This window comes from Cryptomeria japonica, chromosome 3 (assembly GCF_030272615.1).
Source record: "Cryptomeria japonica chromosome 3, Sugi_1.0, whole genome shotgun sequence".
Classification (NCBI taxonomy): Eukaryota; Viridiplantae; Streptophyta; class Pinopsida; order Cupressales; family Cupressaceae; genus Cryptomeria; species Cryptomeria japonica.
The window spans coordinates 968443823-968588001 of NC_081407.1; the positions used below are offsets into that span (position 1 = coordinate 968443823).

At 36.9% G+C, this 144179-nt stretch overlaps 2 protein-coding genes across 2 annotated transcripts; one reads left to right on the plus strand and one right to left on the minus strand.

The window, feature by feature from the left end:
- Positions 1-13586: 13586 nt before the first annotated feature.
- Positions 13587-14204, minus strand: LOC131035575 (uncharacterized). The gene has a single exon (XM_057967306.2). The coding sequence runs from the start codon at positions 14202-14204 to the stop codon at positions 13587-13589; it is 618 nt and encodes a 205-aa protein (XP_057823289.2).
- Positions 14205-19238: 5034 nt separating this feature from the next.
- LOC131035563 (mitotic checkpoint protein BUB3.1) lies at positions 19239-74377 on the plus strand. The gene is made up of 9 exons (XM_057967279.2): positions 19239-19591; positions 19729-19859; positions 46944-47026; positions 57307-57573; positions 71339-71414; positions 71916-71996; positions 72088-72166; positions 73406-73506; positions 73755-74377. The coding sequence occupies exons 1-9, from the start codon at positions 19451-19453 to the stop codon at positions 73837-73839; spliced, it is 1044 nt and encodes a 347-aa protein (XP_057823262.1). The 5' UTR covers positions 19239-19450; the 3' UTR covers positions 73840-74377.
- Positions 74378-144179: the final 69802 nt, after the last annotated feature.

Genomic DNA, 144179 nt, shown 5'->3' on the forward strand with positions numbered 1-144179 from the left:
ATGGATCTATATTGTGTTTGATCCAGTACAGATGACTCATCAACCTTTCTCAACTTGCAACCGATTACCATGGGGGTACTTACCAGTTTGTTATCTTCCATCTGAAACTTCTTCAACATATCGTTGACATACTTGATTTGAGAGATAAATATCCCTTTATCTTGCTGTGAAATCTGCAAAACAAGAAAGTATGACATCTCTCCAAGCATTGACATCTCAAATTCTGATTGCATCTGATCAACAAAGTCTTTGCATAGAGTGTCATTGTTACCTCCAAAAATTATGTCATCCACATAGACAACCACAATGATAATGTGCTTTCCATCTACTTTAATGTACATATTACTATCTGCACTTCCCTTTCTGAAACCCTTCTCCTTTAGATACTTATCTAACCTTGAGTACCTTGGAGCCTGCTTCAAACCATACAAAGCTTTCTTCAACCGACACACAAAAGTTTCATCATCATGCAACATAAAGCCTTCTGATTGTTATATGTAAACTCCTCTTCTAAGTTACCATTTAAGAAAGTGGATTTAACATCCATTTGATATGCCATGTATCCTTTGTAGGTAGAGAATACTAGAAACATTCTAATGGCTTCAACTCTTGCAACCAGTGCATATGTTTCTTCAAAATCTATTCCTTCTACTTGGGAATACCCTTTGCACACTAGCCTTCCTTTATGCCTAACAATCTTACCTTCTTTATTCATCTTGTTCTGGTAGACCCATTTAGTGCCAATGACATTCTTATCTACTAGTCTAGGAACTAACTCCCAAGTTTTGTTCTTCTCAATTTATTGCAGCTCTTATTCCATTGCATCCATCCATTTTTTACTTTTGTTGGCCTCATTAAATGTTTTGGGTTCCATTTCAGTCATGAGGTAGAAATTGACTTGTTCATCATTCTGGGCAAATCTTCTTCTGGTTTGCACACCATCATTCTTATTAACTAAAATATGCTCTTCCGAGTGGTTTTTTTGCACATACTGGTTAGGGGACTTGTTAGGTGCTTCTTCCGGTTCACTTTCAGACTGCATATCATCTTCATCACATGAATCATCATGACGGTTTACTTTTGCTTGTCTTTCTTTATGCATATCTTCATCAACTCTGATATGTATACTCTCAGTGACTCTTCTTAGTCTTTTGTTGTAGCATTTGTATGCTTTGTTGTGAGTTGAGTAACCCAAAAATATACCTTCGTCACTCTTGGAATCAAAACCACCTAAGCCATCCTCATCTCTCTTGATGAAGCATTTACTTCCAAACACCTTGAAATATTTGACTGATGGCTTCCGGTCATAGCATAGTTCATAAGGTGTCATTTTGTTGTTTGTTCTTAGTTGAACCCAGTTCAAAGTATATACAATAGTATGAACTATGTCCTTCCAATACATACCCAATATGTTTGCTTCATTTAACATATTTCTTGCCATCTCCTTGACGACCTAATTTTTCCTTTCTACAACACCATTTTGTTGTGGTTTCCTTGGAGCTGAATACTATCTTCTAATTCCATGTCTCTCATAGTAATCTTCAAACTCATTTGATGTGAACTCTCCACCCCAGTCAGATCTTATAAATTTCAGCTCGCATCCAATTTCTCTCTCAACCATCTTCCGAAAAATCTTGAATCTTTCAAATGCTATAGATTTTTCCTGTAGGAAAGTGACCCATGTCATTCTTGTGAAATCATCAATGAGGAGCATGAAGTATCTTTCACCGGATAGAGCTATTGTTCTGGTTGGTCCAAATAGATTAGTATTCACAAGTTCAAGTGGCCTCGAAGTATTGTATTCTTTAGTCTTGAAGGACACCTTAGCCTGCTTTCCTCTTACACATTCATCACAAAATGTGCTTGTCGGTTTGATGATAGGTGGTATATGTCTCACAGAGCCCTTTTTGCTTACTCTAACCTGATTATCAAAATTTATATGACCTAATTTCTTGTGCCATAGCCAACTCTCATCCACTTGTCCCATCATGCATTGGGACTCAAAGCATTCCTTCAGATTGTACACATTTCCATATGTCCTTTTTCCTTCTGCTACAATCTGACCGGTCCTCTCTTTTCTTATCTAGCAATCGGTAGAGTCAAAAGTAAATTTGAATCCTTTATCACACATTTGACTCACACTTAGTAGGTTATTCTTTAAACCTTACACATAATATACATCAGGTGCCTTCAATTTTCTATCTATGTTCAGAATACCTTTTCCCTTTATCTTGATGGAAGAGTTGTCTCCAAATCTTACTGAACCTCCATTCAAATCTTCAAGCTTAATAATTTATTTTTCTCTGGTCATGTGATTGGAACATCCACTATCTACAACCCACGAGTTTCTTCTTTCTACATGTAGGGTAGTCTATACAATCAAACTTGATTATGCATTATTCTTGTCCTTCTCAACCCAAACTGGGTTGGCTTCTTTCTTCTTGTTTTTTGCAATTTCATGCTCTGATTTAGTTATCAGTTTATGATCTGATACTAACTTTTCTTGCTTGGTTGTCCTGAGTTTGCAATGTGCCCAACCTTCTGACAATTATATCACTTCACATTTACATTAAATGATGAATTTGAAAACCTATTGTAGGATACCGGTAGACTTTTCCTACATTCAAAACTCCTATGACCTAAATCATTACACTGATAACACACAACATTCATCTCTTGGAGTGCAACAAAAGAATTTCTACTTTCAAAACTAACAAGGGGCTTATTCATCAGTCTACAATTAGCAATTATGTGTCCAAACTTATTAAACCGGTAGCAATAACCATGGAATTTGGGTACATACCAGTCTTGTTGCTTTGGACCGACAAACCTCTGTCTCACAAGATGTATTCCTCTCGTGTTGTTGAATCTAGTGAATCCTTCATTATCTACCTTGGGCTTGCCTTTATTATTTGCATACCAGTTTAATGTGCAACCCTTCCAATTCTGAGCATACCGGTTCATAGGCCGATTTCTTGTAGCTTCAACATAGGTCCTCTTTCTAGTATCTTTGTTGACTGTAAAGATTTGTTTCTCTTTACTTTCACTTGAGGAAGTGAATTGTCTCTCCTCACCGGATGTGTCTTTTTTATTTGAACTCTATCCTTCTTCAAATCCTATACCACCAGTATCTTTTGAATGCTTTTATTTACTCATCATCTTGTCTAAGGCTTCAGTGTTGCCCTCATACTTGCTCCTCATCTTCAATTCATCCTTTCTCTTTTATAGCTCCTTTATGAGCCTTACAATCTCTTCTTCTAGATTTTGTTGCTCCCTTTCCATCTTTATCAAATTGGAGGATGTAACTTCACATATCCTCTTAGCTTCTTCCAACTGGAGTTGTAGATCAGAAATCATTTTCTTGGACTCATCCAGAGATTGCTTCAAACAATCTTGTTTTTCTGCAACAACATACTTAATCTTCTTGAGTTCTCTTCTTGTTTTATTCAACTCCTCAAGTGCACTTATGAGTTCACCTTCCAAGTCCACTTCAGCTTCAATGTCTTCATCTTCATTATCTTCATTAATCGGTTCACCTAGTGCCATAAAGAGATGTGTTTCTCTTTCACCCTCTCAACAACCTTCTTCTGATACACTTTCTTAATCTATAGCATCATCTTCAAAGGCATATAGACTATTTTGCTCCCGATAACTTCTTTTGTCTTGCCAGCAAGTTTTCTTCTTTCTATCCTTATCACAAAATCCACCTGAGCTCTTTTACTCATTTCCACCGTTTTCACGATAGGGACATTTAGAAGCAAAGTATCCAATTTTACCACAATTGAAACATTTGAAAGGCATTTTTCCTTTACTCACTGGATCCTAGTTTGAGCTTCCTTACAAAGTTTGCCACCTCTGTATCTAATTCTCTACTAGATTCTTTATGAATGATTTCTTCCTTACCCTTTTTGGTGGAGTTGAAATCTGCCTCTTTCTTGGAAGTTCCTTCACCGGTTGTCCTCATTTCATAAGCAGTTAGGGAACTGAATAACTCATCCATTGAATTTTTTTTCAGATCCTTGGCTTCCTCTATAGCAGAGAAATTTTTATCATACTTAGATGTGAGTGATCTAAGTACCTTTTTGACAATAACTTCATCACATATATCCTCTCCAATTCCTCTGATGGTGTTCATAGTTTCATTTACTCTATGGAGATAATCTGCAATCTTTTCTTCATCTTTCATCTTCAATCCTTCAAGCTGACCTCTTAGTGTTTGCAACTTGGCCTCCTTGACCTTGGCATCTCCCTCAGATAATCTCTACAGTTTATCCCAAGTCTCTTTGGCGGATAAGCAGTGCATCACTTTAACAAACTCATTGTCAGACAACCCACTAAGAATAACATGTTTAGCCTTTGCATTGTTTTCATACTCCTTCTTAGCATCCAGGTCTATAGGAGGAACACTAGGGACTGTATACCCATTCTTAACTGACATCCAAACATCAAAACCTAGGGAGGACATATAGGTTTCCATTCTTCTGCTCCAAAAGGCATAGTTAGTTCCATCAAATATGGGGGATTTGGAGGAGGAGGAGGACTCATTTCTTGCCATTATGTTCTTAGACTAAAATCTACCCAAGATAGATAAATCTTTGACCAATAGGGAACCTAATGCTCTCATACCAATTGTAGAACACAATATATCACTAAGAGGGGGGTGAATCAGTGATTATAAACAATTTTCAATTATGTGTGTGCAATCGGTAAAGTAATGAAAACACTAGTAATCAAACACACACAAACAATGCATCACACAACACTAGATATACAAGGAAAACCCAATGTGGGAAAAACCTTAGTGAGAAATTTTGCTGGAGTCTACTACTCCAATCCACCCTCACAATAGAATAATAGTTTAATAAGATTTTAGGGCACCAACCCAAGGAGCATCAACCCCTAGAAATTTATGGGCACCAACCCCTACACTATTTTAAGCACCAACTCGAGGAGCACCAACCCCTGCACTGAGCACCCACTTAGTGAAATACAACGAGATAAATGTTATACAATAATCTGCACCTTATTACAAATGGATTTTGTAACACCTTCAATCAATACTCTCTACCGGTTTATCTCTCCTCTATCTTTCAGCTTCTTTTACTACCAGTTATTTGTTCGCTCACTTTGACCTCTTACTGGTCAGCCTTTGCCTTTTTAGATTTCCTTTGATCCTCACTTTGCATTCATTCACTCTATGATGCCTTCCTATCAGTTCAACCACTACAGGTTCACTTGATTATCAACTCTGTGATAGTTCATCAATTGCTCTGTCTCTTACCAGTTGAACCCCTCTTACTGGTTAAACCTCTCCAACACTTAGTCACTTCTATACTTCTCTCTTGCACTCAGACTGGTCACTCTTAAGCTCTCAAAAATTACCTTCACTTCACCGACATCAACAAGATCACTCACTGAGATCTTCGATCTATATATTTATATTTAGGCTTTCCCACCAAAATTGAAAATCAAACCTTGCGTCTTAGGGGTTTCTTCACCAACCCAATCCGTATCAAATCTGACTGAATCTCTTCTTCGTGATTGATAACCTACAACAAAGCAATACCACACTGCCAACTCTTTTCTTCCAATACACGTTTACTATTTTTAGCAGACACCGACCCTAATTTTTATTAGTCACCATAAATGATCTTCACAATTCCTTTCTCCAGATCAACTGGTCGATCAACCATCCTGCTTTGATCATGACATCAAAGAATCAAATCTTTGTCCTTTGAACAACTTTGAGTTGCATTCCTCTACAACTCTTGCATAATTTTCATAGTCAACAATTAATACGGACTTAGTCGGCAACCACCTTACCGATGCAATCCTCACCACTGCATGTTAGCCACCTGGATCCTACGCGTCATCTTCGTCAGCATCCAACTCAGTTGACCATGTCATTTCAAAATCAGTTATTGACCAAAAACACCCTACCGGTATACACCTTATACTACCGGTCTTCTTTCCCTATCGGTTATGCATTAACCTATTACTCTTCAAGCCATTCTCTTCTCTGTTCTATCAACTGGATCATTATTATCCCGAAGCTCATCTCAACTAGTTTGCCATGAAGGATAACTCATCACTTCTTACCCTTCTTTTTATGTCCCAGTGGCCCATCATGCCTTCTCTTCATTTTGTGAAAGCATCTTCATCTGGTGGGATTCTTGCTTGCTTACCTGTTGCATGGTTACCGATTGATACAGTACCTACTTTCAACTTGTCCCTTGCTTGCTTGTTAGTGGACATGTTTGCCGGTTGATACGATACCTTCCTGCATACTGGACCAATATTTAATCTTCTTCACAGAGTTCATATCAATCAATTATAACTGAGCTCTCTAGTTCACCAAACTTGATGTGGTTTTAATCATAGATGCATGCCAATGTTAAGAGCATATATTATGAACCATAACATCAGGATCCTCTCCAATCGTCCGTACCGGTTGCTTAATCACCTCTTTGTTCCTGTTTACCGGTTGACAATACTCTTGCCTACATACTAGTAGCATCCATTAGAACACCATGCCAACAACAACTCCAATACTAGTTGACATCAATGACAATACAATGCCAACACTTGTATTATCAATTTGATGAGATTAGGGGATATCAAATTGATAGTGATCTCACAGTGTAAGATCCCAAGAACTTTGATACAATACAAGATTATGTCACTAAGGCAAAAGAGTTGAGGGCACAACTCAGGGATTGTGGGATTGATAAGAAGGATACTCAATTGATCTTCAATTTGATGGGAAAGCTTCCACAATAATATGCAACATTTGTTTCTAGTTTCCAAATCCATAGGATGACAATGGGTTCAAGCTACACAATGCCTACATTCAAATGATGTTTTCGCTAATATGTTGATGATGGAACAAACTAAGTTGATAAGCATGGGAATTCTTAAGACTTCTAAGTCTCGAGCATATGTGGCAACTCAAGGAAACAAAGGAAATCAAGGAGAGGACAACTCAAACAAGAAGAAAAGGCAATCAAAGCCTAAGGACAAAGCACCACCTTCTCCACAACAAGGAGATTCATCCTCTTCCAAGAAGGACAATTCACCAAATAAGGAGAGACCTACTTGTGCCTATTGTAAAAAAGTTGGTCACGAGGAGCGTCGTTGCCATTCTAAGAAGATTGATGAGCTCATACATATCCTCAAAAAGAACAACATCAATTTTCCTAATGCCTACAAGAAGGAGGATTCGTCACCTTCCACTTCCTCACAATCAAAGGGGAAAGGCCAATCATTTATGACAACAACAAGTGGGAATACTCACTCTTTTGGGAAAAGAAAAGGACAATCTCTTTGTGCTACTACAAGTCATGATTTAGGGAGATGGCTTCTAGATTCAAAGACTTCTCATCATATGGTATCTTCATAGTCTATGTTCTCTTCATTTGAGCCTTGCACCGTGCCACATATTTTGATGGGAAATCATACATACATGGATGTGATTAGGAAAGGATCTATTGCCATTGGGGATAACTCCTTCAATGATGTGTTGTGTGTACCCCATTTGACAAACAGTCTTCTTTCCATCTATCAAATCACATATGGGGCAACAAAGAAAACTATGTAGTTCACACCTGAGTCAGTTTTCATTAGAGACTTGGAGAGTAGAGTTATCATTGCGACTATGGTTGTGGATCATGCATCTCAATTATATTCCTTTTCAAATTTTGTTCCTCTTGATGAGGATAATTTTACATGTGATGATCACACTTCTTGTGATGATTCAGATTTTGAGGAGAACTTTGGGTACTTGAACAATTCTTGAAGCTTGCATTTCATCTCCTCCTATTGATATCACATCACCTATTGCACCTGATGATGCGACAATTTTGCCTTCTTGTGATTCAGTGCAACATGATATTCCTTGTCTTCCAGCTTCAATTAATTGGGATGACTACTTGACATGCATTGTAGGTTTATTTGTGGAATCATACATTGCATATTTGGGAGACATCATTTATGATATTCATCTTCTCTTTGATGAAGATGATCCTTATTTGATTGTTGCAAGGGAACACTTTGACCCTCTTGTTCATTCTCTACATGATCATTTTTTCGAGGTTGACATGATTGTGGATTCTTATGTACAACAGTTGGAGGAGGTTTCTTTATCTTTAGAGGAGTCATGTGAGTCTTTGTATCATGTTCTACATTCATCTCCACTAGATCTTGGAGTGCATTTTTTAGCAGTGTGGATTAATGCACCACCTTTGGAGGGGGTAACTTTCAACATTGACATGGGGACACTTGAGCAGTTTTCAGAGACTTCATACATCATGAGTTTTTTTCCTACATTGTCCCTTCATGATTGGGGAGACTTCATGGATACACCTTTGGTTTTGTTTCTTCCTAAGGGGAGGAACGTTGTTCGACGATCGTGAAGTAGTTTCTTGATTCATTTTTGAGCTTCTACCATTAGTGCATATTCTACATTGAGGGGGGCTTCATGGCTTCTCTTCTTCTCTCATATTGGGGGGGGGGGGAATTTTTCCTCACATGGGGTTTAGTCCTTCAAATGCTTCTTTGAGAGATCTTTGTATAGTTTTCATCTCTCTTTTGGGGGAGGGATTTTACCCATTGGGTTTTTCTCTTTCCCCGCGTTATGGGAGATTGCATTTGCATTTGTACATGGGTACCTAACATGGCCTTGTAGTCAAGACCCATCTTGTATTGCTTAGTTGCATTGTAGACTTAAGTGCATTCCCATAAGATGGCTTATCATACATTGTATGTAATGATGATCCAGTTGATCTCTTTTGCATCTTGATAGGAATACAATTTATTCTTGTCATATTTTATCTCTCTTGTCATTGTGATATCTATTCATCTCTTTGATCTTGGTTTCTTCAAGCATAATATCACACTCCACCTAACCTAACATTAAATCAGAGTAATAACTATAAATGCCATTTCCCTTCCTTGATTCCCAAATCAGCCAAGTCGTCATATTTGCAACTCGCTACACATACCATTGTTCCTTCTATAATTAAAAGTAGAACCATGTAGTAAAGATAAGATAAAAATGATGATGCCCCATCAAAAACATCATAATAACGCAAGAATGACAAGGAACGAGGCTCGAAAAAAGCCTAAAAATCAGAGAGCAATACTTCACGTACCAACTCAGCCATCCATTAGGTGACTATTGAGGGGACCCATCATCATTTGGACCAAACCACTACCTTTCCTCACGACACATTAATTCACACCCTTTATTAGACATAATGTCAGCCTCTAAGTTACCTTTCTGTACGGATATGTGATATTTTAAAATATTGAAAATATTTTGTTTTCGGCCCAACAATAATAATTATTTAATTGATTTTCCAGTAACAGGAGATGCCTTTAGCAATGGCCTTGTTACAATTTTTGAATCACCTTCCAAGTGCATATTCGAGACTGAAAGTTTTTATGCCAGTGATACCGCAAGCAAGGTCGCTTGCACTTGTGCTTAATTGTTTGTGCCATCTTTCAAATGCTTGGATCCCTTTGCCAAAATCACTCCATCTTCATTTCTTGCAATACAATCTACACCCCATATCTCGGGGTTACCTTGAGAGACACCATCAGAGTTGATATTGGCCCAACCCAACTTTGGTTTTTCCCAAACCACATCAATATTTGCACCATAGGTAGGATGAATCCTACTAGGCCCATTAATGGGCTCTATATCACCATTTGTTGCAAGAGAAGAACATACTCAAATTTTTAAGAGTTGCTGAGATATACATCCTAGATATCTTAGCTAGACTAACAAGAAGCAATCCCACAAGCTCTACTATCATGTAAGAGTTGGTATAGAATGCTCTATACCATCTGAAGTCTACACTTTACATATCTCAGTGAGACTAACAAGAAACAAGCTCACAAACTTTGCTAACATGTAAGAGCTAGTATAGAATGTTATATACCATGCAAGATTGGTTGAAGATTATAATCATGTAAGATTTAGTAAATTTAGGAAAGCATAAGAGAGATTAGCAATGAAAGAATAATGCTATTCTATCAAAGAGTCACATGATATATTACAAATGGGACCCTTTGGTTATATAGGCCAAGGTGAACATAGAATTGCATAAGATTATGACACGTGTCTTAATCTTATGACTTGAGGCAACTAACATGATAAACATTAAATGATCTAGGAAATAAGAAGTGTTGTGATAAGATAAGTTCACATGACACCTAAGACTTCTAGAAAGATTCCTAGGACCTATGTGTACCCTAAGTAAACTTAAGCAACATGTGTGGAAAGGACCTAGGTGATGAACTAGCCAAGTAAAACAACCCTTTCACACCAATAAATAGGATGTAAGTTATGCACACATATATTTTTTCTATGCAATATGATATAAATACAAACAATTCTATTTTAAACATTCAAGACACAAACAATTTACTCAAAAATACCATTTGAACTAATTAAGTTTCTACAACTTATCCATATCAATACATCATTACACCTTCAAATGATGTGAGTATTGATATTTGTTTGTAGGTAAAAAGTTATTTGTATTTTTGTCATAATCAAATGATCAATAACGATCAAATTAAAAATAAAAAAACTTTGATTTTAAGTCTCATCAATAAAGAGTAAGTTAAAATAACTATTGAATATGAGGTTGTGTTGTAGTGGTGAAATTCATATGCACCCATGTCGATTTGTATTTGGTTTTCAGGCCCTTTAATGTAATGTCCTAATATAACTATATGCTGACAAATTATACATTATTTTGCCATCTCTCACTTATTTCATTGGTTGTTATGAATCAACTTAGCACACACTTTCATGATTTATTGTCGTGTCTTGGTATTTTTAAGACATTCAGTGTGCATTATTTTAGATAAGATTATTTAATTCATATTAAAAAAGCCTACACATTGAAAGAAGTATCATGCTAAAAATACCTCATTTCAAGAACAAAAGGGAAACTAAATCTAATCAAATTATTGGGGCACCTACATGTCCAATTGTTGTCTTTCATATTGTTCCATGACATGAAGTTTATTTAATAAAGGGAGTTTACCTTAAGAAAATATGACCCTTGTGATTTCCTCAAGGTAGTTTTCTATTGTCAAACCTTATGCTTCAACGAATCACAAAAGTACATAATAACAAAATCAATTTTGTGATTTAGAACACTTCAAAAACACATGAGTTTGATCTCACATAATATATATTTGATTTGCATGGAGTTTTGAATTTGTTACAATTTCTAGACAACAAATCTAAAAGAAACATCAACATTATTTTTCATTACTCTTATATCAATCAAATTCCATATATTTAATTTTGCAAATATCTTTTTAATTACCACTTTCCATCTAAATTAGTTTATGCTAATTTATGTTCATCTATTTAATTTAATTTATTTTTATTTTTTTTATTAATTTATATATAAGATTGAACAATTTAAATAATTTTAAGATAATAATTACAATATTACAGTAATTTTAATAAATGAAAGTAAATTATTTTTTTAAAATGTAAAAATAATACATTTTTTTTTTATCGGTAATTTTTGTGTTATATTGATTTCAAAAAAAGAGCTACAATAATCCGAGGCCATGCAGATTTCAACATCGGCCCAAAAAACTAACAGTCCTAGCCTACTATGGAGAGCCTTCAAGCTAAAACGGAAATAAAACCGGTACTGTGCATTTCTGCACTAAATATTACAGTCATCCATAAAATATTGTTTTTAAAAAAAACCAGCAAATAGCATAAAGCAAAACAAATTTTTAGCACCGTAGCCACTCAGTCGGTATCTCTCTGGTTCGTCTGCTTCTCCTCCTCATCTGCAATGTCTGCCAGAGCTTTTCCTTTGGCTGCTTCGGTCTTTATCTTCGAGATGCAATCAAAATTCCCAAAATATGGGTCTCCTTCTAGACTTGCTAAAAACTAGACTGCCCGCCCTTCCTCAAACCGGTCTGGCAGTTCTCTCCCCACCTCCATGCGCGCCACCACCTTGAGGACTTCCAGTACCTCATCTGTTCTTATTAGTTTGACGCAGAGCTTCATGGCTTCCCAGCCTATGTGAGCTCGCTCTCTGCATTGCTCCTTTATTCGATTCTCCGACCCTCGAACAAAGGGTAATATCTTCTCCTCGACATCTCCTTCCCAAATACAGATTCTAGTCTAAGGGATCACCCACTCCAAAATGGAGTCAAGGTTGATCAAATAGTCCCCATCAATCAACTTTGTCATTGTGAGCTTAATTTTTTCCACCTCTGGTTCAAATTCGCATGCCCAGGCCATAATCAAGGAATAAACCTCCATATTTGTCTTGTACCTGAAGTGAATGTGCACCAACTCCTCCCCCAGCATTAGACACGCTGCACTCCACAATTTCTCTTCCTTGTATTTGAAGAGTCCTTGCATTCTTTTATTCGACACCATTCCCAGAAAAGGAACCAATTTCTTCTTGATTCTTAGAGTAAAATTTGTCTCCATTGAACCTGCTCAAAAATTGTTAACTCCAAACACTACATTGCAAAAGACATAAAAAATCTCTTTAATCCGATTCTTTGATGATACATTACTCATAAACCAAATTAGTAATTCCTCTGTCGTCGTTTGCGACGGGTCATAAATGCATAATCAATGATAGAAATGGAAAAAGATTTCACGACAGATTTGTTGTCCTCTGCCATTGTCTCGAACAGATACTCTACGCTCGATAACTGCCTCATTAATTGCAGTGCCTTTGAAAGGGCGTACTTGTCCTTATGGGTTGTCTTGTGTGCTTATTGATTTTTTCATGCTTCTAGGACTGCATTAATTCCACTTCCACACTCTGCCATCTCCCTTCCACCACTTGGCCATTTGGCTTGTCATGTCACATCCGATGTTGGAGAGGAGGTCTGCCACTGCATTAGCACCTCGCTTGACATGGGAGACTCGAAACTCCTCAAAGGAATTGAGTTTTTTCTCAAATGATCTCCACCCAATGGGATAATTTCCATGATGGGGTGTTACCCTTCACTATTGCATTGATAATCACTTGGGAGTCTCCTTCCAAGTGCAACTTTGGGATTTTCATGTTTATAGCCAATTCAGTGGCCATTAGTGCCACATGTGCCTCTGCTTTTTTATTTGTTCCATCCTGCAATCATCTTGCACCCTTGAAAAGGATGACCCCTTTATCGTTTCTTGTGACTACTCCCATTCCTGAGGTTCTCGGGTTTCCCCTAGATGCCCCATCAAAGTTTATTTTTATCCACTCCTTAGTTGGCGGCTCCCATTTAACCTCTTATTTTTCTAAAGGGGGATTAACCCTCATAGACCCATTAATGGGTTGGCAATTCACAAGTGGCCAATTGGCTTGAATAATTATGTCCTCACTAGTATAGGGGTGTTTTGCCAGGTTATGGTTTTTGGTTGCCACTGAGACTGATTCAACTATCTCTCTTTCAACTCTTAATAGCAAACTCTCCGTTGAATCTTCTTTCTCTTGGAATATCCTTCTGTTTCTTTCCTTCCAAATCTCCCATACTACAAGGAATGGCGCCACTAGCCATAAACTGGAAAAGACTGATTTACGACTCAGTATATTCTAGCTGGAGAAAAGGTCAAGGACTGTATTAGGTAGAGGAGCCATCCATCCAAGCTTCCCTAAAAGGAAGCTCCAAACCATTTGTGCTTCCTCACATTGTAGAAGCAAGTGATCCAAGGATTCCTCTGCCTTTTTGCACATTATGCATCTGAAAGGGCCCAAGAAGCCCAGTCTGCGCAATCTTTCCCCTGTCAGGATGCGCTTTTTCAAAGCCAGGCATGCGAAGACTCCTGCTTTTGGTAGAATTGGGGAGCTCCACATAAGTTTTGTTGGCCATTCCTTTCTTTCTTCCATTTTGTCAAGAATGTTGTAACCAATCTTCACCAAGTACTGCCCCGATTTTGAACCACACCATCTCATAGTGTCTTCCTTTGCAGACAACATAGGGGTGTACTCCTGCATGATCCCCTTTAACATCTCTTTTTGATTTGCTAGTAATGGTAGATTTTCTACATCTTTCCATTCACACATATCTACCCCCTGGACCCTGCTTTTCAAGAGAAAATCTCCTACCTTTTCTCCCCACTGGATTCTAGTAACCTGTTTAATATTCTCAATATCTTGTCTATCTAAAAGAGTAGGTCTCCCTTCCCATGAATCTATCCAGAAATTGGGCATTGTCCCATTACCTATTTCCCAAGCGATGTGTTCAGTGATGACACGTCTACATGAGGTAATAAAATTCCATATGGCTGAGCCTTTTGGTAAGGTGGTGATTGTGAATATTCGTTCCCTGCTCATCTGATCTAGATACTTGTGTTTTTAAATTTGTACCCATTTCTAGTTCGGCTGAGCGTAAATCTACCAAATCACTTTTGTCCCCATTGCTTCGTTTTAAAGTTTTCAGTTTCTCAGTCCTACTCCCCCTGCCAGTTTGTCTTGACAGACTTTATCCCACGTGACCAATGAAATTTTGTCATTTGTTTCTTTGCCATTCCACAAAAAATTTCTCATCCCCCTGTTTATACAATTTATCACTTTCTCCGAAATCTTTAGGGCTGTCATGGAGAATATGGGGAGGGTAGAGAGGACTTCTTTGAGTAGCATGATCCGCCCAGAAAGAGTAAGCCATTTACTCTTCCAACCTTCAAGGTGGTTTGCACAAGCATCAATAAGGTTGTTCCACAAGGTAGGGCCGTTCTTCCCTCCAAATAAGGGGGTACCCAGAAACTTTTCAGGAAGGGTACCCATTCTGACCCCTAAGATATTTGAAATTACTTGCTGTCTGTCCACCTCTGTATTAAAGAAAATAGCTTCCGATTTGGTCCAGTTAACCTGCTGACCACTTGCTCTGCAGAAAACATTTATTGTCTTTCTAATCACTCGGGCCTCTTGAAGTGAAGATTGTCCACATAGTAGGGTATCATCCCCAAATTGTTGATGAGTAACTGGCTCCATCCCTTCCGCAATTTTAATTCCTTTCCATATTCCTTGTTGTTGCTGTGATCGAATTAGTCTTCCTAGGACTTCTGCTAATATAATGAATAGGAAAGGCAATAAAGGATCTCCTTGTCTAATACCCTGTGTGGTTTGAAAGAAGCCTTGTGGGCTACCATTGACCAATATAGAAGTCCACACCCCCCCTATACAAGCCTGTATCCAGCTAATCCATTCTTTGGAGAAGCCAAACCTCTGCAAGACTTAGAGAAGAAATTCCCTATCCACCATGTCATAAGCTTTTCTAATATCTAATTTAATCATCATTCGATCCACTTTCGCTTGACAGACTGTGTGGATGGCCTCATGGGCAATTATCATTCCTTCCACAATCGACCTACCTGGGACAAAGCCGCTCTATTCTTCTGAGATAATAAGACTCAACAGAGGTTTTATTCTATTTGAGATCACTTTAGTTATCACTTTGTAAATGGTGTTGCACAAAGAAATTGGCCTGAATTCATTGAAATTAGCAGGGTGCTCCACCTTGGGTATAAGGGCAATAAGTGTGCAGTTAAGCTCCTTTACAACACTCGCCCTGCCTCATGATTCCTCCACTACTGCCCAAACCTCATTTCCTACAATCTCCCATAAATTTTGGTAGAAAAAAGCCAAGAAACCATCTGGCCCTGGCACTTTATCACCTTCCATACTGAAAACTGCACTTCGAACCTCCTCAACTTGAATGGGTTTCATCAGTGCCTGATTTTGCGCAGCTGTTATTAGCTCCGGGATAACACTCAGACCCTTTTGTTGGTGCTCCAAATTGCGTCCGTTATCCTTGGATAGTAATGCTAGAAAGAACTCAACCACCTCTTTATTAATATCCTCCACATTGTCTAATAAGACATTCTCACTGTTGTAGATGGTTGTGATTTTGTTTCTGGATCTTCTCGCCTTAACCGAGTTATGAATTTTTTTTGTATTTTTGTCCCCTTCCTGTAGCCAGCACTCTCTCGACTTTTGTCTCCAGTAAATCTCCTCTCGAGCTAGCACTTCACTATATTGTTCTTTGAGTTCTCGCTCCTGCCGGAACATCTCGGATGTCATCCCCTTTTGTATTATATATTCTTGCAAGATTACTAGCCTGTCCTCCAGATCTCTTTTGTTAGCAAAAATATTGCCAAACTTGATTCGGTTCCACTCCTTAATTTTTGACTTAATAAACTACAACTTCTTAACAAAAACAAAGGCCTTAGTACCACACATCTCTGGAGCCCCTAACCACCATTCATTGATTAAATCCCTCAGGCTTTTATCTCTCAACCATATTTTTTCAAATTTGAAAGGGCATTTGATGGGGGGGCCATCAAAGGCTATAGTGAGGTCAACTGGTAGGTGATCTGAAGCATCCATTGGATGAATATTTGAGGCGAAAAGGAGATTGGTTTCCTTCCAGGACCCACCCAAGAAAAAATGGTCCAGCTTCTCTACAACATGTTGTCCTAAGATCATTCGATTAGACCATGTGAACTGTCCTTCCTTAGATTTGATTTCCCTGAGTCCATTGTCCGCCACAAAATTTTGAAAATTTATTTGGTTCACAGAAAGTCCTCCCTTGCCCCCCAATTTATCACGCAGTTCCAATATAACATTGAAATCACCCCCAATAATCAAAACGCTCCCATCCAGATCTCGAATGAGGGAGGACGGGGATCGCCAAAAATTTCTTTGAAAATTGGATTTTGATGGTCCATAGACATTGATTAATGTGAAATCAACATTTAGGGGGTAGGAGTGAACCTTACATACCTGCCACATATTGGAGGCAAAAACTTCCTCCATCGTGTGATTGTTTGCATTCCAGAGGATACCCAGACCTCTCGAAGCTCCCTCCGAATTCACAAAGACCCCCATCCACTGCTTCCATAATCCCATGAGTGTCTTCACTTCCACTTTGTTCATCTTTGTCTCTTGTAAGAAAACTACATCTGGCCTTAATTGATCCAACCCTCGTTTGATCAATCGACGTTTGTCAGGGGCATTACAACCCCTGACATTCTAGGTTATGATTTTCATTGTCCTTTAGGAAGGGTGACACCCTTCCCTACTATCAATTTACTTTGGCCTTTGGCACTACCAGCCATTGCAATCTTGAATTGATTTGACTTTCTGCCTCTCAATCTCTTTTCCCCTATCCGTACCTTGGTACATACAGGTTCCGATTGCTCTATTGTTCTGGTTTCCATAATGTCTTCCTCATCCATCCATCCCCATTCATCTTCCTCATCGACTCCATCAGATTCTCTATTGTCTTTAGTTTCCTCCTTATCAGACCTCGAGTCATTATCCTTCTCTGAGTGTTGTAGAGTCTCCAAACTGACTCTTGTTCCTGCAAGAGGACAGGCCCTGGTGTTAACCTCATCCAGAATATCAACTGCTTTCTCGACTCTTGCAATGAAATCTTCTACCCAACCTGCGGCCTACCTATGTTTGTTGATAAGAGCAACTTCTGTTATAGTCTCTTCCACCTCTTGGGTGGTATTATTAAGAGCCTTCAAGACCTCCCCCTGCACGAAAGGGTTTTGCATAGCTCGGATCATATCCTCGTTGGGTCTCATCTCCTTTCTTGTACTATCCTTGTTCGTATAGTAGGTCACCTCATCTTCTATTGTTGTCTCCACAGTTTTCCCTTTAGGGCCTATTAAGCAAGTTTCCTCCGAATGTCCTTCATTTTTACAATGCTTGCAGATTTTGTTAGATTCCTCCACCTTGATTTTTTAGAGCCACTGTCCTGCATTTGTTATGATCTCCACTTGTTTTGGAAGTGAGTAATGGGGTTTCCATCCAATACATATTCGTGCATACATGCTAAAGTCTTTGGACTCAATAGCCTCATCCGCTCTGATGTACAAACCTAGTTTGTTACCTAAAGTTTTGAAGAACTCCTCATTCTAGTATTCTCTGGGTAGGTTATATAATCTGAACTAAATAGGTACCTCTTCAATCGGAGCCAACACTGGGTTGAAGTTAGGTTCCCAAACCCTAACATACAAACCCCTTCCTCCCATGAAAAAGGGTCCATTATTTAAAATTCCATGCTTATCCTTATTGTCTTATGTGATTACCAAGAAAAACCCATTTGGAAGGGTTTTGAGTTCGATTTTGCATTTCCAATTTTTAGTACACCAACCTTTCATCTTTCCCACCGAAGGCCAATCCCCAAAACATTTTACAAATAATCCCCTCTCCCGGAAAAAGGTCACAAAGTCGTTCTAGCTTTTGTTATTTATCATCAACGACACTTTCTCCGTTCTCATACCCTCTTTTCGTTCCGGGGACTTCCTCTACTTCTGGGCATTTCTTCTCGGTCACCATTCTTTCTCTTGGCAATGTTGCCATATTGTTTTCGGGCCATACTCCTTATTGCGATGCCCTTGGGTTCTGAGACTCTCTTTTCTCAAATATTTGGAGTCTCGCGCTGACACTGCCTCCCCCCATTGCTTGTGAGAATGAAAAAACCTATCCTGATCCTCCCAAGCCTTGCTTGAATTTTGCCAAGGTTGTTTTCCAGGTCGTGGTTGTGTAAAGTTCTGTCGTGTTCCTCGATCTGCAAATCTTCGGTCCTAAAAGCCATCTTCCTGTGGTCGAAAACCCTGAAACTCCCTCGATCGAAGCCCTAGTCTCCTCCTCCCCCGCTCCATTCGTAAAAGGGTTTATGGTAACTAGTGAGAATCGAACCGGAGTTGATGCGTAGCACTGGGATCATTAGCCTAACACTACGCCTCATGACTCGCCTTCACACCAACTCGGCTACTCATGCGCCCTTAAAAGGGTTTATGGTAACCAGTGAGAATCGAACCGGAGTTGATGCGTAACACCAGGATCATTAGCCTAACACTACGTCTCATGACTCGTCTTCACACCAACTCGGCTACTCATGCGCCCTTAAAAGGGTTTATGGTAACCAGTGAGAATCGAACCGGAGTTGATGCGTAGCACCAGAATCATTAGCCTAACACTACGCCTTACGACTCACCTTCACACCAACTCGGCTACTCATGCGCCCTTTCAAAAAAAAATACACTTTTATTGTTTTAGTATAAAATTTGCAAATAATTGGTCTCTTCAATTCTCAATTCTTTATAGACTATAAAAAGAATTAATTTTCCAAGTACCTAAATTTTAATACAAGTCCATTGAGGTTAAATTTTGTGTCCTTTTAACCATTAAAACTACTTAATATTTATTTAAAAAAACAGTAACTTTAAATCACGTATTTCCCTTTGATATGGGTGCGTGGAGCAATTCAAATCGGTTGCTGCCCCGCCATTTGTTCTGATCTATCTTTGAATTCCCTCATCAATCAGTGCAATTGTTGTTTAAATTCCAACACTCTGCTGTCGAAGGATCGAATCCCGCCCAGAAGAAAAGAAGAAAAGGATTGGTAAGAAGAACACAGGACCACTCATAACCTAACTAACACAATGATGGGAGCAACGGCTGCAGCCCCTGCAGGAGTGGTAGCCGGTTCTGGACGTGAGCTGTCAAATCCTCCCACCGACGGCATCTCGAATCTGCGCTTTTCCAACCACAGCGATCACTTGCTCGTTTCCTCCTGGGACAGGGTAACCCTATGCTTCTGGAATGTTCTAGAATCTTCTGATTGAAAACTTTAGAAAACTTGATCCCCGAGATTGAGAGCGGTTTTACTTTTTAGGCTCTGCAAAGCTGTTTGCGTTCTGACTTTTCTTTGTTGAAACAGAGAGTACGATTATACGACGCCAGTGCAAATTTGTTGAAGGGACAATTTCAACACGGCGGCGCTGTTCTGGATTGCTGCTTCCATGATGATGCTTCTGGATTCAGCGGAAGCGCCGACCACACTGTTAGAAGGTATGGTGTGTTTTCTTTCCCTTTTTTTCATTGCTCCCATATTGTTTTAGTTTCAGTTCATGCTTTGGACGTTGAATCTTCTCTAGCTCCAGCATTTGGGGTCGTCATGATCAGGTCTTAAGAAAACCGAATTTAGGGTTTTAGGTCTCCAATTAGCTGAATTTATGAATAAGGTATTCAAATTGCTGAATTTACCATATTAAGTTTTCAAATAACCGAATCCAGGATATTAGGTGTTCAATTAGCCGAATTCAGGATCTTAGGTCTTCAAATAGCTAAATTTAGTGGAGCTCTTCATGTTATTCATGAGGTTCCCCTTAATTATTGGTGCCTTAATCACACAATGTAAGGCAAAGTGTCACTTGTGGAAATGAGTGATGTCATGCATGCAGGACAGCAAACAGAGTTTGTGTGACAAAACAAGGTCTGATGTCATCGGTTGATGTATTAACTGGACCTCAGTATTTAAGGTCCTGGTATGACCAACACAAATGTTGTACTAAGAAAGGGCTTACTTAGTTTTCATTATATACTGCACGATCATTTACACAGGCACTAGATAGTGCCATTCCTGGTGCACCATGGATTGTATCTTTGTTCCTGTATGTTGTGGGGCAGAGTCCCTTGTATTATCTGTTCCATTATTTATAAATCTGTCTTTTAGAATGTCAGACACGTAGTTAGACTTGCTATGCTTCTCGAATCGTTATGGAGAATTCTGTAATTGTTCCTGTATGTTGTGGGGCGGAGTCCCTTGTATTATTTGTTCTATTATTTATAAATCTGTCTTTTAGAATGTCAGACACGTAGTTGGACTTGCTATGCTCCTCGAATCATTATGGAGAATTCTGTTCTAATTTCTTATAGAGGTTCGAGGAGTTATTCAAGGCGTTTGATTCTAGAATATTCTTATCTGAATCTTCTTCCAGTCTGGATTCAATCACAATATAATGTGTTATTGATTAGATAATCCAGTAAGAGAGATTTGCTTTCGTGAAAACAAAGCCTGTAAATCCTTTTTAAAGGTTGCAAGTTCTGTTGTTCAAATTTAGAATATGTGCTGGTTATAAAGAAAATCAAATGAATAATTTGTTATATTCTTGAAACCGTATAATAGTATGTCTATGATGTTGATACATTTTTAATTTCTTTCTGGGATTATTGTATTTGGAGTTTAAATTTGTAGTGTTTAGGCATTTTGCTGTAATTTTTATAAAATACATATGGACTTTGAGAATGAAAGCGATGAAATTTTGTTAATTTGCGTGACAACTCTCATGTGAAGTTTAATTCAGTATTATGCATTAAGTTTTTATAATATATATGATGAATGCGTCATCAACATTATCATACGGATATTTGAAATTTCCTATATTTAAAAAATTTCTGTTATTTTTTAATAGCTATCCCTTTGACATTCTCATCCCATGACTTGGTGTAACAGAGGTTGAGGGGTGGTGCTACATGGGCTAAGCTCAATTGTTACATCATGATATAACTTGATCATTAAACACAAGGCAATGAGTCCCTTGTGAAAGAGCAATTGTTTCATCTTTTATAATGGTTATTTTCCTTTTGTGGAATTTTACTTTGATATGTTTATATTTATTTATAATATATATAGACAGACAAATAGGCAGCTAGACAAACACACATATAGATTCATATATAGAATTGTGTTATACTTTAAATTTAAAACCAAAAATCTAATACATTGTTCACTTAAAAATGGGTGGAAAGGCATCACACATTAAAAGTCAAGGTTGGAACCAAGAAGCAATGACAACAACAAAAAAAGGTGGTCACATTGCTTAGCCACTAGGGATATATGAGTAGGAGGAGGGGAATACTTATTATGGGGTGGGCCACAACCATTTGGGAAATCGTGGAAGATAAAAAAAGGGCTCCCAATGCATAATGGTATTGCCTTCCTTTTCTTTTTCATTAGGATTTTCATGAATAGGAGAAACAACAAGGTCTAGGTTGGGAACTTACTCGTGTTAGACCAACTAGAATCTCCATGATTGTGTTGGGGGGTAGAAGACTAACAAAAGAAGGTGACATGCAAGAAATAGTACAAGGGGCATTGGCCCAATGCTCTATGAGTCTGCAAGTGGGAAACTTCCAAGCCACTGTATTATCTTACACTCGTATTTGTAACATAACACTAGAGCATATAATTGCTTCAGTGTAAACAAAAAAAGTAGCGTCCACAAGAGATCTTGAAAATAATGCAGAATTTCTATTTTTCATATTGTAAAGAGAATATCCACTTTAGAAGCATGCCAAATTTGGGTAAATCTCATAGGCATTTTGTGCTAGTTGCCAAAAAAAATCATATGGTTGGAGAAAGGATTTGGTTGAAAAGGTAGACCAAAATTCAGAAATCTAGCTCCAAGTAGCTTGGGGCCATAGGCAAAACCAAAAAAGATGCGCGAGAGTTTCCAAATTTTTGCAAAAAGGATAGAGGGTATTACAAATACCTAAATGGATAAGAGGAGATTTGACGGGGAAACCTTGGTACAAGAGACACCAAGAAAAATGAATTAGTTTGGGCTCCATATTTGTGGACCAATTGTTTCAAACTTGTAGTGTCATTAAATTGTAGTGGTTGGAGATTCCACTTGGCTTTGAGTTTTGGAACCATGGAAGGTGAGGAGAAAGCCAAGAATATCCCTTAAAGGGCTTGCAATTTTGGAAAGGAATTGTATGGGTACCATTTCCAATCCTTCCCCCAAGGTTTGGTGCAACAAATTCTAACCTTGTGAATAGTAGTAGAATTATTTGACATGATTCAAATTCTTGATTACCATACTTTTATTTGGCTTTAAATTTTGGCCAAGAGAGCCAATTCTAAGTGGTTCTAGACAACAAGTTTTGATATAGTGCAAATACTATGCTTTTAAAATTTAACCCAGGGAAGTTTGGCAAGGGGTTGTGTTGTGAGGTATTCACACATCGCCCCATTGCAAATGGGGGACCCCCTTTTTTTTTTGCTTCCTAGGTAGCGTTAGGGTCCTTAGCTATTAGCCTTTGCATTAGAGGGGTATAGGTGCTCAAAAGGCTAGGAGTCAGGTGGATAGTCTTGCATAAGTGTGAAGTGAGTAGTTTGCAAAGTCTAGAGTTCAATCATGAGTGAAGAAGAATTACTAATTAGAGAGTCACTTCAGGTGCTCCTCTTGAGGAGCGAACTTCACTTCATGAACACTCCTTATGTAACGAACTGCTTGCACTTCTCCCACAGAGCAAAAATCTCACTCTAAGATCTCGTGTTGTTCATGTTATCATGTATTGAAGTTGAGAGAGTAAGTGAAAGTGAGTAAATTGATTCAAAATCCACTTCATAAACTCACCTACATGAGCAAACTTCAGGAAATGAGTTACATGGGCAAACTTCAGGAAATGAGTTACATGGGCGAACTTCATGACTTGGAGATATGAAGCGAACTTCTTGAGTTGAGCAAATGGAGTGAACTTCGTGAGTGGAGCAAGTGGAGCGAACTTCAAGAATGAGCACACATGAGCGAATTTCACTTTAAGCCTTTATGAGCAAAATTGAAGAGGTAGAGGAGCGAACTTCATGAGTTGGAGACGTGGAGCGAACTTCATGACTTGGAGACTTGGAGCGAACTTCATGACTTGAGATTTGGAGCGAACTTCATGACTTGAAAGATTGGAGCGAACTTCATGACTTGGAGATTTGGAGCGAACTTCATGACTTGGAAGATTGGAGCGAACTTCATGACTTGGAGATTTGGAGCGAACTTCATGACTTGGAGATTTGGAGAGAACTTCATGAGTTGAGAGAGACAAGGGAACTTAATAAGCAAGGTGATTGAAACAAACTTCATGTGCATACCATTTAGAGCGATCTTCATCTTCAAAGCTATATGAGCGAATCTCAACTTCATGTTCAAACCTACATGAGCAAATCTCAACTTCATGAATTAACATACATAAGCGAATTGAACTTCATAAACTCACCTACATGAGCGAACTTCATGATTGGAGGGAGATGAGCGAATTTTCCTTAAGAGCTTTGTTTGAGTGTATGTATAAGTGTAAGGATTAAATCAATGAAACAACAAAAGATTGAAGGGAATTTCATTTGAAATTCATTTCATCTCCAAGACCTCAAGAACTTCATGTCGAACTTCACAAAATGGAGGAGATGAGTGAGCTTCAAGAATTGAGCTACATCAGCGAACTTCAAAAATGAAGACACATGAGCGAATTTTACAAATCGAGCTTCAAGAGCCAATTTCAAGTGAGTGAACTCTACTTCATGTGTTCCTAGTTGAAGGCAAAGGTGCAATATTGGTAACATGACTACTACCTTAAACTGATTTGAAGTTTGGAAAGAGTCATTTTGGGTTAAAGCTCTTATAATGAAGGAGAGTAAGTTCAAAGACAAGGACAACTTCATAAAAATCAAGAGTGGAGTAAACTTCAAGACCCCCCTTTTATGAGCAAAAAATGTCTTCAAGTGTCCCTTCATGAGGGCGAATTCTCTTTATATGCTCTTATTAAACCTATATATCAAGTGTATTTGATACTTGCTTGTTTGTTTTGCAGGAGATGAAGAAAGAAATAAGGAGATCACACAAGAAGCATTCACTTACACAGACTTATCTACAACATCAACGACATGAAGGGAGTCACAAGAGAAGGAATTCCGAAGGAGAGAGACAATGGTGACATCAAAAGTTCATCAATACTTCAAAACCAAGATCTATACCTTACACTTTCATGATTAAAGCATTTAAGAGGATACTTTAAGAAGAGTTAATCAAAGTTAGAAGATCATCATCATCATCACTGAAGCTGGATAATGTTGAAGTATCAAGAAATATTCCTTCACGTTGATCTATCAAGCCTACAAAGTGCAAGTTAAAGGTGGAATCCTAGTCATCATCCCAATCACTACCTCCACCAATCAGAAAAGTTCCACATCAGCACGTCCTGATTCAATGTACCCGACTCACCCGAGATGGTACAAACTTTGAGGCACCTACCCCTGTTATCTATCGGTCATGCCAAAGTGTTGTAATTATTTCATTGGCCAAAATTAAGTTTGTTGTAACAAACCCTAATTAGGGTTTTCCTTGTAAAATCTCGGCCACTGATCTCGAATTGATCTGAGCCATTGAATTGTAATGAGCTCTCATTATAGAGCCCAAGCTCCTCATTTTGTAAAGGCAAATAGTGCTAGAATAGTGAATAATTAGCAAATAGATAGTTTTTAGAAGAATAGCGAGATTAGAATATAAGTTATATTAGGAGAAGGCAAAGATTGTTGTCAAAACCTTGTTGCAAGGAACAATTGATTTCATTGAAGTTATGGTGAAGTTGATTTGTTACTTCAACAATTCACATGGTCTTTACTTCTCAATCTATTTTCATGTCGATTAGATTGAATGGAAGAAATTGTTGAATGCATTTGTGTGGAATCTGTTTTGTCCATACCACTAGCCTCTTGTTGATTGTAAGTGTGCCTTGAGTGGTCAACTGGAGTGATATGAGCTTAAATTCAAATTGTTATGCCTCCATTGTTTATGCGTTAACTTGAATGGTGAGCAATGTTTGATGGTAATGATTTGAACATCTTTGAAATGTCCTTAGAAGATTGCATTGAGCTTGTGTCAAATTGTTCAGTTTGATGGTGAGACCTCGCTCGGTAGGATTCCATCTAATCATTCATCCATCTTCTTACGTTTTAGGCCTTAGAATAGACTTTCTCAACCTTTCACCTTTTGCCATTTTTTCAATAATGATTTAGTTTAGGATCAAAAGTATCACAAGATCGCAATATCAGATGATCTAAGTTCCAGCGATTCAAGCATTCAACAATTCAACTTAAGTACCCTTGTGATACCAGCAATCACATCAACCAATTGTGCTTATCCACACGTCGTGACCTGACATACCAGAACCTTGGAGTTATCTCAAGTGATCCTTAAGCTAATCTTCAACATTTGAGAAACTTTGTTCAAGAGAGGATAAGATACTTTTGGGTATTTTATTCTATGTTTGCATGTGCGTAAAAAACACATCAACAGGTTGATCTTGGCAAGTGATATAAGAGATCACCAAAGAGGTTGTTGGTTGATAGAGATCCTAGTCCTAGAATTGTTAGCAAGCTCGTCATAAACTTGAAGAAGAATTACTAATTGTTAGCAAGCTCGTCATACCTTGATGGCTTTCCAAGCTCGTCATAAACTTGAATTTATAGCAACAAAAGTGCCTTGAATTTGCATAGGCTCCCTCATGAGAAGGATGGAATAAAGTGTAATCCTTGACAAGCTTTTCATCCATTATAAACATTAGAAATTATATAATGCTTTAGGATAATTTTCTAGGCCTCATTATCATCTAGGGTGTTGATTATCTCTTCACATGCCAAAACTTGTAAGTATCAATTAAACCAAGACCACCATAGTCACAAGTAAGACAATAGAATTCCTAGGCAACTCAATGATTTCCTTGCTTCAACAACCAAAAAAATTCATTGACGAGTCTCACCAACTTTTGGCAGCAGGCTTTTGAGGGGGGATTAGCAAAAGAAATAGTACATATGGGTAACTATGAACACTTTAGAATAGATCTCTTAGCAAGGGAAAGTTATTTTGCAACCCAAAAGTGCAATGTTTTCTCAATGTGAGTGAACACAACCCGCCAAAGAGTATAAGAGCATTTGAAAGCAAAGGGAATACCAAAAAACCTAAATGCTTCTCCATGGGCAATCCATTTCCAACTATAGGAATCAAACCAGGAGGGTTCGGGCAAGAAGAATTAGCACTAGCATTGTATCTTGTTCTATTGAATGCTAGGGCTAGAAGCAAGGCAACATGTGCTCATACATTGCAAACCATGGTTGACATTATTTGGCTCTTTAAGAGAGTGAGAAAGGAGTCATCAACAAAATGACCATTGACAAGTTTGAGAGGGGATTTTGGAAGAGAGATATCTTTAACCCTCTATTTGTAGATCACATTGGTGAGCAAGTAACCAAAACCTTTAGTTGTAAGCTATGTTACCCTGAGTTTTCGGAATGGGGATGGTAGGGGACAGGGGGATGCGTTTCTAGGATGGAGACCTTTGTTCCAATTTTGGGGACAGCTAGGGGACGACTATATAAAATATGGGGAAATATAGGGGAATTTGAAATGTTCATACGAAAACATGGATAAAGCATGCATATAGACAATATATTCATATGAAAACATGGATAAAGCATGCATGTATACATTATAGAACCTTATAACACCACATTTGTGTTTAGAATTCATTGTCAATGCTCAATATGTATTCATAAGTCAGAATTTGTTGTCAATACGCATGTGATATCAAAAAAATGACATACAAAATGCCCAAAGGCTAACTACTGCCATAGTTTCATTTTCAATTACTTTATGAAAATACAAAAAGAAAACTACATTGCTGCCCCTAATTAGCATCTTCCAACACTGCATCAAAATTAGACCTCCTCTGAATCACTGCCACTATCATGGTCCACATCCACCTCATCCAACTGAATTCAACCAATCCCCCTGGTGTCTCCTCCTCATCAACATGGGCTGTGTCTCTGGGATCAACATCTCATCATAAAGTTGGAGTCTGCCGATACTCTAGAGTCTAACGATCCTGAAGTTGAAGAGCACTATGCACCGCCACTAGCTTCTACGCTTGTTTAGAGGTAAGTCTATTCCTCTTGATGGAGTAAGCTATATGTGGACTAATTACTCTTTGTAGTAAAGTTATGGCAACCTGTGCAAGGAGGCGAGTGGCAAACAACTCAATTGTGGTGCATCCCTCTTGTGCCATGTGTACCATTTGATAGTAACTCTTTGAGCTAATATGGCTCTATCCAACCTCGCCTATGGTTACTCAATTTTGGACTAGGGAGATTTGTAAAGTTAAGGAATTGTGTGCGAAGTATTGAAGTAGGCTGCTTTGGATACATCTTATCAATGACTCATGTGAACCTATCTTAAACCTCTTGGTCATCACATGGAGGCACCCTTCCATCCTTTGGTGCATACCATTTGGGATTTAGAGCGTAAGGCTGGCATATGAAGCGGGGTGTTCATTGTGTTCCACCTCTGTGTCACAATGGGCCTAATATGTTGCTCATATGTCCCCAAAGTAGGATCCTTAGCCAAAATTGTTTGCTTTATCTTCTCAAGCATACGGTCAAATGCCTCACATATCTCTCCAAGACTAGGAAAGTCTGTATCAGCATATCTAATGACATCTACAATAGTTGAGATGAAAGAGCAAACATATCTGCAAAATGCAAACAAAAAGTTCAAAAGAATTGATTGACATGTTAGAAATTTCAAAAGTTGGAACATGGGACAATAAAATTAAAATATTAAAATCAGAAATTTAATATGAAAATCAGCAATCTAATATTTGATTTTTAATAAAATCAACAATGTCTTACTTCATAGTGGACCACCAATTGTCATCAAGGATCTTTTGTTTGATGGATTTTCCTTGAGTAGAGCTTGAATTAGGCCATCTATTCCACTCAGAATTCACCATCATTAACTGTAGAGGTTCATGCATCTCAAGCATCCTCTCCAAGAAGATGCAGTGGCATTACCTATATTCATTAAAAGCAATATAAGTTTCAATGTAATTGGAATACAAATGTTTGAAGTTTCAAAATTTCAAAATTACAGCTACAATGGTGAGGGTTAGTGTTGTTCACATTATATTGATCCCATTGCTAAAGTGTTTGTCATGTTGTGTGGTTTGTACAACATTTGTTTTAATTTTTAAATAAACTGTTTTATAGAAAAAAATTGCATTGAAATTTGATAAAATTGATGATTTGGACTATACTTTGTTATCAATTATCAAGATGAATGATAAGATTATAGAGAGTAGCTCCTTGTATAACTCACTTTAATCAACATTATTTGTGCTTCTCAAAGTCATTAACAAATTTTCTCAATGCTCCAATTAATGACAACACTTGGTAGAATAATGCTTGTTAGAATGAATGATGAGATTAAAGATAAGAAGTCCTTATATAGGCCATTCTAATTACATCATGTGGAGAAATACCATTAACACCTCAATAAAATAACACAATTAGCATTTGATCTCTTTATAACTTGATGCTGATAACCTCTTGGCTCACATCTTCTTATTTTGATATTATCATGTTGTTTTGGATTGCTCTTATTTTTGTTGTATGGTTTTGCTACCTAAATATTATATAGATAGCAACAAGTGCATTTGCTGCATGTGTCTTTTAGATGTCTCCTTGAGGTCATGATATATCCTCACATGAACAATAGAAGAAAAGTAATGATTTAGCTACCAAAAACTGACGTGTGCTCCTCTTTAGTATAATTATGTAGATTTAAGAGGCTTAGGATGTGTTGGATGCATATGGCCAAGTACATGCAATCTATTGCAAAATCAAGTCTCCAAAATTGCCTTAGCATAACTTGCATCTAATAGATTAGGTTTAATCCTCCTTAGTCTGATTTACATGCAGGAAGTGAGGCCTCATTGAACTAAAACTATGTAATTAGTGAGACTAGTAAATAGGGCCAGGCATACATCTGGGATATTTACTTTTGATAGTGATGTAAGAAGGAAAGGGAAGGGATAATTACAAGGGCAATTCTCATCATTTCTCATTGTTGAGAGGAAGTTATCCCCAACTTCTACACGAGATGAGGAAACATTATGTAAAAGATGACTTGGAGAATGCTTGCCTTTTGTTGGCATAGTGTCTTTTTAGTTAGCAAGGTTTGTAATGGTTTGCTTCTAGTGAAATTATAAGGTTGAGCAAGGTTTGTTAAGCAAACAATTATCGAACAAATGGAATGGTAGCCTTAAGAGAACTTGAATTGTTGTACATGGACCATAGAATGGATGCCAAGATTGAGCTAGAATATCAAGGTGTAAGGTGTTAGGTTTGATAGTTTAGAGAACAATGTAGGGTGATGTTGTTTGTTGTGGGGGGGTTTCTTATCCAAATGAAACCAAACTAGACCATCAATTTAGAAAGATAAGGAGATTTGATGTTGATCATGGTCTGTCTTAAATTTTTGTGAAACTTGGTGAAATTTTGCACGAAGGAACATTGTACTGCTCCTTTTATTGGTACCATTTTGTAGTTTGGAGAGAAATTGACACAGTGCCAAATGCTAGAGCTATAACACATTCCAAAGGAGAATTGTGTTTGGAGATATTGGGAGCTCAATTGTAGTTGTATTGCTTCTTTTATTGGTAAATTTTTGTCGTCTAGAGAGAAATTATAATCTCACACAATGCCAAATGCTAGAGGCTATAACACATTCTAAAGGAGAATTGTGTTTGGAGATATTGGGAGCTAAATTGTTTCTGTGATGAATGAGTGGTTGGTGTGTTCAACAATCATGGTTTGACCATCAATTTGTTGATGAAATGAAGTTAGTGTCTTTTTTATCATACTAATTGTCTATTGTAGATGAATGTACACTTCAAGTTCCTTTATGGTGATACATGATTACTGATATAATTTCTTTTTCCTTGTTTGATTTGTTGTAAGAGTGATTTAATTTTTATCTTAGTCACTATTTTAACTTCTAGGGTTCTTTTATACCTTTGAACTTTTTTTATTGCAGTGGGATGTATTGATGAGCTGCATTGACCTACTTTGGTCCTTGTGGGCTTTACTTTAATTTGTTTTATTTCTTTCTTCCTTGGCATTGAGCTTCATTGCAAATGCATTTTTAGTTTCTTTCCTCTTTGTATTAGTTCGTGTTTATTGGATTGTCTTGCACAACTAGATGGCTTAATTTACATAAGATATATATATTTTAATTTAGCTAGAATATGCACTGTGCTTGTGTTGACGTGTATTTTGTACACAGCCTAACACAGAATAAAATACCTAAGGGTATCTTATCCTCTCTTGAGAAAAAGTCTCTAACTGCTGAAGATTCGCATAAAGGATCAGTTAGGATGACTCCAAGGTTCCTTTTAGTAGGGTCTCTACATGTGGACAAGCTCCAGTGGTATGATGTGATTTGTTGGGATCACAAGGGGACTTACATGTGATGATTGAACTTCCGATCTGCTTTGCTGGACACAGGCTCTTACTAACTTAGATTTGGAAAAAATGAAAAAAGGACAAGGGCGAAGAGAGGATCTAATCCTAATACTAAGAATGTAGGAGCAATGATTTGATTTTTGATGAAACTCTAACTAGATCTTGTTTTGACATCAATGGAACATCTACACAAGACTAGTGCGATCTTCTAAGGGAAGCTTTATGATGTTCAAATCATCACCGCAGGCATAGATACCATCCAAGTTGATGCATATCAATGAAGAGGCAACAAATTGAAATTGAGCTTAGGCTGAACGATTCCAGTTGACTACACAAGGCAAGTCTGCAATCAACAAACTGCTAGTAGTATGGATATACGAATTCCACCATTAATCAATCACATTTCCTCCATTCATCTAATCATCTACCATCTAAGATTGAAGACTCAACAAGGAACCATGCAAATTGCAAGAAAACGACATATTTCACCATTACTTCAATGAAAATGGAGTTTGTTTACAATCAATGGCAACAATTTCTTGCCTTGTCCTCCTATTCTACTCTAATTGCTTCCAACTATTCTCTAACTATTCTAACTATTTACAAACTATCTCTAACAATTGCTAATTAACCTTTACAAATGAAATGCCTGGGCTTATATAGTGCCCACAATACAATTTGATGGCTTAGATCAATTCTAGATCAATGGCCAAGATTTTACAATGAAAACCCTAATTAGGGTTTGTTACAACCATTACATAACATTTAATGCTTGACCAATGATAAAATTGTATTGCTTGGACACATGTCCCCTCTAGAAAAATCGACCAATGGATAGCCGGGGTAGGTACATCGGAGTTTGTGTCACCTTCCATGAGTTAAGTACATTGAATCTGGACATGCTGAGGTGGACCTCACTGATTGGAGAAATGATGACTAGGACGCCACCTCATCTGACACTTGTAACTTTGGTAAATATTCAACTTGATGTTGTTGAGAAGCTTGCTTTAATTAATTCATCTGGAACTATTTACTTCTTCAACGAGCCCTTTGTTCTAACTCCTTGTGTCCTTGATGTGCAGGATGATGATGTACCTTGCCTTGGAACGCTGGATTGAAAGAGGTCGCCCCTGTCCTGGCTTGATCGTCCTTGAGAAGACCGTCCTTGATCCGACTTGATTTTCCTTGATGAGATCTCCATTTGATGCCTACACAACATTTCAAAATTAGTACCATGATTTTGCAATAAATAACATAGATTAGAGAGAGAAGTTTTTAGGAAACGTCATGATAAGTCTCTAGAGTTATCATTTCCTAAAAAACAACGATTGAGCTAAGAGAACCAAAATTCAAAACTTCAAAATTTAAAATATGACGATGAATGAATAAAAGCAATAAAATCAAATCGCCATACCTCAAAAGAGAGCTAACTCTAGAATGCAAAAAGACAAAATTCGCCTAGGCAAAATTGAGGTATAAATGATCTTCAATGTTATCTCCTCAAAAGATCAACTTCGCCACCTTTGTCTTCAACGTGATCTTCAAGTTCGCCTTTGATGTGGTCTTCAACTCTTGGCAAATTCACTCAAATGAAGTATCGCACCACCTTTGATGTATTAGCGCCACCTTTGGTTTGAATGGAATTCGCACCCCTTCAAGCACACTTCGCACTATCTTCTTTCTCCTTAATTCGCATGTAGAGGGATAAAAATAATGATGTGAAAATAATAGTTTTCACCCCCCTATATATAGCGCTTGCACCTCAATTCATCCCTTAGGCCGACTTGATAAAATATAGCAATTTTGAACGATTTTTAAATGATTTTTAATTAAATAACAAGGCCGACCTACATGCCAAAGCGCTCCAATTCGATTTTTTATAGATTAATTAATAATTAATTAAATGCCTTTCGTTTTTAATTTATAAATTTCGATTTTTTAATAAAGGCAAAATAATTAATAAATGATCAACGCCATATTAAATGCTAATTTAAATAGGATTTTCAATTTTATCGAACTTAGCATTTAAGGAAAATTTGAAATGTTTATTTGGCGCCAAAATTATGAAAATGAAAGGGACGTACCTCATCACCCTGGTCCCTTGGAGAGGGACAGGAGCGATTCATGATTTTTGTCTTGATTCTTGCAACTTCAACGTTCATCTCCTTCCTTTCCATGTTCAATATCGATCATTTTGATGGGTCCTTTGAGTTAGATCGTCTTGCATGTGTGCTTAAGTGCCTTTGGATGTTCATCGCCCTGGTCCTTGTCCAAAGGACAGGAGCGATCTCCATGTTTTCACGTTCAATATGCATCTTTGATCCTCGAACTTTCATTGTAGGGCGAATAACTTCATTGCTTGTTCCTTCTATGCTTGTTCAACTTGTTTGTATGAGGTGTTTGGACGTTTAGAGGGATCATCGCCCTTGTCCCTTGGAGAGGGACAGGAGCGATCCATGTCTTTCTCTCTAATCTTGGCAACTTTTAACTTCAATCTTCGTTGTGATGTCTTCCAAACGCCGTCCCTCACCTTGTCTATCCTCGCCTTGCCTTGACTTTGAAGGAATATGAGTGTTTTTGATGGGATCGCCTTGGTCCTTGTCCAAAGGACAGGAGCGATATGAGCTCTTTAACTTGATTAGCAACGTTTGGACGTTCAAAACTCTTACATGTGATCTTCAAAAAACACCTTGAACCTTGCATAACCTTGCGAGGCTTTGACTTGGCATGAACTTGGAGCAAAACGAAGAATCCAAAGCAAATCGCCCTGGTCCCTTGGAGAGGGACAGGAGCGATATGGTCTCTATGCTTAATTTGATGATCATTTTACGTTCAAAATCCTTTTGTATCACCCTCTAATCATGCCATGGACCTTCTACAATCTCGCAAAACTTTGACCTTACGTAAATCTTGCATGAAGTGGCCAATATATCCAACATCGCTCTGGTCCCTTCCTGAGGGACAGGAGCGAAGTTCATCATTATGTGCTTGTTCTTGTTTTTACCAACTTGCAATCATCTTCATTACGTGAAATGATGTCCTTTCGACCCTCTTGGTTGCTCGAAACTTGTTTGCCTTTTGAAATTTACGCCATTATAGAGATATCGCTCTGGTCCCTTCCTGAGGGACAGGAGCGATCTGGGTCTTAGAGTGTAAATCTCTTCATTGTGATGACCTTTAAGTGCTTGTGCTCGATGAAGATGTCTTGAAATGTCCTTGCCACCCTCGTTCCTTGTCTTAGAAGGTCTTGAACTTGGAGGAACGGCCTTGAACCACTGTATCGCCCTGGTCCCTTGGAGAGGGACAGGAGCGATCCATCCCTTGTGGCCTTCATTCCACTTTGTCAGGTCCCAAATTTATATTCAACGGACTCGTCATGCTCTACCCCATTCATCCATGCCTTGATATCGTCTGCAACTTGGCAAGAAAATCAATTATAACAAAAATCGCTCTGGTCCCTTCCTGAGGGACAGGAGCGAACTAGGCATTTTGGGTCCTTGCTGACGTTTCAAAATCTTCAATTTGTCTTCAATGAGTTCATTTCATCGTCTTCCTTGCCATCAAACACAAACTTGCCTTGATCTTTGCTTGAATTTTGTCCTATGAAGAATATCGCTCTGGTCCTTCAGGGAGGGACAGGAGCGAATTTGACCCTCTAGGCCAAAACTTCATCATTTCATTGTTTTTGATCAAGTCTGGATGCTCTATCATGCTCATTTCGTCCTTCACCATGCCTTTGATGTCTCGATTCGTCCAAACAAGGTCAGGAATGGCTCAACTAAGCATTTTCGCTCTGGACCCTTGGTGAGGGACACGAGCGATTCGCCTTGGTCCCTTGGAGAGGGACAGGAGCGCCTTTCGCTCTGGACCCTTGGAGAAGGACACGAGCGAAATTTGACTTTTCGCACTCTCTATCAGGATAATTTTTATGGAATATAACATTTAAGTATAAGTGACATTTCCTTTAAGTTATATTCCATATATACTTTCAAGATGTTTGAGAGTGGTTTCAGACCTCCAGGAGTTATATTGCAAAATCTAGTTTTTGGAGGTTTTTTCAGTTTCAGACTTAGTCAAATTTCAGGATCAGGACATTCCAGACTTAGCCAAATTTCAGGATCAGGACCTTACTCAAGCCGGACTTGCTTATCCATGTGATCCCCTGGGCGACGTTCAAAATGCAAAGGCTAGCTAACAAAACCCTAAAAAACCTAAAGAACAAACCCTAAAAAGCAAAAAAAACATGGGTCCCCATTTGCAATGGGGCGATGTGTGAAAACGTCACAACAGGTTGGAAGACCTTTACTGTACTATGGAAGATTATTCAATGCTACCAACACTAATCTGTATCCTGAATTTTTCATCAACCTTATTTTACAGTGAACTGAAAGCAACTTCATTCAATTGCTTTGTAACATTAGGTTCGCTAAATCTTCCAAAGGACAGTTGCTGTTTTATATGTAACTTGTATTGTAGTAGCAAACCCTTGTAAGACTGTTGAGTTCCTCTGATGTTTTTTGTTGGAATTGTTTGCAATTTTGTGTGTTAACATGCAATGAAAGTATCAGATAGCTTGCTGATAGGAATAGTTTCAGAATTCATTTATTTACTTTTCATGAGCATTTACAGGTTACAATTCATAGGAAATTTATAATTCTAATGTGCATGATCACAAAACAAGATAACATTAACTCTTCACTGTCCACATTACATATTTACTGCAAATGGAACAATTTCAAATTTGAACAGACCTTATAAATAGCATCATTGACTGTCCTTGAAAGTCTGATGACTGATCCACAGAGAAGGATAGAATAGCTCTGAGTCAGTAAATTTATCTTCAGCTACAGCTCAAAAGCATCAGCAAATATCTCCCTACTGATCTGTTGGTTTACGTTTTATCATCTACCAAACATTAGAATAAGATACCCAAAGGTATTCTATCATCTCTTGAAAAATCACTGCTGATTCCAAGGTCTATATGTGTGAACAAGTGACTGTAGTGGGATAGCTACTTGGGCAGTGTATGCTGAAAATCTCAAGGGGGACTTACGTTTACGAATGTCTTTCAAGTTTCTGGACTTAGATAGATTTGTCAATTTCAGGCTCTCTCTCTCTCTTTTTTTGGATTTTCCGGGATTGACTTTAAAAAAAAGGGAAAAAAGGAGATAGGGTTAAGAAAGCTGATCTAAACCTATGAACTCTGGAGACGGTATTAACTAGGTGTTCTTGGGAAACCACACTTTGCTTCGCCACACTGAGGACAACTACACAAAGCGGGGGCAATCTTCAACAGGTTGTGCTTATGATCGAAATGTTGGCATGCACAGGGGATAGGCTCAGACTAACTTTGCACAGTGAAATGGAAATCATCCATTCACCAAAAGTATGAGCAGAGATACACCGTTAATTAATACTTATCAAATCCTTCATTCAATTCTAACAACTTTGAAGGCAAATCTAAATTAACTTCTAATCAATGTGTCGAGGAAATCAAAACCATGCTAATCACTCAAACAACAGAGATTACAAAGCCTTAAGAGAAAGCGCACATGCAATATACCATTTGAAAAAATGACCTTCACGCAACAATATATCAAAAGCCTCACACTCTCCAAATGAGAGGAGGTAGCCTTATATAGTTTTTCAGAAAATAATGAATGATCAAGATCAAACATCGATCAAGGGCCCAGATTGAAAGTTATAAACCCTAATTAGGGTTTTCCAAAACTCTATCAGTTAGAGTGAACAAGGAGAAGACAAGTGGCACAGTTGCTATTCTCACTGGGGTGAGTGTCCAATTTCCCCTTTTGTAGATTCAATGTATCTAGACACAATAAGCCGCACCTCCTTTAGGGTCACACTTGGCAAATTGCTGATTTGGAAGTCAATCATATCCATGTCATCGATACAAGTGGCAAGGGTATCTTCCCAGTTGAGTGCTTGTGTCAGGAAATCTTCGTCTATGCGCATGCAGCTAGAGACTCTGGAGAGATTTTCCTTGAGAATTGGTCCTGCAGCTTTGAAGAAATTTCTTTGAACTTTGGCCCTCAAATTCTCCGCACGCAGATGCTTCTCTCGCACCTCATCTTGCTATAATATCTCAGCTGCCACAAGGAAAACCTTGTCTTGAATATCTCTGACGGTTTTCTCAACTTTTATACTCTTATCCTCGGATTTTCTTAGAGATTCAGCCCTTGTAACCAAGGTAAAGTACCAAGTGTTGAAATCATACAGGTCACCATGCTGGATGACTTTCCTGTTTTCAAGATCTTGCCGAGAAAGTTCCCTGATTTCCTTTAGATATGGAATAATCCTCTTCTGAATATCTTCACCATCCTCCCAAGCTTCAACCATGTCTCGAATTTTGCTCAATAAGGAAGATGTGGACTCATGTACTGCTATCAGGTTCTCGACGAGTATGTCAGCACGTTCTGAGGCATCCGTAGTCCATTCCTTCACTTCTTTGAAGGTTGCCTTCATGTCTTCATACTCCTTTAATGACTCTTGTGGAAGAGGTATGGGAGGAGTAACAGGTATCTCATGATCAAGTGGCTTAGTTAGGTGGAGAACATATTTCCTTCATTGCCAATTCTCTTCTTCAACCTTAATTCTGTTCTCCTTCTCCTTGGCTAGTCTTGCCTTGATGGTGTTGCAAGAATCATCAAAATACTGGACCCCTTGAGCCTGAGTAGGCTTACCCAACTCTACTATAGTAATCTTATAATCCTCCAGAGTAACATTGTCCCACGTCTTACCTTCTTTAGGTACAACTACCTGCATTATTTCTTTGAATTAAAGAGAATCTCTTGGCTGGCTTGGGCAGTCTTATCTCAATCATTTTACTCACCATAGCCAATAATGCTTCTGTGTTCTCTTCCGAATGATCCTCTTTAGGAGCTTGAGCCTTTATTCGTTCCTTTAACCAATCTGGAATGGTTGATTGCTCCATGCCACTTTCATCGAACTTATTCTCTGTTTCCTTTGGTCCTGTAACTATACCATCTAGTAATTCCCTTGGAAACTCAGGTTCTTTAACCTCTACATTCTTAACAAAATTCGGCTCTTGGGCTGGTTCTTCCATTGCCACTTCCATTGAAGGGGAAGGAGCTCTTACTCCTATATCAATATTCATCCTTTGTTCATCAACTGTAGCCTTGACTGGAGCAACGGATGTAGCACTTAAGGTCGACTGACCCTCATCAGATTTATATTTTCCGCTTGCATCCCCGACTACTTTCTTTCCTTTACCCCTTAGAGAATTCTCAGTGGGTTCTTTCCTTTTCCTGGACCCAACACTTGACGAAACACGATGGTTTGAAGACATCGATTCATTGATCCCCATGAGATCATATGTGAGATTGGTACCTTTGGATTTAAGATCTTTTGCCTTCGCACTTGCCCACCATTTCGAATATTCAATTATTGGTCTCATAAGGCCATTCAAGTCCGACCTTTCAGAATCTGACCAATTAACCAAGGGAAGGGACTCATTTCTTAGTTTGTCAAAGTGAGGCTGCTCAAACTTGGGATCCTCTTCAAGTTGATCTGCTACCCTAAATACTTTTGTTGCTCTAATCAAATTCAAGAGAAGTCTGGACCACAATCTCTTTCTGATTTCAAAATTATCAACTGCATCAGAGCAATAATCTTCGAGATCCGGTCTATGCTCGAATATTTCACCATCGACCTTTTTCATTTGGTGAAAAGGGTCAAAATGTGCTCTAGTCTTATACTGGAATAATGGATACCAAGCAAGCTCCTTTTCCGCACTAGCAACAACCTGTGACGATGGACATGTCTCCAATCCATTCCCAATGGTGAGAGAAGATGTCCCTTCCTTCTTCTGCTTCTCTCTCTGAATGATCATATAATTTTCCAGCTGCCTGACAACTTCGAGCAATACTACCCTGTTGGTGGGATACATAGGTAATTTATAAGGAGATTCAGAGAATCCTTGAATTCTTAGATAAGTAAACTTGGGATATTGGATGTACCAATTCCCAAATCTGCTGATAAAATCTCTAGATTCCTAAGAGAGCCTGTGATGCAGACCACCCTGGAGTGTCCTAGTAATGTGCATTAAGAATGCATCATTGACTCTTTTGAAGTGAAACTTTTCTTCGAGGTGCAATTGCGGGTAACAATCGTAGACAACAAACTGATTTTCTTTATTTCCCACTTCCCCTCTACAGGTGAGTCCTCTGTATTTGTAGGTTCGAGCCAGAGAGTACACCAGATAGGAACTCATATAGAATGTCCTGTTTTTCTCTAAATCCTTCAGTTGGGCATCAAGATTATCACTTATAATCTTTGCCCAATCAATCATCTTCACTCCGATGTTTATTTCATTAATGAAGTAGTACATCCAAGGTTCAAATGGCGCGCCTTGTGGACTACCCATGACCCTGTTTAGCAGAACTATCAAATCTCCAATATCTTCCTTGAAATATGCTCTTATAAGATCTTTAGGTAACTTGGAGACACCTTTCCTTGGTTTTTCCAACCATTGATGGTTGATGTTGGCCTCATATTCTTCAATGTTATCCTGGTATAGCCGTGTCGCTTCTTCCTTGGTCATGTAAACAAGGTTATGATATTCAGGGATGCGGAAAGCTTCCCTGATAAAAACATCGCTGACATTCACCAAGACTCTCCCGTCGGGTGCTATGATCTCTCGGCTTATAGAATTATAGTGTTTAGAGCACTCCACTATTAACTCAACACACTGTATTGGTGGAAGGAAACCAACAGCCTGTACAGTTCCGTTTCTCATCATCTTTCTGGCAGTTGTGGTAGGCATCAAGTTGTTAAGGCCATACATTCGCTTCTTGAACTCCCTCAAGTTGATATGCCCCATGTTCGTGTCTCTGACCAGCTTCCACTTAGACCTCATCTTGGATTCCAAAGGGGAATCTTTATCTACTTGGAACTTCGTTGTGCCTGAAATCTGCGAATAAACATGAAGCTTAAGTTAGAAATCAGAACTTAGATTAACTATTTAGGATCTCGATGACTAAGTGGTTTGGTATTCTCATTCTATTCTTGATACTTAGTCACAAAAATGGAATTTTCCCTTGCAAACCCCACACTCTAGGGATATTGAATTCTGATTTTAATCCCAAAACCAGGTCCTATAACCTTAAAAACCCTCATCCAATTCAGTCCAATATGATCTTTCTCATTGAAAATCCATAAAAATCACCTCCAATGAACTTTGGAAACTCAGAAAATTTAATAATTCACCTTCGATGGAGAGAGAAGAAAAAAGACAAGAAGATAGAAGGATTAAAACTCAGAAAATTCGAATGATCTGCCTCCTATCAGCTGGTTATACTTCAAAATCTTCAACAATACGCTTAATCTGTGAAAATCTTCTTTCAACTTGTAAAACTTCTAGAGGTTCTCTCAAAATGCTGTTGACCTGCAGAAAACTTTTCTAAACACTCTTCACTTGCTCAAGAAATTCGAACTTCATGTGTAAAAATGAGAGAATGAATAATGTATTTGTATTAGAGTTGGTTTTCACAATTAGAAACACGAAAATATCTTTCAAATTCATGTTTCTAAATCAGTTTTAGTCTTGAATGTTCATGGGGAAAGTTTCTAATTTCATCCGAGTTGCACAATCATTCTCATGCAAGTTTCTAACTTGAGATTCAGTCCTAGATTCGAACTAGATCTTCAAACATCTTTTTTTTGAAACTTTCTAATTCAATTCACAGTTCGAATACCTCTTCTTAAATTTTTTTCCAATTTTGTTGATAGTTCGAATTTTTCTTTGGATATGCTGACATCACTTTGAATTTTTTCCTCATTTTCAAACTTGTGTTGACTAGTTTGACTCCTTAACCACCTGGCGGACTTATTTGGAGTGTTGGCACTAGTATTGGAACCTTGTCTCCATATAGGGCAGAGTTCTTTTGACACTTGGAACTTGGCTTGATACCATAAGGCAGACCTTGGGAAACTTGGAGAATCTTGCATTCATGCACTTAACTCCAAGGCGGACTCTTGGAGTCTTGACATCATGCTACCTTGGCTAGGCGGACTTTGGAGAGACCAAGAAGGCAGAGTTTTGGAAGCTCAAGACCATCACCAAGGCGGACTTTGGCGAGTCTCCCTTTAGGGCAGACTTTTGAGTGTTGAAGTGTGGACTTCTTTGACATAGGCATCACCTCTCATCATGGGTGAACTTTTTGATGGCCATGACCATGCTGACCTCACCTTGAGGGCAGACTTTGAATGATTTGTGGACCTTGAGGGCGGACTTTGAAGAGTCTCCATCATGGTGGACTTTGGAGAGCTTGATCAAGAGTAGGGCGGAGTTTTGGAAGCTCAAGACCATCACCAAGGCGGACTTTGGTGAGTCTCCCTTTAGGGCGGACTTTTTTCACACCTTAACTCTTCATGGCGGACTTTTTAGGTATCTCTACTTATCATCTTCTTTGCTTGGAGGGTGGACTTTTGAAGTTCATGACCTTGCCTTCTCCTTGGGCAGACTTTTTTTTTCTTCCTAGGCACCTAGGAGGGCGGAGTTTGACTTGGTTCAAGGCAAGGTAGGGCGGACTTTTCCCATCTCAGGCACCACATACCAAGGCGGACTTCGAGAGACTAAGGCACCTTCTTCATCATGGGCGGACTTTTGATCTTTCCTGTCATAACATTCACCATCACACATTGATTAGCCAGATTTACAAAAAAAACTTGAAAAACTCCAAAATTTGATAATTCCACCAATTTTCGCCAGATTAGAATGATATTTGAAATCCAAACTTAGGTAACCTATCTAAAGCGTCATAACCCCTAAAATGTAGGAACTTAGCTTTTTGGGTCAAAACTTGGAAATCTTTGATTGCGATCGATACAGGTTGATGGTACCAGTGCAAACCCTAGGTCCCCACTTCGAAAAAGCAAAAAGCAGACATCCCTAAAAAATAGGGAAAACTTCCAAAAAATAGCCATACCGGGGATCGGGCTAAAAATGCCAAAAACGAAACTTCCTAAATAATAGGAAAAAGCAAAAAAGTAAACTTTCTAAAAATAGAAAGTTGTTCAAATTCGTTCAAATCAATTGCGTTCTTCGTCCTTTGGCCTTTCTAGGCACTTTGATGGTGTCTAGACTCTGTTATCACTTGGCTTGCAAAAACTGACTTCCAATCCTTAGGACTCAAACTGTTCAAAACTTGACAGAACCGAGCAGAACTGAAGCGGAAGGCCATGGGGCACTAACAAAAACTCTAGAAAGCAGGAAATGAGAGGGTCCCCATCATTAATGGGGTGATGTGTGAAAAAGGTCACAACATGATCCATAGCATTGTCCATATTATTAAACATCATTAAAGTCACTTTCCAGCAGTTTGATCTCCCACAGAATGTTCTGCTAATGACTTGTATGGAACTAAAATCACAACAATAGCCTTCCCAGCAATTCAAGCCTTTTGCCAAAGATTGTTACCAATCCAAAATGACTGAAACTCATCCAAGATAATTTCAAAATGACATCAAAAAGACCTTAAAGGACTTGCAGCAATGAGGTGCCTTTTAAAGGCCAGCTAAGGGTGAGATTAACACTCCCAATACCTCATTTCCACCATCATAATACTCATGTCCCTTTACATGGTGTCAGCAGCTTGTCTAGAGGGGCGATTTCACTTTAAAAATCAAGGACAGCAAAACTCTTCAAACGATCCATGGAGATTGATCACCCAACTGGAGGAAACACATTGGAACAATACCCGGAAACAAAGGAAGGATATCTAAGGAAATAAGAGCCAAATATGGTTCCACCCATAGTAGCAAAAATCGTTTGGGGAAAAAATCGGCAAACCAAAAGTATAAGATTTTTTGAAAAAAATTGGATTTAAAAAAACCATAAAAAATTGTAGAAACAGAGACAAATTATTTGTTTTAAAAAACTTAAGGGCATTTCCATAGCATAGAGATATGGAGAGCAAATAAAATAGAGTTTAACCCATAAATTGTAGAAAATATTTTTTTGTTGTTTATATTCATATTGCTGATTACATAGGCAAATATTCAGTAACTTTTTAAGAGGGCAGTCAGCAAATACACCAAATAGTTGTCCAAGTCTGAGATCAAATATTAGCTAAGTCTACAAAGCAACTGAGATCAAAAGTTATCAGACAAATCGTAAAAGTGGAAGCCATTTTTAAGTGATCCAAGAATTTCATTGTGATTGAGGAAAGTAGTTTTGTAGGGTTAATTCAATATTTTAGAAAGCTTATCAAATCATATTCCACAATTGCAATGCTTTATATCATACCAACAAAAAACATTTGGGGAAAAAATCTGCAAACTATAAGTATAAGATTTTTTGAAAAAAATGGGTAAAAATTGGATTTAAAAAAATTGTAGAAATCTGAAACATAGACACAAACTACTTTTTTTTCAAACTTAAGGGCATTTCCATAGCATAGAGATATAGAGAGTAAATAAAATAGAGTTTAACCCATGGATTGTAGAAAATAGATTTTTTTTTGTTTATATTCATATTGCTGACTACATAGGCAAATATTTATTTAATTTTTTAAAAGGGTAGTCACCAAATAGTTGTCTAAGTCTGAGATCAAAGATGAGCTAAGTCTATGAAGTAGATGACATCAAAATTTATCAAACAGAGCTATTGTTAGGAATCTAGTAAAAGTGGAAGCCATTTTGAAGTGATCCAAGACTTTCTTTGTGATTGAGGCAAGGAGTTTTTTAGGGGCAGTTCAATATTTGAGAAAGCTTATCAAATCATATTTCACAGTTGCAATGCTTTATATTCCTTGATGGTAATTGATAAGACTTTTATATGGGGTAGAATTCAACAAAAGACATTTGTTTAGCCGAAGTAAAAGATTAGCAAGCCATTGGTTATGTCAATACCTAGCTTGCAACTACTATTCTAGGTAGAGACAAATTTTAATGATTGTGTGTTGGAGGCTGTTTTATTACAAGTATGTTAGCTTGTTTGTTGTCATTCAGATTTATTTCGTGGAGCACTTTGGATATATTGCTCACATAATGAATTGTATGCCTTTGTTTGAGCAAAAATTAACTATATCAATTATAAATTAAAAATCATATATCTATATCTATATCTATATATATTATATATGTCTTCAAAAATTTAGTGTTGTGGTAGAAACACTCCATTGGTGAGGTAGCCACCAAGGTTCAAACCCTTGCTGGGCCATTGAGCTCGCAGGCTTTCTGCCTTTGTTGGGTTGTTGAACTCGTGGGCTTGAACAAGTGAAGTATGGGGAATGATGAGCCCCCAAAAATGGCCTCGTGGGAATAGATCCTCTCTAAATGGTCTCTCTAAGATCAGACCAAGCTAAAATTTAAGTTTCCTCCATTAAAAAAATAATATATATTTTTATTTTATTATAAATTTTACATTATTTTTTATTTATAGTTTATTATATAACTATTAATATATATTCATAGTCTATAATAGTTTAAATTTTAAAACTACTTTATAGTATTAATTATAAACTATAGGGGTTCGTTCCTTCCTTGTCAAAATGCCATCTATAATAGTGCATAATATTATTAATTTTAAAGCTAGTGTATTATATTAATTGTATACTTGTTTGCATCAGAATCCATGGGCTGGGGTCTGCAGAGAGCTCGAGTCATATTGAAGATGCGAATTAGAGATGATTTTCTATCTGCTTCGATAATATCTCATATGCCTCTCACAATTTAGGATGATTGAGGCCCTTTCAAATTTGGTTGATGACTGCAATTGCTCCTCCTCCTTTATTTAAGGATTTTTCAGTGGTCAAAAAGAAAACTAAGGGACAAAATAACAAACTTTTTCATCGTTGATTCCACATTGGCTTTGATTCCGTCTCGAGTTAACTGTATTTCTAAGCAATTCAGTAATTTCACGAGTTTTTCTAGGGTTTTGCAAGTTTTTACAATGATTTTTTCACTTTTTGGGGGGTTTTTAACATGATTTTAACATGACTTAAATGCAAAAAATCATTGAAAATTGGGTCAATGATTTTTTCGTGAATCAGGATTTTTTTCGGGGAATAAATTGGCTAGCTCCAGGATTCAGGATTAATCGGGTATAATCATGATTTTTTGTAGACTATTGCTTCTATGGTCATTCCACCTATGGCTGCAAGTGTATGGCCAGGAAGGGACTATCACCCAAAAACTTGCAAATGCAACTAGAACTCCCTAAATCACCAAACACACCAAAAATTCTGAAGTCCAAATTGAAATACCTTATAAGTCTTTATCTTTGCAGAACCCAAATCATCAAAAACTCAATCAAATCAAATGTATTCCTTTCAATGAAACAATGAATCAGCTAGGGTGGGTCTTTCACCACCAAAACCAGATAAATTGCACTGGTTTTTGGTCCTCAACAACTCCATGAAGAGCTCCAAAGCTCAATCTGACCGCATCTCTGTATGTGTGCAAACTCAAAATGCAGAAATGAGAGCCCAAATTCCAATATATAGAGCTTAGAGTGGAAAATTAGGGCATTTCAAATATTTGAATATTTTATTCCCTCAAAAAGGTCCCCATGTAACCTTTTAAGAAACAACTTTTGTGCCCCCCTCTTGGAGGCATGATATTGCGAGATATTTAACACTTAAGTTACCTATTAGAAGTCACTTTAAAACACTTAAGTGAAAATATAAAAAATGATTCCCATCACCTTAGAAAATTTGCCAATGCATCAGAAAAGAAACCACTTCGCATTGAAGTAGAATCGAAGTTGAAGCGGATGCCAAGCACCCAAAATAGCACTTACTAAAAATAGCATTGTTGTTAAAACCCACTGAAACTGAAAACCTGAGCTCTCAACATAGCCATGAGTCTCCTTACCAAAGCCAAATAGCCTATGGGAACCCGAGAATAGGCTAAGGGAAAGCAAAATTGAATATGTGCAAGAAGGGGACATTAAAGAAAACTATTTAATGCTATAAGCATAAGTTTTGTATCGTCAGTTGTTTTTCAAAACTGTTTTGCAATTAACTGAAAGTTATTTTATAATTGGATGCTCATATGTATGCACAAACAACACTATGATTTATCCTCTAGATAGAAATTAATTAATATTAACATTGAATTAATAGTGCATAACAATTCCTATAGAAAAGTTAAGCTAAAAAGAAGGGGAGATCATTGTTTGAAGTAAAATTACATGACTATCACAATGATAAAACTAAAATGGCAAGTGGAGATTACTGCATTAAACATGATATAATAACCATCTCGTATCAACCTTTTGAAATTTCTTGTAAAGGTGGTTCCTATTATGATTTTTATTTTCCCCTTTAATTATATATTTAAATATTTTGTTGTTGAGTTATCCTTCCTAGAGAGCAATTCACTATGGACTCGTAAGTTGTAACTGATTCTTTTATCCGAGAGAGTGATTTAATGTTGCAAGGATCATAGTTTTTTTCAGATTGTGTTTCTGAACTCAAATTTGAAGGATCTGCTAACATAACTATGAGCTGTGGGTGATTGACAGCTTATACAGTTGCAAATAGAGGCAGTCAACAGGAATTTTTGTCATTGAAAACTACTAACAGAATGGAATACATGAAGTTTTTATCAGCATGCACAGATGAATTTTCTGCTTTTAACAGTAGGATCATGCATTCTTCTTTCCTTAGATTTGTGCATCTCTGTTCTGTAAAACACAAAACTTTTATCCCATTATTTTTTAAAATTTGCATGCAATTGGAGACTGAAATTTCTACTCTTAACAGTAGGACCTTTTGGGATGTTCTATCCTTTTGTCCGCTTTCTTTATTTATGCTAATGTTAATAGTTTTTTCTGCTATGGATTTTTGCTATTACATTCCAAATTATTGTTTCTTGATCCTTCTAACTTATTTCATTATATTGTTTAGTTGTTCCATTTTTCCTTTGCCTTACATTTTTATTTGTTTCATTGACTGTTTGGTAGCTGATAATCTCATCTAAATTTGGAGTAGTATATTTTTTGTTTTAATTACGATATTTTAACTTCTGTATGTGATCAGGTATGATTTCAGCACCGGCAAGGAAGATATTTTGGGCAGACATGAAGCTCCTGTGCGTTGTGTTGAGTACTCATATGCAGCAGGTAGGGGAACACTTTGGTTTCTTTTGTATTTGGATAAAATGAAAATCTTTTGGGTGTTTATGCTAGGTACATCCCATGGCTTTACTTTCAAGTTCTCAGCTTTAAAAAATAACCATGTACTTTCAAAACTTGGATGATTGAAAGAAAAAACTTATAGTAATCTAAGTACCAGTAGCCATGCCTATTAGGGGTGAACATAACTGTTGTACTGGTAATAATCAAGAATGACTAGTCACCAAGTGTAGTATAGTTTGAATTCTCAGAGTAGTTCCTGCAGTTTATTCTGTGATTCCTCGTTGCTAGCAAAGATTATGCAGGTTACCTTGTGCAAATAGCCACTGATAAAAGAATTAAGTGATTACCAGAATGGTCTCAGTAACAATGATTTGGACTCATATGTCCAACATATTTATGGACTAATTACTGTCTAGGTTGTTTTCCTTTTTTCACTGTTGTTGTGCCATTTCAAACCCTGATGTTTTATGCTCCTTTTGAGATTTTTGATTTTTCGTTTCATCATAAATAATCTTACCAGTAACATGAATTATGCGCTTAATATTTTGTGATAGTTTTTTAATACATATAATTCTATATATTTCCCATCTTCTCTACATAGTCACAAACTATGCTTGGATTAAGGCGAACATATGTCATTGTTGTGGTATGAAAATTGAATAATTATGATGATATTGAATGTGAAATATGTATGGTATAAGTTGTGAATGTTGTTGTTCTAGGGGTGTTTACAGTTGTGGCAAATGCGGACTTCTGGTTTTAAGTTTTTTATTATATCCATTTCTAATACCATCAAGATTGCTTTTCTGGCTTTTAATTCTGAATTACCAGAGGCATTTACGAAAATATTTTTGTTAAATATATAATTGAGTTCTGTCTAGGGCATTTGTTGTTAAATTTAAGTGTATTGTACTTATGTTTTGGATAATTCATAGCTAGCCCCATGATGGACATGGAGTTGCAGAACTAACTAATACACTGAATGTAGTTGATTAACCCAAGTCTGTTCTAAAACAAGAGACGCAAAGCATCATGTTCCTGTCATTAGTTTAGAGTAGATAAAACTTGAATTGAAGATAGAGGGGGAGAGGAAGAGAGAGAGAAATAGATAGAGAGATGGAGAGAGGTAGAGGGAGAGTTAAAGATAAAAATAGAGAGATATAGATAAGAAGATTCATAGATAAAGAGAAAGAGGTAGAGGGAGAGATAAAGGTAAAGAGATAAGTATATAGGGATAGGAAGAGGGGTGGGTGGGGGGGTTCCTGCCATTAGTATGGCTTAGTTTAGAGTTGATGAAAGTAGAGATGAAAATAGAGGGAGAGAGGAAGAGAGAGAAAAATAGATAGAGATATAAAGAAAGGTAGAGGGAGAGATAAAATTAGAGAGATAGAGAGGGAGAGGTAGAGGGAGAGATAAAAGCAAGATAGATAGAGGTAGAGGGTGAGATATATATATGTATATGTATGTATATTTATATGTATATATATATATATATAGAGAGAGAGAGAGAGAGAGAGAGAGAGAGAGAGAGAGAGAGAGAGAGATGGCACTATGATAGAGGAATAGAGATAGAGTTAAAGTGTATATATTGTTTTCTTTTATTTTAGCAATAGTGTGTGGATATTAGAATTTATATGAACTACAATTGATAATTAGAATTTATATTTTATATTAAGCATATGAAAGGTGGTTAGATATGATGAGTTCTGTAATATGTATGAGCAGTTATATTTATGTTTAACTTAAAAAAAATTAATTCAATTGTATATTTTTAAAAAATGTTTTGTGGATATTAAGATCATATCTAGTTTTATTATAAGAAAAAAAGTTTTTTGTATAAATCTAGATTAAACAAACAAATAAAAACAATTATCTAATAATCGGGCTAGGATAGATAATTGAAATTGAAGCATGTATTATAATTAAATAAAAGGATAGGTGTATGTAGTTCTAGAATTGATGATGGTTAGATGATGTAAGTACTAAGTAGTGATTGAAATATTTTGTCATTGTTGAAAGATTAGTCATTTTAGTTTGATGAATGTTTCAAACTCTAGATTGAAATCATGAACCACATTTAACAAAAATTATACTTATCCATATTTAACCATATTATTTTTTTTGGCCAAAATGAGACCAATCTTAAATAGATTCACATAATTAATCTTCAATTCAAACTTAGTTTAACCCCAACTATGAGTTGCATGTATCTCAAAATACATTCTTCTACAATTTACACATGCTTTATCCTCATCTAGACTTAAGTATGGATACTAAATTATGCATAAATTATCAATAACTAGACACTATTTATGACACAAATTTATATAATTACATTCTTAATTTTTCTAAAAAAATTTAAAAATAATATTTCACAATATTTAATATAGACTATTATCTGATTTAATGTATGCATGTTAGGAAAAAATCAATTTAAATTAATCTAATAATAATTAAACAATAATTACCAAATTTAAAAATTAATAATATAAAAACTAAGATACTTTAAACCCAATGTATAAGAAACCTCTACTAAACAAGATGAACAAATAAATATTAAAAAATAATACAGTAAAATTCTCGTCAATTGAAAGAAAACATCTTAAGTTTATATATTTAAAGAGTAATTACTCGAAAATTGAATTTTAAGATTAATAACTACTTTTAATAAATCAATTATTAGTAGTTATAATGTTTAATTTATTTTTAAGTTTTAAAAATAAATTAAATGATTAAGTTGTATTATAAATTTTTGATATTAAAAATTATATATTTAAAAGGTAGTTACTCATAAATAGAATTTTAAGATTAATAACAAATTTTAATAAATCAATTATTAAAAGTAGTTATAAATTATAATGTTTAATTTATTTTTAAGTTTTAAAAATAAATTAAAAGAGCTCAAGTTACTATTATAAATTTGTAGTGTTGAATATTGCACAGTTTAGAAGTAGCTATTTATAAATTGAATTTTAAAGTTAATAACTACTTTTAATAAATCAATTATTAAAAGTAGTTATAGTATTTAATCTATTTTTAAGCTTTAAAACTAGATTTATGAATAAATAAATTATTCATAATTGATTTATTTTTAAAAAATATAAAAAATAAAAATAAAATAATTAAAATTAAAAATAAATTTATCAAGTTTACAATATATTAATAAAGCTTATATTAGTATTATACACCTAAAAGAATTCTTTCTAATAAGTCATGATTAAAAATATTAATAAAATGTAAAATAATATTAACTCACTAATTCATGACCTAAACAACACCCATGTCTTTTAACAATTTATTTAAAATTTTTTTTATTTATAATAATATTTAATAAAACACTTTAGCAGTCGGCCCACTCCTGCATTAATAAGTTTTTTTCAAGATTGTGTGTTCAGCACGCATTAAATGCATAGTACAGGGAGTATCACTAGCGTACAAAATATTGTATAGCTTGCTTTTGTTAAAAAAAAAAGGTGGGGCAGACATTACATCATAAATAAATTATATGACATATATTTGATATAATAAAATATGTAATATAAAAATGAGAATTAATTTTGTACACTGACTGTTTATAATATAGATCAATAAGAGAAAAGAAAATTGATATTTATATAATCATGTAAAATAAAAAATAAATTTAAACTATAAAAATTGCATTCAAAATTTTTAATTCTATGATATGATTGGTTGAGGTAATTGAAAAATTGAACATCATGGATGCATAAATATCCTGCCTTTGACAGGAATTGAAAAGACCAGATTTAAGTCCGCAATAACAGCCTTTAGAGTTTGGACAGACATTGCAGACAGACACTTCATAAGATAGAGTTAATCCACCTTATTAACAGTTCCATATAAGACAACTTCAGTACACAAGGAAATTATTTTGAATGGTAGAGCTCTGATGCCACAATCATCCATCTTCAAACAAGCTTTTGACTAACTTTTATCGAGGAATTTTTGAAGAAACCTGTAATCTTTTTAATCTCAACTTTGTATTAGATTTCTTGTTTTTGTTTTGCCCAATACATTTTGTTCTATGCTTATTGTACACTTCTTAAGTGCAAGAATCAGATCTGTTGATTGTCTCAATTTTCATGAAAAAACCAGTGATATAAGTTGCATTTCAATGCTCAAATGCTTACGCACTTCATAATTTGTAGAAAAAAGGCTTTTGGAAGTAATTGCAGAGAAATAAAAGTTGTCAGTATTTTCCTCCTAGTTGCATTAGGTTTCTACTAATGGAGTGCATTTAAGTTGACATGAAATTATCGAAATCAAACTTCTTGGAATAATAAGTACATCATCAGCTGTTCACTAGCTGATTTTGGTCTCACAAATGCTACAGAAGCAATTTGAAAGTGAATGATTTTCAACTTTGAATATTTGACTACTAATGTTCAACTGAGAATGAAAATAAGGTGATGAATGAAATGGGACTAAAAATGACTTTCCACGCAAGTAAAATGTATAACATCTCATTGGCATTAATGGGGAATTTGTATGTCAAAGATGATTAGTAGACTGTTTAAGTAAAATCATAGTTCCACGGAATTTCCTGACGAGGGGACGGGTGAATTTCAGGGACAGGGGGACCAAGGGCCTAAGTTTGGGGATGGCGGGGGGCAGTGTCATGCCCTGCCAAGATAGATAGCAACTCTTATAACAATTAGATCACAGCTTCTATCACAGTCAAATGTTAACCATTAGAATTGGGCGATGAAATAAAACAATAATTCTGTTAAGGGTTGATTAAGGAATCAAGTATAAAAACATAATGATAATGATAATAATAAATGATTAAATTATATCTAATTCCAAGCAACACTTTAAGAAGGAGCATGTCTCTTGCTAGGGAAGAGGTGTAATTCCCTCTCATTCGAAAGATATAAGAGGGAGAACAAATCATTGGGAAATTGAAAAGGCATCGAATGGATCAAGCAACAAGGAGAAAGAGAATTGGAAATCGGAACAAGAATTAATATTAGTAGAAAATTTTATTTAAAGATAAATCTGAGAAATAAGTAGAATTATAGACTTATATATATGCGTGTTCATGCATTTGTGATACTTGCAGAAGTTATTGATCATTGTGAATAATCTAGATGTTTCTTTGTTATAACTATGTAATAATAGATTCATATGATAGTCCATTTTGAATTTAGAGGAATGGATTGCAAATAGGAAGGACGGTCAACCTTCTAGGTTTATGAGAGATAGATAACGACCAGCTTTCATGCTCTTATCAAGTAGCACAAATACCTTCAGTACTTGAAAAATTAATTTTAAAAAGATGTATGAGGAACAAGTACAATAATTGCAAATGAAACTTTGGCATACTATGTAAAGTTTAAATTAAAAAACATTAAAAGCATGACAATGATTGCATTGAAATTTGAACATTAACAATGGTGGGCAGAGTTTTCCAACTTTGGGAACAAACCAAGAATAAGTATAAGAATTACAAATAAAACTTTGGTATATTAAGTGAAGTTTAAACTAATAAACGTAAAAAACCTGATAATGATTGCATTAACAATAACAATGGTGGGTGGAGATTTGGGGTCAAGGGTTAGTGCGCCTTTCTGGGATTTTGGGTGGAGCCCCTAATAGGGTCAAGGGGCAACTGCCACCAGACCAGCACTTCCATCCTCCTCCAACACCTTTACCTAGGCTCCAAAATATGTTATGTCCTCAACCCAAAATTTAATATTACTTTCAGATCTGGAAAATAGATTCACAAATATTATACCAATTTTCACCGAAAATGCCAAAACTAGTAAGCTAGGCTTGCATAAAAGGACATTGAATTGAATTAAACATCATAGAACACTACTAAATTGTATTTTATGATATCCAAAAGCATATTATCAGGTCTGAAACCTGACTTACAACAGCAGCAAAATAAATATCTTCAAACTCCAATTTATAAGCAAAATCCATAAAAAGTATTACAACTGTATACCGCCAATGTCATTGTAACACACCACAATTTGATATTGTTTGATTTCCAAATTAAAAATACATAGCATATGATCTGATACAAGATTAATAACATGAACAAACTCCTCAAAACACATCTAGAATCACTGCAACAACACCAATAAAGCCCTGAACACAAACAATGGAAAACTGCTGAAATCTCGAAGCTCCAATGCAACCTCTGGATGAAGCTGCTTTATGTGAACAATGGGGTTTTGTCCACTATCCGCCTAAACCTCATGGGTTTCCGTCCACAAGCCTCCAATCTCCAACGGGTTTTCCTCCACTGAAGAATTATAACAGTAGTATAGCATGACAGCGTTATAATAGCAGCAATAAATATATCATGACAGCAATAAAACAGCAATTAAACTTAACTGATTTATTAACATGACAATGGTGACAGCAGCAACTGTAGTATTACAGTTATGTCATGATTCAGATACACAGTAAATGATATAAGTTATATAACAGTTAACACCAACAGCAATAATTTGGATTTCTGATTTCATTGTTGAAAAAAGTCTCAAACTTAAAAAAATTCTTATGATATTGTAGTCTGTTATAATAGTCAGTTGCAAAAGAGATTAAAGGTGCATTTGCCATGGTCTGGAACAGTGTGTCTGTTGATTTTATACTTTCAGATTAATGTAACACTTAGAAATCAGAATTTAGTTTCTAATTAATTTGTTTGTTGTTAAAATTTAGAGATTTCTAGATCTAGGCATAGCATAGAAATGAATGAATAAGAACAAAACACATTTACCTTGGGAAAACCTCCTAGGAGGAAAAACCCAGCCAAAAAAGATTCTCAGATCTGATTATGGATTATATTCATATAATGATTGCAACACTTATCTCAAGTACTTGAAGATGCCTGCACTTAGGGTTGATAAGGTCTTCCACAAGACTGCACTTTCATAAGCGTCAAGCCTTCAAGTCTGCTCCCTTTAACACTTCAAACAGCAATCAGGTCCACACCCTAGGTCTGCATTATATTGTATCTGAAGTCTGCACCTTTGCTGGACTGCAACCTTAGCACCTTGACCTAGATCAGTTCGCTCTCCTTATGATGATATTTGCACCTGAAATTCGCACCTTTAATGGCAGATATAGTTCGCTAATATTGCTCCTTCAACTTCGCATTTTGGCAGATGTATATTTCGCATGGAAGGATATTCATTGTGTGTTGAATGAGGTGAATGTGTCTTTACTTATATGTGATGCAAGGTCCATTTATGTCGGCCTATGATAAATAAATAACCTTTAATTTATTGTATCTCTTTAACCGAAATGCTTTATAGGGTCGGCCCTATTCATGTTAGCACGTTATCTTGCATGTAGCGTGGGGTTTTATCATGCTGTGAGATATAGGGCCCAGCCCTACACGTTGAAGAAGGGGCTGGCCCCTTGGGCGAATTCCAATGTTGCCCAAGGCAATTGGAATCTGCCATTCCCTAATTACAATCAACAGTGTCAGTGTGAAAAGTACAAACAAACAATTTCTTTTTGGAATGTGATTGGCATGCATGTTTCTGCAGACATCATCTAACTTCATTTTAACATTACCATATTATATTGCTGCTGTTATACCGTTGTTCATTAACTCGTAGAAATCTATCTATCTATCTATCTATATATTTATATATCTGCAGACATCATCTAACATCATTTGGAATGTGATTGGCATGCATGTTTCTGCAGACATCATCTAACATCATTTTAACATTACCATGTTATATTGCTGCTGTTATACTGTTGTTCATTAACTTGTAGAAATCTCTCTCTCTCTTTATCCATATACATATATGTTGTTCATTAACTTGCAGAAATCTCTCTCTCTTTCGCCACATATACATATACATATATATTGCTGCCCCCCACCATCCCCCAAAAAGGGCCCTCAGACTGCCATCCCACTGCCCTTGTCCTGGAAATGCTGTGGAACATAGGTTAATAGTCAACCAATTCCTCCTCCTTCAAACACATCGCACAGTGGGATGGACTGTACTATGAAATCTTCTCTTTCTCAAATTAATTATAAGATACAATTCTATTCGAAGCAGCCAACCAAACAAAGTCATTACACTTTAGAGGAGCTTCACTGTTCCAAATATGTTAAACGGGCCGGTTTTGAAGAGAGGGAAGACCACTATTTCTAAGAATAGTAGATCACTATTTCTAAGAATAGTGTAGCCTGATATAGCCAAATGGAACTAATATAATTCGCAGACGAAATCAAAGAATTCTCCTTGATCAAATACAGTAAGCTTATAGGCAGAAGCCAATTAATGATACAAACTTGGGCCCAAATCCATCACTGCAACTCACCCTTCAGTGATCTTTAACAGAACAACCTCACAAAGAAGACAACAAAGACTTGGCTTCCTCTTTATACAGGAAAAGAGCAGTGTGGGTGGACAACCCAATCAAGAGTCATCCCAAAACTTGGTTTTTCCTCCATTACCTAAATCCTAAGACAAATATTTCCCCATCAAATCCTTGGAAGAAGAGAGGAAATTCCATACTGCTGAGCCCTTAGGGAGATGGCTAGCCTTGAAGAGAGAAGGAACATCTGGAGAAGTCAGATATTTGCTAATAAGAATCTTACACCACTGTTGATCTTGTTCAGCACCAATTTAGTGATCAATTCATTAGCCTTGAAGAGAGAATACACATCCGCAGAAGCCAGAAATTTGTAATCTTACATCATCATCGATCTTGCTCAATAAGGAAATACCACACCAATTTAGTGCCCAATGCAAATCCTTGAGCCCAGAGATTTAAGATTAAAATTTCTCCCATTTTTATAAAGGAAAGTAATTTTCTCTTTCATCTGAAAAAGGATCCTTAGCCCTATTTATGACTATTGTTGTCTTGTTCATATTTAGCCTTTGTTTGTGTTGGCCTAACAGTGTTACTTGTCACTATCAATCTTCCAGCCTGTGGAACATGCTAGCTTCTACTTTCTAAAGCTTCAAAACTTTTCCATCTCTAGAGTATTCATTGACATTATTTTTTTTTGACCTTGTATCTCTTTGTTATTAAAATTCAAAAAATAATATATAATTTTATATAAGTGTTTTTAATTCTTACTTTTTAAAACATGTAAGTAATCAATTCTAAAGCTAAAATAAAATTGAAGGGATTTTTCCAACTTTACGGGGCTACAAAAGGTGCCAATAAAACCTATCAAAGAAACTAGGAAACAGCTTGGGAGAAGTATTGATGTAATTCAAAATTATTATAACAGGAGGCTGAGTTTAAGCAACTATTTTGTTTTTCTTACCATGATAAGGGCACATGCAAACTGTAGAATAACATTTTTTTTCCTGATATATAACCCTAAATTTGAAATAACTAAGACCCTTTTCAGAGACTGAATATTGTAGTGTGGAATAAAAGATAACAAAAGATGAAAATCGGCATGAATGCGTAGTCAAAATTGTAGGTTTCAGTAGTGATGAAATGTCACTGTGATCAATAGCAGGAGACTATGACTTAATGACTACTGTGAGAACAAAATTATAGTTTACAGCACTTCTGGTATGAATGACCACGGAAGCAGCAGATATAAAGAATGACAAGGAATGTGGGTGGTTAGAAAGAAAGGTGACCGAACTAATCATCATTGGCTTTCACTTTTCAGAAAAGGGCATATTTATTTATAATTTGGGAAGTGTTGAAGGAGATACATTACCGTGTTGGCGTTGAAAATAAGCCACACCCGGACCGACGATGGACTGGTCCAAGAGGGGCCAGTAGCTCAGTGGTAGAGCACTCCAGCAGCATATGGAAGGTCCTAGGTTCGAGTCCTAGCTGGTCCATGTCTCAACATGGTATCAGAGCCAGGTCCAGGCTAGGAGCCCCAAGCACACGAGAGGTGTGGCTTAAGGAGGGGTGTTGGTGTTGAAAATAAGCCACACCTAGACCGACGATGGACAGGTCCAAGAGGGGCCAGTAGCTCAGTGGTAGAGCACTCCAGCAGCGTATGGAAGGTCCTAGGTTTGAGTCCTAGCTGGTCCATGTCTCAACATACTGAACCTGCCGAAATATTCACAATGTTATGTTTCTAAGATTCATGCCTTATTTTCATATCTACTTTATTGTTCCTGCCATCACATTTGAATTCTGATTATTCTGATCCCTGTATTCGAGTCATAAGTCTTGAAGTTGTTTGTCTTACTTGAAAATGGAAATATGGACATTACTGCATGCTTCCAAGGATATTATGATATATGCTTCATTATTTACTTTAAATTGTAATATTTATTTTCTAGGTCAAGTAATATCTGGGAGTTGGGACAAATCATTAAAATGCTGGGACCCTAGAGGTGCCAGTGGGCAGGAGAAGACTCTCGTTGGTACATATCCACAACCTGAGCGAGTGTATTCTATGTCCCTAGTTGGTCACCGTTTGGTGGTAGCTACAGCTGGGAGGCACATAAATGTTTATGATCTTCGTAACATGTCACAACCTGAACAACGGAGGGAATCATCTCTGAAATATCAAACCAGATGTGTTCGTTGCTATCCAAATGGAACAGGTATGTTTTTTGTTTTTTTGGAAGAGTTTTGAGGTTTAACCTTGTATGCTTTGTTGTTTTCTAAAGATAAAAATTATATGTTTTTCTTACTTTCAAGGACGTCTCTTTCGAGGGACATGATCTAATTATCGGGGTTGTATGTTGATGATAATGTCGAAGTCAATTTCATCACAGTTAAGTTTGTAAGTCATCTTTGGGCACTGGTTTACAGTAATTGTTGTTATTGAAGCTAGATTATTCAAAAGGAAAGCTTTGAAGCTATGATCTTTTGTATCCTTTATTACAACAATTTCCAGAATATTATGCGTGGCCTATATACTTTTTGACAATATTAAATAGTAATGGCTCAATAAAAAATTTCATAGTTATTTCTGTATAGTGCTTTGTTTGTATGGGACATAAATCATATGGTCTCCTAGCTTGTTATCGGCTTTCTTGTTTCAGTTAGGCAAATAAAAACATTTTCTTAGAAATTATATTACAATATTATATTAAATCTATTGTGATCTGAAGTTAGCTTATATATTCCAATGCTAATTCAACATGCTAAACATATACGATTCTGATATTATTAATTATTCTTGCTATTCTACAGTAACTTTGCTTGAAAAACGTGTTAAGAGTTGTGGTTCTTAAGTGTTGAAATGATTGAGTTGGAATTATTAGCTAACAATAAAGAAGATCAAAATGATAGCAGAAAAAGTCTTTTGGGGAAAACATCAGCAAACAAAAGATTAATATATTTTTTTTTTCAAAATTGGGGTTTATTTGGGAAAAAACTTGGATTTTAGAAAAAGTAGAGATCAAAAAACAAAGGAGAAAAATTTGATGCTTTTTAAATTTAAAGGCATTTTAATACCATAGAGATATGGAGAACAAATAAACTTGAGAGTTTAGCCCATGAATTATGGACTATAAATTTTTGGTCATTCAATGTTCATATTGATGATCACATTGTATTGCATTGCACAACATATATTGCAGAGTGCATAATTAATAACCAGATGCTAATAGTTTTCAAATTTTCAATTACAATCTACTTTGTACAAAGTCAACCCACAAATTGATTACAAAGTTCCAAAAAATTAGATGTAGTTAATGATTTGTGTTGCTAGGAAGAGAGAAAATATGGCTTTTGTGATGTCCCCTTCTAGTTGACATCTATCAGCTGAGTAGATTAGCCTATCATTGACCCTCGTAGGCTGATGAGGTTGGTTAGAGGGTCCTTCAGAGTTTGTTCTTCATCTTCAGAGTAAGCACTCCAGGACTGGCTTTCGTTTGGGGTCTCTAGAGGGTCCTTCGGAGTTTGTCCTTCATCTTCAGAGTAAGCACTCCAGGATTGGCTTTCGTTTGGGGTCTCCAGGACTCCGGTTGAGATACTTTCTATTTTTAGCAGTCCTGTTATTTATAGCTAGTGAGTTGGGCAGGGGTAGAGTATGGTTTGGCAGTTTCCAGTTCTGACGGCAGGCAATTCTGATGGATATTTAGAGAGATATTAATATTTAATTACTTTAATTAAATATTAAATGGCAAACTTTAATGTTTTAATGTTTTAAAAGTCACTTTAAGTTATAACTTAAGTGAGGGTCTATTTCTCATCAGATGGGGCCAACTTTTATATTAAATTGAAAGTGATTTATTTTTGATATTTCAATAGTCAAAAATAAATAATAAAAGTTAAGAATTTCATTTAATGCCAAAAGTGTACCTTTCTTGAAAATCGTGCCAAACCCTAAGAGGAGGAGATAAAAGAAGATTTTTGGTCTTCTTTTCATTATGCTAAGTTTTGATAATTTGATTTGGAGCTCTGAGAGGAGTTTTGGCCAAGGGTTTCAACAGAAGATTCTTCTGCAGTGATTAGAGGTATCGGTACAAGAAAACGTGGGATTCTTGTGCAACAGCATCAGAAGTTGAGAAATATCAGCTGATCTTGCTCTTCCAGTTGGTTTCATTCCGGAGCCAAGTTTGTGCTTGTTAATCAGAGAGGCACCGTCTTTTCTCTAGTATCAGGCTGCAGCAACAAGAGGGAAACAGAGGCATCCATGGGAGATTTCTATTAGTGTCTGTACGGCTGCCTGGGAAGTAGTGCCAAACACCAGAGGGGCTACAATTTTCATATTGGAGGAACCAGAAAAATACAAAAAAAATAGCAAAAGGGACGCCTTGCCTATGTCTCTCCATTGGGCTAACATGCAAGTGTTTCGGGTCAATTGGGAATAAATTATAGCTCGCTGTCATAAAAATCTGTGTATGACCAGCAATAAGGAAATAAGGGTTTTAACAGAATGTCTTGGTATTTATCAGTTCTTCTCTAGCTTTGTTTGTTTATGTATTGAGTATTAATAAATGATGAACAGATGTAATAAGGGTTTGATCAGTATTGTTTAGTTATAAATTGATTTCCAGCAAATACCCATAGTTGTTTTTTTGTGCTTAAGATTGTCAAAATTATATTTGCTGTTACAAATTTGCAAAGAACACACTTGAAATGCAACAGGTTCAGTTAAACGTCAGTTGTCTCAGTTGAGGGCCTTTTAAGGTTCTTACAGCTTTAAAAAAAATCTGTCCTGGAAATGTGTCCCTCCATCCCGTGCCATCCTGTTGACGTGTATTTTGTACACCATCATACACAGAATAAAATACCTAAAGGCATCTTATCCTCTCTTGAATAAAGTCTCTAACTGCTGAAGATTCGCATGAAGGATCAGTTAGGATGACTCCAATGTTCTGGTTAGTAGGGTCTCTACGTGTGGATAAGCTCCAGTGGTATGATGTGATTTGCTGGAATCACAAGGGGACTTACATCTGATGATTGAACTTTCGATCTGCTTTGCTGGAACACAGGCTCTTACTGGCTTAGATTTAAAAAATGGAAAAAGGATGAGGGCGAAGAGAAGATCTAATCCTAATACTAAGAATGTAGGAGCAATGATTTGATTTTTGATGAAACTCTAACTAGGTCTTGTTTTGACATCAATGGACCATCTCCACAAGGCTAGTGCGATCTTCTAAGGGAAGCTTTATAATGTTCAAATCATCACCGTAGGCATAGACACCATCAAGTTGATGCATATCAATGAAGAAGCGACAAATTGAAATTGAGCTTAAGCTGAATGATTCCAGTTGACTACACAAGGCAAGTCTGCAATCAACAAACTGCTAGTAGTATGGATATACGAATTCCACCATTAATCAATCGCATTTCCTCCATTCATCTAATCATCTACCATCTAGGATTGAAGACTCAACAAGAAACCATGCAAATTGCAAGAAACGACACACTTCACCATTACTTCAATGAAAATGGAGTTTGTTTACAATCAATGGCAACAATTTCTTGCCTTGTCCTCCTATTCTACTCTAATTACTATTCTATCAATTTCTAACTACTCTCTATCTACTAACTGCTTTCTATTATTTACCACCCTCTCTCATTATTGCTAATTCCTTTACAAATGAAATGGCAGGGCTTATATAGTGCCCACAATACAATTCGATGGCTTAGATCAATTCGAGATCAATGGCCAAGATTCAACAATGAAAACCCTAATTAGGGTTTGTTACAACCATTACATAACATTTAATGCTTGACCAATGATAAAATTGTATTGCTTGGACACATGTCCTCTCTAGAAAAATCGACCAATGGATAGCCGGGGTAGGTACATCGGAGTTTGTGCCACCTTCCATGAGTTAGGTACATTGAATCTGGACATGCTGAGGTGGACCTCACTGATTGGAGACGTGATGACCAGGATGCCACCTCGTCTGACACTTGGTTGATACTCAATTTGGTAGCGTTGAGAAGTTATCTTTGATTAACTCTTCTAAAATTATTTGCTTCTTCAACGAGCCCTTGTCCTAACTCCATGTGTCCTTGATGTGTAGGATGATGATGTACCTCGCCTTTGAACGCTGGATTGAAAGAGGTCGCCCCTGTCCTGGCTTGATCGTCCCGGCGAAGACCGTCCTTGATCCGGCTTGATTTTCCTTGATGAGATCTCCATTTGATGCCTACACAACATTTCAAAATTAGCAACATGATTTTGCAATGAATAACATAGATTAAATTAATTTTTAGGAAACTTCATAATAAATCTTTGAGTTATCATTTCCTAAAAAAAACGATTGAGCTTATTGAAATTCAAAATTTCAAAAATTCAAAATTTAAGGCTATGACGATCAAAATTCGAAATTAAAACAAGGGATCTTGTCATACCTTACTTGAGAGCTTAACTCTAAAACGCAAAACAAAGGAATTCACCTAGGCAAAAATCGAAATTTGATGGCTTCAACGTGATCTCTCTCCAAATGAACGTCCACTTTAGCAATTCGCCACCTTGGGGAGGAGTCTTCAATGTCTTGAAGATAACAAATTCGCCTTACTTGAAACAAACACGCACTCCTCTTTGATGATAATTTCGCACCTTGTCTTCTCCAAAATCGCATATGAAAGAGGATAAAATGACGATTTGAAAATGAAATAACACCTCCCTTTATAGGCGCTCACCTTCACATTGACCCTAGGGCCGACTTTTATAATATAGCAATTAAAAACAAATTTTAAATAAAAAACAAGGCCGACTCTTGTAAATAATTGAAAATTAAAACCCAAGCGCCCAATTTGATTTTATAATTAATTAATTTTATGCCTTTATAATTAATTTTTTCGATTTTTTAAATAGGCACAATTAATTAATAAATGTTTTGCGCTATTTTTTAAATGCTATTTAGTTGAATTTTTAATTTATCGATTTTTAGCATTTAAAATTAAAAAAAAAAAAAATGTTTGCTAGCGCCAAAATTTGAAGGTGGAAAAGTACAAACCTCATCGCCCTGGTCCCTGGGAGAGGGACAGGAGCGAATTATCACCTTGATCTTGATTCCTCTTACTTTTATGTTCAAAACCTCCATCTTCACGTTGAATTTGCCACTTTCGTTGGGTCCTTCGAGCTTGAGTGTCTTGCTTATGTGAACAAATGCCTTTTATGACCATTATCGCCCTGGTCCCTTGGAGAGGGACAGGAGCGATCCTAGTGTTTTCTCCCTGACCTTTGTAACTTCGAACTTCAATCTTCATTGTAAAGGATAAACAATGCTATTCTTTCATTCCACGCTTGTCCTACTTGACTTCCACAAGGCGTATGGATGTTTGAAGGATCATCGCCCTGGTCCCTTGGTGAGGGACAGGAGCGAACTTCATGCTCTGGCCAACATTTGCTATCTCTCAAGTTTTACTCCTTGTTTATCACCTTGCAAATGATATCCTTGATCTTGCGAACCTTGACTTTGACGTGATCTTGAAGGAAAACGAATGATTTAATGAAAATCGCCCTGGTCCCTGACTGAGGGACAGGAGCGATATAGGTCCCTTGGTTCAATTGATCACCATTTGACGTTTGATTTCTTCGTATACCATCTTCTTAAGACGCCTTAGACCCTGTACAACCTTGTACAACCTTGACTTGGCACGAATTTTGAATGAATTGGCAAATATAGTAAATATCGCCCTGGTCCCTGACTGAGGGACAGAAGCGAACTTCAATGTCCTGGGCTCATGCTTGCTTTCATCAACTTGCCATTGCTTTCATCGTGTAAAATGAAGTCCCTTGATCCCTCTTGGCCATTTGATACTTGATAACCCTTCAAAACTTCAGCCCTCATAGGAATTTCGCTCTGGTCCCTGCCTGAGGGACAGGAGCGATCTGGGACATTTGGTGCAAATCCCTCAATTTGGTGGTCTTTGTAACTTCGTTCTTCATTGAGACGCCTCAATACGTCCTTGCCACCTTCCACCTTGACTTGGAGTGGTTTGAACTTGGAGGAAAGGCAACATAAATAAGATATCGCCCTGGTCCCTGGCTGAGGGACAGGAGCGAATTTGTACTTTCAAGCTCAACTACACTTTGCCACCTTCAAAAAATTATCTTCAATGGTCTTGTTGTGCATCCTTTCATTCACCTTTGGCTTGGAAATCATTCAAACTTGGCAAGAAATTCATCTAAGACAAAAATCGCTCTGGTCCTTCAGTGAGGGACAGGAGCGCCCAGGCCAATATAGGTCTCATTTGGTGTCCTTCAATCTTCAATTTTGTCTTCAACGAATCCGTTACATCGTCCTTGCTTGCCTCAAACTTTAAACTTGCTTGCTTTTTGCCCAAAACATGCCTCATGAGGAATTTCGCTCTGGTCCCTAGGAGAGGGATGGGAGCTATCACTGAATTTCGCCCTGGTCCCTGACTGAGGGACAGGAGCGATTTTGCTTCAAAGTCATGTTTTCCTCATGTTTGCGTTTTCAACTTATATTCAACTGGTGAAGTGTACTTCCTTTGATCTCCTCAAATCATCAAATCGTTTAAATCCTGCAAGGACAAGACAATGTTGGATTTTAAGCTTCGGTCCTTCACTGAGGGACAGGAGCGAAATTTGCTCTCTAGGCCAAATCGTTACAATTTTCATCAAAAAAAGTCTTGGCTAAGGAAGAGATCATCTTACTTCATGCTATGAATAAAAGTTAATGTCCAAAAAAGGTCTAAAATTGTGCATATAAAGAAAATCGCTCTGGTCCTTCAGTGAGGGACAGGAGCGAATTTGACCTTCTAGGCAAAAACTTCATCATTTCATTGTTTTTGATCAAGTCTGGATGCTCTATCATGCTCATTTCGTCCTTCATCATGCCTTTGATGTCTCAATTTGTCCAAACAAGGTCAGGAATGACTCCACTAAGCCTTTTCGCTCTGGACCCTTGGTGAGGGACAGGAGCGATTCGCCTTGGACCCTTGGAGAGGGACATGAGCGCTTTTTGCTCTGGACCCTCAGTGAAGGTCAGGAGCGAAATTTGACTTTTCGAACTCTCTATCAGGACAATTTTAATGGAATATAACATTTAAGTATAAGTGGAAACATAGAAGGAAATGTCACTTATACTTTAACTTATATTCCATATATACCTTCAGGATGTTTGAGCGTGGTTTCAGACCTCCAGGAGTTATATTGCAAAATCTAATTTTTGGAGGTTTTTCAGTTTCCAGACTTAGTCAAATTCAGGATCAGGACATTCCAGACTTAGCCAAATTTCAGGATCAGGGCATCACACAAGCCGGACTTGCTACCTTATTGATCTCCCCGACAGCACTCAAAATGCAAAGGCTAACTAACAAAACCCTAAAAAACCTAAAGAACAAACCCTAAAAAGCAAAAAAAAGCAAGGGTCCCCATTTGCAATGGGGCGATGTGTGAAAACGTCACAACACATCCCCATCCCAGAAACTTGGGAGAACATAGGCTAAAACTTAAAACCATGACATTATAAATTTATAAGCAAGAAACATGCAGAGAAAGTAAACTGAGGACAGCAAATTGAAACTGGATTTTTTCCCATCAATAAGAAATCACGAACAACTAAAAATCACGAAAACTTTTAATCAGGGGGATTCTTAATTTCTAAAAGAAACTAAGGTTGGTTGGTTACGAGTTTACAACACGATCTAATTCAGTCTGCCCATTTTACTCTGTCATCTACCAACAAGGAGTCAGTGGGATTGCTTGGCATAACTTTGAAACAATAATACAAGTCATTGAAGGAGTTGCCTTTACATTTTTGTGGACGGAAGCATTCATATGTTCCGGCTTCTAGACTTTACATTTGAGCTTCCTTTCCTGAGCACTTTGGAGCCATTGTGTAGCATTCTATGCTGTCTGTTACACTTCTTTAAACTTATCAATATGCTTTTTGGCTTTATACTTTGCAATTTGAGCAACAGCAAACTGGTCTTTGAGATGAACACATGATTGTGATCCTTGGGTTCTATAGCAGGCCTTAAATTTTCCATTTTATGCTTTGAAATGAATGAAATTATGCTCTGCATATGCAAAAAATTTAGTCCTAGATCAATTCACATTTATTTTGTCATGGTTTTGCCAAATCTTGATCAAACTACAAATTATGTGACAAGAAGAGCAAAAGCTTTAAATGCCTTAGTGAATCTTGTAAACTTACCTGAAGTTACGAGGTTTTTCTGAAATCTGATTTACTTTGGTAGTTTATCATAGTACTGTAAGTAATATAGATATTTTATCGATTAGTCATCTCTGAGATTGCGTTTGATGCAAGAAGTCATATCAATCTGATAAATCAATGCAATGTATATAAATAATCTGGAACTGTATGCCTTTATAAGATCATGTTTTTGTGAAACCCACAAGTGATATCAATTTCTTGGACTATTGAGTGCATCAAAAGGAAATCAAGTAAGATCACTCACCAAGGATAAGTAATTTCATTCTGATGTGATAATTTTATTATAAAAATTGGATTTATTTGTTGGCTTCACAACCCTTGTGAGTTAAATGGTAATCAGAATAACCAAAGTTTGAGATAAATATCTGGATGCAATAGGTTTTTTTTTTAACTGGAATATTAATCAATTTAAATCTGGATTTCATAAAGAAACAAATTAAATCCCGAGGCAACACAAATGAGCCAGGCACCACCTTATCACAGCATTGGAGCCATTGGGAATAAAAACTTGAAAAAGTGTATAATAACCTGTGATAAAAATCTGAATTGGACAACACAATTAAACTCAACATACACAGCATTGTGAATCCATAGTGAATGCAGCTGCTCTAGACTTTATTTAAATTTTATACCCGATACTTAACTACAGGAAGAAAAATAAATAGAAGAATTAACCATGAAAACAGAACCAGTAAAGACGTATACGATTAAAACAACCCAGAAGGCAATCATAAAACCAAGAAAGGATTTTGGGGACCCTAGGCATTTGATGCTAGGGCATGTTGAATCACAACAGATCTGTCACATGGAAAATTCACTTTCCATATCTTTCATCTTTGTCACAATAAGAATATTTGTCTTGTGGTTTATGTAGATAAGATATCTCAAAGTAAATCTTGAAGTATTTACGGGTAGAATCCTTGTTGGGATCACTTTAGGAAAGTGTAGCATTGAGGAAGCGAGTGCTTGTGTGAGTTTTGTTAAAGTTAGAACCAGAAACATAAGACAGAAATCTGAAACAAGAAAATTTTACAAGAATAAGATACACAAGAATTTTATCTTGGGAAAACCCTACACCTGAGGGTGAAAAACCCAGCTGCACCAAAAATCAAACTTTATTGAAGTCACAAACTTGAATACAAAAGCTCTCAAACTGAACGATCTCGACACAATTGTTAACCCTTAACAATCAGAAGATGAAGCCGATAACATCTGAAACTTAAGGCTTCTACAATACGGCCAGCACGAAGCTTTCTGAGGCATATAATAATCATCCCTCAATCATACACGAGAAGACATAGAAGATATATACGCTGAAGAAGATACAGAGATGCTACAGAAAATACTGTCGAAAAAAACTCCACCCCTGAATGATCACTCATACAAATATATAATAGTCTCTCTTTAAGGACTTTTCCATACACCAATACAAACAGCAACACGCCTTTTTAAAGGCAAGGCTTGAAACATCTCTAAGATGGAGGAAGATGAAGGACCAACACTTCATACATGCAAAACCCAAAGCAGCAGTTACATTGAATGCCATTACATATTCTGCCACCAACAGGAGTCGAATACACCATCACATTGAATGCCGTTACATTGAATGCTGTTACATTGAATGTCTTTACATACTCCACCACTGACAGGAAAGCAACAGCAAGGAGATTTTACATCATCGCAGGTATAATGATATCTCCTGCAGCTATTAACATTAGCAAGTTGCATTGACAAGTGGCATGAGAAGTATGTGAGATGGTGTTAGGGGTTGAAACATAGGTGTTAAGGATAGGAAAAGTGGATCGAGAGTTGTAATAAGGGATGGGTAATGGGCCTTGGTAGTAAAGAAGTGTGTAGATCCAGTTTCATGTGTCAAGGCAATGACAAACATCAAAAGAGATGTAGGAAAAAGGCATTAAATAATGCATGGCAGGGATGGGGGGGTGAGGGAGCAACATGATGTAATGACGGTGATGTAGGTCAATGGGTCATGTTGACGTGTTTTTTATGACCGCGTCTAACACATAATAAAGTCACCAACGGTCACCTTATCCTCTCTTGATCAAGATTAGTCCGTATGTTAGGATTACTTAAAGTTCAAACGGCTAATTCCCAAGGTTCCTTCAGTGCGTGGATGTGACTCAGTTGTTTGATGGGTTTGCTGATAACCCAAGGGGCCTTACGTATGTTGAAGAAACTTATGCAAGCTCAAGGATTTTTGTACGGATGATTTGCAATGAAGGCTCTAGTTTTGGATCTTTTGGATTTTGAATTATGCGGAAAGTAAATAGGAATAGGGCAGAGGAAAACTATACTAAAAGTAATCTAATCCTGTGAACAAGGAGACGGGATAACTTGTGCAAAATCCAACCACGCTTCTCTTTGCTAGCAACACACAACTACACGAAGGCGGTGCAATCTTCAGAGGGTGTGTTAAAGATTTTCAAATCATCAAGAGAAACCATCAAATCGAACAATCTCTTCTGATAATCGAAGTTAAACATACACGTATAACAGAGGCTCAGGCTAACTTTGTACGGTATGCAACAATCAGCTGCACACCAAAAGTATGAGCACGAATTTTGCAACAAGCAATCCTATCAAATCCAGTTCGTCTAACAGCATGAAAGCAAATCTAATCTATGAAGAGAATGAGACCATGCGAGCTCCAAAACAACACAAAAACACACCAACAATTGAACAATGTATTAAGTGTTTGCTCCAAAAACTCTTAGCAACAATCTCTGACGATAGTCTCTCCTTGGCATCTTCATTTTGGCGCCCCAGTCCAGACTTGGGCGCATTTTCACCAAGTCCATGGATTCATGGATTTTCCACCTCTCTTGGGATCTTCGATTCAACACCTGACTCCAGACTTGGGCGCATTTTCACCATGTCTATGGATTCATGGATTTTCCACCTCTCATTGGCATCTTCATTTTGGTGCCCCAGTCCAGACTTGGGCGCATTTTCACCATGTCCATGGATTCATGGATTTTCCACCTCTCCTTGGCATCTTCAATTCAACGCCTGACTCCAGACTTGGGCGCATTTTCACCATGTCCATGGATTCATGGATTTTCCACCTCTCCTTGGCATCTTCATTTTGGTGCCCCAGTCCAGACTTGGGCGCATTTTCACCATGTCCATGGATTCATGGATTTTTCCTCCTCTCCTTGGCATCTTCATTTTGGCGCCCCAGTCCAGACTTGGGCACATTTCCACCATGTCCATGGATTCATGGATTTTCCACCTCTCCTTGGGATCTTCAATTCAGCGCCCCAGTCCAGACTTGGGCGCATTTTCACCATGTCCATGGATTCATGGATTTTTCCTCCATTTAATCTTGCAGACTTAGAATATTTTGACCTCCTGTGATTTTGAAGTGTTTTCCTGAGCTTTCCCTTTTAGGCATGGATTTCCAGCACTTGACCCATTTTTGGCTATTTTTGTCTGTTGTCTGACTTTCTGGAATTAGAAATGTCTGCGAACGCCTGATCCTTGTCGCCTTGTCTGACTGACCCTGCCAGTACTGACTTTCCAAAAATAGAAACTTTCTAGGTGTCAACGTTAGATCCCTAGACAAGGTGCAGTAATGACTTACTATAAATAGAAACTTACTAAAAATAGAAATTACTAAAAATAGTAAGTTTGATTTTTGGCAAAATGGCGACATTCCGGGACTCAGAAAAAATCCCTAAAAAATAGGGACTTTCTAAAAATAGAAAGTTGCTCCGTTTGGGCTCAAATTTTACTGGGAGGTCCCTTGAAGGGTCTTGATTCCAGTCGTATGCTTAGTTTTCCCGAAACCCTAACAGGAACCCCTAAAATCTAGGACAAAAGGAAAAACCCTAGAAAAAGGACAAATAGGCCCTAGACTTCATAGAATTCGCTCGACAGAGAAGCAGATTAATTCTAACTGACCCCCGAACATCCGCAACGCAGAGAGATTGAAGAGACTGCTACCAACACACAAAAACCAAGACCAAACGACCAAAAGGGCCTAAAAGCTAGGGGGGTCCCTATCTGGGATGGGGTGATGTGTGATTAGGTCACAACAGGTCACCTTGCTGAAAAAGAATGGTAAGTATGTGAAGAATAACTTCAATAAAGTGACTAGTGAGGAAAAGAAAATGTTAGTGAAGAAAGGGATGATTTAATCAAATCAAGTTTTTGAGAGTTTTGATGTCAGACATGGTGATATTGTAGACTGAATTTTTTTTTGCAAGGCCACAAGACAAGGGCATTGTCTGGAAGTTGGTGTACACTATAAAAGTTGTGATAATCTATACCTTGTGAGTTGGTGATAGCTACATTTGTTATCTGATTAGCAACTCTCTTTCAGATGTGTAGTTGGTGTGGAATTTAGTTTCTTGGAGGTTGCAAAGTATATCGTGTGTTTGTTTAACTATATTTTCTAGTTGGATTCCTCTTTTTTTTTGGTTATGAACGGGACTCAGAATTTTGCTAATAACTAAATTTGAGACTCCCTCATTTCCACTCTCATTTGTCTATATGGGATGGGTTCCAGTTACAAATTGCCTGTTTGATAATGTTCTGTATAGGATGGGTTTGTCTTGGTACGAACATTCATGAATTAGCATGGTATGAACCTGGCAGGTTTAACTGGTCTTCAGCTGTATTGTCCTACTTACTGAAGCCATGCACGGTTCTGCAACTCAGGTTTGCTGAAACCTTTATTTTGAGCATCTCAATTATTTCATTAATCATACAAACTTAGAAGTTTTAGTTAGATGCATTATTTGAATTGCATTCCATCTTAGTTCATGCTCTAATTCAGATTGTCTACTGCTACATTTCTGACTTCATATTTGACATGATATTCTTAAACTTTGTTACCAGGTTTTCCAGGAACCCTGGACAAGCCTTGACTGGTCCAGTTTGTTTTCTGAACCTTGTTTGGATTTGGTCTGCATTTGGCCCTAGATTTGCTATGTCTCAGATATAACCAGACTGAATGGCCAAACATGGGCCTCAGCCTAGGCGAACTTGAGGAGAACCTGCATGATTCCAAAAAAATGCATTTGTGAAAATAAAAAATACAAAAATATCTAACCCCAAAAGCGTATCTTTTGAAGGATTTAGAGTTCCGTTAAACTTGTAAAATTATGAAAAATGATGTGCCATGAAGGTCCCTTGTGGCCTTAATTTGGGCGTTGTGGTTGAGCTGACTCAATATGGGATTCTGCTTCTCAACCTTACATGGGGCTGCTGTGCCTAGACCTCTGCTCTGGTTTAAAAAAGCAAAAAATAAAATATGTGTTGGGCTGCACCAAATGGAAAAGTAGCGTATTTAACACAAGTTTTTTCTGATTAAATCCTGAGTAATTGAATTCCATTTACACTTTTGGCTTGTCAAATCAATCCCAATTCTAAGTAATGCTACTATGATATAAACCATTTTGATTTATCTGAAACATTTATGGCTCGACAATTGACATTCAACTAATAGCTCTCTTTATCTGAAACATTTATGGCTCGACAATTGCCATTCAACTAATAACTCTCTCTCGCTCTCTCTCTCTCTCTCTCTCCCCTTTGTTTTAGTCTTTGTACAGAGATGCATTTGCTTCTCATTGAATTTTTATATTGGCTGGAATGGTCGTTGTTTCTCAAATAATAATGCCAACTGTTAATTTTGGGGGGTTATATGTTTTTTGGGACTTGAATGTATCTTTGTTTTTGGGAGGAAATCAGAACACTGAGCTGGAGTGCTATGGTACAGGTTTTGCGCTTAGTTCTGTGGAAGGTCGTGTAGCCATGGAATTTTTTGATTTGTCTGATGCTGGTCAAGCTAAAAAGTAGGTATTTTTCCTATTCAATTTGTTTTTTGCAAAGAACTCACACTTTATACTCTTGGAATTATTTTTTGTGGGGCTTTGTCTAGTGTTGTCAATGAAGCTTCTTATCTACATCATTTTTATGAGAAACCATGTAATGGTTGAACGATCAGTTGTGCAAAACATAAAATTGCAATATCACAACTTCAAGCTAGCAAATATTTTCTTGGGATTATCTTTCAAAATTATGTCTAGGGTTTGCATTGGAACTGCCAAGGATAGAAGGATTTCTATCTACTAAGGGAAGATTTCACTTGACAATGCATGTTGGAATAATGGTCTGTCTCATAAGAAATATTTATTGAGAAAAACGTATTGCTTAGATAATCAATTGTACTAATTTCTAACTGCATAGTCATGATTATAGAAAAGTTTACATAACTTTTTTTATGATAAGATCAGAAACTGTTTCAAAGGTTTACTTTATAACTTACTGACAAGAAAATGGTTTTGCAATGTTAGATATGCTTTTAAATGTCACCGCAAGGTAGAGGCTGGCAAAGATACTGTATTCCCAGTGAATGCAATTGCTTTCCATCCAATGTAAGGTTCTTAGTGCTTGAAACTTGTTTATGTTTGCTTTTTATTTATATTTTATTTTCTTAGTAATGTTAGTCGTGGAATGCTTTTACAGATATGGGACTTTTGCAACTGGAGGATGTGATGGTTATGTAAATGTATGGGATGGAAACAACAAGAAGCGATTATACCAGGTATTTCCATTCTTTCCTGCGTGGGCAGTAAAAATAAATTTGTTCTCCAAACCATACACATTTATATCCATGTAACCTGAATATTCTATCTGGTCAGTGTGTTTGCAAGCCAAATAAACAAACTAAAAGAACAAATGCATTTGGTATTTATTTTCTATTGTAATATTTTTATCTGCATTTGGATTTTAGATAGGACTGCAAGTCATAGTTCCAAAGATCTTGAAAGTTTCTGTAAGAATAGCACTGGAAGTTACTACTACAGGGTAGATTAGTCACTTTATTTATCACTTTTTGACAAGAAATCAGGTTTATCCTGTTAATTTTAGTCAGCATTTAAATTTCAGGTTTTAGTAATGGGGTCCTTGTCTGTTTGGGATAACACTGCTGGTGTCTGCATTGCTTAGTCATGATCTAGTTCATCTGCAATTCTGGTGATATTTCATGTTATTGTTTTTTGCAAACATAAAGTTCAGGGATGATTATTTATATTTGCTTCTTATCATTGTAGCAGTAGTCTTTTCCAAGCATGCAAATTGCCAGTATCTTTTCATGTTGAACATTCAGGTTAATAATACGTTGCTAGTTACTACCGACCAATACTGACTTTCTGAAGTTGTTTATATTCTAGAATAGATTGAAGGAAAATTAGAATACTTTAAAGGAAAAATGCAGTTCGTTCAAACACAGCATTGTAATGGGTACAGCTAGCTGTATCCTGAGTTATTCCATTTCTACTTCTTTATACTGCGGCAGGGACCCTTTCTTGGAACTGTGTATATTTATGCATTTCATGGATTACATTCTTGAATGGCATTTGCATTGGGAATACACAAAGGCATATAGTTATAGCTTTCAAGGATTGACTTCCATGTTTTTATATGGATAGAGAATGAATGAAGGTATCTAAACCGTTTGATGAAAGATGAGAAACAGGAATCCTTAAGATCTTGTGGTTGCTCTAGGTTGTTGCTCACTACATTACTCTCCATTTTAGTTGGATTGCTGATTGTGTATTTTATACATTATTCTGTTGCAGTATTTTTTTTTTCTCAATTTAGAGTTCTCTTTATATTGGGATTGTTGCAATACTTACAACTTGAAAGGTGAGCTTGCTAGATAAAGTTTATCATGTTTAGCTGAAATGTAACATTTGGAATTGTATTTGGACTGACCCTATGTATCCAATAAAAGGAATCTTTTAAATGCTTACATGTTTTGTGTTTTGATTGCTTTGGTCAGTATTCAAAATATCCGTCGAGCATTGCAGCATTGTCATTTAGTAGAGATGGTCTCTTGCTGGCTGTGGCATCAAGCTATACTTTTGAGGATGGCGAGAAACCGTAATTTCTGAATCTTTCATTTCTTGAAATTATGAATCATAGAACTGTTTGTCACATAAGAGCACAGAATTTTTAAAAAATACTTAGTCTGATATGCTGCTAGTTTTGTGTGTTTTTTTCCTTCATTTGTTGTTTTTTAACCCTTTGAGACACTGGAGATGATTTTGTATGATTTTGCACGAACTGGATCAGGTAAGGTATTTTATGGTTTTTCAAAGAACGCTCACTCCATGATTTCCGTTTTACAGACATGAATCAGATGCTATTTTTGTTCGTGGTGTCAATGAAGCAGAGGTGAAACCAAAGCCCAAAGTATATGCTACTCCTCCATGAGACCTACATGATATGATTTATGAGCAGTTTGCTTTCCTAGGATTGGAATTCTTCAAATTAGTCAAGGTGTAGTTGCTACAGTTGTTTTCCAATGATTTAAAGAGAAAATTTATTTGTTTTAGAGCAGTTTCCTGACCCCATGCTAAATACCTTAAGCATGACCATAGCAGTCTGATGCACAACTGAAGCTCTCACAACTTTTTATTCTAGTGTGAAGCATTAGATTCTTTATTTGTATTAAATTGGTGAAGATTTAGTATTCTTCATTACAGTTTTATCATGCCAAATTGCCAAAATTGCTTGTGGAGCAAGCAATAAACAATACCTTCTAGATCACCTGGACGTAGACAAAGAAAAAAACATGATAATTCACCAATCAAAGTTATGGAAGATCATTCTACACACTGCAGCTTAGCTTTTTTAATGAGCACATGAATTGATTATATTGTAGCAGAACCATAATGCACAAGATGCACTGGTTAATTATATATAAATTGAGCCTTGTGCTCAGTAGCTAGAATCTCTTAGCATTTCTCTATATCACTACTCAATGTTTTCTATTTTGTATTTAGACTTGGCATTTTTCTTATGTAATAGCTTTTAAGTTTGAATGCAACTGTGTATATTTTGAAGCGCTTAATAGAGTGATTTGTAGCATGTGAGTTCTTTAAATAATATCATGTAAGGACGTTTAATCTAATTGTGTTATTGAATTTCCTATCCCTTGCATTTTGTTTTGGGAATGTTTGAAAGGTCACAAGATCCTTGTGTATCACAACATTTTGGTTTTCTTTTGATGTAGATTTCTTTCTTCTTTCCACTTGAATATGCACCTAAGATTTCTCATTATCATGGTCTAACTATAGGTGTAAATGAACATATAATTGGAAGTGAACAATGTTTAGCACATATGGTGGGATCAATTTGGAAAGAACTGAAAGAAAAATGCAAAGGTTACCCAATAAAGGAACTTCATACCAAGATTCTGTGAAGTCTTGAGAATATGCTCCACTGGAGCTATAGATTCAGTAAGTCACTTGATGAATCCATTTCAATTCCCTTGTTAGCTAGAACCGGTCATTTATGAGAAGGATCTCAATAAGATACACTGGAAAACAACAAAAGTGAGGACATAATTCAAATTGTACAACTGCCAGGAATAAGGAGATAACCAAGATCTGCTAGAAGTGAAGTGTTAACACCTAAACTTCCTTGTATGTCTCTTGCAGGACAATTTCCTCCATTGCTTGATTTCACTCATCTTAGAAACGTAATGGTCGCTCAAATAATTGATCCATTTGCTATCTAGGACTAGTAATCTACTAAATTTACTATATTGGAATGATATTCCTATATCTCCTTTAGAGACCTTACAATCTTTTTGTTGAAGATATGTTTACCAATCACATCGATTACATACAAGATGTAGCCGACATGTGTATTAGACAACATTGTGCCCTTATGATACTTCTTGTATCTTTCAAAGGAAAGGCATTATATCAATTTAGAATCCTAGCAGCTATATCAATCTCTACTTAAGGTGAGCTTGGTCATTTGCTTAATATAGAGTGCAAAGAAAAGGGAGATAATTTATTATTGGTGGATTAGCTCATGACAATAATGAGAACTCACATGGAGTCTTTTGTAGACTTCAATATTGGATTTAAGAAGACAGGATAATATTGATAGAAGTTCATCTTCTATAAACATAAAATTTCTCTTTTTTTTCGAACATTTCAACCCAAAAAAGTCCATCATGATTCAGTCAATGGGTGCTATAATCTTACCAAATGATTATGATATTGCAATGGAAGTCGATAATAACCTTATTCAGGTTGGTAAGCTTGTTCCTATACTTGTAGTGTCTCTTTTCTAAGAAATATGTAATCTTTGCACAAACATATACTTTGGCTTCGATTGCTTACCTTGCTATGCATTTGACTTCAAATCCCCTTCAACCTACTCATGTGGTGGCTGTTTGATGTTTGGCTGCTATACCTTGACATTCGAATGTACCTATTGTGCGCATAGATTGGCCATTTGTTTAGGAATTCCCTCACCCCCCATCTTGTTTGTTTTGAGGAGTTGGATGATAATATTTCATGGAGTGTTGTACAAAGGCAGAAGAATGTTCTTCTCAAACTTGTCTCTCAATCTCATACTAGAGTGGAGGGTGTGAGATTGAATGGGATTGGGTCTATCATTGTTTAGGTTGGACCTCGAGGTGTGTTATTGTTTTTTAACTTTTTGGTGGTTGTGTTTCGTAGAGGAGCTGTAGTTGCTTCACTCTATTCGATTTTGATGGGTTGTTTGGTTTGCCCCATATTTCATGGTACTTGTTTTGTTTGCTTGCTGGTTAATTTATTGTACAGGAGTTTGACCCCTTTCAAAATCCATATTTAATTTTAAAGCATATATTTTGACTCCATCTACCAGTCCACCACCAAGTTCACCTTAGAAATAGAAACAAAGAGGAAGTTTTAATGAGATAAGTGTTAGAAATGGAAATAACAAAATCAGTTGAATGAGCAATAATCTTGCACAAATAATCTAAAGATTTATTATGGAAAGGATTTGATAATATCAAGGTTTAGGCCTTTGATTATAAAGCAATGGAATTTAGCATCATTTTATACGTTGCATATTGTAAGTGTACAATTTCAAAAGCCTCCAACAAAAATAATAATTGAAAGCTAAATATTTTGGTTATTTTGGTTATTTAAGGACCTTGAAAGCAAATAGAATATGATGAAAATCAAAGATCAGTTGAATGTTCTTGAGAGGAATGTTAATGAGGTATGAAGTTTAGTAACAAGAATCTTGCACCAATGAGGTTCATTACGAAAAGGGTTTGATGATTGAGGTCAAGGCCCCATGTTACAAAGCAAATATTCTGATAGTTTTTAGAGTACTTTATGAGAGTTTTGTTTATTAGAGAATGTTATTGAGCAATTTCTTGGGAGATATGAAAACAAACTATGTTAAAGAGATTTATTAGGAAGGAAAAGGAAATTTAAGGAAAAAAATTGAACTATGGAGCTTTGGAGAGTAAGTACAAAAGTAGGAAATGCATCCAAAGAAAAGGCGGCGGTCATGGCACCGATAGATGAGAAAGTGCAGGCCCCAATCGTAGTTACTAAAAGGGATCATCCTAGTTAAAAAAATTAGTGGAGGCTAGTCATTCAAATCTTGGGATCTGTAAGGTTTTTTCTAGGTACCTCCTAATTACTCTGCTGCTACTAGTTTTGATTCGTAATTACTGGACTTGTGAAATAATTGTAAAATTTGATGATTAATAAGTAGAATATGGAAATCCCTAAAAATGCATTATAATGTTGGTAACCAACAATAATGTAACGAAGCATGTAACTTGTAATATTTTAACATGATACTAGAGAGGGTGTGCTCCTATGCAATGTTTGAAAGAAGATTGTTTAATCTTCCTAAGGCTTGGATATTGTCTTCGATTATATAAACTGTTTTCTTTCTCATAAGTGCTATAATGTCTTGAAAACTAACAAGTATTCATAAGGTCACCACGACGAGTTTTTTTTAAAATGATATTTATTTTCTAAAACAATGAGAAACACAAAATGACATTGAAAAGAAAATCTATGCCAACAAATACTAATCTATTAACTACATGGTTAAAAAAAAAAGTTTATCAGGCTAGGGAGAAAGAAGTTTGTTTATCAAAGAATTACAAGTTAATCTTGTTACATATAATGATTCATTGATCACATCAAAATGAAATGAAACATGCATTAACCAAAATATCACAATGAAATGTTAGTTTAGTGTAAAAATGAATTTAGTTTTCATCTTAAAATAAACAATAATCAAGTTTACTAAAAGACCACTAATTTAGGTACATTAGATCTTCCTTATTTAAATTATAAATGAAATATTTAAGCAATCATAATTGCACATAATACCATATCAATAGAGAAACAAGTGATCAAAGGTTGGATCGAACTCACAAGAATTCCTTCACAAAAATGCGTTAATTCAAAGTTATATATATGTATATGTTTTGATTCCAAGATACAAGGTGCTTAAAATAAATTGTTTGCATTTTTTTCTAAAAACTAGTTGTTTGTTTCAACTAGTTAGAATTAGTAGTAGTTGATTATCATGTGGTTTTTTGTTCTTTAATTTGCATGCCATCTCATTGTTATAATCTAATTACATATAATCTCAACAAAGTGCATATGTTGATTTCTTTAATTTGTATGCTTGTGAGTTCCCGCTTTACTTAAGTATCACAATCTTTAATAGTCAATAGTAATTTTACATTTTATTTCTACTTATTGACCAAACTTTACCTTTGACCTGTCAAGTGAATGTGATTTAAGAGTGATGTGAATTTCTTTTGAGTAATCCTCATGTATCAAAGATTACTTTATTATTCTTAGATAAACTTATGGAACCATGCATTTTGGTCTTGTACAATTCACCATGTCTGAAGCACCAAAAAATCATCCATGTAATTGCTTGTTTAAATCTCTATTACTTTCTATGTGTGCATTTATCCTATTTGACTACATCAACCAATATTAGATACCAAAACTTGTAAGAAACAACATTGAGTTACTTGGTTTGAACATGATTTATTAGGAAGCTTCAACCACAAATTTTTAGGCTTATTTGATGATATCATGGGATACAATTTGTAACGTCCATGCTATGAGGCCCAAACGACAAAACAATAATAAACAATAAAAATGTGAATAATTTTTTTTTGTTAAAGAAGAAATAAACCATACATTTACAATGAGCTTCATGATGATTCAAGATGATGATATCAAGAACATATACATCATACAAGTGTCCTCAAGGCCCCACAACGTTAATACTCAAATAACATAACCAATCATAAATGAAGAAATAAGGATCTCTATCAAATAATAATACATTGTCCTCCACGTGTTACATGGATCGGTTTACATAGCCCAATGAAAATACATATGATCATTATTTATATTACAAGGTAACCATGAGGATACAATCTTCAAAGTACAATAATGTCAAGAGCTCAATGTGAGATTTTGCCAAGATCAAGAGCACAATGAAAAGTATAAAAGAGAGACAAAAGAATGACAAGAACAAATTGTATTCTCATCAATATGCAAAAAATCAACTGGATTAACCAATACAATGAATATAGGCCTGCTTATATAGGCAAGGCCATATGGATGTACGAGCACACAATCATGACATGTGGCTCAATGAAAAACAAGGGTAGTTAAGAAATACTAGGGGTAGGTAGGAGAAATAATATAATATTCCACAAGAGGTGGATGACCCACCGAATGTGGAGTGTAACAACAAAATAAGGCCACAAAAGGTGGAATTTCTCCTACAAGCTATATCCCTATGTGCACACTTCCCTAAGTGTTTCAAATCCAAACTACGAAGAGATGCATTATCCTAAGTTAACTTAAGTAAGTGTAATAATATCCATAATGAATATTTATTTATACCAACACCCCCCCTTAAGTGCAACTTAGGGGAATGAAGACTCAAGTCAACAATGCAAGATGGGTCCTGGCTACTAGGCCATGATAGGTACCCATGTACAATATGCAAATGCAAGCAAAACTATGCAATGCAATCTCTCACAAACGGAGAAAGGGAGAAAACCCAGTGGGAAAAAACTCCCCCCAAAAGAGAGATGAATGTACAAAAGACTCTCAAAGAAGAAGAACAAAAACTCAAAGAGGAAAAAGTCCCCCCCCATAAGAGAGGAAGGAGAAGTCAGTTGAGCCCCCCTAATGAGACATCCTGCACCCCTAAGAGAGCTCGCAACTACTAGAACTTACTCTCGATGAAAGGTTTGGTGAATATGTCTGCAACCTGCTCCACTATAGGACAATACTGCAAATCAATGACTTGCTCCTGAATCAACTCTCGAATATAGTGCATATGAATCTTGATGTGTTTGGTCCACTAGTGTTGGACCAGGTTCTTCGAGATAGCAATAACACTCTGATTGTCACAAAGTAGAACTGTCGGCCGTGGAGTGGTGAACCCAAACTCTGTGAGAATTTGCTGAAGCCAAATGGTCTCAGTCGCTGAATTAACAACTCCTCGATACTCAGCCTCAGTCGAAGAGAGAGCAATAGCATGCTGCTTCTTGCTCTGCCAACAAATGGGGCTTGAACCAAGGTGAAAAATGTAACCTGAAGTAGACTTATGATAATCAAGATCGCCAACCCAATCAGAGTCTGTGTAACCAACCAAGCGAAGTCCTATGCTTGTTGCATAGTGAATCCCATAGTGATGTGTACCCTGGATGTAATGAAGGATGCGTTTGGCGGCTTTCCAATGAAGCTCATGTGGTTCCGGCATGAAGCGAGAAACCATCCCAACTGCAAATGAAATATCAGGGCGTGTATGAGTCAAGTAGATGAGACTACCCACAAGTTGACGCTACAATGTGGCATCAATTGGTGGAGAAGAACACTGAGCCTCAAGCTTGACTCCTGAAAGAAAGGGAGTCGGTGTAGGCTTACAATCAACCATATGAAAGCGTGCAAGTAGATCAAGAGCATCCTTGGGCTGCGATAGTGTAATCCCAAAAGGTGGCTGTGAAATCTCTATCTCGATAAAGTAGTGCAAAAGATCCAAGTCAGTCATAGAAAATCTATCATGCAAAGAAGATTTGACCCTGCTAATGATGGATGCAGTGCTCCTTGTAATGATCAAATCATCAACATAGAGCACAAGTATCAAGTGAGAGTCATCCCGTCGCAAAATGTAGACATTCGGATCAAAATGACACTTGGTGAACCCTGCTGAGAGAAGAAAGGAATCCATCTTGGCGTACCAAGCCCTGAGGGCCTGCTTAAGGCCATAGAGAGATTTCCTTAGTATGCAAACCAAGGAAGTATCCTGGATGAAACCTTGTGGTTGCTCCATATAAATCTCCTCATCAAGATCCCCATGAAGAAAAACACTCTTCACATCCATTTGATGTACAACCCAACCATGAGCTGCAACAATAGCAAGTGTCAAGTGAATGGAGTTCATCTTGGCTACGGGCGCAAAGGTCTCAGTATAGTCAACACCTAGAATCTGAGAGAAACCTTTTGCAACAAGCCGAGCCTTATACTTATCCACACTACCATCCGCTGCAAACTTGGTCCGATAGATCCACTTACATCGAACCATCTTTCTCCCCTTAGGGAGATGGACTAAATCCCATGTGTTGTTCCTCATCAAGGAACTATACTCTTCCTCCATAGCTTGGTCCCACTTAGGAACCCTTGATACTTCCCGAAATGTCTGTGGATTGGAAGCGGTAGCAATGAATGCATGTGGAAGGTCCTGATGTTGTGATCGAGTCCTCCGTGTATCTGAAGGATCGCCAACAAGAGAACCCACAGACTCAAGTGTCTGTCGAGCCTAACGAGGTCTAGGTGGAGGTGGAGAACGATGCTCCTCAACTGCATGTGGACCCTACGAAGGTGTAACTCTGCGAGTCGGAGTTGAAGGAGTCTCATCATCTTAATAACTAGCATCACTATCCACAATGGAGGAAGATGGAGGAGGTAGAGAGGCTAAGCTAGGAGAGCTTTCCTCAAAGTGAACACTCCTCTCAATAAACATCTCATGTGTCTTAGGATCCATCAATATATATGCCTTAATATCCTCAGGATATCCAACAAATATGCAAGGCCTACTATGAGGTTCCAATGCTTTGCGTTTTTGCTGAGGTATGCGAGCCCATGCTGGACATCCAAAGACTCTGAAATGTCTCACAATCGGTTTCCTACCAGCCCAAGCTTCAAAAGGAGTAATACCTTGGAAAGCTTTGTGAGGAACCCGATTCTGGATGTGTGTGGCACAACTGATAGCCTCTACCCAAAAGGCGGGATCAAGAGAACGTGCATGTATCCTACAACTAGCCATTTCTTTGAGAGTTCTATTCTTGCGCTTTGAAATTCCATTATGCTGTGGAGTGCATGCAACATAATGCTGAAGATCAATCCCCTCAAATGTACAAAAATCCTCAAGTCTTTTGTTCACATATTCCCTTCGATTATCTATACGAAGAATCTTGACCACTTTCTCGAATTGCTTCTCCACATGAGTCTTGAAGTCCTGAAATCTGTCAAATACTTCACTCTTATGAATGAGAAAGTAGACCCAAGTGAAGCGGGAGTAGTCATCAATAAAGGTGAGGACATAGCGGGACTTGCTAAATGAAGGTGCTGGAAATGGACCTGCTACATCGCTGTGAACAAGTTGAAGAACTTCCAAATCTCTCCAAGCTTTCCCCTTATCAAACTTCTCCTCAGGATGCTTGCCCATGGAACAACCTGAATATACACCCTCTGAAAAACTGATTCGAGGTAGACCCGTGATCATGTCTTTAGTGCTGAGCTGCTGAAGATAGCGGTAGTTGAGGTGACCAAACCGCTCATGCCATAGCTTACTTTCTGAATTTGAATGAGTAAGCAAGGTCCTAGAAGGAGAAATTGACACAAAGTGGGAGAATGAATAAAGCCTTGAGTTGCCAATGACTTGTCCCACTGCTACCAAGGCATCATCATCAAGTTCCTTTACCACAATTGAATCAGGTGTAAACTCAACCTTTTTCCCATTCCCATAGTGAGTGATTTGGTAGATAGAGAGAAGGTTGGTAGAAAAGTTAGGAACATAAAGAACATTCTCAAAGTTCCATCATCCATGTCAACTGAACCTTTCCCTTCAACCTCTACTTGTGTATCATCACCTATGTAAATGTGAGGTACCTTAGATGACTCTAATGAATAAAACTGCTACTTTGTAGAACCCATGTGATACGAGGCACCCGAGCCAAGTATCCACTGTTGTGAAGAACTTGTCTTTGCCACAAAAGCTTACCCTTTTCCCTTAGACTGTGAGAAAGAGGAAGGAGATGAATCCTTCTTTGTGTAGGCGGATGACAAGTTGATGTTGTTTTTCTTAAGAAGATTTGTCAACTCATCAACTTGCTTTGTGTGGCATCGACGCTCATCATGACCATACTTCTTGCAATATGCACAAGTTGGTTTTTCCTTCTTAGGTGAAGTCCCCTTCTTGGAAGAGGATGAAAAATCACCTTGTGATGGAGAGGATGATTGCCCTTTTTCCTGCTGTGGCTTTGACTTATATTGCTTCTTCTTCGTGTTGGAATCTTTGCCTTGACTCCCTTGACTCCCTTGATTAGCCACCAAAGCCTTGGACTTTGAAGACTTGAGAAGCCCCATGTTCAACAACTTAGATTGTTCCAATATCAACATTTTTGTGAAAGCATCAAATGAAGGCATAATGTAGGAACTCCCCACTGTCAAACAATGAGTTTGGAAGCTAGTTACAAATGCTGCATATTCTGGTGCAAGCTTGTCCAACAAGTTGAATATCAACTGAGCATCCCTTTTGTCAATTCCACAATCTTTAAGCTTTGCTCTTAGCTCATTTTCTTTGGTGACATAATCTTGGATTGTATCAAAACTCTTGGGATCCAAGTTGGTGAGCTCATTGTCAATCTTGTAACCTCTGATTTCATCAACTTGACCATACAATTTTTGAAACATATCCCAAGCCTCTTTGATTGTAGTACACTTCTCAATGTGAAAAATGAGTTCATCTGATACATACACAAAGTTCCAAGAGCCATGCAATTCTTAGTGAGCCATTCTAACTGAGAATTAGGACCAGCCTTGGGATCAGGTGGTGCTGCTATTGTTCCATCTATGTAATGCGTGAGATATTTTTCTATTAATTTGCTCCATACTTTAATTTTCCATGATGCATAATTATGTGGAGTTAAAGGTGGAAATTTATGAGGACTCATTGCAACAAAAATAAAAGAGCACAAGGAAAGAGAGGCACAATCACACAAGACACCCCCCCAAATTCACTCAATCAAAGAACCCCCCCTAAAATGATGATTTGGCACTTTATACTTAGTGCGTGTACAATGGGCCACTTGCAAAAAATGGCAAAGTGGACTTCTGATTTCAAGTTTACAACTGCCTTAATAAGGCCAAAGAAGACTCAAACTAATAATGCAAGAGATCTAAACTAAGATTTAAGCAAATTACAAGTACCAAGTAGGCCAAATAAGACCAATATCTGAAAGTACAATTTCCACTCAAAATCTCTGAAATCTGATCATAGATTATGAAAGTAAACAAAAAAATATGCATTTAAAAAAAATGACACCTGAAAAGTAGGTCGTATGAGCTCAAACGAAGCCTTTGAAGTTGCAAAATTGAGGATTGGACAGGGACAACTGAGAGAATCCAAAAATTACAAACAAACATGTGCACCAAAATCAGAAAATAACCACACCACTACGAAGAGCACAAAAAATTAGCTCAAATAAAAAAAAATTGCACCCCAAAAAGAGTAAAATTGAGCAAGTTATGAGCCTCCAAAGTTGCCTAAAAAATCCAAACTGCTCAATGGAGAGGGGTCTAATTTTTTTTTTTCAAAAAATGCTGACTGGGCGCTGACTGAGCGGTTGACTATGCGCTACTAACTGGGTAGAAGGTACGAACCCGCAAATTTTTTTTTTAATCTTCAAAAAAATCTTTTTCAAAACTGGAATTTTTTTTTTGAGATCCGAAAATTCCATACCGTACCGTCTGAATTGGGCAAAAAATTTCTCCAACACCCAAAATTTGATTTTCGCCAAAATAGGTCGAGTTTATACTCGATTTTAATAGAAATGACCTCTTGGACGCAATGGTGAGGTCGAAAACGCTCTAAGATGCCTCTGAAACGCTATCCCTCAGATACGAAAATAGAAGCCTTCCAAGATGTCTCCAAAAATCAATCAATTGAAGCCCCAATGGCTCTGATACCATGTGAGATTTTTCCTAGATCAAGGGCACAATGAAAAGTATAAAAGAGAGACAAAAGAATGACAAGAACAAACTGTATTCTCATCAATATGCAAACAATCAACTGGATTAACCAATATAATGAATATAGGCCTGCTTATATAGGCAAGGCCATATGAATGTACGATCACACAATCATGACATGTGGCTCAATGATAAACAAGGGTAGGTAAGAAATACTAGGGGTAGGTAGGAGAAATGATATAATATTCCACAAGAGGTGGATGACCCACCGAATGTGGAGTGCAACAGCAAAATAAGACCACAAAAGGTGGAATTTCTCCTACAAGCTATATCCCTATGTGCACACTTCCCTAAGTGTCTCAAATCCAAACTATGAAGAGGCATTATCCTAAGTTAAAGACGAAAAAAAATAAAATTCACCAACCTGGTTATTGACAAACAATTAGGAATTTCTTTCCCAATGTCGCAGAGAGCTCCACAACCAAATTTTCTAGAAGATAGATTCATAACCTCCCAAAAATGTTAACTCAAAATCCGGATTCCAAGAAACTCGAACTCCCAAAAATCAATTTTCAATTCTCAAACAAAAATCCCCAAAACCCAAATTTTCACACCAATCCAGAAGAAAATTTCTTCCCCCAATTTCTTCACGGGAAACGCTTCCTGTCCAATTTCCCATAAAAAGCAGAGAAATAATTTCTCTCCAAAACATAACCCGCTGCATGCAAGAATCCTCCCCTTAATAAAAATCATTAATTTTCTTTTAAGTAACTCCCAACATGCAAAATATGACCATTAAATGCCCATGAGGAAATTAAATCATTTTAATTATTATTATTCATTTTTATAAAAAGGGAGATAAATTATTTGATTATCTTTATGAAATCCAAGACATAACAATTTAATTATATTTTTTTTAAACCTTAATTTCTTAGGCACAATTACCAAATTAAATGTTTAATTAATCCATTTAATTTTAAACTTGCACTAAATACATTTTATTAATTAAATAAATAATTAAAAGTATTTAAGTTCTATTTATTATTAAATTAAATCTTTTTCTTGCAAAACTAATTAATTCACATAAGCCGAACTCTAAGAAGACAACTGCAGCCTACAACACCAACACAAGGGCGAAACTGACAACACAAGACTATCCACAACCTGAAGGATACCTGACAAAAGGTAATGTTTGGTCTAACTAACATCTCCGATTTTCACTTTACCTTTGGGTTGAAGTGCACGCCCAGACCTGAAGATTCAGGTGGAGTCAATGCTTGGTACCTATAGCTGCATAAGCAAACCATCAAACGTAAGCATATAAAACATATAATCCACACATCGTGAAAAGGGAATGGAAGCGACGTAGCTTGCCCATAGAGAGGAGTGCGATGCTTTTCGCTTTCACCCAAACACATCAGCGATACTATACAGTGTAAGATCAAAACAGATAATCATCTATGAGCATCAAGATCAAATTCTAACATTACATAAATAATTTGTCTCAATAATCATCTAACTCTCAGAGCATAGATACATCAAATAACATCACATAATCAACAATATGAAAAACATCATTATTCTAACAATCCATAAAACATGAAGTATCAATTTCAGGTATGAGTCCATGGAACATAGTTAACATCACATCCAAAACCAAAATCGACCAACATCAAAATGGTTGAAACCACACACAGAAGGCTCAAAAACATAGTCTGACAAGGCAAAAGAGAGGGGCACTACACAATTAGAAAACAAAGCTCATTTATGAAAGGGTTAACTAATTTAAAGCTATAGAACAAAACAAAGCTCATTTATGAAAGGGCTAACTTGTTTAAAGCTATGGCAGAATTAATGGTTGTTATGACCACATTGAGAAAGATAAACAACTCCTATGATATGTTATGACAATCCCAAGCTCATTGGATGAATAGTTAGATATCAAAGAATCAACTAGGTATTACCACTTGTCATGCATTTTGAAGGATGTCATTTAATCTACAATTAACAGACCTATTAGAATATTTTGTGGCCCCACATATATGCTAGTCCAATCTTAGACTTGAAATAAATCACATGTAAACAATCTAAGGTTTGTTGAACTATTAGGGAACCTTAGGCATATGAAGACAATGTGGTGTAAGTGAATTTTACCTTGAATTTTTTTTAGGTGACAATTTATAAAATTGTAATAACCACTCTCTATTTTTTTTTATAAATTTTTTAATCATTTATAAACTCGACATACACATACTAAAGTTGATACATTTTAATTCATTAAGTTGCTTCAATTTATGAAGAGATGTATCGTTACAAATGGAGCCAAATTGAATAAATGACCAACATTATCAAAAAAACAACATGCTTGAACCTTGGACAAACATATAGGTGTTTTTGTAGGTTTGCAACACTTGAATTTTGTTGGTAACAGGGCTTGAGAGGGTATGATATGATTTGAATATGTGTTGCAACAAGTTTTGGCAACAACCAAACAACTCAAAAGTCTTTAGTAGGTCATCTTCAACTCTCTCAAGGCAAGGATCATCAACTTCTTCAGATCTACGAATATTTTTTCTATAGTACTTGAGTATACTAGTATGGTATTCAAGTTGCGATGAATTCAAAATGTCATTTACTAGCACTAACACCTCCAATGCATATTGCACAAAAGGAACAACACAAACTAACTCTTTTAATGCACTCAACTAAATAGGAAAGATACTTGCAATTGTAAAAACATCAATAAGAATCACTACAAGTATAAATGACTGTATGACCCTCTAAAAACTCATCCAAGTCACCAAAAACCACCTCAAATTTGCTTGAAACCCTTGTCATATGTCTTGGCATCATTGACCAGCTAGTATTGACCATCAAACATGCATCAATATGCCCAAAATTCACATGGTCAATATGAACTGGTACAACCTATATCAAAATGGTATAACCTAGAAAAAACCCTCACTTTGGCTCTATTTGTCACTAGATCTACAAGCAAACATTAACGCCAATTTGATTGAAATAATCACATTGACCTCATATACCTGCATTGACATTGTACAATCAAACATGATGGAGAGGTATGACTAGTTATAAGTGAATGATATGGCCTAGCTTAATGTTTCCCAATCACCTACAAAGAACTCAACTCTACAAAATGACACAACACACCAAAATTTAAAAGCTAAAAAAAAACAAAAAACCTTCATACTAAAACCCTAAAATGGAAACTCAATTGAAGAAAAGATAGAATCATAGCAATATAGCTAGGGATTAACTCTCAAATATGAAACTAGAGATTTAATGAGTTTTTCATCCTCAGAGAAACATGGAAGAACTCATAGGTTCAATCCGATATCATATTAGTATAATAAATCTTCAGTATATGAGAAAAATAGACCACCCAATATCCTTTTATAGCTTTAGAGAGAAAAAATAATAATTTGAAATATCATAAAATAATTAATTTCATACCAAAAGAACTTTTTGAATTATAAAATAGCTTTTTCATATGCAAATCCCCCTCACTTTTCCCTCTAGGCATCCACTTTTTAGGGAGACATAAGTAACTTTAATAAAATATAATGCTTAAGCAAATATTTTAACATTTAACATTAAAATTTAAGCACACATATTTTAAGTACATCACTCAAGTTTCTAAAAGTACTACAAGGCTTTAAAATCCAACTCTAATCATGCCATGATGTAATTGAGTAATCGAATGATGACAAGTGTTAACTTAGAGACTTACTAAAAATAGATGTGCTTTCTAAGAAGTTTGGAGAACTCCCAAGATTATGAAAATGGTTTTGAAAGAATCATTTTAATCTACAATGCTAGCTGAGCTTAGTAATAGAAAATAGAAACCATTAAAATTGAACTCGTACTCTAAGATCTTTCAATTCCACTAACTGTCACCAATTTACCTTCTGTAATTGAAGAAATTGGTTAATGACCACTTAGCCAACTAGGCCCGAGAAAGAGCTATTACAATCATCCCTACCTAGAATTGTTTGTCCCTAAGAAATTGCAAATGTGGATGTCCAAGTAATTAGTATGGTCCTCCTCGTCAAAGTATGCTCCTTGTAATTAGTAAATGCTTTTGTAATTGAACAAGTTTTCCTTCCTCATTTAATGAGGGCCACTTAGAAAATGGAGCAACATTATGTCCAAGCGTCTCCTTGAGGTGTGATACATGGTAGACATTGTGCACTTCGCTACTATTAGGTAGCTTTAACTCACAAGATACTTCCTTAATTCTATTCGAGATCTTGCATGGACCATAAATCGTGGCTTTAGCTTCTCTAATCCACTCTTCTTGAGAGTAGATTTCCCATATGGTTTCAACCTCAAATAAACCATGTCTCCCACTTCAAATGCATGCTCTATATGACATTGATCTTAATATAATTTTGAGTACACTAGAGGGTGTCTTTTAAGGATTTAATTATGTCTTGACTATTCTACGACAAAGCCTTATCTTTGGCACTTTAATATCATCAAACAATAAATCAATAAAACTAGGAGCTTCATACTCATACAATGATATAAATGGAGACATATTGATAGACATGTGATAAGTATAAGTATAACAATACTCATCCAAAGGTAACCATCTCACCCAAGCCTTCTATTTCCCCCAAACATAATTCTTAAGGTATCCTTCCATCCAGTTGTCAAAAATATCTATTTGACCATCGATCTCTAGATGATGACTACTGCTAGGAGCGAGTTTAGTCCCACTTAATATGAATGATTAATATCAAAACAATCTTATAAACGTGCTATCCCTATCACTTAAAATGTTCTTTAGCAATCCATGCAACTTGAGCACTTCTTTGAAAAATAAATATGCAACCTCTACTATTGCAAACATTACAAAAATAACCTAGAAGTGTGTAAATTTGGTAAATTTATTACTAACAATAAAGATGCAATCAATTACTTGCACTTTGGGAATACTTGTAATGAGTCCATGGATACACTTCCTATTTTTTATTGCGATGGGGCACAGACTATAACAAACCAACAAGAAAAGTGTGCTCATTTTTTCTTCGTTAGCATACTATAACTCTCTAACATACTTAAGAACTTTATTCTTAGGCCTTTTTGAAAGAAATATTTCTCGGATGCGCGTGCAAGTCTTAAAAAAACCATGGTGACCAACCAAAGATGCGTCATAGAATGTCCTCATAATCTCCACTTTAAGCCTCTGTTTAGGTACTGAATATATTATTTCTTTGTAAAAATAAGTTCACTCACCACATTGTACCTTTCATCTTGCAAGGTACCATCTAAAACACTAATAGAAAAGGAGTTCTTAATATAATATGCAACTATCTATCCTTTCTATTCAACGACGATCTCCATCATGGAATATTCTTGACAATGCATCAACCATTATGTTCTTTCATTTAATATATTCAATGTCAAAATCGTAAGCTTGTAGCTTACTCATCCACTTCTACTTCCTATCATTGAGATCTTTTTCATTAAGGAAATATTTGAGGCTATTATGATCAATTTTAATGATGAAATAATCACCAGCAAAGTTCTATCTAAACTTGGCCAAAGCACACATTATAGACATAATTTCTTGATTCCAAAGGTGTTTGGGTGCTTATTTTGCATTAAGACATCAACTATCTCTTCATCGAATGAATCACACCAAAGTTTAAATGGCTTGGAGAAAGTGGGTATAGTTGAAATAGGGCTTGTGCTCATGATTTGCTTAAACAGATTAAAAGTTTTTTGCGCTACCTCAGACCATGCAAAGGCACCCTTTTTGGTAAGATCTATAAGTGGGGAAACCAACTATGAAAAAAGTTGATAGCCCTATAAATTGATTGCATAAAAAATTCAAATTTTAGCCCAAAACATTGATTTTTAGGTTGTTACTTTTATCCTCTGAGAACATTTCAAGGTTTAGGGTTTAGGAGTTATTAAAATTTCTTATATTTTGTGAGGAACACCCTAGAAATGATATATTTCGCTGTTACTTTTTCCCACTTAAACCAAGGGTTCCCTTTCCATAAATGGGGCCATTTTTTTTCGTAAGGCAAAAGTTGGTAAACTAGTTTTGAGATAATATTTCCTAAGTCAAGTTCATAACTTCCTTATTATCGGTCCCCTTTTATTTAAGCTCGTGCTTATTTTTCCTAAGTCTGGCAAGTGCTAAATACCCCAACCACCTATTAAAGAATGGATAGATCTAACGGCAAGCACTTCCCCACAATTAAAGATGTGAGGATTTTAATAACCACAGTATCGCGAGATGATGCCGCTTATCAACAAAACTGGTAGGGTTAGCAACATAACCGGTTGAAAGCTTTGTAATACCGGTTCACAAGCAGTAAAGTCTGGTCTACTAATAGTTTCATCAATTTGCACATGTTCAAAAATGAACGAGGATGTTTTATCTTGAGGAAAAAGGTGCACGAATTTTAAGTCTTGAAGGAGTTGGCGGGCAATATGCACAATGGTAAAGATTAAACAGATCAAATGACCCTCGTGTTCCGGCAATAGAATTTGTGAGATGGTTATGGACCACGATACCACGTGATGATGCCATGTGTCTTTGTTTATTCAGAAGGACTTGTAGGGAGGTTGGTGACGGAGCTTGAATGAAGGATGATATGGCACCGCCTAGTCAGAATTTCGTGGGTCCACAGATACAGTTGGAAGGTCAAACTGCTAAGTTGGCTGAGAATGACCATTAGATTTGCTAGGTTAGATGAGATTTGTGGCTGAGTTTCAAATGAGAAGTTTGGAGGGATTTCTGAAGGCACCGGTTATAGCTTGCGGGAAAGGGCAAAACAAATGGGATTCAGACTTATCGATTCAGGATTGATTTGACAGTCAAAGATAATATCTCAGAGATGTGAAAGGATTTGGATAAGCTTCCAGTTTAGGTGTGATGAATCACGAGTTCTCTGATGAATTTAGAGATTTTCTAGTTGACAGAAATCCTGAAGCAGGAGATTGTACATTGAAAAGAGGAATAAGATCATAATAAAATCGTTCGCATCAGGAGAAACTTGACAGAAGAATGAAGTAGATGTGATATGCGTGAATTCTAGTGATTATAGTTGGGAGAGTAAATTGAAAACACTAGAGTGATGATGTTTTGAGAACAAGCACTACTTGATGAAGTATGGTTCAACTATAAATACAATAAGGTGGTGATTGAATTGGTAGAAGAGTATGAAGCCTTTTCATTTTCTAGATGCAATTTTTCTTTCTGCAGAAGAAATGATGTTTGAGAAAGCTTATAGATGGAGTTGCAATATACTCTGTGATATCGGATGAAATTTCTCTCTCATGTGTGAGTATGTCTATTGCCATAGGGGATGTGAAAGTGGGGAGGATTGGCAGAGGGGGCATGAAAGCTCTTTCTTGCAAAGAAAAGTCACGCATGGTGCAACGTCTGTGTCATGTTAGTATCTAGGTGGCAAAGGGTTCTAAGATAGAGCCCACAAAGAAACAAAAAAGGGACATGCCTGGGTAGGGAGTGGTAGCAATCTGTCCATGTAGTTGCATGGAAGCTGTGACCCCTCCCAAGCATATTATGTTTCCCCTCTAACTCCACCTCCCACTGCCTCTGATCCTGGGCATGAAGGTTGAGTTCCTCCTCTAGCTTGAGGAGCGACTTTACCTCTTTCTGGGATCCCGTTTCCCTTTCTAAGGAAGGGAAATGCTCTATCAAACAAAAATGCAACATCTCACACTCCATTCGAAGGTGTCAGGGAGATAATGACATGAATCAAATGATTTTTCTTTTACCAATTTTCGGTTCGAGAATGATGATTCATAGGTGCTGGCGTATAGACATGTTGATATTTTGAAACAAAATTGTACATAGCCTTTAGGGATAATTATCAAAGATTGAATCTGCTGTTGACAAGTGTCTTATGGCCTAAAGCTTGTTGCTCTCTTGTTTTCTATAAAAGGGAATTCAAGGCCATTAGTTAAGGTCCAAATTTTTTCTAAGAAATATCTCTATAAAATAGATCTTTTTTGCAGGGTTAGGTCCAAAAGAGTTCTAGAGAGTCATAGGAAATAACTGGGACTGTAATGTTATTTTGCAGAACAAAATAAAATCGTTGCAGTTTCCCCCTTTTCAAATGGGTCACTCTGTATTTGAACTTGTTGTCTATCATCTGCTAAAAGATAGATCATAATACTAATGCAAATATAGTTTCCGAATCTTTACTCTCCTGTGTGTGATTTTATCTTCTTTTAAGAAAATGGGATTAAGGGTTTCTTTTGTTTATTGCATTGTTATGATGTATGTACTCTTTTATTCAATGCTTTAATCCAAGGGGTTAATTAAAAATGCTTGAATAAGATTACAGAGAAAATAAGGCTCGCCACGGGATTTGCTAAGTAGTTCAGATATAGGATCATAAGCAAAATAATACTGTATGGCAGTATTATTTCAAGGCAAGACTAGCTATTAGATAATTTTTTATCAGATTTTCAGTAACATCTTTCATTGAGTCTATAGCCCAGATGAAGAAGGCACTGGTATTAGCTAGAAATGTCATTAGGTTATCAATTTTCTGGTTTTATCTTCTTCACGCTCTCTTAGAATGAATCTTATAAATAATCAGAACAATCATTTGCTAAGATTTATGTATTTTTGAAAAATAGTCTCACCATCTCTCATACTCCAGGTTAAGGTTGAGGATCATTGAAGGATTTTCCATCCTTGAGAATTATCCCTTTTTGTTGAGTTTTATTAATGATATAAATCTGCTTTGTTTTCAGTAAGTTCCTTGAATATCCTTACGGAGAGCAGGAAGGTTCTTACTGAAGGGATCACCCACCCTGGTTTTGCAGAGCCTAAAGCGTAGAAGGATCTAACATCCTTGTTATTGTTGGTCCAAGCCCGATAGATATTGATAGTTGGAGGTAACTCTCCATAGATATTTGGAGGAAATCAGCTTGGTCTCTACCCTGCTAGCAATGTAAACCCTCGTCCATTTTTGGGAACCAACAAAAATTGGTGACTCTACTGGGGAAGGAATGAACTGTTGACAATATGTGGTTAAAAATAATGTATAGTTGAGATTACCCCATAGAGTGCAGAAGTTTCTTAATTTGTCCCTTGTTGGTTTGAGTCAATTATCATAAATGTTGTCAAGAATCTACTGTAAGTTCTCATTCTATAAAGAGTTCAATCCAAATCTATCTGTTTTTCAAGATTATGTGTAATACCTCACGATTGTGAGTGGCGACTCTAAGACTCTGAGATTTACGCACCAATGTGTGTTTGCTGGAAAGAGAACCAATAAATTTACAGCAAGGATGAAGCAAATTTAAGCTCTTATGATGAAGTACCCCGACAAGTTGAGGATAGAATCAATAGCGCTGTTTGAATGTTAAGGAAATGTGGTAGTGTTGTGTTAGAACAAATGAGACCTGTGAAGAAATTATAGCTATTCGAGTATTGGTCCTCTGCAAGGAGGTGGCGACTCTATCAAAGATTAGTGTTAAAGTGTGTGGGGGAAAAAGCGAGACTAGGTTAACATGCCCTAATCCTACCTCTTGTCACACATTACGGAATACGAAAGAGCCTAGAGATATCGCACAATTGGCTACTTCTTTTTGTGAAAGAGAGAGCCACAAGATATCTATTAGGATTTCTATTCCCTTGTTGAAATTGTAAGATCAAGTAATGCAAGTTCAAACCCTAATCCCAAAATGCAAGTATGAACTAATAATAAGATTGCAGAATTGAGATTAAACAATGGACAGCTGTAAATACAAGGATGAAATAAGAATACAGATGTGTACCCGGAGTCAAAATCGGACTGAAAATGTGTGGGACGGGGGCGCGGGCGCCACTGTCCTGAAAACTGCACCGGAAACTGCTGTTCTGCACTCTGAAACACTGTTGGGAAGCTGTCTGAAAGCTGTATGTCCGGAGGACCAGGGCACCCAGCAACTCTGTCCCAGGGACCAGGGCGCCTAGCGCCCCTGTCCTGGCAGGACCAGGGCGCCCAACGCCCCTGTCCTGGCAGGACCAGGGCGCCCAGCGCCCCTGTCCTGGTAGGACCAGGGAGCCCAGCGCCCCTGTCCCAGTCTTCTGCTCTGCAATTTGATACAGAGTGCTGTCTCGACCTTCTCTCTCCGGATCTATATCCCGTGGCGTCGTCTGAATCCCGAAACCTGCAATGATATCTGAAAAGGGTGTATGGGCGGCTATATAGGGTTTTGCCTTAGTCAAACCCCCGCTTCGGTGATTTCCACCTCCACGAATAGCCAAGTTGTTTTGTAAAATGTATTGTGTGTGCAGACCTAGTGTGTGTGCAAGGTCCTAAAATGCAAGAAAGCAAACTAGAGCAACCTAGAAAGTAAACCCTAATTGCTTGTAAATGATAACGTAAATGCTCTAAATCAAGATGCAAAGTGATCTAAAGCATGAATAAATGATGTATTGAAGCTTATGTAAAGACATGAAAACAACATGAAATCATACCCAACCCTCAAGGGAGGAGTACAAGCCAATCTTCAGTCGGTAATCTCCTATTGTTCTTCAATGTCTTCCAAGCCCTAAATGGATGAATGGAATTGATAAATGCTTGATAGAGGGATGTTGTAAGATGTTGAAGTCTTCAAAGATTTTCTCTTTCGCTGCATATGAAGTTCCTCAAAACAAAAATCGGATCCTTTCAAATGAAGAAAGAGAGCTCTTATGTATGAAACCCTAGGTCGCAATTTCGTCTTTTGGCCGACCTAGAGATTGAATATCCCGCCAATTTCTTGGGGTTAAGCTTTATTTTATGATTGGATTGCGCTCCTAAAATTTCGGGAAAAATGTCCGGGACCGTGTGCACTCCGGGCGCCACGGTCCCGACAACTTTTCACCAAATTTTCAGGGCCGTTAGATATGATGATTTTAGAGAGAATCCTGAAGTTACAGGTGATTTCGAGATGTTTTGACCCCCGAAATTAAGCCCCCAAGCTCAGAATAGGGCCTAATTAGGGTTTTTGATTAAGTGATGTATTGGAGGAATAAAATGAAAGGGGCATGCTTTAATGAAAGGGCCCAACTTTGTGATGTGGAAAATGGTGAAATAGAACCTTTAGACCTAATTAATTCGATTAATTAAGTGCTAAAGGGGAAATGCAATGCAAAGTGCAACTGCGCCAAGGCGGGTGCTAAACTAGGTGTTAAATTGTACTGCTTTAGCAAGTGCGTACAATTTATGACGCTACATTTAGCCCCCACTTTAGCGGTCATATGAGTACTACGTGCATATGCAAGCTAAAGTACAGAAAGTAAACATTATTTGAAAAAGGATATATCCATAAGTTGTCGGACGAAGCCCCCAGCGGCATCTGCAGTACACAGTTAGGAACCGCACCCTACAAAACACACGTTAGATCACAAAAATCACCTAATGCTTACTAAGGAAAGTGATGAAATTTGTGAGTAGCTGTATGCCCCCCTTGTTTCGACTTGCTTATTAGGGAGGTGAAACAGGGTAGCATGTTGACTTACGACAAATTGTGTAAGAGAGTATTGATGAGGGATGTTCACTGAAAAGGCTTCATCAGAGCACTTTTTGGAACATCCCGAGAGTAGGGGAAGGAAGATACGATTCCAACGCAACAAACGGCTCGAAAATCGCATCTCCCAAACCCAAGTTATGATAAAATGAATGGTAGAGGAAAATTAGGGTTTCAAAAAGTAAGAATAAACAAACGAGAGTATATACCTCGAAAGTGACACTTGCATTTGTCACTTTGTTGATTCTGAGTACTGTTCATTGCAGTGGGGCCCACATAGCTATCATCATGCCTTCACGACGATCGGAGCGTCCCACGAGGGTTGAGATCCTGCGCCAGGCCGTGATTGACGATGAGCCACTGGATGAGGTGAGTTGACTGAACTTTGACTTTTGATTTTCTACATTTTGACTTTTCTGTGATCGTATGCGGGCCTTGAAGGTTGACCCGGGGCCCACCCAGAGCGCCATGGTCCCTGTGGGGCGCCCTGGTCCCCCCAGGGTGCCATGGTCCCTGACAAGGGCGCCATGGTCCCTTCAGGGCACCATGGTCCCCTCAGGGTGCCATGGTCCCTGACAGGGCGCCATGGTCCCCAATCAGGGCTTGGCGAGGGGCTTCAGGACTAGCACATGATGTTCGACAGTTTGCATTAGCGATTTTGATGATTGAGTACTGATGACAGTTATGTTTTTGTGTTGCAGGGCCTTCCGTACATGAGAGAGCATACAGCGGGACATATTCTTCGCAGTTTGCGAGATCAGATTCCGCGGCTTACTCAGTCAGAGAGAGACACACTGTCGATAGTAGGATTATGGTATGTGATCCTCATGCCAGCCATTTGGTTCCATCCTGCGATGCTGATGGCATTGATGGAGCGATGGGATCTTGACACATGCACATTTCACCTTCCAATAGGGGAGCTGACGGTCACACTCGAGGATGTGTACCGTATACTTCGTCTTCCTATCAGAGGAGCGACTGTTACATATGTGACCAATCGGTCCGTGGAGGATCATCAGAGGGAGCAGGTGTATTGCATAGGGAGAGTCATGCCGAGCGAGACGAGAGGTCGCATCATGGTCAGCTGGCTCTTACATCCTACAGGGGAGGTACCCCTTCTGAGACGCCTTATGATAGCCATCATAGCACTAGCCGTCTGCCCTAATGGGCGAGGGACACACATGCATGGGGGTCTCACATGGTGTGTCAGAGCGATGGAGAGACACAGGAGAGTGTATGCTTGGGGTCGGAGTATGCTTGCGCATCTTTATCACGACCTTGAGGAGTATTTATTTGGACAGGGGTTCAGTTTGATGACATGCACACTTCTGCAGGTGTGGATTTTAGAGCACTTCACATGCACCAGGCCCGTCGGCTTTCCGCTGAGTACAGCGAGCGAGCGACCTAGGGTGTTCGCTTATCCACTTACCAGTGAGTGGAGATTTGGAGATTTGTTATATTGGAGAGTGATTTTTGACAGACTGATAGCCGAGGTGACAGTGTGGAGACCTTACCTACGGATGCACAGATGGGATGGGATGGAGAGACAGTTAGCATGCCTATAGAGGAACCGCCTACTGCGGGGACGATATGCACACATCATAGTCCCTTTCTACTTCGACCGAGTACGGAGGCAGTTCGGGCTAGATCAGTGTGTTCCAGCCGATGTGCCCATCTATACTCGACACTCGCGGGTCCTTCCCAGACCTAGAGCAGTAGCAAGACCGACGATAGATGACATCGAGACTATAGACTTAGAGGGATCTGATCAGGATGTAGTCACTGACTACTCTGCAGAGCCTGGAGCATAGCGCAGGTACGTCTCATGGTTTATGAGATCATATCCAGGTCCTATCTTTCCACTAGATCATCCGACAGGCTATCCAGGCCCATGGAGACCAAGACGAGGACCAGGGATCCAGGTCAGAGGAGCCAGAGGAGGGAGAGGGTCATGAGGAGGTGGGAGATCCTGATCCACCTACAGGCGATCAGCCCAGTGCCGAGGAGGAGGAGGAGGATACAGATAGAGAGGAGGATGAGGGAGATGCAGGTGATGATGCGGATGAGGATGAGGATGAGGATGATGAGGAGGAGGATAGAGATGATGAGGAGGAGTCGGATGCAGCTCCCCACCATTCAGGAGACGATACCTTAGCTCTAGATCCACCTCTTATTCCCCAATAGGGGGAGCATGAGGCGATATGAAGACCTGTTCCTAGTACCATCCAGCCTACACCCATCGTGGATAGATTATTCGAGCGAGGGGAGCCTAGCGGTTCCCAATCACAGATGCTACCATATCATGATCCCTACTGGCGTGAGGGAGATCCAGGTATAGTAGGTTTATATTGATTCATTAATGTTTTGATGATATAGAATGGTACTAACAAAAATCTGTTCTACTACCACAGCTAATGTACAGGAATGGCGTTCCCTGATTCAGCAGGCAATGACAGATATTTCCATGATAGAACAGATCCCCAGTTCCTCACAGATTGCCTATAGGCCTCAAGGGAACGTGGGTCGGCATGAGGATTTGTTTTCCCCATTCCGAGTACAGGTAGATATATGGAGGGAGAGAGAGATTCCTATCAGAGGACCTCCAGCAGGCGCGACAGAGAGAGAGAGTCCTATCAGAGGACCTCCAGCAGGCGCGGCGAGATCTAGTAGCGGCTCAGGCCGAGGCTACCACCTATCGCACGATCCTTATGGATAGGGATCGTAGGAGTTCCTCTTGGAGTCACTCACGGTCTGTATCGCGCTACACACCCATGGGTCCACCTTCACGACCAGATTAGGAGGGAGCGTCCAGTCGACACTCTCCAGCCACTAGCCCTAGGGATAGGAGATGATTTTATGATGTAAAAGAGAGGTCACATTTTGGATATACAGTGACCTATATTTGTATACGATCCACACATACATATATGTATATATACATGCTTCTCTTTTGTCTCAAATGTGTTATCTTTAATGCTTAAAACAATGTATATTTTGTTTTGATTAAATCTAATACATCTGGTAAATGTACATGTATGTTCAGAATTTAATTTCCATGCGATTGATTTCTCAATGCTCCATGTTTAAATTGATACATGTGTGACTTAATTAAATATTTAATCAAGTACTACATTGATGATAGGGAAGAGATATCCATTAAGTCTAAGAATCATATAACTAATGTGATTTAATTTTGAATTTAAACACAACATGATACGATTCTACTTAACACATAAAAACACTGTATAATATGCTAGCATAATGGAATGTAAATCTTTCACAATTTACATAAATGAATTCAAGACAAACCATAAAGTAAGAAGACACGCTTGTCAGGAACGAAGCAATATAAATTAAACAACATAACATTTAATTCTATTTTGCTTTAATTAAGAGACACTAACATATTATCCAATGTTGAAGAATTGAAAAGAAGATAGATGAAGAATGAAGAATTAAGCATAATATCTACGCAAGTGCATAGCATTTATAGGTTCTTTAAGAGGCGTACCATCTACATCCGCTATTTTGTAAGCACCTGATCCATAATCCTCAATGACGATGTATGGTCCAAGCCAATTAGGACTAAATTTTCCCTTTTCTGCAGGTAAGGCATTCACATTGCGCTGATTCTCATAGAGGACTAAGTCACCTACTGAGAAGGAACGTTGGATAACCTTATCATTATAGCTTCGTTGTAGATTTTTGTGATACGCTTGAATATGCTCAAGAGCGTTTATACGCTGTTCATCAAGCATCTCAAGCTGTTGAAGTCGTTGTTCTCTATAAGAGTCATCATCTACTATACCTTTGAGAGAAACCCTAAGTGATGGAATCTCTAATTCTAAGGGCATAATAGCGTCAGCACCATAAACAAGATTATAAGGAGTAGTTCCTGTGGCAATTCATACACTCGTTCGGTAAGCCCAAAGAGCATAGATTAGCTGGTTACTCCAATCCTTACCATGCTTATTCACGGTTTTGCGAAGAATTTGTTCAATTATCTTATTGGATGATTCGGCTTGACCATTTGACTGAGGATAGTATGGTGTAGAAAATCGATGTTTGATATGATACTTCTCGAGGAATTTCTTCACGTCCTTGTTTTTAAATGATGTCCCATTATCTGAGATTATAGTAGAAGGTATCTCGAATCGAGAAATGATATTTTCTAGAAGAAATTGACAAATCACTTTAGCAGTGGTAGAGCGAAGGGGAATAGCTTCTACCCACTTCGTAAAGTAATCTGTTGCGGTTATAATGAAGGTGTGTCCTTGAGATGAAGGAGGAGAGATTTTACCAATAAGATCCAAACCCCATGCGGAAAAAGGCCAAGAAGCTACTTGAGAATGGAGTTCTTGGGCAGGAGCATGAATTAGATTATTGTGTTGTTGACATTGATGACATTTTTTAACAAATGAAAAGGAATCCTTCTGCATAGTTTGCCAATAGTATCCCATACGAAGCAATCTATGAACCAAGGATTTGCCCCCAAAATGCCCCCCACAGGCACCTGAATGTGCCTCTTCAAGAGCAACAGGGATTTCCGACTCGTTAAGACAATGAAGGAGAAGACCATCATAACCCCTTCGGTAAAGGACATTAGAAAGAATGATATACCTAGCAGACAGCTTGCGGATTCTAGCCCTAGTGTTCCTATTAGCGGAATCAGGAAAGGTACCATCGGTGCGAGTACCATTCATCCGAGTCTATAAAATCACAACATGTTACCAAGCTAGAATCGTCTACAATAGCTGGAGAAATAAGGTTGTGAATAACAAATTTAAGATCAACCACAGGGTCCTCTAAAGATACAAGAGAAGCCACACATGCCATTGCATCCGCATGTCGATTATCTTTTCAAGGAACAGGTTCCATGGTATAAGAATCAAATTTCTGTAATAAAGAGATGGCAAGATCTTTATATTGTGATAATTTGTCTTGTTTTGCTTGATATATTCCTGTTACTTGTCTTATAATCAATTGCGAATCTCCATAGATATGTATGTGTTTTATGTTCAGAGCTAAGGCTGCTTTTATTCCCGCTATAAGAGCCTCATACTCAGCAATGTTATTGGTACACAGCAAATTTAGACGATAGGATAAGGGAATGGGTTTTTTTGTAGGAGAAATCAGAACAACACCTGCCCCTGATCCCATACGACACTTAGAGCCATCAAAGTATAACTCCCAAGTTTCATCTTTCTCTATAGAAAGAATGAAGTTGTCAGGAAAGGACTCAGGGTTAGGGAATGAGAAAGGTGAAGGGGTCTCAACTAAGTGATCGGTCAACGCTTGTCCTTTAATTGCTCTTTGTGAAACAAATTTAAGGTCAAATTCAGTTAACATCATAACCCACTTAGCTAGACGTCCTGATAAATCAGTTTTAGAGAAAAGATGCTTCAAAGGATCAAACTTTACCATGACATGGACTTCTGAATTTAAAAGATAATGTCTCAATTTCTGAGTCACAAACACCAAGGCCAAGCATTGTCTTTCTATCGCAGAATATCGGGTCTCATAATCGAGTAAGGTATGACTTATGTAATAAACCGGGCATTCCTTACCATCTTTATCATGTTGTGCCAACAATGCTGCGAGAGCATGAGAGGAAGCAGCTGTATACAAAAGGAAGGGTTTAGAAGGTTCGGCAGGTTGAAGAATAGGAGGACTAGCCAAATATACTTTTAAATCTTCAAATGCTTGTTGACAATCCTCATTCCATTGAAAAGTGATGTCCTTTTTAAGAAGTTGAGTAAAAGGAAAGGTACGATCCGCAAGCTGAGACACAAACCTACGAATAGCTTGAATCTTTCCTTGTAAGCTTTTAAGTTGAGACACATTTCTAGGAGGTGGCATGTTGAAAATAGCATCTATTTTCTTAGTATCCACCTCAATCCCACGATGCGAAACTATGAACCCTAATAGTTTTCCACTATCCACACCAAAAACACATTTTCGGGGATTCAAGCGCATGTGATATTTACGAATTCTTTCAAAGATTTGACGAAGGATTCTAACATGATCCATGCGAAGAAAGGATTTGGCCAAAATATCATCAACATAATCCTCTAAAATCTTATGCATATAATCATGGAAGATAAGGGTCATCGCTCGTTGATAAGTTGCACCGGTGTTTTTAAGTCCAAAAGGCATCATTATCCAACAAAACGTACCCCAAGGAGTGGTGAAAGCAGTTTTGAATTGATCTTGAGGGTTAATAAAAATTTGATTGTAGCCTAAAAAACCATCCATGAAGGATAACAAGGCATGTCCTGCCGTAGAATCAACTATCATGTCAATGTTTGGAAGAGGGAAATCATCTTTTAAAGAAGCCTTATTTAGATCCCGAAAGTCAGTACACATTCTTATTTTGTTGTCTGGTTTAGCCACAGCGACAATATTTGAAATCCATGGGGAATAGTCAATAGGGCGGATAAATCCAGCCTCTAATAATTTTTCAATCTCAGCCTTAACAAGCAGAGCTACCTTAGGATTCATTTTTTGAATCTTTTGTTTCACGGGCTTAGCATCAGGAACTAAGACAATATTATGAGTAACGATCTTAGGATCTATACCAGGCATGTCAGAATATGCCCAAGCGAAGATCTCAGGGAATTCATGCAATAGCTCTTCATATTGTTTTTGTTCCTCTTCATCCAAACATTTCCCAATTTTAATGACTTTCTCTTTATTGAGAGGATCCATCTTAACATTAGTGGTGTCACTTATGAGAAGATTACTTTGTTGAGGAGTATCCTTTAACTGAGGGAATTCTTTCACAATCTCATCATTATCAATCTCTTTTCCAAAATAGGCTTCAGTGTTCAAACAATAAGGGAGTCCCCTATTGTGATGATAACGAGGAAGAGTGTCATAGGCTCCCAAGAACTCAGCTAAAGCATCATCGGTAGGGAAGACATCCAAAGCACAGGCGCACGAAGGATCCCCATCAATATACTCAAGATGTTGTATTGATAAAGATGTAGAGATAGCATTAACACTAATGCATGGTCTTTTAGAAGCTTTAGTACGTTTGCAGGGATTAAAGCCAAGTCCAAAGGCATAATTGTGAAAATTAGTCTCTAGAGGAACTCTGATCCCTTGTTCATGAGCACCACAACCTTTACCATGATACCCATGCTTAGCAAAAATGCGAAAACCATGACCATAACGATCAACCATTTCAGGAAGAGAAGGTGGTTTCTCATAAGACAAAGAATCAAACTCTTCATAATTAGAGATATGAGGAGAAGAAGTTTGAGAGGCGGCCACAAAATTATTACTCATAGATTCAGGTAAGGTTGATTGATTTTTAGTTTCTTCTTTCTTTTCAACTTTATGATTTTCAGCTTCTTCCTTCTTTTCAACTTTAATTTCTCTAGAAGGAACCTTATATTCACCCACAAAGGTAGGATTAAAATCAAGGGATCCCCAATCGTCGTCTTCGAGGATCTTCCTAGGATCAAAATCCTTCTTATGTGTAGTTTCAAGTCGAGAAGAATCTTCTCCAAGAGCTCCAGACTCATCCAAAGAATTTTGATCATCGGAGAGCGAGGATTCACCGATAGGTATCTTATTTAAAGATTCATCACTAGATGAGGACGGCTTAGAAGAACCCCCCTTAGAAGTGGATGTTTGCAAACAAGCTTGAAAATTAGTATCACCTATCAAGGTATATGTCTTATTGTTATAAATAAATTTGACTTGTCTATGCAATGTAGAAGGGACAGCTTGCATACTGTGAATCCAAGGTCTTCCCAGTAGCAAGTTGTACGTTAGATTTCTCGACATAACATGGATAGGTGTAGGCAAAGTAACAGGCCCCACTATGATGGGTAAGGTGATAGTACCTAATGAAGTTTTAGCCACATTATCAAAGCCTCGAATAGGATGAGAATCCGGTTCAATTAAGGATGTATCCACATTCATCTTATGCAAAAGATTAATGCTACACACATTAAGACCAGAGCCATTATCTACTAGTGTTCGCCTTATAGCAGTGTCTTTCATGATAACCACAATCATCAAGGGATCATATTGATGTTGGATTTCACTAGTAGGCAACTCATCTTGGGTAAACACAATTTGAGCTTTAGGATTCATCACAGAGTTAACCAAAGATGCTATATTACTAGATGTATTCGGTGGAGGAACATTCAAATCTTTCAAGGCATCTTGTAACATTCCATGATGAGCGGAAGAAGTTTGAATCAAATCCCAAAGGGATATCTTAGCAGGGGTAGCTTTAAGTTGTTCTATGAGATCATATTCCTTACTAAGAACTTGCGAAATACGTGGAGCTTGAGGAAGAATTGGTTGAGGATTCGGAAGGGAAACTGGGATAACAGGAGGAGGACTAGGCTGCCTATTATTTCTGGTATGATAAGTATGGGCAACCACATGATAACTCTCTCTAGTTATTTGCTTGGCATAATTATAAGGACTTATAGGTTTTCTTCCTTGCACAGTGATGATTGGTTTATTCGGAGTATGAAAGGAATCATGATCATACCCTCCTTGGACAGTAAGGAGAGGTGACTTAGAAACTTGAAAGGTGGGAGAAGGATAAGCACCTTGGACTTCAAAGAGAGGCTTTTTATGCTCATTCAAGTTTATCATGTTAACCAATTTAGAAGTCTTGTTCTTGTTTAGAGATTTTGATAAAGACACAAAGTCATCAAGAGCATCATCCAACAAAGCATGATCATATCTATTGAAAGGTTTATCTTTTGATTCAAAAGGAGACATCTCCTCATAGAGGGGATTGTTGAAAACAACCATGTTACTAGATTTAGTGGAAGAGTTGATAGGAATGTACCCTTGAGAGGATTCATTCAACTTATCTTTCTCATCACAACGAAATGGCATAGTAACAAGGTTTATGAGTTTTTGGTAAAATGAAGGTTTGGCATCTTTAGGGTTTAAAAACTCATCTAAAGCTTCATCTAATTCATCTTGGCTATACTCATAATAATCATCGAAAGCATGAACATTTTGCAAATAAAAATCTGACATTTTGAAAAGATTACACAAAACTTAAACACCCAATGCAAAGAAACACACTTTTTTTTTCTTTTTTCTTTTTAATGAAAATGAAATGAAAACACACTAAATCTAGATCTAGATCTAACAAATGTAATGCAAGAGGAAGCAATGATAGATTCACGTCGGGTTCACCAAAATGTGTGGGGGAAAAAGCGAGACTAGGTTAACATGCCCTAATCCTACCTCTTGTCACACATTACGGAATACGAAAGAGCCTAGAGATATCGCACAATTGGCTACTTCTTTTTGTGAAAGAGAGAGCCACGAGATATCTATTAGGATTTCTATTCCCTTGTTGAAATTGTAAGATCAAGTAATGCAAGTTCAAACCCTAATCCCAAAATGCAAGTATGAACTAATAACAAGATTGCAGAATTGAGATTAAACAATGGACAACTGTAAATACAAGGATGAAATAAGAATGCAGATGTGTACCCAGAGTCAAAATCGGACTGAAAATGTGCGGGACGGGGGTGCGAGCGCCACTGTCCTGAAAACTGCACCGGAAACTGCTGTTCTGCACTCTGAAACACTGTCGGGAAGCTGTCTGTCCGGAGGACCAGGGCGCCCAGTGCCTCTATCCCAGGGACCAGGGCGCCCAGCGCCCCTGTCCTGGCAGGACCAGGGCACCCAGCACCCCTATCCCAGTCTTCTGCTCTGCAATTTGATACAGAGTGCTGTCTCGACCTTCTCTCTCTGGATCTGTATCCCGCGGCGTCGTCTGAATCCCGAAACTTGCAATGATATCTGAAAAAGGGTGTATGGGCGGCTATATAGGGTTTTGCCTTAGTCAAACCCCCGCTTCGGTGATTTCCACCTCCACGAATAGCCAAGTTGTTTTGTAAAATGTATTGTGTGTGCAGACCTAGTGTGTGTGCAAGGTCCTAAAATGCAAGAAAGCAAACTAGAGCAACCTAGAAAGTAAACCCTAATTGCTTGTAAATGATAACGTAAATGCTCTAAATCAAGATGCAAAGTGATCTAAAGCATGAATAAATGATGTATTGAAGCTTATGTAAAGACATGAAAACAACATGAAATCATACCCAACCCTCAAGGGAGGAGTACAAGCCAATCTTCAGTCGGTAATCTCCTATTGTTCTTCAATGTCTTCCAAGCCCTAAATGGATGAATGGAATTGATAAATTCTTGATAGAGGGATGTTGTAAGATGTTGAAGTCTTCAAAGATTTTCTCTTTCGCTGCATATGAAGTTCCTCAAAACAAAAATCGGATCCTTTCAAATGAAGAAAGAGAGCTCTTATGTATGAAACCCTAGGTCGCAATTTCGTCTTTTGGTCGACCTAGAGATTGAATATCCCGCCAATTTCTTGGGGTTAAGCTTTATTTTATGATTGGATCGCGCTCCTAAAATTTCGGGAAAAATGTCCGAGACCGTGTGCACTCCGGGTGCCACGGTCCCAACAACTTTTCACCAAATTTTCAGGGCCGTCAGATATGATTATTTTAGAGAGAATCTCGAAGTTACAGGTGATTTCGAGATGTTTTGACCCCCGAAATTAAGCCCCCAAGCTCAGAATAGGGCCTAATTAGGGTTTTTGATTAAGTGATGTATTGGAGGAATAAAATGAAAGGGGCATGCTTTAATGAAAGGGCCCAACTTTGTGATGTGGAAAATGGTGAAATAGAACCTTTAGACCTAATTAATTCGATTAATTAAGTGCTAAAGGGGAAATGCAATGCAAAGTGCAACTGTGCCAAGGCGGGTGCTAAACTAGGTGTTAAATTGTACTGCTTTAGCAAGTGCGTACAATTTATGATGCTACATAAAGATTCGAAGGAATGAAGGTGATTTTGCAAATCCCAAGTTGAAGAAGGCAACAAAATTTCCAGCATTTCCAGTTATTTAGATTTTCATGAGCTGTTTGTTTTCATGAAGTTTAAAAAAAAAATGCGTTCCCTAAGTAGTGAAAAAAAGCAATAAGGAAGGGAATGGTAGTGATTATTTTACATGCTCTCGTGATTCAATTTTCATCTTTGTTGTATCAGATTAGATGGAGTATGTTTTGAGCCTCGTAATGAAATAGTGCAAGAGAAGGAAAAAGAGATAAGGGAATGAATGAAAATATGTATCACATGTCTGCATTTCCTTATGAAATATCAAGAATAGATGTGCAATCTATGTCAAGTCATCATAGATATTTCTTTAAGGAAAGATATAAATCATTAATTTTTGATGGTATCCAAGGTTTCCCAAATCCTTTTCCTATAGGGGTTAGGGAACAATTACCAGGATTTAATGGGAAGAAGTCAAAATCAGCAAGACAACATTTACAGGAGTTTTCTGAATTAATGGAAGATTTTGAAATAAATCAGGAAGATGTTTTCATGAAGTTATTTGTTCAGCCTTTGAGGGAAAATGCTAGAGACTGGTTCTCTTACATGCCAATATGTTCTATTTCATCATGGGATGAGTTGAAGGAGGCATTCATTGAATAGTTTGGTGAAAGAATTGACCCGAGCTTAGTTATGAAAACATTCATGGACATTCAGAAAGAAGAGGATGAGTTAGTACCTACTTTTAATCTCAGGTTTGCTAAGACATTGGATAACATTCCTAGTAGTTACAAACCAAATGATGCAGTATGCCTAGTTGTTTATTTGGCTCCCTTTAAAGAGGAAGAGAGTTATTTTTTAAGAGATAAGGATCCTAAAACCTTGCATCAGGCTTATAGGATAGCAATGGAGATTGAAAACAATTTGAAATATGGGATCCCTAGGGGATATTTATCTACAAAGGTATATTATCCTAAGATGATAGGTTTCAAAACAAATTATGAATCTGAAACAAAAGGACCCTATCAAGACTTGTACATTCCTACTGATTACATTAGCTTAAATATTGATTATGATATGAACAAAAATGTGAGTGAAGAGGACTTGTCCCAGATAGTGGTCATTCCTCTTATTGATGAAGAAGAGGCTAATGAGATAATGTTTGACATATTAAATGAAGAGACAGATATGGTGTCCATTACTTTATTGAAGGAAACCAACAATGATTTTTCCAAGGAGAATGCCTCACAAGAGATTTGTTTGCAGTCTTGTGTTTCAGATAGATATGACAATGAATATGAAGAATTGGAAAGTTTTATGTCTGAAGTGGTTGTAGATTTGCAGGACTGTGATAATAAAAAATCAGATGATGAGATATCATCAATTTTCGGCGAAACAATTTGTGAGGATTGTATTATTGGGTGTTGTTCCAGTTTAGATTCTGAATCCTGGCTTCCTGATAAACCTGAAGATGAGATCAGAAATAATTTTAGTGAAAATATCAATGCATTATTTGATGAAGATTCAGATGAAGATCAATTGGTTCTTTGTTACAATATTTTTGAGAAGGGTCTTCATGTTATTCTTAACCCTTTATATGAATAAGCAAATGAGAATATGGAGATTATTGCATCAACTTCTGAAATAGACCATTGTGAAGATGAAGGTGCAATATCTAATTTAGAGGTGAGTAACTTTGAACAATCTTCCCCTGTTGCTGATATTGTTGACATTAGATTGGAAACAAAGCAATAAAATGAACCATATGAAGAGGTCATTTATGATCCTTTCCTTCCCCTTGATAATAGTTTGCTGGACATGATCAGTAAGAAGGAGGATTCTTTGGAGAATCCTCATTTTAGTAGGCAAGTTGACAATACAAAAGAGGTATGTATTTTTAGTTATGTGCCAGAATATGAGATTTTCCTTTTCCAACAAGATGATGCATTTGCAGAAAAGGATATTGGTTGCAATTAGGGTGTGTGCTATATCGAATACATAGCATATATGTCACAAGATTGCAAATGTACTATGCCATTGCACAATTTTTAGATTTTCAATAGTAATTGCAGTGATAAAGTTAAGCATAGTGGACAGACAGGAATAGCCAACAAATTTGAAAAATGGATTTCCATTTATGTTACTAGATTATATTTGATGCTTTCAAAAGAAAATCATGTTTATGACAGAGGAAATCAAAAGTTGACATTGGTAGATGGCTTTGATCCATCACACTTGGTCTGATCTTGCAGGCCACAAGTAAATTGGGTTAGAGTGGTTTCTTTGACTCTATGCCCAACAAAATTATGAATAATTTCCTTCTTAATTGCCTGTTCATGGACAATTTTGAGGTTCCACTTTTCTTAAAGTAGTTGTTATCCATGAGAATTAGTTAGGTTTGCTTTGTTATTTTAGTTTCTTTTCAGTTGAAGTTACCCTGTCTGGGTGATTTCTTCTTGGTTTTCCCTGTAGTTGGTCTACTTTACCTAGAGATTTTGGTTTCTTGCTTCATTCCTTAAAAATGAGCATCCCCAACTAAAGCCACTGATAGCCCTAAAATTGATTGCATAAAAAATTCAAATTTTAGCCCAAAACATTGATTTTCAGGTTGTTACTTTTATCCTCTAAGAACATTTCAAGGCTTAGGGTTTAGGAGTTATCAAAATTTCTTATAATTTGTGAGGAAAACCCTAGATATGATATATTTCGCTGTTACTTTTTCCCACTTAAACCAAGGGTACCCTTTCCATAAACAAGGCCATTTTTTTTCCCTAAGGAAAAATTTGGTAAACTGGTTCATGAGATAATATTTCCTAAGTCAACTTCATAACTTCCTTATTACCGGTCCCCTTTTATTTAAGCTTGCACTTATTTTTCCTAAGTCTGGCAAGTGCTAAATACCCCAACCATTTGTTAAAGAATGGATAGATCTAACGGTAAGCAGCATAACCGGTTCAAAGCTTTGTAATACCGGTTCACATGCGGTAAAGTCTGGTCTACTAATAGTTTCATCAATTTGCATATGTTCAAAATGAACAAGGATGTTTTATCCTGAGGAAAAAGGTGCATGACTTTTAAGTCCTGAAGGAGTTGGTAGGCAGTATGCAGTGTGGTAAAGATCAAATAGATCAGATGACCCTCGTGTTCCTGCAATGCAATTTGCGAGTGGTTATGGACCGCGGTATCATGTGATGATGCCACGTGTCTTTGATTATTTAGGAGGAATTGCAGGGAGGTTATTGACAGAGCTTGAACAAAGGATGATATGGTGCTTCCCAGTCAGAATTTTGCGGGTCCATAGATATAGTTGGAAGGTCAAACTGATAAGTTGGCAGAGAATGACTGTTAGATTTGCCAAGTTAGATGAGATGTGCGACTGAGTTTCAAATGAGAATTTTGGAGGGATTTTTGAAGGCACCAGTTATAGCTCGCGGGAAAGGGCAAAATGAATGGGATTCAGACTTGTCGATTCATGATTGATTTGACAGTCAAAGATGATAGCTCAGAGATGTGAAATGATTTGGATAAGCTTCCAAGTTAGGTGTGATGAATCATGAGTTCTCTGATGAATTTAGAGATTTGCTTGTTGACAAAAATCCTGAAGCAGGAGATTGTACACTAAAAAGAGAAATAAGATCAGAATAAAATCGTTCGCATCAGGAGAAACTTGACAGAAGAATGCAGTAGATGTGATATGCGTGAATTCTTGTGTCCATAGTTGGCAGAGTAAATTGAGAACACCAAAGTGATGATGTTTTGAGAACAAGCACTACTTGATGAAATATGGTTTAGATATAAATACAACAAGGTGGTGACGTAATTGGTAGAAGAGTATGAAGCCTTTTTATTTTCTAGGTGCAGTTTTTCTTTCTGCAGAAGAAATGATGTTTGAGCAAGCTTATAGATGGAGTTGCAATATACTCTGTGATACTGGATGGAATTTGTCTCTCATGTGTGAGAATGTCTATTGCCATAGAGGATGTGAAAGTGAGGAGGATTGGCAGAGGGGATGTTAAAGCCCTTTTTTACAAAGAAAAGTCACGCATGGCGCAACCTCTGTGTCATGTCAGTAACTAGGTGGTAGAGGGTTCTGAGACAGAGCCCACAAAGAAACAAAAAAGGGACATGCCTGGGTAGGGAGTGGTAGAAATCCATCCATGTAGTTGCATGAAAGATGCAACCTCTCCCCAACATATTATGTTTCCCCTCTAACTCCACCTCCCACTGCCTCTGATCCTAGGCATGAAGGTTGAGTTCCTCCTCTAGCTTGAGGAGGGACTTTACCTCTTTATGGGATCCTGTTTCCCTTTGTAAGGAACGGAAATTCTCTATGACATAAAAATGCAACATCTCCCACTACATCTGAAGGTGTCAGGGCGATAATGACATGACTCAAATGGTTTTGCTTCTACTAATTTTCAATTCAAGAATGATGATTCACAAGTGCTGGCGTATAGACATGTGGATATTTTGAAACAAAATTGTACATAGCCTTTAGGGCTAATTATGAAAGAATGAATCTGCTGTTGTCAAGTGTCTTATGGCCCGAACCTTGTCGCTCCCTTTTTTTATATAAAAGGGAATTCAAGGCCATTAGTTAAGGTCCGAAATTTTTCTGAGAAAGATCTCTATAAAATAGATCTTTTTTGTAGGGTTAGGTCCAAAAGAGTTCTAGAGAGTCATAGGAAATAACTGGGACTGTAATGTTATTTTGCAGAGCAAAAATTGTAATAAAATGGTTGCAGTTTCACCCTTTTCAAATGGTTCACTCTATATTTGAAATTGTTGGTTATCATCTGATAATAGATAGCTCATAATACTAATGCAAATATAGTTTCTGATTCTTTACTCTCCTGTGTGTGATTTTATCTTCTTTTAAGCAAATGAGATCAAGGGTTTCTTTTGTTTATTGCATTGTTATGATGTATGTACTCTTTTATTCAATGGTTTAATCCAAGGGGTTAATTAAAAATGCTTTAATAAGATTACAAAGAAAATAAGGCTTGCCATGGGATTTGCTAAGTAGTTCACATATAGGATCATAAGCAAAATAATACTGTAAGGCAATATTATTTCAAGGCAAGACTAGCTATTAGATAATTTTTTATCAGGTTTTCAGCAACATCTTTCATCAACTCTATAGTCCAAATGAATAAGGCACTGGTATTAGCTAGAAAATCTCATTATGTTATCAGTTTTCTGATTTTATCTTCTTCATGCTCTCTCAGAACGAGTCTTATAAATAATCAGAACAATCATTTGCTAAGATTTATGTATTTCTAAAAAAAAATGGTCTCACCATCTCTCATACTCCTGGTTAAGGTTGAGGATCACTAAAGGATTTTCCATCCTTGAGCATTCTCCCTTTCTATTGAGTTTTATTAATGAGATAAATTTGTTTTGTTTTTAGTAAGTTCCCTAAATATCCTTATGGAGAGAAAGAAGGTTCTTATTGAAGGGATCACCCTCCCTAGGTTTGCAGAGCCTAAAGCATAGAAGGATCTAGCATTCTTGTTATTGTTGGTCCAAGCCTGATAGATATTGATAGTTGGAGGTGGCTCTCCATAGATATTTGGAGGAAATCAGCTTGGTGTTTGCCTTGCTAGGAGTGTAAACCCGTTGTCCATTTTTGGGAACCAACAAAAGTTTCACAATCCTCCTCTAGATTCCACAAAGACCAAAAAATCCATTAAACTATGAGAGATTTGTAGGTGGATGCTAATCTAAAATTGCTTTGATCTTTTCTTGGTCAATACTTCCACCCTTAGAGTTGATTATATGACCAAGATATAGGAATTATATCATTACCAAACTCGCACTTGGATTCCTTTGCAAATAATGAATCCTCCTCAAGGATGCTCAAAACCTTATCCTAATGTCTCATATTCTCCTCCCAAGTCTTGGTGAAAATCAAGATGTTATTTCTTTTTTTTGAGTTGCTTATTGAATAATCTACTCATACAAGATTAAAATATTGTAGGAACATTGGTTAAACCAAAAGGCATAACCAAGAACTCAAAGTGACCAAAGTCACATTTGAAAGCATTATTCTCTATTTTCTCCTCATGAACCCTTATCTGTTGATATATCTATTGAATATCTAGGAAACTGAGAGGGGGGTGAATCAATTGACAACTAATTTAACAATTTTAACCTTAATAAACAGATCCATAATATTAAGCAGGATTAACAGAATTAGGAAATAGATGCAAAATTCAAATTAGAAACAAGAAACACTAGAATTTATGTGGAAAACCCAAGAAGGGAAAAGCCACGAAGAATGCTAATTCTTAATATATAAACATAGTTAATGTGATTTTTACAATGGGTAGCTCACTGCTGGTGGGCTCATTGCAAATATGCTCACTACAGGTGGGCTCACTACCGAAGAAGAAAGAAAGACAAAGAGAATCCACCACAAGAAAAACATAGTCTGTACTGCCAGAACTGCTTCCAGTAAATATCTCACACACTGACTGGATTCCTTCAATCTCGCATGTCTTCAACAGAAAAAGCCATATATAGAATCATCAGATCAAGCTCATATATATACTGTCTTCAAAAATTATAATCTTCAGTCTCAGTTGAGATAGGGATCTAAGGCCAGAGCTAAAACACATCTGCACACTATGCAGTCTCAATATCCAGTCTAAGGCCTCGAGCTTTGGATCACGTTGGACCCAAAAATAACATAGAAAAAAATCTTTTGATATATCAAACACATCTGTGAAACATTCAAGCACACAATATGCCTAAATCGAACACTCTTGCTCATCATACCACATTCAAACTTAATACAAACCAAAGGATTTGACATCGATGACAACACATAATGCAATGCTAACAATCTCCCCCTTTGTCATTGATGACAACATATCTAAATCAAACACTCCTTCTCATCATACCACATCCAGACTTAATCCGGACCAAAGGATTTAAAGTCAATGACAAAACATAATACAATGATAACAATCTCCCTTTGTCATCATTTGCAACATCAATTAACAATAATATAAAAAATGAAAGATCATCAGTGAGTGCACAACCATCTCTCTCTCTCTCTCTCTCTCTCTCTCTCTCTCTCCCCCTTTGACAACAATGACAAAGGTGGTGAAAACTCCCCCTGAGAAACTCACTCTTGTTCCCCCTGAGAGGAAGCACATCAACATCAATCTAGAAAACAATGTACATGTTGCTCACTGGACCAATGCACACCTAAAATGCACATTAGTTGAAATTGGTAGGGGGTAATGCCCCTACCATCTACTAGAGATACTCAAAGGTATCTTTGCACAATGCCTTTGTGAAAATGTCTGTAATCTATTCTTTTGTGGGTACATACTCAAGTCTAACCTCATTATGTATAACTTTCTCCCTCAAGAGGTGATACCTGATAGATATATGCTTTGTTCTGGAATGCTGTACCAGATTCTTGGAAATATTTATTGCACTATTATTATCACACATGATTGGAATAGGGTCATCAAGTTTCACACTGTATACAGTGAAAAGTAGATAGTGAAAAACAACAATATTGAAAGACTAACAAGGATCCAACCACAAAACCCTAGCCTAACATTGAAATCAATCCACCATACAGAAATGAAGATACCTAAGACCATGCAAATAAATCAAATAACCAAATATACCATTTACATGTCTAGTAGGGTTTCAATCTTTATCTCTTCCTATCTTCATTGATCTTATTTGATATATTTGCTCTCAGATTTTTTGTGTGCAGAAGAGCTCAACAAAGAACGAAAAATATGGTTGATATCTTGTTCGCAAGAAGGATTGATTGTAACATTAGTATAATAATTAGGGTTGATAATGAAGAAGAGTATCCTCTTATATATAGATCACTGTAAGAAATGGATAGATAAGATCAAGAGGTGTAAAGATAAATGGTCGGCTAGGATTAAGGGGCAGGTGGAGGAAATAATTAAATGATAAAGGGGGCAGGTAAAAGAAGAATTAAGAGATGAATGGAATGTTTCATGGGTAGAAAAGGATAATGAATTAATTAAATAAATAAAGATTTATTTAATTAATATAGGAAGTGGGATCAATTAAATAAATAAAATATTTATTTAATTTAGGAAAATGATTATTTAAATAAATAAAAGTATATTTAAATGAGGAAAGGATTAGAAGAGGATTAATGAATTCATTACATAAATAAAGATTTATTTAATTAATAGAAGACATGATAAAATAATTAAATAAATAAAAAATATTTGTTTAATTAGACAGGACAATTTTAGGTGTCTACATTTTGTCCTCTTTGAGACAATGCAACTTGTCGAGTTGGCTCAAAGAAGATAACTGATACATGCCCTAAGACAGGAATGATATGCCCCCTCAAGAGTTTGGAAGAATTTTTTTGAAAAGATCATAGACAATCTCTTGATAAGAAATAAAGGCTAGAAAGGACTGACAAGATAGAGTGACAAGGTCACACGGGAAAAAGAGACTGACACGAGGAAGAAAACTAACATAGGAGACTAGGGTTAAGCAGCCTATTAGATAGGGCCACAAAGAAAACATCCTCATTTTCATCCACATACCTAAGAGATCAGAGTACAAAGAGATATCTTAGAGAAGTCAGAGTAGTCAACGACGATGGATAGAGTTCATAGATTCGATCGAGTTCGACTATATCAAAGGCTAGACGACATGGGTGAGATGGTAAGTACCTCGAAGCCATTTTTTACATTTTTGCATTTATTGTTGTCATTAATGCATTTTAGAGTAGATAAACAAAAATGCAAAATTGGTGTTTGCACTGAAAACATGTAAAGGTTGGTGTCAGGCACGTCAAGGTAGGATAGGTGCGTCTAGGATAAGGTTTGGTCGTGTTTACGAATGTAATCGCGTCTATGTGTAGAAAACACGTTTGTGTCACAAAAATGTGTTTGTGTAGGACCATGGCACGTCTATGTTGTTTAGGTGTCTCTAGGGAAGGAAAGCATGTTTGGTTTGATAGAAACCACGTCTGTGTTGTGAAAATGCGTTTGTGTCTTAAGGGGCACAAGTCGATAGTTTTATGATGAACATACGTTGTCGAGTGGATAAGTTGCTGAGAGGATACACTAAAGAAGGTGCCTTATGAAGACAAAGTGAGAGACATGCTATAATTGAGAATTCTGTGATGAACATACATTGCAAATTGGATAAGCTATTGAGAGGATACACTTAAGCAGGGCCTCTAAATAGGATCAAGTGCAATGTGATGAACATATACACTAGGATGCAACGCATGTGATAAAAATAAGCACTAGGATAGAAGTAGCACTATGTGATAGACATGAGTACCACTAGGATTGACATGATTCATTTGGTTGGATGCATAAGTAATTTCCCCGAATAGAGTCGTGAGAGATATCCCCCATGACACAAAGATTGTGACCAAAGTTGACCTTTGAGGAGCGAGAAAATGTCAAGGGTATGGGATTGAGACACATCATGTATTTGCCTAAGATTTAGGTGAACAAAGGATTACTAACTGCTCTAGTAGAGAGATGGCACTCTTAGACCTGTTTGTTTCATTTGCCGACTGGTGAGATATCAGTCACTCTAGGAAGTTTATAGGATTTTGAGGATACCGATCCATGGTGAGCTAGTGCCATATGATAGAGAGGGAGACATGGATGCATTGAGACAAGTATTTGAAGACCCAGAGCTAGAGATGAGATCAGGTCATGTCAATTGGGATGTCATGCTAGCTACTGGACATAAACTACCAGCTGTAGACGTCTAAAAATGGTCAACGCTTGCGGAGTCGTACTTTAACATTTGCGCATTGCCTTATTTTAGGGTTTTTGCGTTGCATTAACATTTCTCCTATGATTCGCACTTGGTCTTTATCATTTGCGAGCATCAAGTCTTTCTTCTGCATTTCTTCATTTATCTCGCTTTCGATTTTGGTCTTGTTGATAATAATCTTCAGTCATGATTTTGATCGATCTTATCCTGTCGCATCAATGTGCGTATTCATTTGTCATCATTTTGGACATCGTCAATCCTAATTAGGGTTTTTCCCTCTTATCAATCTTGTCATCGTGCGATCAATTTGTCATCGATCGTTGTCATTTTCAATCTTGTCGTCTTGCGATCTATTTGTCATCGATCGTGGTCATTTCCAATCTTGTCGTTTTGCAATCTATTTTGTCATCGATTGTTGTCATTTTGTCATTTTTGTGATCAATTTGTCATTGATCATCGTCTTTCTCAATTATGTCAATTTGGATCAATTAGTCATTGTTCCTCGTCAATTGGCGCATTTATTAATCAAATCACTTATCAACATTGGTCATTTATCAAGTCAGAATCATGATCAAGTCGATCCTACATCAAGACATAATTGTCATCCTTGCATTTCTAATTCATCTTTTAGGGTTTCATGATTTTATTCATTTAACCCTGTTTGTCATTTCTCCCTCTAGGTTAAATAATTTATTTATTTATCCTTGGTCTTCATGTCACAATTAAATGTTTAATTTAATTGGCTAACTAATTATTCCTCTTTTTGTGAATTAATTAATAAATGACAAATTATTAATTGATTTACCTAATTTCTCCTAATTCGTAATTTCCTAATTTTTCATCAATTTCTAAATTCCCTCTTTGTGAATTAATTAATAAATGAAAAATTGTTAATTAATTCACTTAATTTCCTAATTTCCTCATTTCCTCATTTTCCTAATTTCATCTATTTTTCAATTCTCTCCTATTTTTCTCCTAATTTCATGAGAATGACATTTCAAGTTGTCATAATTTGTCATAATTGACAATCAATCAATTTTGACATAGAAATTTGTCATAATTTTGTCATGAATTATCAATCAATTAATCTTGCATAGAAAGTGCAAATTTGTCATAATTGACATTCTTGATTTGCAATTTCCATTCGAATCTCTTCATGCTAATTTGATCTTTTCTCCAATTTGTCTATAAATTGGATGATTTTCTTCAATCCCAACTAATCATTTTTTCGAATTACTACCTGGTCGAATCAATCACGCTTCGAGTATTCTTGCGCTACAATCTTGTCTACTTGCTTTCACATCATGCTCATGCACTAGTAGGTGAGATCCACAACAAAGCCATTTGAAGGAGAAAGAAGGACAATGGAGCCACATGAAGGAGACATCCAAGTCTGCATTTGGTTTGCTTAGTTTTCAATCTTGAATGTCTTGTTTTCATGTCTTTATTGAGTGTGTTTAGGATTGATCATTGCATTTGAGCTTTCATGATTGAGCTAGATTACTAATACTACTTGCTTTGATGATTTCCAATTTCCTAGCTACACCAGCAATAGTCGGAGGGGTGATTAGTGGCTACCTATGTCTGGACAGGGAGACACGAGGTATGGCTATTGGTTGGGGGAGAACTCTGGAGACATTGGTGAGACAACATACTACATATGCATGGGGCCCATGTGTACTTGCACATTTATATCATGAGCTTCACCAGTTTGTGTATCTCGATGGCTGTGGGTTAGGATGTGGGGTGACTCTATTATAGGTGTGGTATTACAAGCATATTGTAGTGATGAGACCACTGCACTTCAGAGGGAGAGGACATGGATAGTCCTTTGCACACTTGTACAACATGATAACTTCACAGCCATAGATTGGGAAGGTGGACTATTGGAGACAGGTGATAGATGACATAGATAGTTTCATATGAAGACCCTATCTGGATTGCGAGGACTTGGAGGAGGATGCCACAAAGCTACCTTATGTTTTTAGGAGCACGTGTTTGATTGGGTACACGTCCTATATACTAAACAAACATCTGATTGACAAGGTATACATGTAGTTTGGGTGGCAACAAAGGATGCTTTGGGGATCTAGCGAGTTTTCATGGACAGTGCGGGAGCAGGCTCACTAGGGGCTGATTTTGTCTTATGATGTTGCAGTGACACAATTTGAGCAGATGGTGCAGATGTCTTGGGATCTACTGCAGGATTTTGTTGACATAGGTGTTACAAGCTAGGGTTACCGTTGCACCAAAAGATCAACCTGTCAATGCCAAATACAACCACTAGACTTATAGAATTGACAGGAGGCTATTAAACCATGTCGCAAATCCCCGTGAGGGATGTTGACCCACTGCCAACAATCCCCCTCCCAGCATCACTTGCTGTGGTCTATGTGATTCGAACCTATGACCAAGAGTTGATACCACTTTTTACAAGCTAGGGTTGCCGTTGCACCAAAAGATGGACCTATCAATGCCCGATACAACCACTAGACTTATAGAATCCACACGAGGCTGTTAAACCATGTCGCAAATCCCTGCAAGGGATGCTGGCCCACTACCAACAATAGGTATAGATGCAGAGTATGATGCTTTTTTTATAGGACATCTAGTACCCTGGTTGAAAGATCCAGATGAGCCTATGGTAGCGAAGGATGATGATGATGAGGATGATGATGATAGGGGTGGAGGGAGATGGAGGAAGTAGAGGAGAGGAGCAACAAGGAGGGTGGTGAGGGGTAGGGGTGGAAAGAGGGATGCTAGAGAGAGGGATGAGGAGAGATAGGATCCAGAGGCAGGGAGACCATTGAGATCACTGAGGGGTAGAGGAGGAAAGGTGTTATAGGTTGGTGGATAGGTACATGGAAAGGCACTAGGGATAGATGTACCTAGACAAGTACAAAGATAGGATGGATGAGAGGAGGGTGCCTAGGGTGGAGATGAGGAGGAGGATGAGCTGCTAGCATTGTGAGAGATTGCAGCAAGACAGGCCGATGAGATCAAGGATCTAGAGAGAGACGTGACTCAATTGAGGAAATAGCTAGTAGAGATGCAGAGGGAGAGGGATCAAACCATCCAATGATTTACTGAGGCCGAGAAGGCATTGAGGGTAGGAAGGAGAGCAACTGAGGACACAGGGGCTGAATATGCACATGTACTTGAGTAGGGGAGGAGATAGCCTATTGGAGAGAATTGTATTACTCAACTGTTCCTCTAGAGCTGAGGGCTAGGAGATTCAGGAGAGAGTCCTAGACTACTACCACAGGGGGAGGGGATAGACAACAAGCATCTAGTGGCAGAGTTATGGGTCCACCCATACCACCAAGAGGAAGAGACATAGGGGGTGATCCTGGAGTAGGACCATCGAGAGCCCAGACTCCTTCGAGGCCAACTAGCTCCGAGGGAGGGTCTTCATCATAGCCCTTTTGGATACCATTTTGTATCAGTTTTTTGTACAATGATATAGATACCTTTGGGTGATTTTGTATCATTATGGGATATTAACATCATTGTATTATGACAAATTATTATTTTGATATATATGAGATGATCCATCCTTGTGGCAACTATGCGCATGTGTTCCTATGTGATGTTCTATATGCTTTATGATGATTTTATGATTCTTATGATATGGATGCAAATATGTACACGATGAAATGTGAATATATTTTTGTTCTTTTATGTTTTTCATGATGGAAATGTGAATTTACTAAATGCAGATGGATGTATGATTATTAACATGCTATAATTATTCACATAATGAGAATGCAAATATATTTATGATATGTTAATTAGTGGTGTGTGCATGATGTGATGGTATTATGATATATATATGTATTTATATAATGCTAATATGTGGTAATACAGGTGGAAACTACATGAAATGCAAAGATTTTTGGCCTGTCATTTCACTCAGTCATGTGATAGTGGGCTACATAGACTCAGGGAAGGACGATGGAGATTAATCATGAAAGAGGGATAGAAGATAGAAGATATGGAAGTGAAAGAAATTCTTGTGCTTTATCATCATTGAGCTTTATTATGACAAATAGGTTATGACAATCCATATATAGGTTCGACCCAAAAAGTCATTGTACCAGTTTGCATGGAGATCAAAGAGTCATAAAAACAAGGAATGCCCCAGTTCACACTAGACTCACAATGTCCTCATATCTTTGGAAAAGTCATATAATTACTAAGAGACAATCCACAGATAACAAAATAATAGGTGAATATAACCCATCCTCACCTTTGTAGTCAAAGACATATTGGAGATGAAATCTCTAGTCAGAGACATCCTGGAAAAGCTAAAAGACATGTCACCTTAAAAAATGAAATCAAAAGAAAACCAATACTTGACACCAACACACAATGAAATCCTCAAGTTATTTGTGTTTCTTGCCACATATGCTAACATGTTTGATTTGGTCACAATGTTGTTCTCTTGATAAATGACAGATTATGTTGAAAGCCCTGTTGTTGCCAAAGTCTGCTGAAAGATTTAATTTCTTGAAAGCCCATTGCTGCTTGTGTCTTATCTGAAATTGACTGAATCCATGAAACTGATACTTTATTGCAGAGAAGAATGAAACTTTATTGCAGATTGGCGATGAAAGTGATCTTTTATTGCATATTGTGTGATGAAAGTGATCTTTTATTGCGTATTGTGTGCGAAAAGAAAGAGGGATGAAAAGATGATGCTCCTCAAAACATGCGATGCTCAGGGTACCACTTCCATCACTAGATTTAGGATTTTTCCCCAGTTACAGATTGGACCTGATTTATTATGGAAGGAAAGGAATGGAAAGAAAGGTTTATTATGAATGGCTAACCAATCTTAGGTAGATCAATAACTAGCCATAATGGGATTGGATAAGTTTATTACAGATGGATTGACTACGAGTGTGTGAAAAGTGAAAGGATGAGATTGACTCCTAAAGGAGGGAGGAGCAATGTCTCTACACATGGCACCGGTAACTCGGTTTTCACCATGGTACTTGCCCAGGGCACCACCGAAGTGGTTTTCACTGCTGGACGGATATATTTATCTTTACTTTTTTGATTTTTTCAATTTTTTAGTATCACAAGGCACTTGTTTTCCAGGTTTTCACCAAGTAACAATTTTTTAATTTTTTGTAATTTTTGTATTTTTTTGATTTTTGATATTAGGATATTCTGAAGAGCTATGTGTAAAACCTATGAAGGTGCATGCTATTGATAGGATCCTCCAAAGGTTCTCCATTTGGTATTGAGAGCTAATATGCACATGATCCATAGACTATTGTGATGACGTAAGGACCAAGCCAATTGGACTCACATTTTCCTTTCTTTTCTCGGTCCTGTTGATTCTTAGAATTTTCCCTCAATAATAAGTCAACTACCTCAAATGCACGAGGCTTTACCTTGCGATTGTAGCTACGAATTATTCTCTATTGATGAGCCTTAATATGATTAAAAGTAGTTTTTTGTCACTCATCCAGTAGTTCTAGTTCCTATAAACGAGAACCCTGTAGTCTTTGTCATTGATTATATCATGCAAAGAAAATTGTAAGGATGTTGGCATTTTGAGTTTGTTGGTATTTGCATAAAGATTTTATTAATGATATGTTGTCATTGATGTCAATTGAACCGGTAATGGTATTCATGTTATTGCTGATATTATTGTTTTTGATATTGACTAGTAACCGGTAAGAAGAGATTTGTAGAAGATGTTGTAAATTGGTATGTAAAGTTTGTGAGTTGAACCAGTGTAAAGGGTCAAACGTTTCTATGTAATGTAACTGGTAAACCCTATCAACTGTTAAACCCTAACTGATCAAGTTTGATGGTTTATCTGATAAGCAGTAATGATGGAGACACGTGTGATCATTGAATGAGGATATGTTCAAATTGTTTTGACGCATTTATTTTTTGTCTATGGAAGGAGCAACGTGGATTGCATCTAATGCACAATGCGTGATGAGTTACAAAGTTCGATGAAGCGGTGATCATGGAGCGGTTAGAATTTTCTTGAAGAATGTGAAGAGATTGTCATGATTTCTAATGGTCAATATTGTACTGACCTATTTGTAATCTTGATGATAAGAATTAGGTTTTTGCTGTGTTACCAACCTAATTGATTTCTATTTAAGGTCGATGAAGTTGTTTGTAAAGGTTGTTGGCAAGATTGATGAAAACGTTTTGAGTGTGTATTTGTCTATCCAGTGAATGGATCTACACTTTGAGTGAAGGTAGATTGAAGCTTAGAAGGATCTGATCAAGCAAATGTAGTGCTACTCAAACAAGTCAAGAAAACATGTTGTTTTCTAACAATTACAACAAAAGTGAAATCCCTTAACCGGATAAGCTCTAACAAGCTTGGTTACTCATTCAATCCTCTAACAAGGTGATCCATTAGCTTGGATTATTAATTCCTCTAGCGAGGTTACTCCTAACAGGGAATTGTGCTTTTCATCAAGGCATATTTGTAAATCCCTTAACCGGGTGATTACTAACCATAATTAGTTCTTAACTTGACTTATTGTAAAGCTTTAACATGCTTGGCTTCTAACAGGGCAAACTTCAGAAGAGTTTAGATAGCTATCCTTGTGAGTCTCATCTCACCGTGGTTTTTACCTATTTGGGTTTTCCACATATAAACATTTGTGTCAAGTGGTGAATGCCTTTGTGGTTGTGATCTTATTTGTTGATGTGGTTGATTTATGATAAGGCATGCTATGTAGAAGTATTGAGAGATGAATATGTTGAAGTTATGATTAAGAATTGTTGATTTTTACAAGATTGAAGTTGTTTATTGTTAAAGTTATCATAACAGTTAAATCGGTTGATGTCAAGTAATCTTATGAATATTGATCTTGACTGAGATATGTTTACTTTGTTTGACTAAGTTTGAGTTTGGGAACTTTGTATCAATTTTTCAATATACTGATTCACCCCCCCTCTTAGTATTCTACCAAATACTTATTCCTTCATTATACCGTTAATTGGTATTAGTGCGTCTCAAGTCCTCTTAATCTAAAAGCCTAACAACTTGAGGAAAAGGTCTTGCAGATCATGATGATGAAAGAATGTCCGAAGTTAAACAAAGATAACTATAGAATATGGAGTGACAAAATGAAGATTTGCATTAAGATTCTTGGCAGTCAGCATTGGGATCATATAGAAGATAAGTATACTACACCTACTGGACCTCTGACTGATGATAAAAAAAAAAGAACAACAAGAAAATTGCCAGGCATTATAAGCTATTATGAGTTCCCTGTTTGATGCTTAATATGTAGATGTTCATGGTCTTGAAATTGCATATGAAGAATGGAAGATATTATAAGTGATTTATAGCGGTGATGAACATGTTAAGATTACCAAAGAGGAGAGTTTAAGAGGAAAGTTTGAGGACATGAGAATGTCTGAAGGTGAGAATATTCAACAGTATGATCAAAGGATTAAAGAGATAGTTGGTGAGATAAAGAGTGAAGGAGGGAAAGTGGAAGATGCCATAGTAATCAGTAAGGTACTGAGAACCCTGCTATCGATCTATGCTATCCGAGTTGCAGCTATTTAGGAGCTGAAATCTATTGACAAGACAATGGTAACTCTTGACTCTATTATTGGAAAACTTAATGCTCTTGAACTAAATGGCTATGATGGTAGTGTAAAGAAATCAAAATCTACATTTAGAGATTCTGTCTCTAACTCATCTATGAGAAGAAGTAGATACCGTCCATAACTATGAAAGTAGATCTAACAGAGATGCTGAAGATGAAGACAACTTAGTGGAACTTGAAGCATTGTTGGCAAAATGACTGCCCAGAGGCACTGGTAAATAAAGAGGTAATATACCTTTAAAATGTTTTGCATGCAACAAGATTGGTCATATAGCAGAAAATTTCCCTAATGATGAAAATGAATACAAGAGAGACAAATTTAAGAAATACAAGGGTAAGGGCAAGAGAGATTGTCTTGTAGCTATTGACAATGGTATTACTGATGAAGAATCTGATGATGATGATAGTAAAGATATTGTGTCTATAGCTATTAAGGAAGAAATATTAGATCATAAGGCACTAGTATCCATAATGGACAACTCTGATGATTGGATCATTGATAGTGGTTGTTCACATCACATGACTGGTGATAGGAGCAAATTTATTTTCTTGAAGGAATTTGATGGCGGTGTTGTCAGATTTGGCAATGACTCACCTTGTATGGTTAAAGGTAAGGGAGTTATTTATCTTAATGGGAAGAGCAGTGCTGATGATGTCTACTAGGTTGAAGGCCTAAAGCATAATCTTTTAAGTGTGGCGCAACTTAATGGCAAAAGATACCCACTGGAGTTTAGAAATGGAATGTGCAAAATCTTTGACAACAAAGGTGAATTAATGCAACCGGGAAACAAACCAAAGGTAATCTATTTCATCTCAATCCTTAAGATAGCAACTGTTTGATTGGAAAACTAGATGATAGCTGGCTTTGGCATAGGAGATTTTATCATATAAATTTTTATAATATTGTTAAAGTAAGCAAGTCTAAGACAATAAGAGATCTTCCACAGCTAGACAAATCGGCTAATGCTCTTTGTAAAGAATGCCAACTAGGAAAGATGACTTCTTCAACTTTTAAGAGAAAGTCCTTCTCAATAGAGCACTTGTTAGATTTGGTTCATACAGACCTATGTGGATGAATAAGGACAAGAAGCATTCAAGGTGACAAATACTTCATGATCTTTACTGATGATTGTTTAAGGATGATGTGGGTCACATCCTTGAAGGATAAAAATGAAGATTTTGGTAAATTCAAGCCATTCAAAGCCTTAGCTGAGAAAGAGTGACAAAAAGATAAAAGGTCAAAGAACAGATCAAGGCGGTGAATTGACTTTTGTAGAGTTCACTAAATATTGTGATGATAATGGTATCAAGTGACAACTTTTTGCACCAAGGAAACCACAAAAGAATGGTATAGCAGAGAGAAACAATCGATTAGTGGATGAAGCTGCTAGGACTATGTTGATACAAGGAGGTGTATCAAATTTTTTTTAGAAAGAAGCTGTAAGTACAATTGTGTACACAATGAACCGAGTTCTGGTGAAAAGAGGTAAGGACAAGACCCCATATGAGTACTGGTATGGGAGATCACTTGATGTTAGCTATTTCAAGATATTTGGAAGAAAATGTTTTATTAAAAGGGGTGATTACGTAAGCAAGTTTGAAGCTAAGTGTGATGAAGGCATATTTCTTGGCTATTCCACCAAGAGTAAGGCCTATAAATGCTTCAACAACTGGACACATAAAGTTGTTGAAAGTGCTGATGTTCGTGTAGATGAATGTCCTCAAATTTTAGAAGGAACCAATTATGAGAAGAAGGATGAAGATCCTTGCATTTTTCTTTTGGAAAATGAAACTGTTAAATCAAAAACTAGTAAAGTGAATCTTGATGTACTTGTTCAACCAGAACAAATAAATTTAGAGGAAGATGATAATGAAGAAGCTGAACCTGAAGAGAATAATCATGTTATTCCTAGGTATGTGAGACTCAATCATAGTCCTGAACAGATAATTGGGGATAAGGATGCTGATGTACTAACCATATGGAGAATAAGAGAGAAATATTGCACGATCTCCACCTTTGAACCTAGAAGTGCTTAGGAGGCATTTGGTGAAATCTATTGAGGAGGAGTTGGACCAAATTGAGAAGAACAACACTTGGACCTTGGTACGTCGACCAGTAAAAAAAAATGTTATAGATACTTAATGGGTGTTTAGAAACAAATTAAATGAAGATGGTGTTGTAGTTCACAATAAGGAAAGATTAGTATGCAAAGGTTATGCGCAAGAAGAAGGAGATTATTATGGAAAACTTTTGCACTAGTCGCAAGACTGGAAGGTGTCAAAACATTTCTTGCATTTGCAGCTCATAAGAAGTTCAAGGTATACCAGATGGATGTTAAGTCTGCATTCTTGAATGGGATATTGGAAGAAGAGGTTTATATAGAGCAGCCTGATGGTTATGCATTGACATATAAGAAAGACATGGTATGCAAATTGCATAAAGCCTTGTATGGATTAAAGCAGGCACCGAAAACATGGTATGAACAACTTCATACTCATTTGATGAAGATAGGATTTTCTAGAACCAGTGATGACAACAACATTTATCTCAAGTCTGAAGGAGATGAAATACTGATTAGTGAAGTATTTGTAGATGACATTTCATTTGGAGGTAATGATGACATGAATAATTATTTTGCAAATGAAATGAAGAATGAATTTGAGATGTCATTAGTAGGGGAAATAATTTTTTTCATAGGCTTCTAGATACATCAGATGAAGAATATAATTTTCATTACTCAATCCAAGTATGTGAAAGAGATTTTGAAGACTTTCGGTATGAGTGACTGTAAACCACTTGTAACCCTAATGGTTACAGGTTGTAAATTGTCCAAGGAAGATGCATCTAAGTTTATTATCTGATAAGCAGTAATGATGGAGACACGTGTGATCACTGAATGAGGATATGTTCAAATTTATTTAGCGCATTTATTTTTTGTCTAGGGAAGGAGCAAAGTGGATTGCATCTAATGCACAATGCGTGATGAGTTACAAAGTTTGATGAAGCAGTGATCATGGAGCGGTTTTTAATTTTCTTGAAGAATGTGAAGAGATTGTCATAATTTTTAATGGTCAATATTGTACTGACTTGTTTGTAATCTTGATGATGAGAATTAGGTTTTTGCTGTGTTATCAACCTAATTGATTTCTATTTAAGGTTGATGAACTTGTTTGTAAAGGTTGTTGGCAAGATTGATGAAAACCTGTTGAGTGTATAGTTGCCTAACTAGTGAATGGATCCGCTCTTTGAGTGAAGGTAGATTGAAGCTTAGAAGGTTTTGATCAAGCAAATGTAGTGCTAGTCAGACAAATCAAAAAAACATGTTGTTTTCTAACAATTACAACAGAAGTGAAATCCCTTAACCGGGTAGGCTTTAACAAGCTTGGTTACTCATTAAATCCTCTAACAAGGTGGTCCATTAGCTTGGATTCTTAAATCCTTCAACGAGGTTACTCCTAATAGGGTATTGTGCTTTCCATCAAGGTATATTTGTAAATCCCTCAACCGGGTGATTCCTAATTAGAATTAGTTCTTAACAAGACTTATTGTAAAACTTTAATAGACTTGGCTCCTAATAGAGCGAACTTCAGAAGAGTTCAGATAGCTATCCTTGTGAGTCTCATCTCACCATGGTTTTTACCTATTTGGGTTTTCCACGTATAAACATTTGTGTCAAGTGGTGAATGCTTTTGTGGTTGTGATCTTATTTGTTGATGTGGTTAATTTCTGATAAGGCATGTTATGTAAAAGTATTGAGAGATGAATATGTTGAAGTTATGATTAAGTATTGTTGATGTTTACAAGATTGAAGTTGTTTACTGTTAAAGTTGTCATAACAGTTAAACTAGTTGATGTCAAGTATTCTTATGAATATTGATCTTGACTGAGATATGTATACTTTGTTTGACTGAGTTTGAGTTTGGGAACTTTATATCAGTTTTTCAATATACTAATTCACCCCCCTCTTAGTATCCTACCAGACACTTATTCTTTCATCATACCATCAAAGGATGGTAACTCAACCTAAATAGGAAAGATAGCTTTGACACCATAGACAAGTGAGTAAGGTGTAGCTCTAGTAGGTGTGCAAACACTTGTGGGATAAGCCCAAAGTGCAGGATTAAGTTGGATGTGCCAATTCCAACCAGTGTCATCGACTATATTTTTGAGGATTATGATAATAGTTTTGTTAGATGCCTCAAATTGACCATTACCTTGGGGATAGTATGGAGTGGAGAAGCAGTGGTTAATATGGAAGTGATCACAAAGTTGACGATCATCTTGGTTCTTGAAGGGACATCCGTTATTTGTGGTGATAGAAAGAGGGACACCATAGTGATGGATGATTTAGTTAAGGATGAATCTAGCAATGTATTTTCTAGTAACTTGGGTGGCAGTGATAATGAATTTATGGCCATTGGAAGAAGGAGGGTGAATCTTGCCTATGAGATCAAGTATGCATTGATAAAAGGGTCGAGTTGCAATCAATTGAAGTTCTTGAGCTGGTGCATGAATAAGGTCTCCATGAATTTGACATTGCTTACATTTCTTGACAAGCTGATATGAATCTTTTTCCATATTGGGCTAGTAGTATCTAGTCCTCATGAGTTTCTTGGCTAAGACTAGACCACTAGAATGAGCACCACATATACCTTCATGGACCTATCCTAACATAATCTGAGCTTTGTCACTCTCTAAACATCTAAAAAGAGTGCCATCTAGACCTCGACGGTAAAGGGCATCGACTAAAATGACATAGCAAGAAGATTGGTGGATGAAAGTATGACACTGATTGTTGAATAGGTCAGAAGGAAGGGTATTGTTGCTAAGGTATGTAAAAATGATACCATACCAATTGGAATTGGGACCAATGACACATATCATCTCAACAAGAGTGATCTCATATGAGGGAACCAAAAGGTTGTCCACAAAGAACTCATAGCAGGTCTCATTCTAAGGTAGATCAATCAATGAAGCAATAGTAGCCATGGCATCTGCAACTTGATTGTTTTCCCTTGGAATCTGCTCAAAGATTATCTCTTTGAAGTATTGTTTGAAGTCATCTACCGTTTTCTTATAAGGCAATAGTTTTTCATCTTTTGTTTGGAAGTCATCAAAGAGTAAAAACAATGAAAACACACATATATGATGGAGGCAATGCAAAATAGATAGTTTTATTACATCCAATTGGTAACAACTAGGTTACAACATACCAACACAGGCCTAGTAGAATAGGTCACATCGGGACCTTGAATTGAAAGATCTATCTTCTAGGCATAGTCTAACTTTGATTGATTCTAATTGATCTTTAATTAATTCTCCTTTATTCCATTCTAAAGCATGATTAAAAATATATATTGATCCAAAGGATCCAATCGACCCAAAAATGATCAAAACGCAAAGAACAAGACCCAATGTGCAAAATGAACAAGGTCGGCCTCCACTAAGAGATTCCTCTTGAAAATCCAAAGGATGAAATGTAAAAGGTTGACCACATGCCAAGAAACATCGAGATCAACATCTAAGGCTCTGTAAGCTTCAGAATGGGTTCTAGTATATCACCAGAATAGGTCTCAGGAAATCGGTAACAAAGGAACAACTGGTAATAAGAAACTGTCAAGGAAACTTGTAGCAATATCTTTCCAAAAAGTGATCCAAATGAGATGTAGTTTGAAATCAAGAAAGATGATCAAGTCTTCAAGTAGAGTCCAACTCCATAGGATCTGGCGAGCCAAAACAATGACACACAAAAAGGAACAATGAAAATGCAAACATAAAACAAAATAGAAAAGAAAATGTTTTTGGTTGAGGCAAGATTGTTGTGAACCGAGGATGCTCCTGCATCAGACATCTAGGGTTAATGAAAAAGTGAGCCTCTCACTTTGCTGGGACTAGATAGAAACCAAGGTGGTCTACCTCTACTTGAGAAATCCAAGGTGAATCTTCAACTGGTCTTCTCTTTCGCTTCACAAGATATTCTTTGTGCTGACTGTTTCGGGTAGTATGCCCAATCCTACTGTCCAAAATTTATTCAATCTGATCTAGTTCCTTCCGAGGCAATTTTTTCTCAAGGTCTGCAACATTGTCCTCACTAAATTCTGGCTCATGGTACTCATGAAGATCTGCAATGTTGAATATAGGTGAAATACATAGATTATTCCATAGCTCCACTTCACATGCATTTCTAGAATTGAACTTCCTAAAAATATTACAGGGTCCAAACTTCTTCATCTGCAACTTATTATAAGTTCCTACCGGGAATCTCTATTTTGTCAAGTATACCATAACTTCTCGCCAAATTCAAATTCCTTATGTCTTCTCTTCTCATCTGCCTTCTCCTTATATTTGCTATTCATTTCCTCCAAATGCTATTTAACTTGAATATGCAATGCTGCCATGTGATTTGCAAATTCTTTTGCTCTGGTCTTCACTACTAATGTCTCTCAATTCTGCTATTCCTCTAGGATGCACTCAGATAACAATCTCAAAAGGTGTTTTTCTGGTACTTCTATTTACTGAATTGTTATAGGAAAACTTTTCTTGTGCAAGGATCAAATCCCAACTTACGGTTTTATCTCCCACTAAACATCTCAACAAGTTTTCCAAAATATGGTTAACTACTTTGGTTTGTCCATCAATTTGTGGATGAAAAGTAGAATTGAACTTCAAATCTATCTTCATCTTCTTCCAAAGTGTTCTCCAAAAATAGCCAACATACTTAGCATCTCTGTCTGAAACTATTCAATTAGGTAATCCATGCAATCTCACCACTTCCTTGAAAAATAGGTCCACTACATGCAATGCATCTGATATCTTCTTACAAGGTATGAAATGAGCCATCTTTGAAAATATATCCACTATCAAAAATATAGAATCATTCCCTCTCGATGTCTTAGGTAATCCAAGTACAAAATACATGCTTATATCCTCCGAGGTCTTACCGATATTGTCAAAGGTTTATACAATCCCACATTCTGACTACTATCTTTTGCAACTTGACAAACTCTACAACTCTACACATATGTCTTAACATCCTTATGAATCCAGGGCCAAGAGTACTACTCACTCACCAATGCAACTGTTTTATCAATTCCAAAATGCCTAGCTAAACCTCCACTATGTTTCTCTTTTATTAGGTTCTGTCATGGAACTCTTAGGTATGCATAACTGAACTCCCTTGAATAACATCCCATCCCGAATGAGATAATCCAACCATTTGCTTCTATCAACCATAACCGGTTCTCTACATGCTTTCCAAGGTTCTACAAAATCCAGGTCTTCATCATACAAGGTCTTCAAATCTTCAAAACCTAATACTGTCACTCTCATCTCTATCAACAAATTCCTTCTCCTACTCAATGCATCAACAACTTTGTTAGGTTTTCCATTTCTATGCTTCAACATAAAGGTGTAACTCTGCAAGAATTCTACCCATCTCATATGTCTCTGATTCAACTTACTCTGACTTTTGAAATAGTCCAAATCTTGATGATCTGTATACAACACAAAATCCTTAGGTAACAAGTAATGTGTCCATTTCTTCAAGGCTTGAATTATGGCATAAAATTCATGATCATACACTGGATATCTCTTCTGGTCATCATTCAATTTCTCACCGAAATATTCTATTGCTCTCCTTTCTTGACTCAAAATAACTCCTATTGTTGTTCCACTTGCATCACAATCCACTTTAAATACCTAATTGAAATCCGGTAAATCCAACACAGGTTGCTAAGTCACTCTCTGCTTCAAAAATTCATAACTTTTGTTTGCTCCCATGATCCACTTTAATTCCTTCCGATATCCTCTAATGGTCTCAGTAATAAGGTTACAAACTGAACTGAAATTTATGATAAACTTCTGGTAAAAACTAGCCAATCCATGAAATGATCTTACCTCTCAAATTCTTTCCGGTGTAGGCCACTCAACAATGGCTTTCACTTTCTCAGGGTCCATCTGCAAACCATCCCTAGATATCACAAATCCCAAATAGACTAACTCAACCTCCATGAAAGTGCACTTCTTGATATTGATCAACAACTTCTCTTCTCTCAACCTCTGCAAAACTTGTCTGAACTGCAACAAATGCTCGTCTTTTGTTCTACTAAAAAAATAGAATGTCATCAAAATACACAATAACAACCTTACCCAAAAATTTCTTTAATACCTCATTCATCAGCCTCATAAAAGTACTTAGTGCATTAGTCAATCTAAAAGGCATCACCAACCATTCATAGTCCTTTGTTTGTCTTAAATGCTATCTTCCACTCATCACCTTCTCTGATTCTGATCTAATGATATCCACTCTTCAAATATATCTTTCTTAAGTATTTTGCTCCACTCAAATAGTCCATTATGTCATCCATCCTAGGCAAAGGAAACTGGTATTTCACTGTGATCTTTTTTATTGCTCTTGAATCGGTACACATCCTCCATTCTCCATTATTCTTAGGTGCTAATACTATTGGTACTACACAAGGGCTCAGACTCTCCCTAATCAAGCGTTTCTTCAATAGCCCCTGCACTTGTCTATTCAGTTCTTCATTCTCTGCTAGTGTTAACCGGTGTGCAACTTTATTAGGCAAACTAGCTCCAAGAACCAAGTCCATGCAATGACTAATACTTATAACAAGTGGCAATCCATCAGGTACATTATCTAAAATGATGTCTTCATATTCTATCAACAAATCTCTTATCTCAGCTGGGTGTTCTCCTTTCGGTTCTAGTCTCTCAGTCTTCTTAGGAATTAAGGAAAACACACATTCTCATGTCTCAGTCCATCCATGAATTTCCTTCCATCTAGTAAATAGACTCTGGTATTTGCATAGACTTCATTCTTCAAAAGTTCCTCCAAAGGTAACAAGGTTTGCTTCATCCCATTGGCCACAATAGTGTATGTATTCTTCCTCCTATCATGTATTTTTTGTGTTTCAAAATTCCAAGGTCTTCCCAATAAAATATGACAAATATCCATAGGCATAATATCACACAAAACTTCATCATGATAATTCCCAATTTTCAATTTTACTAAACATTGTTCACTTACTAACAACTTATGTTCATCTCGAATGCATGCTATCTAATAAGGCTTAGGGTGTTTCAATCTCTCCAATTTTAACTTATTGACCATCTCTTCTGAAATGAGGTTATCTTTACTACCACTATCAATAACAACTTTACAACACTTACCATATACCTTACATCCAGTCTTGAACATATTCTTCTTTTGCAAGGGTTCTTCATCTCCTCTGGTATGACACAAAGCTCTCCTCATCATCAATATTTCTCTATCTTCCGGTTTATTGTCTGATCTGATGGGGTTTTCTTCCACCACTATTGTTCCTTCGATAGCCTTTGTCTTCTTACATTCAAATGCATGATGTTCTTTGTTGGCATTTTGAGTTTATTGGTATTTTGCATAAAGATTGTATTAATGATATATTGTCATTGATGTCAATTAAACTGGTAATGGTATTCATGTTATTACTGATATTGTTGTTTTTGATATTGGCTAGTAATCAGTAAGAAGAGCTTTGTGGAAGATGTTGTAAAATGGTATGTAAAGTTTGTGAGTTGAACCGGTGAACTGGTGTAAAGGGTTAAACCTTTCTATGTAATGTAACTGGTAAACCCTATCAGCTGTTAAACCCTAACCGATCAAGTTTGATGGTTTATTATCTGATAAGCGGCAATGATGGAGACACATGTGATCATTGAATGAGGATATGTTCAAATTTTTTTGGCGCATTTGTTTTTTGTCTATGGAAGGAGCAAACTGCATTGCATCTAATGCACATCGCGTGATGAGTTACAAAGTCCGATGAAGCGATGATCATGGAGCGGTTGGAATTTCCTTGAAGAATGTGAAGAGATTGTCATGATTTCTAACAATCAAGATTGTACCAACTTTTTTGTAATCTCGATGATGAGAATTAGGTTTTTGCTATGTTATCGACCTAATTGATTTCTATTTAAGGTCGATGAAGTTGTTTGTAAAGGTTGTTGGCAAGATTGATAAAAACCTATTGAGTGTGTCACTGCCTAACCAGTGAATAGATCTACACTTTGAGGGAAGGAATATTGAAGATTAGAAGGATTTGATCAAGCAAATGTAGTGCTACATAGACAGACCACGAAAACCTGTTGTTTTCTAACAATTACAACAAAAGTGAAATCCCTTAACTGGGTAAGCTCTAACAAGCTTGGTTTCTCATTAAATCCTGTAACAAGGTGATCCATTAGCTTGGATTCCTAAATCCTCTAGCGAGGTAACTCCTAACAGGGTATTGTTCTTTTCATCAAGGCATATTTGTAAATCCCTTAATCGAGTGATTCCTAACCAAAATTTGTTCTTAACAGGACTTATTGTAAAGCTTTAACAGGCTTGGTTCCTAATAGGGTGAAATTCAGAAGAGTTCAGATAGCTATCCTTGTGAGTCTCATCTCACCGTGGTTTTCACCTATTTGGGTTTTCCACGTATAAACATTTGTGTCAAGTGGTGAATGCTTTTGTGGTTGTGATCTTATTTGTTGATGTGGTTAATTTCTGATAAGACATTATGTAGAAGCATTGAGAGATGAATATGTTGAAGTTATGATTAAGTATTGTTGATGTTTACAAGATTGAAGTTGTTTACTATTAAAGTTGTCATAACAGTTAAACTGATTGATGTCAAGTATTCTTATGAATATTGATCTTGACTGAGATATGTTTACTTTGTTTGACTGAGTTTGAGTTTGGGAACTTTGTATCAATTTTTCAATATACCAATTCACCCCCGCTCTTAGTATTCTACCAGATACTTATTCTTTCATCATACCATCAATTGGTATCAGAGCGTCTCAGGTCCTCTTAATCGTAAAGCCTGACAACTTGAGGAAAAGATCTTGTAGATCATGACTAAGAAAGAAGGTCCGAAGTTCAACAAAGATAACTAAGAATATGGAGTGACAAAATGAAGATTTATTAAGAGTCTTGGTAGTCAGGATTGGGATCATATAGAAAATAAGTATACTACACCTATTGGACCCCTGACTGATGATCAGAAGAAAGAACAACAAGAAAATCACCAGGCATTAGAAGCTATTATCAGTTCCCTATCTGATGCTGAATATGTAGATGTTCATGGTCTTGAAGCTGCATATGAAGTATGGAAGAAATTAGAAGAGATTTATAGTGGTGATGAACATGTTAAGATTGCCAAAGAGGAGAGTTTAAGAGGAAAGTTTGACGACATGAGAGTATTTTAAGGTGAGAATATCCAGCAGTACAATCAAAGGATTAAGGAGATAGTTGGTGAGATAAATAGTGCAGGAGGGAAAGTGGAATATGCCATAGTAATCAGTAAGGTACTGAGAACCCTGCTACTAGTCTATGTTATCCGAGTTCCAACTATTCAAGAGGTGAAATCCATTGACAAGACAAAGGTAACTCTTGACTCTATTATTGGCAAACTTACTACTTTTGAACTAAATGAATATGATGGTAGTGTACATAAATCAGAATCTGCATTTAGAGCTTCTGTCTCTAACCCATATGTGAGAAGAAGTAGAGATACCAACCATAACTATGAATCTAGATCCGATAGAGATGTTGAAGATGAAGACAACTTAGTAGCACTTGAAGCATTGTTGGCAAAACGACTGCCTAGAGGCACTGGTAAATATAAAGGTAAGCTACCTTTAAAATGTTTTGCATGCAACAAGATTGGTCATATAGTAGAAAATTTCCCTAATGGTGAAAATGAATACAAGAGAGAAAAATTTAAGAAATACAAGGGTAAAGGCAAGAGAGATTGTCTTGTAGCTATTGACAGTGGTATTACTGATGAAGAATCTGATGATGATGCTACTAAAGATATTGTGTTTGTATCTATTAAGGAAGAAATATCAAATTAGAAGGCACTAGTATCCAGAATGGATAACTCTGATTATTGGATCATTGATAGTGGTTGTTCACATCACATGATTGGTGATCGGAGCAAATTTATTTCCCTGAAGGAATTTGATGGTGGTGTTGTCAGATTTGGCAATGACTCACCCTATATGGTTAAAGGTAAGGGAGTTAATTCTCTTAATGGGAAGAGAAGTGCTAACAATATCTACTAGGTTGAAGGCCTAAAGCACAATATTTTAAGTGTGGCACAACTTAATGATAGAGGATACCCACTGGAGTTTAGAAATGGAATGTGCAAAATCTTTGACAACAAAGGTGAATTGATTGCAACTAGGAAACAAACCAGAGGTAATTTATTTCATCTCAATCCTAAAGTTAGCAACTATTTTATTGCATAAATAGATGATAGTTGGCTTTGGCATAGGAGATTTTGTCATATAAATTTTTACAATATTGTTAAAGTAAGAAATTCTAAGACAGTAAGAGGTCGGCCTCAGCTAGACAAACTAGTTAATGCTCTTTGTAAAGAATGTCAGCTAGGAAAGATGCTTTCTTCAACTTTTAAGAGAAAGTCCTTCTCAGTAGAGCACTTGTTAGATTTCGTTCATACTGTTGGCATTACAAAAAGATTGAGAAGATTGTTGGAGATAAATGATATAAATGATACAGGATGATTACTGTCTTAATATTATTATTTTGTCATTGATGTCAAGTAATTGATTTTCTGATTCAGTATGATGTTGCCATATCTTAAAAAGCATGCTTTGATGAGTATAAAGATGTTAGTAAATGACACAGGAAGAATGTGAGAATAAAGGGGAGTAATAAGTTATTCATTGGGAAACGATTACCGAGTTAGACAGTGATGAGATTATGATGTTTTGGTTGTTTTGATATCCTATATATGTGTATTCAAAGACTGAACAAGAAGGAGAAAAGATTTCATGCAATAGAATGAGTAGAGGTTTGATACTGTTCTATGTTACCGAGCAAGGAGCTAGTTGGTAAACACTAAGGTTATCGATATCGGTTAATGAAGGCAGAATGTCTACCGAGTAAAGTTCAGTATTAACCGAGTAACAACCAAGAAGTAACATAATGCATTGGATGAATAAATACATTATTAATTGAAGGATACCAATGAGCTGGAGATGTATGAATGATTGGTATGTCATGCAAGAAGTTTGTTGAGGATCTACGACAACGAAAATACAAGAGTTAGATCTACAACGCAAATTGAATGGTCATAACCTAGCACAAGTACCAAGGAAGGAATACAAGTTTGAAGGTGAGATGAAACATTTTTAAGATCGAAGGATTGAATGAGCCTAGTCAAGTATGATGATCTGATGGCTAATATTGATCATGGGATATGTGATCAAGGAGATTAAGCAGTTAGGAATTTCTTATAAATAAAGAATAGTTGTAGAACAAAGCAAGCGGGCAAACTGGAAGCACAGTGATGCTACAAAGGTGATTACCGAGTACAGAAGACTAAAGATCTGATTGTAGAATAGATTGATAAGCCCAACAAGAAGAAAGATAAGTCTTATGACAATATTATCTTGAGTACATTGAGCACATAGAATCTGCTTTAGCATTTCAGATGTGAAGTTGCAGATATATTTTATTATTGTTATTTATTTTTGTAAGTGACAGGAAATCTCTTAACTGAGTGGACCTAACAGTCTTATTTGTAAATCCTCTAGCAAGATAACATTCTAAATGAGTGTTTGAAATCCTTTGACAAGGTCACTTCTAACAAAGTGAAGATTCTAACAAATTTGAGGGAAATCCCTTAACTGGGTCACATCTAGCAATGTGTATGTAATCTTTAATAGGATTTGCTTTTAACCGAGCATACTCTAGAAGATTATATTTTCTTAGTGGGTTCAAAATCCCATAGTGGTTTTTCCCTATTTGGGTTTCCATGTTAAATTTGGTGTTAAATGTGTTATGATGTTTTATGTTTGTCAGTTTATGAGTTTGAATGATTTACAGTCATAGTTGCATATTAAGTAAAGGCCACCGAGGTTGAATCTGATGAATAGACTGAATAATTGTGTTTATATGATTCACCCCCCCCTCTCATCTAACTAACAATTGGTATTAGAGCTTTGGACTCCGGAAGAAAAGTTTAAAAGAAATTGAGGCAAGATTTGAAGATGTATAAAAGGGATGCACCAAAGCTGAACAAGTAAAGTTTCTCCACATGGTAGAAAAGGATGAAGCCGCACTTATTAGGAATTGGAGAATATACAACATATTATCTAGAGAACGATTACATTGCACCCAACACCTATCCGATGACAATGGAAGAGATAATGGAAAAGCAAGAACATATTCAAGCAATGATTGAAATAACATCAACATTGACCGACTCAAAGTTTAATGATCTAGAAGGTTGTAATGATGCCAAAGCAATGTGGAATAAGCTTATATCTATGTATGATGGTGATGAAAATGTTCAGAGAGAAAAAGTAGACAGTCTAAGAGGTCAACTTGAATCCATGAGAATGAATGAAGGTGAGAACATTATCCAATATAGTACAAGGTTAAAGGAATCTGTCAATCAAATCAAAGAAGCAGGAGGAACTATTGAAGAAAAAGATGTAACAAGTAAGTTGCTTAGAACACTTCTACTTGCTTATGCCATTCGAGTCTTTGCAATTAATGAATTAAGGTCTGTACCAGACATGCCAATCTCTTTGGATGCTACTATCGGTAAGCTACATGCATTTGAGTTAAGTAAGTTTGATAACAGTGGGTCTTCGGTAAATAAAGTTGAATCAGCATTCAGTTCTTTTCATCTTGGTGAATCTGATGATTACAATGATAGAATGTATAAGTATACTGAAGGAAATCACAGTGGACCAAGTGAGAGATTTCGCAAAAACATGGAAGAAGTACACAAACTATATGAGGAAATCAGAAAGCAAGAAGAGTTTGAAGCATTATTAGCCAGAAGGTTACCGAGAGGTAAAGGTAAGTATAAAGGAAAGTTACCTTTGAAATGTTTTAATTGTGATAAAATAGGACATATGGCTTCTAACTATCTTGACAAAGAATCTAGTGAAAAGAAAGAATACCGAGATGACAAACAGAAAGACAACCATTATAGAGGGCACCGAGACTTCAGAAGGAGAGATAGAAAGACATGCCTAGTAGCTGATGAGGAATCCAATGATGATAAATCTGATGAGACTGAGACAGAGGAAGTTGTATATGTGGCTATCAAAGATGGATCAGATGAAGAAAGGTATGAGGAAAAAGCCCTAATATCTCACATAAATAACAATGATTCTTGGATCATAGATAGTGGATGCTCACATCACATGACAGGTGATAAACACAAGTTTGTTAAAATAGAAGACTATGATGGAGGTTATGTAAGATTTGGTAATGATGCACCATGTACACTGAAAGGTAAAGGTTCTATTACACTTCTTGACAATACTAAATGTGATGATGTATATTGGGTTGAAGGTCTGAAATACAATTTGTTGAGTGTAGCACAACTAAATAATACAGGATACCGAATAGAATTTCAGAAAGGAATTGTCAAAGTTCATGTCAAACATGGAAAGTTGGCTGCTACCGAGACTCAAACAAGAGGTAATACATTTCACCTTGACTCAAATCGAAGCAATTGTCTATATGCAAAAATAGAAGATACCTGGTTATGGCATAAAAGGTTTTGTCATGTAAATTTTGATAATCTGATCAAAATAAGTAAGAAGCATCGTGTAAGAGGTCTACCAAGCTTTGAAAAACCTGAGAATGCAATGTGCTAAGGATGCTAGATGGGTAAGTTGACAAAATCAAGCTTTACAAGTAATTCTTATACTTCTAAAGGTATTTTAGATCTTGTGCACATTGATCTTTGTGGTTCTATGAAAGTTCAAAGTTATTATGGTGATAAATACTTCATATTATTTGTGGATGATTACTCAAGGATGATGTCAGTTATGTTTTTAAAAGAGAAATTAGAAGCCTTTCAAATGTTCAAATGGTATAAGGCAAGAGTTGAAAATGAAACTGGAAGACAATTGAAATGTCTAAGATCTAATAGAGGAGGAGAGTTCATTTCTGATGAATTTAACCTATTTTGCAATGATCATGGTATAAAGAGACAAGTGTCTGCACTGAGAACACAACAACAAAATGGGATAGTTGAAAGAAGAAACATATCTATTGTAGATTGTGCTAGAACCCTGATGATAGAAAAGAGGGTAGCTCAAACATTTTGGAGAGAAGCAATCAACACTGCAGTTTACACCCTAAACCAAGTACAACTGAAGAAAGGAACTTTGAAGACACCGTATGAAATCTGGTATGACAAGAAACCTAATGTGAGTTATTTTAAAATATTTGGAAGTAGTTGTTATGTTCACAAAGATGATAGAAATGGAAAGTTTGATCAGAAAAGTGAGGAAGAAACATCTCTTGGTTATTCTTCTAGAAGTAAAGCATTTAAATGTCTGATCAAATCTTCTAACAAAATAGTGGAAAGTGCAAATGTGAAAATTGATGAATTTGCAGAAAGAAATGATGAAGGAAACTCCAAAGAACCATAGGATTATGAAGAGTTTGTATATGTACAACTGACCGGTTTTATCGAGAAAGCCAACGAAGAAAATACTCAGTTACCGAGCAATGAAGAAGATCATATAGAGCCTACCGAGCCTATATTAGCCAAATATGTCAGAAGAAATCATGCATCAAGTTAGATTATAGGAGACAAGGATGATCCAGTGATGACAAGGAACAAACTGAGATTGAACACATGTCTGATATCTGAATTTGAACCGAGAACAGTAAAAGAGGCATTTAACAATGAAGATTGGGTAAATGCTATGACTGAAGAGATTGAACAAATCAAGAAAAATGAAACATGGACACTGGTCCCAAGACCGAAAGAGAAAAATGTAATTGGTACAAAGTGGATTTTAAGAAAAAAGCTAAATGAAAAAGGTGAGGTCATTCCGAATAAAGCAAGACTAGTTTGCAAAGGTTATGCTCAAGAAGAAGGAATAAGCTATGGAGAGACTTTTGCACCTGTAGCAAGACTTGAAGGAGTAAGAACATTGTTGGCATGTGCTGCTTACAAAAAATTTCAAGATATATCAAATGGATGTTAAATCTGCATTTTTGAATGGTATACTAGAAGAAGAAGTTTATATTGAACAACCTGAAGGATTTGTTGAAGAGAAGAATAAAGATCAGGTATGTAAGTTGAACAAAGCATTATATGGCCTGAAGCAAGCACCTAGAGCATGGTATGAAAGATTGCACTCTTATCTAATCAAGATTGGTTTTATGAAGACAAGTGAAAACAACAACATGTATATGAAGAATGATGAGGAAAATGAAATACTGATTTCAGCCATATTTGTTGATGATATTATCTTTTGTGGAAATGACTCTTTATGCAAGAACTTTGGAAATGAAATGTGCAAAGAATTTGAGATGTCATTAATCGGTGAAATAAAGTATTTTATAGGTTTGTAGATACTACAAATGAAAAATGAGATCTTTATTACTCAATCCAAGTACATAAAGGAAATCTTGAAGAAATTTGGAATGGAGGATTCTAAACCTATAAGTACTCCTATGACTACTAATTGTAAACTATCAAAGAATGATGAATCTGCATCTGTTGATGAGACACTTTACCGATCTATGATTCAAAAGTTACAATATGTGGTTCATAGTAGGCTTGATATAGCACATGCAGTAGGTATAGTTACAAGATTTTCTATAGATCCCAAAGAAACCCATATGACATCAATCAAGAGAATTTTTCAGATACTTGAGAGGCACAGAAGATTATTGCACTAGTACATTCGGAGCTGATTTTCGATGGCTGTTCGTCGGATTTTCGATGAATTTTCATCGGAGTGTCGACAAAATCCATTGTCGAAAACTCAGCGTCGGATTGGTCGACGATGCCATGCCCATCAGAAATTCAACAATCCAATGGAATCTGCCGACGGTCAAAGAAGTCGTCGGTCGAAAGCTTGGTATTTGTCATAATTTCGATGATGATCATTTTTATTAAAAAAATAATAATTATCATTGATATAAAAGAGACATCGAAGGAAGGAAACACTGAAAGGACTCACTGAAGATAATAACTTCATCGACAAAAGATATTGAAGAAAGTAGAGAGGGTCTTCATCGATGGGAAAAGTTCTCGAGGAAATAATACTATCGGTGCAACATAAAAAGGACCCACCGAAAGGAGCATTTTCATCAAAAGAATAATATCAATTAGACAAAAAGAAGCTACATCGATAAAAGATATCGATGAGGATATAGGTTTCGAGGAGGTTAAACTTCATCGGCAAAAGATATCAAAGAAAGCAGAGAGGGTCTTCATCGACGGGAAAAGTTCTGGAGGAAATAATACTATCAGTGCAACATAAAAAGGACCCATCGAAAGGAGCATTTTCATCGAAAGAATAATATCGATCAAACAAAAAGAAGCTACATCGATAAAAGATATCGATGAGGATATAGGTTTCGAGGAGGTTAAAAGGCATGTTCTCAATATGGGTGGTTTTGCCGATGTAACTTTATTGGTGAAGAACGATAAGGGAAAATAAAGAAAAGCTTTGGTGAGATAATAGACTCATTTATCGATGGGGCATAGTGATATCGATGAAAGAAGTATTTTGTTGGAAAAATAAAGGAGGATACCGAAGCCCAAGGTTTCTTTGACATAAGACTTGATGGATATCATAAATGTTTCAATGAGGAGACAACCATACTGACTGAATACAGTATTTCGATGAAGGGAAAAAATACTTGATCAAAGTAATATTTGAAACAAAAGTATTGTTGATAGAAACAAAGAGATCGATGGACTAAAGAAACAAATGATCGAAAGACATATCCTCATCGAAATGATTATTGATTGCTGTGAAAATCATAAACAAATCCTAGGGAAGGTCACATCGCCATTAAATTCAAACATGTGCCCGAGTGACCGTTGTCAAAAGCGCCATTACTAACTGAATAAATAGTGGATCAACCATCAAAGGGCACAACATTAAGGAATTCATAGGCGATGAACTAAAAGAAGGAATTGGGTGAATTCACAGATAAAGCTCAGTAATTCCAAGTAAGTTGTTTGCACACAGACCTCTTTTTCAAAATTCAAATGGAATTATCATCTAAAACTAAAAAGACCAGAAAGGGAAAAGAACCTATCGCTGCAGAAGAAAAACCTAAAAGACAAAAAAGGGAAGGGCATTCTTTGGCCCAGGACCTGACTTACTAGTGCCCATCATCCAGTTTGAGGTCCAAGAAGATTGAGCTGATGAGGAAGGCCTAGAGGACCGGTTTGAGGATCTTGGAGACATATGGGCAGAGTTGAGAGGGTATGAATTATTCATATATGGGTACAACAAAAGAGTTTCTCCTCAACCTATCAACAATTTATGGTGATTGAAATTAGGAAGGTTTGCTATGGCTAATGTATTCATGAATGTGGAGCTCATGAGGGCATTGGCAAACAATTATGGCCCTAAAACCAGGACCATATATAACTACATGGGTGAGCCAATTCTTGCAATCACAAAGGAGGTAATTGACACCGTGTTTGAGTTGGATTAGGGATTTGAAGAATTGATTGACCTCAAGAAGTTAACAAGTGAATATTTTAACCTAGAGCACATTTACAAAACGTGGAGACTCCCTATACATTGTCCTAGGAATGTAGGGTCCTTAGTGCCACTAGGTTAGGATGACAAAGCTCCCTATGATGTCAACTCTTTCCATCCATATTTCAAGTATACCTATTACTGTGTTGCCCAAGTGCTAGGGATAAAAGCCCATCCTTTGATGGATATTGCAGCCATGGTCATT

Coding starts and splice junctions, on each gene's coding strand:
- LOC131035575 (XM_057967306.2), bottom strand. CDS start 14,204: ATGCCCAATTTCTGGATAGATTCATGGGAAGGGAGACCTACTCTTTTA.
- LOC131035563 (XM_057967279.2), top strand. CDS start 19,451: ATGATGGGAGCAACGGCTGCAGCCCCTGCAGGAGTGGTAGCCGGTTCT. Junction 72,167..73,405: donor ACAAGAAGCGATTATACCAG/GTATTTCCATTC, acceptor TGCTTTGGTCAG/TATTCAAAATATCCGTCGAG. Junction 73,507..73,754: donor TTTGAGGATGGCGAGAAACC/GTAATTTCTGAA, acceptor TCCGTTTTACAG/ACATGAATCAGATGCTATTT.